This window comes from Oryzias latipes, chromosome 7, assembly GCF_002234675.1.
Source record: "Oryzias latipes chromosome 7, ASM223467v1".
NCBI lineage: Eukaryota > Metazoa > Chordata > Actinopteri > Beloniformes > Adrianichthyidae > Oryzias > Oryzias latipes.
In genome coordinates this window covers 28,449,882-28,593,199 of record NC_019865.2, presented here as the reverse complement: position 1 = coordinate 28,593,199, position 143,318 = coordinate 28,449,882, and the positions used below count along the sequence as shown (strand labels likewise).

Genomic DNA, 143,318 nt, shown 5'->3' with positions numbered 1-143,318 from the left:
TCCAGCGAACAAGGAACAGTGACGTCATCGTGACCATGGTCACCTTACAGGTTATTTAGCCCCCCCCTCCATAAACAAAGCTCTCTTAATGTGATGCTGGTCTTTCCCAAACGGCCACACAAGTTCAGCGTCAGTCATAAAGGGGGTTGACGAGCGGCTGCAGTTTAAGAGGAGCACAGTTGTTTCTAACAGTTTCTTTGAGACTCATACAGCCACCTTAAAAGGACGTCATAGTAACGGAATGTACCATTGTCATGCGTGTGGGAAGTGGATCATGACGTTTTTTTAAGGGTCATGTAAGTTGCATGTACTTGTGACGTACAGGGGATGCTGTCGTACGGCGCCTTTACAACACACTCTTGTCATTAATAAGGTGCAACTACTGGCCCCTTACTGACTGCAAATACATGCATACAATTACAGACAAATAACATGTTATAAACATTAAAGTAAAACAAAGGAAAAGTTCTAATAACAGCAATGTGACTGAAATCAATGTGATACTTTCCATAACTGCTAACTGCATTTTAAAATATATTAAATGTAATTATATATAGTTTTATACAGCTTTAGACAGGGGTGGCTCGCTAACCTTTACCACTCAAAGAGCCATTTGGATCAGTTTCCCACTGAGATGAAGGCACAGGGAGCCGCAACACTAAAAAAAAATGTTTTTCCCGATATGTCGCGATAGTTCATTTGGCAAAACTTGTATTGATTCCAAATGTTGTCAGGATATTTATTTATTTATTTTAATTCTTTATGAGCGTGATGTTTCCTTTGATCTTTTGTCCATCCTATAACCTTGAAAATACTTTTCTGTCTGTCAAACACCAGAGTTAAGATGAATGAGGTGATAGAAACAAATTCACTTTGATGCAGACTCCTTTCTATTTTTTTTTTTTTGTTCTTTAAATCCAGTAAACCCAATAAAGTATATTAATTTTATGGATGAAGCAGCTGTTAATTTGTTTCGCATTTTGAATTTTTCCCTGCGTGTAACCCCCCCTCCAGCATGTTCTACACAGAGAGGGCAACATACGGTCATTGTAGCAGACAGTTGATAGCATAATAGGGGCGCCCTGACACAAAAATAATTATTTTTACGCGGAAATGGGTGGTTTTAGTCTAGGGGGAAAATGCTTTTTTTGGGGGGTTCATGTGTCCCCTACCAGATCACCACTGACTGTCTTTCCATAAAAACTTTCCATCCCATAACAGACTCTGGTCGGCGTTCACAGCTACAGACACGCCTCCTCCACGCGTTCACGCCGCTCTCTTCCTCCTGCCTGCTCGCACGGTGTTAAAGGCGCCACGACAATCTGAGAACATGATAGTTATTTTACTAAACCACAGGGAGGAAAGAGCCGCATGCGGCTCCGGAGCCGCTGGTTGTCGACCGCTGGGTTAAGACATTAGACTAACCTTTGTAGTTTAGAGATAATGATAATAACAAACTATGCTAAAATGTATTTCATTTTTTTTATGTTTTCTGAAGTAAAATAAGAACAAAAACACAAACATACAAGATTTTGATAATGTTGAGAATATCTAAAAATGAATCCTAGACTTTTGCTACAGTAGCCACGGTTACATGAGCAAAATGTCTTTGATCGGATCAAAGATCGGATTACAATTGATCTGTGTACATGGGTCCAGAAAAACTGTATCCGATTATAACAAACATTTACACACTTTGGATCAGAATAAATCATTTTGACATACATAGAACTGTCTAAAATACTGGAAACGGCCATAGATGAAGATACAGTTGTAAACATACAAAGCTGCGGTGATAGAGTGAGATGATCTTCTTAATGTGCTTTTATTATTGCTATGGTTATTATTATGTGCCTGTTCGCTCATAATTTTCTAAATATGTGCGGCCAGTGCTTTATTCTTGACCGCATGGACCCGGAAGAGGGGTTAGGGTTAGGTCGATAGGTGTCAACAACAACATTTAGCTTTGGATGCAGTTAAAATCCATGCGGTCAATGCCGCAATCTGCATCTTGACTGAACGTTGATATGTGGGAGAAACTTCAGCCTTTATCGTCTGGAAACGATTGGAAACACAAATTTACATGATTGTTTACACGGTTTCTCAGGACTGTGCAGCATTTCTGCATTGAAAAGCCGCCTCTGCCGGCTCACACAGCGTCTTAAAGCCGCTCCTCTGCTCTGAGGCACACTTCTCCCAGGAGACACGGTTCTCCTGAGTCCTGCAGCTCGCTCACGCAGAGCGGCCGGACGGAATACACCGTTTACATGCACCACGATCGGATCAACAATCGGCATAACTCACCAATCTCGATCGGAAGAAAATTCTGATCCAAATGTGTATTTTCAGGTCAGAGTATTCTGAACGGTGTGTTTACATGACGCATTTTTATTCTGATCAGGATTACTTTTGTCCATGTAACAGTAGTTACTGTTGTTGCACAGCGCTTGTGTTTAGGCAATGTGTGTGAAGGCATAAAGAGAGAAACAATAATACATTAAAAAAATTGTAGCCTCTAAAAAGCACATCAATTATGACAATAGAAGTCATCTAACTGGAGGCTAAATAAAAGGTCAGATCAATGCTGTTACCCAGTGCATTAACTATAGTGGAGTCTCTGCAGATACTTACTGTAGCCCATTCCCTGCACAAAGTACTTGAACGCCTCTGCTAGCTTTCCAGGCTAAAAGAGCAAAGAAAAAGAAGTTTATTTGATATAAATGACCATTTTTAAATGGATGAAAGAACATCATACTGCTGGAATGAAAGACTTCTGTCTGCTTAACTATCAAGACTCACCTGAACAACCTGAGGAAGGCCTCCACAGTCTGCCATCTAGTGGAAAGACACAGAATAGCACATTTTGCACTGAAAATACCCACATTCTGTACAATAGAAAATCTGCTAGACTATTTTTAGAGTGTAATGCAGCTGTGGTGAAATTAAGTAAATCTACCAAGAAGGTCAAGCAGCAAGTTCACTGTTTCCTAACAGGAAGGTTTACGTTGTAACTCCTGTTCTCTGAGTATTTTTTTAAGGTGTTCAGCACTGATGGTGGGTTTAAAGTCTCACTCCAATCATCTCACGATCTTATGTTAAAGCTTTCACAGTGGTCTTTCAATTATGATTATGCCGGTTCTATCTCAAATCAGAAAACCTGTGTCGTTTTCTTGACATAGTTTCTGCAGAGCAGCAGGAGTTCATTAGAGATTTACCTCTGAGTTTTGGGCGGGACTGTTGAGCACAACTCCAGAGCAACCCCACCCTGCCCTTCCCCTCCTATTGCTGAGAGCCCTCTGTTTACATGCTCTCCTGCTAGCTTACACTCACTCACACCCCCAGCCTAACATTAGCGGTGCAACAATAATGGTGAGCTGTGTTGGAGCTATCCAGCCGTACAGTTTAAATCCAGATTCCAGCTCAGAGGAGGAAGACAAAGACGTTCATGGATCTATTTGTCTGTGAGTAAATGCATCAGAATGGAGCAGAGCAGGGAGCTTGTGGCTTATTTTCTGTGTTACCAAATACGCTCTTTTTCAAATTAATGTTTTTTCTTTTCCTGATTCACCACAATTTGAATAAAGACTCAAAAATCCAATTTTAACCTTAATTCTCCTAATTCATGCCCTCAATTGTCACAAAAATGAAACAAAATCTTGTTAAAAACACCTAAAACACTTTTTTTTTATCATAGTGGGTATTTGTTTTCTGTGTCAGAAAACAGCTCACTGCATAAAAGTCAGATGTGTTTGAAGAGGACAAACTGGTACCTTAAGCAGGGTGGTCTTGGTAGGATTCATTCTGGAGTTACACTCCACCTGTAGGGCAACACAAAGCACACACTGCCTTTAACACCATGTGGAATGTAATGGTGGCTGTTGTCATGGAAACAAAACAGGCACTAACCACAGCATCGACAGCAGGTGATGTGTCTCCGACCACCAGCAGGGCAGGACACCTGAGAAACACACATTGAGCCCCAGCAGACGAGTCACATGACCTGAGTCAGCGGACAGGGCAACATACCTGAGGGTGGTGACAGTGTTTTCATTGAGACCAGCTACAGGCCGCTCCATCTGCAACTCCGTCCGGCTAACACAAACAGAAACACGCTTTTATTCAAGATGCAGACCCGAATCATGGAAACGGGTGCAGATCTGAGCCTGCTGAGGACCACCTGTCATAGCTGTTGTAGAACATGGCCAGGTTCTCCTGGGGGACGTCCTGAGAAATGTGGAGTCGGTACGTCTGGATGATCTCTTTGTTCTCTGTTAACTCATCCTGTACACAGATGGCAAACTCTAAGTGAGGGCTGACACATGAACCTGACTGAGCTATGCTTTCTATGAATATTGTTTGGTCCTTACACTGCTGAAGTGGTGGCCCATGATGATGTCCACCAGGTTGCTCGTCCAGCCGCTCAACTGCACAAAAGATCTGCTTTTATTTTGAGACCTCACTGCACTTTGACCACATACGGTGTGAGAGTTACCTTGGAGGCAGCCCAGTCCACCCAGCCTTTAGCACACGGGTCGACGTTGATCAGAACTAAACCCTCAACTAAACCGGGCTCATTCAGCTGGAAGAAGACAACAAAGTTCAGCCAGAAGGAGAAATGTGAGGAATAAATCTGTTGTGACTCAGTGCCATCCGTTTACTCACAGCCAGTCTGGTGAGGATGTACGCTCCAGCCCCAACTCCAATACCGATCACGCTCTTAATCCTGACGACACAAACACATCAGAGTGGAGCTGTTCATGAACAGCACGCTTCACTTTAAAGAGGAGAGCCAAGCAGACTTACTGAAGCTGTGTCAGGACGGAGGGCAGCATCTCAGCCAGCTCATCCATAGTGGGATACTGATACCTGCACACATGTCCATGAGGCGTCAGTGTGTTACTCCCTAATTTCTGATGTTTATCTGCATGTTTCCACATTTACAATTAGCATAGGAGCGTCACGATTTCCTCATAACTCTTAAAGGACTACAATCTCTTGTCTGTTAAAAAATATTAAGGAAATTCTGTGGACAAAGACACACGTTTGATTCAGTAACTGCAGAGAATTCGTCATTTGCTTTCTATGTTTTAGGTTAGTCCAGTTGATTTTATTTGGCCACTTCTTTTTCTGAACCTAAACAGAAGTATAAGATTCTGATCAACAAGTTCCCGCTGAAAACTGGTTTATTCTAGGCAAACTGATCATCCTCAGTTTCCTCAGAAAAGACTTTATTCTCTTTGCTAATTATTTTTTCTTCCATGTTCTCAACTTTTTATTGAAAAAGCCTTTCTCTAAGTACATCCACAACCAGGAACAGCTGAAAACTATGTAAAAATCACAAAGATACATTCCTAAAACTGCTCAAATAACATTTTACAATTACAATTTAGTTTGAAATGGTTCTAAATAAATAATTGAAGGCTGTTCTGCATAAAAAGCACAGGAAAGATTTTAAATTAATGAAGTTTTATAAACTATCGTTTAAATACCATTTTAGATGTTTTTTATTAATATATGCGATCATTTTTACATCTTTTTAACAAATAGTAAAAATACTAAGGGGTTAGTTTTTTAGGAGTAACTTTAGCAAATATTTAAATTAAGAAATAGGATTTTTTACAAGTGATTTCATGTATGCCTGTGACCCAACTGTGACCTCTGTGACCTCATTCTCATTTCAGTGGGGTTGGTGTTGAAAAATCAGTTGTGCAGTTCACAATCAATGCTTCCTAACAGTAATCTGATAGCATAGGATGAAAAACCATGAATTTACTAGCATGTTCTGGCTGACGTTTTTGAATGTTTTCATAAAAAGTGGCCATGCAGCAGTAGTGTGTGTGTGTGTGTGTGTGTGTGTTTGCTAGATACCCTGTGGGGAAAACGGGGGCGTTTTCCTGCTGTCCTGGAGCATCCACATGCAGAACGGAGAAATGCTGTGTGACTTCCAGCATGTCTTCATAGTTAAACAGGCTATTGAAACAAGATTTATCTACACACACAAACACACAATAATCAGTCAAAAATAATTACTGCATGAACATACAGTCTTTCTAGTTTAAACGATTTATCTATTTGGTGTAAAGGAGCAGTATGCGTTTACTGACGGTTGAGTCCAATGTCATGGTAAGTGAGGATCGTAGGTCTGTTGCCCTTGGCAACCCCTCTCATGGTAACATGCAGCACGCCGTGGGCCGTCTCCACATCGTGTTCCTGAGTAACAGACAACAAACATGTCACTATCCGCAACAAGAGGCAGTGGAGGGAAAAAGATCAGACTCAAACTCTTTCTGGGATGGAAGGATCCCAAACTGAAGTGACAGCTCGCGTGAATGAGTGCAGTTTCTCTCTACGTTTTGGATTCAAGTTAATAAAAGCAAATCCTCATAAATATGTGGAAATTTACATACAGCAGAAATCCGACATTTACACAGCGACCTGAGGGATCACATTAAGGGAGATGATCCCTTACATCAGAGGTCCCCAACAGCCGGGCCGCGGACGGTACCATTACGTGGGTCACTTGGTATCCGACCGCAGACAAAAACAAACAAACAAAAAATAAACCATAACTTTGTCCAATGTCCGAGTTCTTTCACGAAATGTTGCACTATATAGTGCGTTCGCCATTGTGTAGTGCTGTCTGAATTTACAATTTCAAAACCCAGTGCCCTAGAAATTTCCCAGAAGTCTCTGCTAAAAAGCAGAGTGCATCGATGTTCACTAAATTGGGACATATTGACCACAACGCAATGCGTTTGAACATTTATTGCGAAAACAATGTTTAAATGGGTTTTTAATAAAAAATCAATATCGTCATCTTCAGACCACAGTGGATTGATAATACCAGTAATTTTTCAGCAAAATCATGATGCGCCCTACCTATGGTGTGATGCGCCTAATAGGTTGTTGCGTGACTTTGGTAAAGAGGACGTAGGTAGAGGACAGCATGCGAACGGTAGACGGGAAGTGAGGAAGTAAAAGAGGTGCAGGTATGTGTATAATGCAGAAGAACATTGTTTTGGAAACCCTGAAAATGCAAAGAGATCCACTTTTGAAGCACAGTTTAAACTAAAAGCCATCAGCTATGCGGAGGAACTTCGGAGCAACTGTGAGAGAATTTAAGTTAAATCAATCCATTGTTCACAAGTTGAGGAAGCTGGAAAACAAACTCCGACAAGACAAGAAAACGCAGCTGAGTTTCCGTGAAAATAAGGCGAGGTGACCCGTACGGTGGCCCGAGTTGGAAGACCGACTGAAGTCATGGATCAACGATTAGAGAACAGTTGGGAGAAGCGTCTCTACAGTCACCATTCTACTGAAGGCAGTGACGCTTGCAGAGAAAATGAAAATTGAACTTTTTCAGGGAGGTACGTCATGGTGCTTTCGTTTTATGAAACGCCGTCATCTTTCCATCTGGGCAAGGACTAGGGTGGCGCAGCAACTTCCAGCGGATTACAATAAAAAACTGTCCATCTTCCGCTCCTACTGCAGTGAAAAGATCGCCGACAAACACCTCCAGCCCAGCCCCATCACCAACATGGACGAGGTGCCGCTCACTTTTGACATCCCGGTGAGTCACAATGTCGAATGGCGGACGCAGTTTTACTAAGACTGGGAGGCAGCGCCGGGCGAGTTACGCCACAATTTGTGAATGGATTGTAGAAGCTTGAGCTAACATGTCTGCTTCTACTGTTGTTCCAGCTTTCACAAAAGCTGGTATGATTCACGAGGATCCGCATGGCAACGAGTCGGACTCTGATAATGACGGAAGGGAACCTGGCGTGTTTGATAGGAATTTAGCCCAGCTGTTCATTTCAGATACAGAAGATGAGGACTTTAATGGATTCTTGGATGCTGATTGATGACTAAAAAAATAAAAAATAAATCACAACCAACTCAGTTTTGCTACCGCTGCCTTTTTAAAACACACACTAGCACGCATGTTTTATCGGTGTGTTAACGTGCCCGCGCCTTAAAACCCAGTGCGCCTTTTGTATTTGTCAAATACAGAAAAAGCCCCCATAACTGACACAACGCCCTATGGTTGTGAAAATACAGTACTACACGTCAAGTCATTCATTTGCTACCGTTAAAAAAAAGAAAAGCTGTTCCAACCGCTGAATGAAAAGTCTAAAGCTAACGAAGTAAATAAAAAACAAACATCTTTGGGAAGTTTCTCTTTGGGGAGAAAGGAGCCATTGAGGCAATAGAGGAAGAGTCTTTGATGTAAAAGAAAAATGAATCCACTATTTACAGGCAAAACCAGCAGTATTCCTCAAAATATGGATTTATTTTGACAGTTGTTTCCATGTACCAAAGCCACTTTACATAATATGCAGTGACTGACTCTACTGTTACACGTCCATTAATAATTAAGTTGCAGACAAAGCAGATTTACTTTAATATTTTAACCAGAAAATACCAGTTTTATGACGGTTGTGTCATTCTATTTTGCTTTATTTGTCAGCCACATCTTCAAAATCATCTAATTGTTAGCCTCCACTTTGACATTTTAGGGAAAATCTACAACACATTTGAATGGGTCCAACACAAAGTCTAAGATCAAACCGGCTGCAAACATTTGACAGAAAATGAAGATTGAATTAAATGAAGTTGTTGTTTTTTTAGAAACCTGTGAAATAGACATTTGAGAAATTTTCTACAGCAAAGCTAAATTAGAGAGGCATCTGTTAAAAACTTTCGTACAGAAAATACACCTCAGTGTTAATAAAGAATTGAGTTCTATAATGGTATAATGGTGTTCTATGGGGAAACATTTTTACAAATCTGAAACAATTTCTACAAATCCAACAACTTTGTTTCATTGAATCTTCATTATTGTTAAAATACCTACAGACAGTTTGAAATTGTCTTTTTAAACTAAATCTAAAATTGTGGCATGTTGTAACAAACGAGAAGCTTAAGATTTTGTCAGACATTAAACTGGTGCGTGGGCTAAAATAGGGAGGAGACCACTGCTTTTGATCATTTGTGATCACAGCAGGGATGGGTTTCCGCTCTGAAGGCTTTGCCACAAACAAGCAAACACTTGAATGGCTTCACATGTTTATAAGGAGGAGGAGTTGTTCGGTAATCTCATTAAAGAGCTGGACATGGAAATCCCATTAAAGGATCATCGGCCTTGCTGCTCACTCAGTGCAACAACAAAACACTTCTGTGCTCATGCCAACAACAACTCTGCTGACACTTTAGTACAAGTGACATCTTTAAGAGATCAAACAAAAAACAACCCCTTTCACTTAAACGGTTACCTCAACTGACGTAATGACAACAAGGTGTTTAGCACGTTTTAGCAAGACAAGCTCTGATTGACTTCTGCAAACGGATGTCAATCCAAAGAAATGTAATGAAATCCCGCCACATTATGCAGGACAAAGGCCAGTCTGCGAATATGTGTAGACACTGACGGACTAGACAAAAGCCAGTTCTCCAAAATTCTGCATCAACTGACAAGTTTCTTTGGTGGTGATAAAAGCTGGTTAATACTTAAGGAAAAACAGTTATGGTTAATTTCAGTATGAATTTAATGAGGGATTGCACTTTGGAAGGGTGAGTGTAATAATAGCACTGATTCAAGGGTTATGCAGCAGGTACAGTGACATACCAAGACAGAAAGTGACATCAAAACAATTAAAACGTTTCAGCTTCTTGAGGCAAACTAACTAAGAAGGTGCAAGCAGCCTGTAAAGCATGACTCAGGACAGGAGGGGTAACACACAGTCACTCACCACCCCAACTCCCAAAGAACAGGAGATCTGATGCAAATCCAGAGAGTTGCTCATCCTTGAACGATAAAAAAGCTCAAAGCTTTTTACATGCACCAGCAGAGGAAATATGCCTCAGAAGGAAGAGCAGCAGAAGAACGCTGCTGTCCTCAAGCACGGCCCCAGTGAAGGAGAACAGAAACAGGGAGAGGGAGAGGGTGTATGACTGGGTCAAGAGGAATAATCTGTATTCATTGGCTGGGAGGTAGAAGATCTTAATGTCTTAACAACAAAACACGTGTTGCATTCTGTCTCTCACAGCTTTTATTTTGACCTGCATTCTTTCTTTCACTCCTCTTCTCTGCAGCCTGTTATTATTGTTTCCCATATTGTAAAATGACAGAACAAGAATATCAGCTTTTGTGGATCAGACAGGAGAAAATACACGTGTGCAATCATATCACTCATTCAGCTGCTTACAACTCAACTGTAAATCCATTAAACATGTAGGATTGGACTGTAGGACACTCAGAAAAAACCCATGAACTGAAATAAAGGAAAAATTCAAATTCCATACAAAAAAAACAGACAGGATCTGAGCTATTGGGTTTTAAAGTGATTTTCTAACAGCAGCCCAAATTAAAGTTCCCAATAGTATAAACATTGCAGAAAAGGTGATTTTGTGACCATCATTTTTTACTTTTTAAATTCCCACACGAGTTGTTCCTCCTGTCTTCCTCCCAGCAGAAACCAGACTCTCCTCCTGTCTTTGCTGAGTGACGGGGGCAGCTGACCGGAAACGCAATGACAGTATTGACATGTGAGGTACAGCTGTTCTTGTAGAGGCAAACCTTTTCACTCAGCCTGCATTTACTGACAGAACAAATCAATCAGAACTGAGCAGAAAATTGGTTTTGGTTTGTCCCAGTCAGTCACTAAGCTGAACAGTAGCAGGCATGCAGAGGCTCTGAGGTTTCAGAATCAGAAGCCTTTATTCTCATTTTTCCTGGTTCTGATGGACCTGTATCTCCTTCCAGAGGGCAGCAGGTACAGCGACAAAGCAGGATGGGTGGAGTCAGTGATGATACTAGTCACTCTGCTAAGGCAGTGTGACTGGTAGATGTCCTTCAGTGAGGGGAGAGGGCAGCCGATGATCCTCTGCGCCGTCTTTACCGCCCTCTGGAGCCTCTGCCATTCTGCTTCAGTGCAGTGGGAAAATCACACTGTGATACAGTAGGACAGGATGCTCTCAATGGTTGAACGGTGGAAGGTAACCAGAAGCTTCTGGCCTACATTGTTCTTCCTGAGCCTTCTCAGGAAATACAGGCGCTGCTGTGCCTTCCTGATGACAGTCTTGGTGTTGATGGACCATGTGAGGTCAGCCGAGATGGTGGTTCCTAGAAAGATGAAACTGTTGACCCTCTCAGCACAGTTACCATTGATGTAGAGTGGGGGTGGGTCTGCTCTGTGCTTCCTGAAGTCCACGACGATCTCTTTGGTCTTGGTGGTGTTCAGGATGAGGTTATTAGCATGACATCACCTGGACAGTTTCAGGACTTCCTCTCTGTAGGCCGTCTCGTCATCCCCAGAGATCCGCCCTGCCGCAGTAGTGTTGTCTGCAAAATTCACTATGGTGTTACTGGTGTGGGCTGGTCTACATCTGTTGTGTAGAGCGTGTACAGCAAGGGACTCAGCTCACATCCCTGTGGGGAGCCTGTGCTCAGCGTCTGGGTGGAAGGGAAGTAGGGTCCTAGTTTAACTGTCTGTTAACTGTTTGTGAGAAAGTCCTTCATCCAGGAACAGATGAGTGGGTAGAGTCCTAGGTCAGACAGTTTGCTGACCAGAAGGTCAGGAATGCTTGTATTGAAGGCTGAGCTATAGTCCACAAAGAGGTAGAACTGTCTCATTATTATTTGATGTGTACAGGTGTGTACTGCATTTCATGTAGCTCTAATAGCATAACACTGCTGAGCACTGAATGTAACTGTAAAGTGAGGCAAACAAAGAGGACGGTGCAAAAAATAAACCAGTGCTAAAAATAGGTTATGATCATAGGAACAAAATAAGTGTAGAAAATAACTGCAATAGGCCAATGCTGGAAGAGTGGTAGCTGCAGATGGAGAAAAAAAACGTTTTTTCCTGTGTGACTACAACCAGTCTGTTTCCCAATTGTCTTTTGTCTCTCTCTCCCTTTTAACATGATCCTGAATAATGGCGGTTTATTATAACCCATGAGGAGGCTAAAGCCTTACCCTGGGATCACACTGCATCCAATCCAGCTCCAGTGCGGTCGCCGGAGTCTTTAACTACAAAAGTGCGAGAGGCACTCACACGGCATCCAGTCCGGTTTGGCCCCTCCACTTTGTTGGCTTCAAATTTTGGCTTGGGACGCCAGAGAACTATTTTGTGAAGTTGGGGCAAAGGAAACGACCTAAACCGGAAAGCGGGTGTAAAGTGCATCAGGTACTTTTTCAAAACCTATTTTCTGCTATAGTCGCTGTTTTCACCGTGGTGTAAAGATAACGTCATTTCGGCTTTACCGACGAGTCACACGTTTCACACAGTCACACAGAAAAAGAAGTGTTGTGAATATTATCCAAAATCACGAAGGAATGAGGGTTTGTTTACTAGTACTTCCTATATAAATGACAGGTTATCGCGTGAACCTACAGTCAGGAACCTAAATATTTGGACAGAGACACATTCTTTCTCATTTTGTTTCTGTACATTACCACAGTGAATTTTAAATAAAACAACTCAGATGCCATTGAAGTGCAGACTTTCAGCTTTTGTTCCATGGGTTGGACAAAAAGATTGCATAAAAATGTGAAAAACTAAAGCATTTTTTAAACACAATCCCTTCATTTCATGGGCTCCTAAGTAATTGGACAATTGACTTCCATGCTATTGCATGGGCATGTGTGGGCAATTCCCTTGTTATGTCATTATGAGTGAAGCAGATAAAAGGCCTGGAGTTGATTAGAGGACTCGTGCTTGCATTTTGAAGATTTTGCTGTGAACAGACAACATGCGGTCAAAGGAGCTCTCCATGCAGGTGAAAGGAGCCATCATTAAGCTGAGAAAACAGAAAAAAACATGCCAGAAATTGCTACAGTAATAGGAGTGGCTAAATCAACAGTGTGGTACATCCTGAGAAAGAAAGAAAGCACTGGTGAACTCAGCAACGCAAAAAGACCTGGACGTCCACAGAAGACAACAGTGGTGGATGATGGCAGAATCATTTCCATGGTGAAGAGGAACCCGTTCACAATAGCCAACCAAGTGAACAACACTCTCCAGGAGGTAGGCGGATCAATATCCAAGACTACCATCAAAAGAAGACTGCATGAAAGTAGATCCAGAAGGTACACTGCAAGATGCAAGCCACTCATAAACCTCAAGAATAGGAAGGCTAGATTAGAGCTGTGACGGTGTCGAATTTTTCATCACCGCGGTAATGAACCACCAGGGGGCGCGGTGTCGCGGTTAACCGCAGCCCCCCCCAAAAAAAACACAAAATCCCCCGGCGGCCGCATCGGAAATAAATACAATTACAACGTACTAATCTTTATTAACAAACATCAGTAACAACTAAGAACTACATATCTAACTGGTGAACTAACTATAGGCGTTGTAGATTGACTGTGTGTGTGAGCGCGGAGAGTCTTGTGTAGGTAAAGGAGGAAGGTGCGCACACGTGTGTTGGGGTTGCGTGTTGATTCTTCTGCAGCGGACCGCTCTGGAGCTGCACGCAAGTTTTACCTGTGCTCTCTGGTACAGACACCTTCTCAGAATATTATTTATTGCCCAGTAATAAGCAGACTGCAGACACTGTCCCCTTTCCGGCGGCCGTGAGCCTGACATCCATGTAGAACGCGCGGCAGGAGGCTCCGCCATTGTTTATACAGAAACGTAACGTTACACTGCAAAAAATAGTTCCCAAACAAAACATGTAGTGATTTTCATGGAAATCTAACAGCGCGCATTCATGTTTGGTGTTACGGAGTGAAGGAGGACAGTAATACCCCCCCCCCCCCCCCTCCAACACAAAATCCTCCGGTGGGCGGCCGTGTCCCGCACTTAAGAACGCACGCAGCTTATAACGGAAATGGATACAATGGAAATTAACAATTAGAAAGCAGTGAATTTATCGTATTTCCTTGCGAGACGGAAACTTCTGTTGTAGAATAAGGATGTGTGCTTCTGAAAGCGCGCGCCTGTTTGTGTAACTGTAAAGGGAGCCGCGTGCCACGTGCAGCGCAGAGGCAGACAGTGAGAGCACGCGCGGTGGGAGAAAAGGAGACAACAATCTGAAAGAATGAAGGAAAGTCTGAACACAGGACTAGATAGATAGATAGATAGATAGATAAGACAACTTTATTTATCCATTTGGGAGGTTCCCACATGGAAATTGACATCTCCATCGCATACAGCACTGGTTGACATACATATAGTGAAGAGGAAAAAGCAGCACAGTGACTAGAAAAATTCCAAACAGTATATACAAAAAAAGGTCATTCAGGCCCTTTCCCTTTCCTTTTCCGTCTTCCTCCGCCCTCCTAAGTGGAGGTTAAAGAGTTTGATGGCACGGGGGACAAAGGAGTTCAAAGGAGTTCCTCAGTCTATTACTAGCAGTCTAGGACTAGCAGAAAAAGTAAATTATAAGCAAAGATGAATGCGTTTAATGTGTTTATTATAGTTCCAAACACGCACCATATGCAAAAAGTAAAAAAATTGCGTAAAAAAAAGTGCGGTGATGCGGTGATGCGGTTATCGTCACAGCCCTAGGCTAGATTGGACTTTGCTAAAAGGCATCTAAAAAAGCCAACACAGTTCTGGAAAAACATTCTTTGGACAGATGAAACCAAAATCAACCTCTACCAAAATGATGGCAAGAGAAAAGTATGGAGAAGGCGTGGAGAAGCTCCTGATCCAAAGCACACTACATCATCAGTAAAACACGGTGGAGGCAGTGTGATGGTCTGGGCGTGCATGGCTGCTAGTGGCACTGGGACACTATAGTGTTTATTGATGACGTGACACAGGACAGAAGCAGCCCAATGAATTCTGAGGTGTTCAGAGACAGACTGTCTGCACAGATCCAGGTGAATGCAGCCAAACTGATTGGGCGGCATTTCATAATACAGATTGACAACGACCCAAAACATACAGCCAAAGCAACTCAGGAGTTTATTAAAGCAAGGAAGTGGAATATTCTTGAATGGCCAAGTCAGTCACCTGATCTTAACCCAGTTGAGCAGCATTTCACTTGTTGAAGACTAAACTTCAGACAGAAAGGCCCACAAACCAACAGCAACTGAAAGCAGCTGCAGTAAACAGTAAAGGCCGGGCAGAGCATTCAGAAGGAGAAAACCCAGCATCAGGTGATGTCCATGAGTTCAAGACTTCAGGCTGACATTGCCAACAAAGGCTTTTCAACCAAATATTAGTAATGACCATTTTGTTTTCAGTTATTTCATTTGTCCAATTACTTACGAGCCCATGAAATGAAGGGATTGTGTTTAAAAAATGCTTTAGTTTTTCACAAGGTTTTATCTAGTTTCCAGGGGGGGGCGACATTTGCATTGTAGAGAAATTTTTAGGTCTAAGAGCACGGGGGCATGATCTGATTCAAGTATAGTTGAGTAATTAACAGAGACCGGCGGGACAATGCTTTTATCAATAAAAAAATAATTTATTCTGCTAAATGAATGATGTACAGGTGAGAAGAAGGAGAAGGAGCAACCTTGGTCAACACACCCTGTTTGTTCCATAAAAACTGTTATAGATCTAGCCATTCTTGAATGTTTTGTGGGTTTGGGATTTGACGGGTCCAGTTTAGGATCAATTACACAGTTTAAGTCACCTCCAAAGATTAGTTTGTGCTAATTTAAGTCAGGTATTAGTGAGGTAGTTTTGGTTATGAAATCCCCATCGTCCCAGTTGGGAGCATAAACATTTACCAAAACCACAGGTTGATAATAAAGGACCCCGGGGACCATTACAATGCAACCTTGTGGGTCTGATACGATCCTGAAAGGTCTGAATTGAGTTTTTTTGTGTACCAGAATGGCACAGCCCCTGGGTCTAGAATTAAAATTTGAGTGGAAAATCTGCCCAATCCAAGATTTTCGGTGTTTGATCTGATCTTTGTTCTGTAGGTGGGTTTCTTGGAGAAAAGCAGTTTCACATTTTAAAGATTTGAGATGATTAAAGATTCTTACTCGTTTTACAGGACCATTCAGCCGCCTCACATTCCAACTAACAAATCTCACCAGCTTGTCTCTCATCAGCGCTCATTTATAGAGAAAAAAATAAAATAAAATCAAAAATAAATGAGTGAAGTGTTATAACAAAAAGGAGGAGACATAAGAAGATATACTACGGTATTTGGCCTTGCAGAGAGTTTAAAAGCTTGTTGAGGCTCACAAAACCAGGAGAGTTCCCACCCAAATACCCATTTTTATGCAATCTTTTTGTCCAACCCATGGAACAAAAGCTGAAAGTCTGCACTTCAATGGCATCTGAGTTGTTTTATTTCAAATTCACTGATGTAACGTACAGACACTAAATCAGAAGGAATGTGTCTCTGTCCAAATATGTATGGTCCTGACTGTACATGAGTTTGGATTCTCAAGAGGTCGGCAGCAGAGGCTGTGGCTGCGGCAGCCTCATCAGCTCAACAGCAAGAGTAGTACCTGTCAGATCCAAGCAACATCTCTCCTACTTCTCTCAAAACTTTGTTTCTGAGATTTGTGTTTATGAATCCCAACCCTTAAATTCAGATTCATTCCTGCAAATGTATTGACTCTACCAAAGTTGACATGTGGATCTGTTGATACTAACCCAATGCACCAAAGTTATTATTATGACCTGTAACTTTGTGTACTAACAGGGTTTAGACGACCACTTTCATCTGCCTGACTGACTCAGTGCCCTATTTATTCACCAGGAAAGCTTTTTTGCAGCATTTGCATGTGTTGGTACAAAATTTACCTGACAATCAAAGTCCTGGAGGTTTCTCCCATTCTAAAAGAAAGCAGAGAAACTATTTCATTTTTCTTATGTTGTCAATCCTTCACATTTATGTCAAGTATCAAAACTGGGGAAATGTAAATGCAACAAATATAATATGGAAAAATTACGTAAAAAGAAGACAGCATAGAAACTCTTCTAAAAAAATACAATGTTGTGGAAATTTAACTGATTCATTAACATGTAAGCAAAGGGGTATAGGGAAAGTCCTCACCTGTCCCGTCAGCAGTGGTTTGATCTCAGTCAGCTGAACATCATGAAGTTCCTCCATACTGGGTTTGATTTAGTCACAAACCAACAAAGACAACGGTGATGAAGATCTCTTCAAGACAGAATAACAAAATCAGAATGAATTTTAAAAATAACAAATAGTTGACTTTATACACAAATGCGTAAACAAATTTTTAGCAAATTTTAAGCAAATTTAGTGGTGTTTAACCATAAAGGAATTTTCGTTGCCATTAAAAGATAATATTTATAGCATTTAAAGAACAAATCCTGCAAAACCTCTCGGTCCAAACCAGTTCAACTTAAAGCCACCAACCAACCCAGGGCAGACAGAATGAGGACACCTCATGCACAGATCCCTGCACGCAGGCCACACAGGTAATGTCATGGAAAGAAAAGAATCATGCTCTGTTTTAAAGTGGAGATTGGATGGACCTGGTGTTATCCAATCACGTGTGGACAGATCCGAGCGCATCGGCTTACAGCCAGTATCTAAGGCGACGTCTTAACCCCAAAACACATCTGCACACAGAACACTTTAGGTCAGGCTGGATGGAGCTTCGACAGCGTCACAACAATTTACATTTTCTCCAAGGAAATATCCATTTATAACATATGTTTGTATGCTCAAAGGCACACTAAGAAAAAACACTGGTGTGTTCTTTTTCCAATTCTTTTCTTGTTTTTGGCTGTCCTGTACAAGAAATAAATTGTAAAATCCGAAACAAAAAAAAACAATTACCTCGTCTATTTTTGCCGTACGTGCTGTAACATTTAACTGTCAGTCTCTAAAACAGGGGATGAAATCGCACCTGTTCTCCAAAAATATCAGACTTGTTATCGTCACATTTTTTAACAACGGCGTGCTGCAGTTCAAACTTTGCACCTGCAACCATGTATAAATGTGTACAAATCCTGCATGTTTGATGTCTTTTTGGCGCCGAAATTTAGCATAAATTAAAGTTTCTCTAAATCTGTTTCTTGTAGTCCGGTTTCTATAGGGAACCCTGACAATATTAACTCAATGGAAAAATTAGGCTCTTGATACCAGCACCCCAGAAATGATGAATTTGTGTGTGGAGGGGGGAGGGGGAGTTGTAAGTGTATTGTGTGATATACGCAATGTGCTTGCAAACTAAGGTCCCTTCAAAAAACACATTTATTAGTTTTGCTGAAAGTCCCCAGTTAGCATGTTAAGAACATTTGGAACAAGAAAGAGGAGAATTGCTAGAATTCCCATGTGTTCAAGCTCTGTGTAAAAGTATGTTTAAATGTTTTTTCTTCCATATCTCTAAACCTTTGAGAAAGGGTAGTCCCTGAAAGTGATGGATTTAAAACAACTACAAAAAAAAAAAAATAAAAAAAATTGGTCCCCTGAAAACAAGAAAACCAGTAAGTGTGTGTACCAGTGTGTTAGTGTGAGTGGGCAGTTTCAGCAGAGTGCTTTGGTTGGATGTTCACTTTCCTGTGGGCATCCTGGCACTGATCTGACTTCGGTTGTGAGCACTGATAACATAGTGATGCAACATCATTTACACACACTGATAAACAATCATCTTTACATGGAAAATAGTCAAATAATGTGAGGTTAGTAAAAGTTATCTAAAAAGAATCTTAATTGTAAACAAACTGTATTACGTTGACTTTTCCCTATAAATCTATCATTCTTAGAGATGGAAAACTATATTTAGAAATTATTATTTTTCTCTGCAAAGCTCTATTTTTAGGAAAATACACGATTTGAGTTCCATCTGTTACACCAGTTGATATATTCTTACCCCTGCTTTAGTAGTTTCATAGCTATAATGCAAATAATGACCAGCCCAGCACACCTCCTACTTCTTTAGTGAAGGAAACCAAAGAAAGAGTGTTAAGATAACGACATCTGTCCAAAACAGATGGTGGTGGAAGACGCTGGATGTTTGCTGGTTGGAGGAAACACAGAAATAGAAAGTGACATGCGAGCGCAGGTCACAGGGCCTCATGCCTGCATGGGCAGTCACAGCTGATCAGCAGCAGTTTCCCCCGCAGGGCTAATGTGCACACAATGACCCAGACAGAAACATAAATATATCCATGTTACAGACACACATGTTTAAAGCAGGTTTAGAAGGACTAGCTGGGGTCTATCGATTTCACCTTACTTTCCTCAATTCAAGAAAACAGACGTGTTTGAAGAAAAACAACAAGTTCATTCAATGAAATGCAAGCTTGAGGTCAGCATAGGATCATCACAAGAACAAGAGACAATCTTTAAAGCTCAGAGAAGTCCAGTTTCCAGCCAAGAGAGGTGCTCTGATCTTATCAAGACATTATCCATCCATTAGCTTTCACCAATCTCAGCCTTAGAATAAAGCCTTGATAGATGCTTTTGAAAAACTTCCAAGAGGATTAATGTAAGCACATGCAGACCAAGGTCAACAGAAACCTTCAAAATGGTTGGGTGTCAGAAACTCACTGGAGTTGAATACTTAATAGATGATGAGCTTCAAACTCTACAGTATTAAGGTAAAACTGATGGAGCTTTTAGAAAAACCTCAAAAACAAACTACATGGAGTTTTATTATTTGATGTTACATTACCTCATTTTGAATTTTGCCTTTATAATAGGATGAAAATTTAATGTTTTTATCAAGCATTCCTTCGGTTTGTTAAGTATTTGTCTTTTCCAGCAGCCATGGTGTAGTGGTAGAGTGGCCGGCCTCTGATCGAAATAATGCAGGTGCATTTCCCACTCAGCCTCTCCATGTGTCCTTGGGCAAGACACCGAACCCTGCATTGCTCCTGGAAGTCACAGGTTGGCTCCAGGGTTCGGCAGCAAAGTCATCGGTGTGTGAATGTGTGTGTATCGGTGAATGGTACTTTGACCGCAAAGTGCCTTGGGCCTTCAAGGAAGGTAGTACAATGCTATACAAGTACCAGATAGGCCAATTATCATTTTTTAAATTAGCATTTTTCAGCAAATGTATATTAAACCATTACTTAGCTAATAGTATTTAGCCTTTAAAAAACTCTTCTTAAAGTAGATTTACCTAATTTAGACAAACGTGTTTGTTCAGAATGGATTAGCACTTAGCATTATTGTTTACGCTTGTGTTCATATTTTCTGCAATGAGGGGCAACAGCATTTTAGCAATAAATCAATCAAACTACGGCTGCATGATATCAGGAAAACTCGTGATATGCGATATTAGTGATCAATATTGCGATGACGATATACCTTGCGATCGATGAACCAATAGCAAAACAATCAAAAACATCCTCCATTTCGCTGCAACAGTTTAATTTAAATAAGAGCCAACATAACTTAAGTTATATTCTCAAATGACTCTCCTCTAAATAGGAGGCGAACATTAACATAAAAGGGCTCCATCTGATTGGTCGACAACGTGAAGGGGTGCATCTGATTGGTCGAATGCATAAAGGGATTTATTTGATTTGTTAAATACTCCAAGCTGCCATATTATTGATTGTTTTAGCACATTTAAGTCAACCATTTATGGCCATTTTCGCCGTCTTTTGCAGCATGCATACCGCACAGCTTGATATCGCTATAACGATAAATGTGCGATTTATTGTGCAGGCCTAAATCAATCAAACTGATTTTTCTGAAGGAAATCCAAGGAGATAATAACTCTGTGGTTTCATTCTGTTAACAAAACCACGCATGTCGTCATGTCAGAGATGTAGATGTAAGGAGACCTGCAACCTCTCAGCACAAGATTTTACATCCAACACATAGTAGTATGTGACATACTAGTACTAGTCTTGAAAATATTCCATCCGTTAAGCCTTTTTTTTTCTCTCATCAGTGAATAATGGAGCCAAAAAGCCGCATTTCTTCAGATGTGGGGGTCAAACGTTATCTATCGTGTTACTGAGAATAGCCATAAAGACGAAAGCCTTCCTAACAGCAGGCTGATCTCAATGTAGTAATGTTCCAGCTCCGCCGTCCGCCCACATAGACACACAAAAGGGATCCGAACAAGACTGTTAATTAAGCTCAATGAACATGTCAGGACGGAAACGGGACCTCTATTCTAACAGACAGCTTTAGCATCGACCGTTACCATGGGAGCCGCGGTTTTCTTTCACCGCTACGAACACACCTGTAACCCCAACGTCATGACAGCGAGCTCTGTGAAAAGAAGACGAAGCTCCTTCTCCGGGGAGACCCGGTCCACCGACGACTGACAGGTGGTCCGTCAACGCGACGGGCTCCGCGGCGCTGGTTAGCAGGCTAACTGGCTAACTAGAAATCACCAGCCAGCACTGAGACCGAAGACGATAAACTGTTGGACTCACCTCGAACCGGCGGCCCCGCAAACAGGCTGGTTACCCTCTTCAACCCGCTAGTTCACAGGGTTAAGGCACAACCGTTGGAGCTGCGCGCGTGCTCCTCTCAAGTCCTCAGAGCACCGTCTGGCTCACGCGGACCGTCCGGGGCGGAGCTACGTCAACGTAAACAGTAGGTCACGAGGTCAACGGCATTACATTGAAACTTTGTTTATTTCCTTGTTAGTCTCCGTGTTAATTAGCATGTCTAATTACGACGGAGTATTAGGGCCACCCAAAAAAAAAAATTAGAGCCACCAAAAAAAAAAAAATTAAAATTACGAGATTTTATCTCGTAAATTTAGGAGATAAAAACTCGTAAATTTAGGAGAAAAAAACTTGTAATTTTAGGAGATTACAGTGGAAGTGAGCATGCAGAGCAGCAGGTGAACGCCATGCAGCCGCAGAGAAGACCGACTAAACTTTGTTGAACAGGTGAGCTGAATGTTTATTGATAACGTTCCAAATGTCTGGAAGGTCATTTGTTTGATTTACGATTCATTAAAGTTTTATTTATTGATGGTTGGTTTGCAGGATCTCTGCAGCCCGATGAAGCCGTCGTCGGTGTCCCTGCAGCTGTTTGCTTGAATCCTTTCTTCCTCCACCAAAGACAAGACTCTACGTCTGTGTGACGCTTCCGTCACACAAAAGGAGGAGCACTTTTTTTTGGCATTTTCAACGTTCCAAAGCTAATATAAAACACTATTTTCATTCCTCTTTATTGTTTTATGCTGAAACGGGACATTTCATCTGCAGGAGGGGGGCATTTGTAACACTGTTTACTTCCGCATTGGTGTTGGGATGACAGGTTCATGACGTAATGTGACAAATGAACTTCAGGATATGTGAATGAAAAGGAGAATAAAGGCTGCAGCGATTGTCTACACCCAAACGTGTCTCTGAGCTCCTTATTTTACATATTAAACTCCGCTTAAATAAAAAATAATCTGATTTTGAGTAGCCAAAAGGTTCAGAATCTCTTTGTTTTACACCTATAATAATCCGGAAATGAAGCTTCACAAAAGGCTCCACATACTTCATCTTCAAGCTAGGTTCCGATAAACGAGAAACTTCGGTGTTTTTTCCTTAATCTACGACTTTTTTCTCGTAAATTTACGAGATTTTAAGTCGTAAATTTATGAGATAAAAAGTCGTAAATTTACGAGTTTTTATCTCCTAAATTTACGAGATAAAATCTCGTAAATTTAACTTTTTTTTTTTTGGTGGCCCTAATACTCCGTCGTATCTAATTAATAATAATCTAATGTGATAAATTTAAATAGATAAACAGCAATGTTCGTTTAATTAGAAATGTCAATAAAACTTGTTAACTTAGCGTTTTGTGCTGTCCGTTATCTGTCTGACATTGTGCCCTTGCGTATATTTAACATACCTCCATTATGGAAAAGAAAGCTGAGGTTATTCGCTTCCTTACCCTCAACCTTACCGAGGTAACTCACATGACCTGCTTTCCAGAATACCCCCTGCTTTGTGCGTGTTTGTGAATTAAAGAGTTTTTAAATTTAGTTTTAAATTAAAGAGTGTGTGTGTGAACTTTTAACTTTTTTTCTGGTCTTCAAATGCTTTCCAAACCCATAGGGACGATCTTAGTACACTAGTGGTGTCCCACTTACTTGTAAAAATAAATACAAATGTTATTTTTTAAATAATGGAGACCATTTCGGGAATCATAAATTTACAAGGTGGAAATGGATGGGTTAAGGTATTTTTACTACAACTAAATGTCACAGTGTGTAGCTTTCTACCCGCAAGACAACACAAGGGTTAAAGTTATCTTGACTTAAAGACTCACTCTAATAAAAATTGTGTTGTTGGTGTTTTTAACATGTTCTTGTAGCATTGCGTTGGAAACATATATAAACTAATTAAAACTAAATTAACATTTCTGAGTATTCTTTATTCAAATTATTGTGAATCAGGAGCAGACAAAAACATGCAGTTTGAAAAAGTTTGTAGAAGTGATTAAGGTGCCACAATTGACGGGCCACAAGCCCCTGGCTCCGCTCCATTCGGATGCATGGACTTGTAAACAAACAGATCCATGAAGGTTTTTGTTTTCCTCGTCTGAGCTGGGATCTGGATCAGAACTGTACGGCTGGATAGATCCGATATTGCTCGCCTATTGTGTTGCACCATAATGTTAGATTGAGGTTGTGAGGGGGTGTAAGCCAGCAAGGGAGAGTGTAAACAAAGGGATGATGGGAAAAGGAGACAGGCTTACTCTGCGCCAAAAGTCCCACCCTCAGAGGAGAATCTCTTTCGAACTAGAAAACAAAACAAGTTTTTTTAATTTTACCAAGAATCAGCATAATCAAAATTAAATGGGAAGACTTTTACAATAGACCTAAAGACGATCGAGTGGGACATTAAACACATCTCCTGTTTGCTTCATAAACCCAAAGACTTACATTTCATTTGTGTGTATTCTTTGTTCTGTCTTTTTGTATGTCTTGCTGTTTTTTCACGATTTTGGACTAAACTGACTAAAACCGAAGGTTGGTTCTCCAGGGGGGTATTCCAGAAAGCAGGTTATGCTAGTTACCACGGTAAGTTTGAGGCTACGGAAGCGGATAACCTCAGCTTCCGGTTCCAAAAACAGAGGAATGTTTCAGGGTATGCTTAGTTCCCATAGCAACTCATGCTCTGAACATAACCTGGTCTGGAGCAGGTTTAGTTGAAGGTTAGTTTGTTTTCAGAGAGGTGAAGCAGCATGGCGTGTCCATTTGAAGATGATTTAGTGGATGAAGAAGCTCTGATAATACTTTTTCCACCATGAGAGGGTGATCAGACCACATATGGATGTTGGAAAAATAAACTTTTTTACATTGATCTAACTTAATTATTTGCTACAGTTAAGATAAATAATGTTTTTGAGTTCAGTCACCCTGAAAATAACACGTAGTTATCAGACAGTTATTTTACTTTCATTTAAATTATCATAATTCAATTAAGTAGGTGTAACTTTGGTGCTGCTTTTAGATTGGCACCGCAAAGAATTGTGGGATATCATTCCCTTTGCCTTTCTAGGCGGATTTGGGTTTAATTGTGGGTTTTTGTCTAAATATGTTTAGTTGTTTAGCTGTTTTACTGTATTTTGTCTAGTTATTTTACTTTGTTATATTTAATTCTTTCTGCACCATGAGTGAGAGGAAGGGAGAGGATGATGAGTTTATTCGGCACCCCTAGAGCAATAGTATTGTATAAGAACTGGAGTAAAGGTCAGGGTCATGTTAATTAAATATTTGTTATATATTGTAAATCCACACTGTATCGCTGTGAAGACATGGGCCAACAGGAAATGATCTCACAGAGAGACCATCTGCCATAGAGTCCATCTGTCTTCACTGTGCAGCACAGGCAGGTACAGACCATATGACCACATTCATCAACAACATTAAGGGACACTACTGGGAACACTAATGTGCTTACTATGTTGACAATTGTATTTACTCTCTGGGTTTGATTAGTTTAATTAAGAGTCACAAACTAAAAACACAAAATAAAAACTTCAGACCACTTTTTATATTTTTTTCTGTTTTTCATTGTTTTTATTCAAAATGATTCAGCCTGTGTATTACATCACTTGATTTCAGCCTCCAGTTCTTTGTTGGCAGCTCATTAACTTCTCTTACAGTGACTACATTGCTCTTTTATCAACAGGATGTTTTGTTTTCTTTGCATGTTTGGCTGTTTCGTTCGATATTCTCGTGTTTTGACTCGTCTGACCACAGACACTCGCCCCACTCAAATCAATCTCGGTCCACAGGACACGGCAGTGCTCCTGGAGCATGTTCAAATATGGCTTCTGTTTTTGCACTCCAAAGGTCTAGTTTGAATCTGCAGACGGCATGAGTACTGGGTTAACAGACTGAATTTTCTCCAAGTACTCCCGGAACCTTTCAGTAATGTCAAGCCAAAACCATGGAGATTAGTAAAGGAGTGTTGTGTCTGAGAGTCAGAAACCAGACTTTGAGAACAAACACCCTAGAAGTAAGTCAACAATTCTAAAGATGTGGATTTCTAAGAAGAAAAATAAATCTGGCAATGGGGTAAGAAAGAGGGTCTTACCGAGAATTCTTATTTTAAGAAACATATTCTTGTCACTAGACACGTTTTCTTAAACTCAAATTATTTAGCTATTGAAAGACTTTTTTTTTTTGGTAAGATTAGTTTTCTTGCAAGAAAAAGAAAACATTTTTTGAAATGTCTTTTTGCTTTTTTAAGATCGAGTTTATGCATTGTAGTGCATCACAAAGAAGTCTTTGATTTGTACAGTGATTCCACCAGTTTCTTTAAATACTTTGCTGACTGACTGTATGCTCTGAACATGATGAGATCTGCCACAAAAACTACCTTTAGTCTGAAGAGTTCTGAAAACACATTGCACTGCTGAATAGCCCACACTCACTTTGGAAAGAGAAATGTTAAAATGGTTAAAATGTTAACCCTGTAAAGCATACAGCGGATAGAAATTTCTAATGATTTGGAATTAAGAAGTTTTCTAAACCCTCTGATGAAATAAATTTACATGAACATTTTGCAATATCATTTTTTATGAGACATATCAGTAATGATACGTTAGGTGATTTAGTATGTTTAGTATGCTCACAAAAATGTTAATTTCAGATGCAAAAATATTTACGTGTCCAGGAAAAAAGTTGCTTATTTACTCACAGTCTCAAGTTTACATTTTTAACAAGTTGTATGCAGAATGAGTTGTCAACACCTTTCGTATTCTTTTATTACTGTAAGTACATTAAAAAAAATAACGATGAGTTTTTCTCAAAAATAAGCAAAACTTTTCCCACCAAAAGTATTTACGAAGATTTCACGGAAGCAGCCATTTTGGAACGAGCAGGAAAAGCCCTTCTACTGCCCCTGGTGGAATGATAATGAACTACAAGGCAGAAAACGTGGTCCGAGTTGGAACGACTGGGGCTTAAGGAAAGTTTGGATCGTGCTAATGAGTTAGGGGTCTCAAAAACGTGTGTATCAAATATGATATAAATGGGGTTAAAAACCAGTAGTTATATTACATTTTTGATATAAGTTCACAAGTTTTCAGAATAGTGGAAGAAAAACAGAACTGAGACTGATGTGTACGGTATTTTACAACTTTATTAAAGCCAAGAAAATGAAACTTAAATCAGAGTTTCAAGGGGGAAAAAAAGATAGAAACTGAAGCGTGTCCTATAAATGGTTTGTCCCTCTTGTGATTGCGTAACTGTGGCTTTCTGGATCCGAACAGTAACGGAACTGGACTGAACTGTGCTACTGGTCAGGAGACGCAACAGTCCTTTAACTATGACCTGACTGGGCCTAAAGAAAATTAAATGTGTACATAGATATTTATACATGTTTCAGGAAAATTGGAATAAAGGAGACTTTGTTTGAAAGTGAAACTCCAACATAGATTCAAACAATAGTTCCAAACAAACCACAGCTTTGAAGAAATGTTACGTCCTCAGACAGGAAAGAAAGAAAGAAAAACAAAAGTGAAAGCTGCTTGGACTTTAACAACCAGGACTAGATCCTTGTGGATTTTGGCAAGCAGCACACCTGCAAAAGTCCAAAACTTAATCTGAATCCAGCTGAATTTAGCGGTTGGAGACGGCATAGTCACTGAGTAACATCCAAACGCTGAGAAAAGGACTGATGGAAGAAACAAAGATGAGAAAAACACAAAAGAAGACATTTCTAAAAGCAACATGACTTAAAAGCTAATAAATATGAATCCTACACAGTATATAACTGGCTAAAGCCATCATCTTCAAATAAAAACTCAAGCCATCAAATCCAGCGTCAGTCCACAGAACGTAAGTGGATAAATGCACTATGAAACTCCACCGGTTAAGACCGTTTTCTGAATCTCTCCTCACGTTGGCGTCAGTTTTCAGACATGGAGTCTGTCCATCCTTTAGTCACTAGGATTTGTGGCTGCTTGGACATTGTCTCTGATAATAAATGAATGAAATGATGAAGGAAACTCAGCATGGTGGTGAGCATGAAGACAGAGAAGCTCAGTGTGAGTCATCATGTCTATTTCAGCAAACCTTAAAACTCTCAAAAAGTTTATTTTGTTAATTACAAAACAGAGTATATTAAGCAGTATTACTAATATTAGTGCAATTATTTAAAAAAATGTGGTTGAGAAATAACAAAATTATAAAATTATCCCTCTTCCTGCTGTCTGTTGTGTGCGTCTGTCAAATGCTACAATCTGTTGACATAAACTAACACAGAACAGCGTTTAGCGCTCTGAGCTCTCAGCTGATGATAAAACTCATCCTGCGGTAGCCCAGGTATCAAAAACCAGACACGGCAAAGGATCCAACCCGTCTCCACTCTGCTGCCGGAACGTTTCAAACTCTAAAAAACATTCTCCTCCTCTCCGTGTTGTGTTTGCCCTCGTCTCCAGAGGGCGCTCTCGTGCAGTGAGAACGTTTTATTGAATGTCTTTATTTTTAAATCCATTTTTACATCCCCTACTCACGCACGCACGGGCACGGCGTGACACGGCGTGACACGGCGTGACACTGCGGGTCAGAGGGAGTCAGTGACACACCGACAGGTGCCTCACCACACACAGGTCGCTCAGCAGCTGCTTGATTCTCAGTTTGAGCTGCGGGAGGCGGGACAACGGGTCCGGAGGCTCCAGCTCGCCTGAGTGGTCCAACCACGACTCTAACACTGCAGAACACAGGAACATCTGTTCAAAATGATCTCCCTCACTGACAGAAACACTGTGGTTTTCAGGTGAACACGTAAAAAAACAACTGACTGTCAGACGGGTTTAAAGTGTTTCTGTGGATTTCTCATCGTGTTTTGCAGACAAAGACAGAACTGCTCTGGTGTGACTATGCAGACCTGGCTGTGTGTGTTTGTGTTACCATCCAGCTCTCGCTCTATCAGGTCCATCCTGGAGCTGATCTGCTGGTGAAGGAACTCGACGTGGTCCAGCAGGTTCAGCTGGCACTCGCTCACAGAGGCAGAGTGTGTGGGGGGTCCGATCTCCACATGTGGGAGGGCCTCCTGTTTGATGCTGAGGTTGTTGTTCACATATGAGTGTGTCGTGGTGTCACACAACTGCTGGGCGACATCTTCGGGGTTCGTTTCCTGCAGAAAGAATAATGTTCATGAAGGCTTTTGAAGAAGGGGATTTTTGTCCATCCATCCATTTTCGTATACAGCTGGGGCTGTCCAGGTTACTGTTGGACGAAGGTGGGAAACACAAGTTGCCAGCTATTGAACCCACTACGACGGCAGTGCTGAAATGAAGATCAACCAGTAAATTGAGAGCTTTGTTTTTTGGCTCAGCTCTCTCTTCTCCACAGACCGGTACAACGACTGCATAACAGCATCTGTTGCACCAAACTGCCTGTCGATGTCACACTCCGATCTTCCCTCACTTGTGAACAAGACCCTAAGATATCTAAACTTCTCCCTGGGGCAAGAGCTCTCCACCCACCCAGAGAGGGAAAACTACCTTTCTCTAGTCAAGAACAATGGCCTCAGACTGGACGGTGCTGACCATCCATGCTGGAGGTCCTGGCTCGATGACACCAACAGGACAACATCATCTGCAAAGAGCAGAGATGAAATCCTATGATCCCCAAACCAGACCCCTTCCAGTTCCTAGTTGGAGAAAATCTGTCCATAAAGACTATGAACAGAACCGGTGGTAAAGGGCAGCCCTGCCGGTGTCCAAGATGCACCGGGAACAGGTCAGACTTACTGCCGGCAGTAGTACTTTTATGTCCAAGCTCCTGCTCTGGACATACAGAGATCGGACAGCCCTCAGTAAGACTCCCCAGACTCCATACTCCCGAAGGACCCTCCACAGGACACCACAGGGGACGTAGTTGAACACCTTCTCCAAATCCACAAGACACATTTGGATTGGATGAGCGAACCTTCCAGCACCCTGTAGAGCAGGGATATCAAACTCAGGCCTTGAGGGCCAGTGTTCTACATGTTTTCTAACCAACCTGCTACTGAAGCTCCTTACTGGCTAAGTACACCTGATCCAGGTAATCAGCAGATAAGGCAGGATTTCTGGAAAACAAGCTGGAGGCTGGCCTTCGAGGCCTGGAGTTTGACACTACTGGCATAGAGGGTGTAGAGCTGGTCCACTGTTCAACGACCAGGATTCAACTGCACAGCTGTTCCTGAATGTGAGGTTGGAGTATTGGTTGAACTCTCTTACACGGTTAGGGCTTCAATAACTTAGATTTTGATTCCCAGAACAGACTTCCAGGTCCACACTGGCTTTTCCAGAACACAGAGGGACCATGTTGAGTTACTATCTCAGTTTGAACTCTTTTAAACTCACCCAAACAAATACCTATTATTTTGAATGCGACATAAACGCTGATCATAAAATGTTTACTTGCCGTTCTCATCCACTCATTTTCAGGCAACGTGGTCCAGAGAAAATCAGAGTCATTCGTTTCACCTGACAGGGTTAAATGTCATGTCTGACCCGGGTAACCTCCTTCACCATCCTCTGACTGTCCACAGGGGGACTTTATCAGATTAAATCTACAGATTTCCCTGACTGTCTGCACAAATTCAATATCCATGAAACAGCCTGGAGCAGTGTGAGTTTGAAACAGCCTTTAGAGTAACAGTGCAGACAATTTCAGCGAACAAGCTTCCTGTGAAAACTCACAGTCCTCTGTAACTTCAGCCTCTGAGAACAGCAGAATCAAAAATAGCTCCACCTTCAGCAGAAGCAGAATCAAACCGTTCATCAGTGGTTTCATGGCAACAGCTTTCTGCCACTTCAACTGATGTGTTGTGACTTTACACCAGACTTCTTTATCTTTTTTTCCTCACTGACAGACTTTTTTTTCTTATTCTGTGTGAAGCTCGTCATTTAACCCCCAGCCTGACTTTCAATAAAAATGTCTAATCAGCCAATGACATGGCAGCAACTAAGTGCATTTAGGCATGTAGACATGGTCAAGACAATCTGCTGCAGTTCAAACTGAGCATCAGAACAAAGAAGAAAGGTGGTTGAAGTGACTTTGAATGTGGCATGGTTGTAGGTGCCAAACAGGCTGGTCTAAGGATTTTAGAAACTGCTGATCTACTGGGATTTTCACCCACAACCACAACTGGAAAAGAGAAAATATCCAGTGAGTAGCAGTTCTGTGGGCAGAAATGCCTTGTTGATGCCAGAGGTCAGAGGAGAATGACTGGTTCCAGCTGATAGAAAGACAACAGGAAGTCAAAGAACCACTGGTTCCAACCGAGGTCTGCGGAAGAGCATCTCTGAACACACAACATGTCCAACCTGGAGATAGATGGTGTACAGAAGCAGGAAACCACACTGGGTGTCACTCCTGTCAGCTAAGAACAGGAAACTGAGGCTATAATTCACACTGACTCACCAAAACTGGACAATAGAAGATGGAAAAACATTGTCTGGTCTGATGAGTCTCCATTTCTGCTGCTACCTTCAGATGGTAGGGTCAGAACTTTGCGTCAACAACACGAAAGCATGGATCCATCCTGCCTTGTACCAACGGTTCAGGCTGGTAGTGTAATGGTGTGGTATTTTTTAATGGCACACTTTGGGCCCCCCCAATACCAACTGAGCATGGTTCCAACACCACAGAGTATTGTTGCTGACCACGTCCATCCCATAATGACCACAGTGGACCATCTACTGATGTCTACTTCCAGCAGGATAAGGCGCCATGTCATAAAGGTGGAATCATCTCAGACTGGTTTCTAGAACATGACAATGAGTTCACTGGACTCAAATGGCCTCCACAGTCACCAGATATCAATCCAACAGAGAACCTTTGGGATGTGGTGGAACGAGAGATTGGCATCATGGACGTTCAGCCAACAAATCTGCAGCAACTGTGTGATGTTGTCATGTCAATATGGACCAAACTCTCTGAGAAATGTTTCCAGTACCTTATTGAATCTATGACATCTAGGATTAAAGCAGTTCTGAAGGCAAAAGAGGTCCAACCTGGTACTAGCAAGGTGGACCTAATAAAGCTGCTGGTGTGTGTAAACAAGGGTTTGTTCTTCATCTCATTTTGAGCCTTCAGTTGCAGTCCTCTGCAGACATTACCGGGCCATCTTTAAATTCATTTTAAGCAAAGACATAGTGACATCTAGAATTCAGATTGAAGTTCTGGGTAGCGTTGTGGTCTCAGCCCTACCTTCTCGTCAGTGTCAGCCTCCTCCTTGACTGATGTTGTTCGTCTTTCCTCATTCTGCTCTTCTGCTTTTTCCCATGATGCTCCAGGTTTCTGGTAGCAGTGCTCGCTGCTGACGTAACACACAGGAGGTTGACCTTTGGGGCTGGACATGTGTCGTTCCACCTCTTCCTGTCTCCACGGCAACCTCCACAGCTGCAGGTCGGCCTGGGACGGGGAGCTGCGCAGACAGACATCCTAAGCGTGCGTCTGTGCAGACTCAAAGGGAAGGCTCTGATGGAGCTGCACTCACTGTAGCAGGCTGATCTTCAGCTGCAGCCCACTGAGGACCTGACTGATCTGATACGTGTGCGCCAGCAGATGGCGGGTGTGGGAAATCTTGGAGCCGTTGATCTGGGCGTAGTTCTCCTTTACACATGAGAGGCCAAACATATGACCTGAGATCAGCCAGTCAGTTTCAGAGAGGAAATGCTGAGCCCGCCTCCAACCTGCACGCCAACGGGATGAAAGAAAGCCGTCAGACAACCTCTGGACCCTCAATCAGCAACCTTTTCAGAAAAACGCAGCTGCGCCGATTAATTCAAAGGAAATGACTCCCATCTTTTTGGCAATACAAGAATCTGTGCATAAACGTTGTGACAAGTCGCACCTGCAGTCTGCCTGCAGTAGTAGCAGATGTAGTTGTGAGGAACATTGTCTTCATATAAACCCATGCAGGTGCCGTGCTGCCAGCAGAGACACGACTCACACTGCAAAGTCAAAGAGAAGGAAGGCCATTAGCATTTACTTTTCTCATTGTTTCTTCTTCCCTTTTCCAATGATGGCAGACTTATTTGGTGGAGTTTAGTTCATGCAGTCCTCTTTACCTTTGCAATGTGACAATTCAGATAACGTTCTTCTATCCTGCTTTCTTCTTGGTCTTCTATTTCTTTTTCGATCATTTTTCACCTCTCCTTCATAAACCTTGATTCCAACGTACAAGTTTCATCTTTTAACTTCATTCCTTTTTTGCGCGTCTCCTCTTTACCATTTGTCCTCTCCTCATTTGTTTCCCTGTCCCTCTGCACTTTTCCTTCTCTCTCTTTCCCTTTATATGCTTCTTTCTTTTATTAATTTCATCTACCTTTTTGCTCTCGTCTCTTTTTCTCACATGTCCTTCCGTTCCTTTGTTCCATCTAATGCCCGGTTTATTCATAGTGATCAGCCGTCACATCAATCGTGCGGTCTGAGGTCGGCCAGTTTCATTTGTGACCATCTGTGATAACTGCAACAAATTGTGAGTGGTGTTTATACTGTTCAAGCTTGATGCAACTGTGTCCAGCATTTCAGTTGTTTGGTATTTTATAAAACTTGTTTTTCTGAAGATGTCTATCCCCTCCAGTATTTAGAAGGCCGTAACAGTGGCCTTGTCTTCGAAACCCTTGGACATGGAACCAACGAGTTTGCTCCGCCATTTTGTTTTCTAATCTTTAGACATAAGTATAGGTTAAAGGGCACAATTCACACGTGACTGTACTATGGGTGTAAAATTCCAATTTCGGATGATGTCATCGGCTTGTGTCACAATTCACAGCAATTCCCTTCCGATGGCTTTCGATCCGAGCTGTTACAAACCACTATGTATTATAAAACCGGCCATTAGAAGTGGATATTTTCCAGGCCAGTATGAAAAGGATTTGTTATTAAACACCAAACACTAAATAGTGTGTCACATCATGTTGCCATTATTTTCTGAAGATGTTTTTCCTGAGAATGTGCTGGAAAACATCCAAACAGTAATATTCTTGCTGCAACAACACAATGCCGTCATGTTTTTTGGAATTTTCTCTATTTATTCTGAACATCCATCCATTCATCCATCCATCCATTCATCTTCCTCCGCTTATCCTGGACCGGGTCGCAGGGGCAGCAGTCTAAGCAGAGATGCCCAGACTTCCCTCGCCCCGGCCACTTCCTCCAGCTCCTCTGGGGGGACCCAGAGGCGTTCCCAGGCCAGCCGAGAGACGTAGTCTCTCCAGTGTGTCCTGGGTCTTTCCCGGGGCCTCCGCCCAGTGGGACACGCCCAGAACACCTCTCCAGGAGGCATCAGGACTAGATGCCCGAGCCACCTCAACTGGCTCCTGTCGATGTGGAGGAGAAGTGGTTCTACTCCGAGCTCTCCGCGGGTGACGGAGCTTCTCACCCTATCTGTGAGGGAGCGCCCAGCCAGCCTATAGAGGAAGCTCATTTCAGCCCCTTGTATCCGGGACGTTGTTCTTTCGGTTATGACCCAGAGCTCATGACCATAGGTGAGTATTGGAACGAAGATTGACCGGTAATTGAGAGCTTTGCTTTCTGGCTCAGCTCTCTCTCTACACTACGACGGACCGATACAGCGACCGCATAACTACGGACGCCGCTCCGATCTGCCTGTCAATCTCACGCTCCGGTCTTCTCACTCGTGAACAAGACCTCAAGATATTTAAACTCCTCCACCTGGGGCAGGGACACTCCACCCACCCAGAGATGGCAGACATGATGTTACATGATGTGCACGTAAACCTCAATTATACATCGACAGCAGTAGATAATGCAGCAGTACAAATAAACTAGTAACTGAGTTTAGAGTGCAGCTGCTCCTTCATCAAGAGCCTTGCAGGTTTGGACAGATTAAATCCCAGATTCACTTTTATTAAGGCAGGGCTCCAGACTGCGAGCAATTGGTCGCATTTTGCGACCAAAATTTGAGAGTGTGCGACTGAATTTTACATCCAGTCGCACATGTGCGACCAGTAAATTTGCCTCCCCCACCCTACGTATTTTTTTATACATTAAACGTGGAAGGGGCACGTCAATGATCAATGAAATAATCAATGAGACGCGAGCGCACACGCACGCAGGCAGACACACACACTCGCGCACATACTCATGAAACGCGAGCACACACTCGCGTGATGCCTGTGTGTGAGGCGGCCACTGCGTGTGAGAAGAATAAGTCACTGTGAGTGGCTAAAATGCGTGTAGGGGGAGGGGCCTAGAGCTGACCAACCAATCACAGTGGGGTATATGACTCTTGGGGGCGTGACAATGACAGGGTTTGAAAGCAGGACACCCGACAGCCCCCTCCCTCCCCGGACCACATGAAGGAGTTCCTTACTTTCCTTTAGAACGTATCTTTTCGCTCGTAATTTTCTAAATACATGCAGTCCGTGCTGAACTTTTCTCTGGGCCGCACAGAACCGGAGGAAGGTTTAGGTTTTGGTTACGGTTACGGCGGCGCATCAAACGGGTTACGGCAACACACCGTCCCGCGGGAGTCGGGTCAGCTGAGGAGAATATGTCCCACGCCTACATGCGTGACAGCTAACGGGGCTTGAACTTTAAACACGCTCGAGCAAAAACAACATTAGTTTTAGACACACTGAAAATACGTGAGGAAAATGCAAGATAGGCGTGTTTGAGATGAACCGGCACCTCGCCTGGATCGTGTGGGGGGGGGGGGGGGGGGGCTGTGAGATGAAAGCGAATCTGCAGCAAGACTGAAGGAAAACAGGAAATCGGAGTTGTCCTTAACATTCTTTTTAGTTTTAATATTCTTCTCCCCCTTAGTATGATCTGTGTTATTATATATTTTATGATTATTTAAGGTTTTGTAATGTATGTAGCCTTTTTTAATGAATTGGAATTTTAAATTATTTTGATTAATCCATCCACTACAAAAACCATCAGGACACATGTCCCATAATGCATTGTTTTGTAGCCTGTAGGGCAGCTTTCAGTCAGTTCAGTTTCCAGCTGTGTCCGGGTAGGTTTGCCCCTTGCTCCCACCCCTTTCTCCTGAAATTTTTGTGATGATTGACAGTTAATGTTGGAGCAAAAACAAAAATATATGTCACACACCAGGTGATCTGCGCAGCGTTGAGTTCACCTGGGTGATCTCAAACACACTTATTGTGCATCTTGGCTGCACCTATTTGGTGTCACCAAGATAAATTTCCATCAGTTTTCTTAACTATTTGTACTGTCATGACAGTGATGGTACTGTCAGTTTACCTTCTTGTTGCATCTTCAAAAGTGCAGATTAAAATGTGACACTGAATTTGAAACAGCACATTGTAATTTCTGCATCTATTATTAAAGTATTTATTAGTAATACAGTGGAAATTAGTAGATTTGGTTAGAATTTTGATTTACGGTATGCGCCCCTAAATTTTCTGGTTGTGCCCCTAAAATTTTCAGTTAGGGGCCACTGTGCTCCTAGTGAAAAAAGTTAGTCTGGAGCCCTGTAAGGTTTATGTTTTAGAGGCATTCACATTGATTAACAATATGAATCATTTAGGCATGAAAACATGTCAGAAATGAACACCTTAAAAAAGAAGGTTTTAAGGTTGAAATATCTCGATTGACAAAACAGTGAATCTGCTGCTGCTGGAAGACGACAATAAAATGATCTTGGTGGAAGTAAGCGGTTCAGAGTTTACTTGTAGAAGATCTAAAGATCTACGCTAAAGATACAAGGTGTGCGTTTGTGTGTTATACCTGAATCATGAAGTCGTTTTCTTCATCCACCTCACACACACATCTCACCACCTCACAGTCATCTGTTTCCATGGAAGCCGGCCAAAAGGGCGTGTCCTCCCCGCTCTCCGCCGTCAGGGTCGACCAGTCGCTGCCTTCGTCCACTGAAAGAAGGAAACTACATTTCTAACAAATCCCCCGATTCAGTGATTTATGTTTGCGTGAGTTCCCACCCAGAGTGTGAGACAGCTTCAGAGTGATGGGAGGCCTGTCTGTGCAGTCATCATCACTGCTGCCGTATCCTGATGAGAAGAAAAAACAGAGAACTTTGTGAGAAATCTGGGACACTACGAGGAGAAAGGAGAAGATTTTCTCTGGTCAAATTTCTTCTTTCCCATCCGTCCAGGTCAGGGGTCCAAGACAATACTTTAAATCTGAAAAATGTACATTCAGAAGAGTGAGGGGGCTGCAGATGTAGAAAACACAGCCAGAAATCAGTCTGGACCAATGAGCCACCTTTACTTCCTTCATGACGCAGGTTTGAACACTAAAGCAGACCAATTTTTGTATGAACATCTTTTTTTTATTTATAAATTGTTCCACCAATAAAGCACTTCATATTAGAACCAGGACCAGTCTAGTCGATGTCATCCATTCAGCACATATTTGACAAAGTGGATGCACTGAAGTTACAAAGGAAATGCTGCCACTCTGATACAAATGGATAAATGTCTGAATTTATCACAATAATAAACACAGGATATAAAGCTGGAGCTGACAGAAAACCTCCATTTTCTCTTCAAATCAGTCCAAATCAACTCTTGGGGTCACATGAGCACATCTATCATACGTACACAGTTGGCACGCTGTCTCTTACCAGGCAGGCTCTTCCTCTTCTTCTTCTTCTTTTTCTTTCTTAGTTTTACTTTTAGGAAGTGCTTCCTCTCCTTCCGGTCCTGTCCTCCTGTTTTCTCCTTCTTCATCTCTGTCAGCAGAAGCCATGATCTTTAATTGGGTCCTCTTTGGCCCCTCAGAGATTGCTGTGGTCTCTATTCATTAGAATAGATACTGTGGCTGACTGTAGGTGAATGCTGGCTCACCGTTTCCCAAGATGCTTTGCTCTGTATCATCCCGATAACAGCTACTGCTCTGGTTCTCCATTCTCCTGCTGGACACAAAGTCGCCCCCCTCAGAAGAGGAGCGCTTCCTCCTATGACAATGAAATGGATCCGGTGAGTGTTGGATGTTCTGTCAGTAAGTCAGCTCCTCCTGTGGGACCTGCACCGACCTCGCCGCCTCTGGAGCGCCGCTGCCTCCGTCCAGCTGCTGGTCAGAGTGGTAATACTTGATGTGGTAGTGCAGAAGACTCGCCTTCCGGAACGACTTGGAGCAGCCGGCAGACGGACACTTGAAGGGGTTGTGGTCCAGCTCAATAGAGAGGATCGGCGGGGGCTGGTTCTTAATGACCCGGTACACTGAAAGAACCAAACAATTCTTTTACGGAACCATCGTTAGCATGGGAGAGAAATTCAGAATTCATCTCATTTTGACTTCTGTAAATAAAAGAAATCCTCTCTGTCCACAAATAAGAGCAGAAAGCCTTTTCACATCCTCAGACCACAGAAGAATGGACAGATACGGTTAGAAAAACTCAGGATTTTCAGAACAAAATGCAAACCTAGAATGCAAAAAAAAGGGTTTATTAACAATTATAAAACCGATTTGGAAGCAGTTTGTTGAACTAAAAAGAAGTATTTGTTGTTATCAATGTTTTGAACATTTTAGATGAAATAAAAGTGTATTTTTTATTCTACCTGTGAAACCAGAGAGAGAGAGTTTGTACGGTATTTCAAGATGAAACAGTTTCAAAGTATCAGATGTGTGAATAGAGCAGCAGTGTTTATGTGGACTCACGGGGCTCTCTGCTGAACTTGTGTGTGGTGGGTAAGTGAGCCTGACGCTCCAACAGGACATCTGAGGAACAAAGAGGGAAGGAAAAGCTCACAACGTGCTTCAACTGACGTACACGTGTCAAGAGCAGAGTGTGGACAGTTTAACTGAGCTCCTCTGATGCAGAACGTGATGTTCTATCTCGGGCGTCTGCATCCATCTGAAGGGCCGCAGAAACACGGGAAACAGGCTCCACGCGCCAAAATAAACCTCTGCTGCACTTTCAACTTTAAATCTTCTGAGAACATGACGTAAAAAACAGAAATACCACCGAGAACTTCAGTAAATGTTGCTTGTTTTATGCTGTAAAGTGGGACTGATGGTAACCCTTGTGCTATCCTAGGCACTTTAATGTTGGGAGTTGGGTCATCTAGACCCACTAGACAGAGCTCTGAACCTTTGTTCTTCAATGATTTGTGATCTTCACTGGTGTCCATGGATTACATGAAATCTTTCCACCTTTATCCACCTTTGTCATGGTAGGGAGAACACGTCAAAGTAAGGGTGGGGTCATCTAAGATAGCACAAGGGCTAGGAAGGCGCTGAAGGAAGCGAACCAGCAACCCTCCAGTCCCACACCAGCAGCAACCACCTTGTAAATAAACATGAAGCATTCTTCAGAGTGAAGGCTCTGGTCCCCATGACCGCTGGATGCAAAAAGACTTAGATTTTAAACTTTCTATTTAAACACATTTATAAAATTGCTTGAATAAGATAAAACTATCTAATCTAAATAAGTATGACTACTCATCAGTTGGAGTAATACCAAGATCAAACCACTAAATGTATAAGTGATCTTCCTCTAGTTTTTATTCTCTTGTGCTCATTCTCACAAATGTTATACATGCTAAATAACTGGACTATAAGGAAAGAACAGGAATTATTATTCAAAGGAAGCTGATTTTTAAGTTTCAAAACATAGAAGGCGATAAATTGTGAAATCTTCATGCCACTCTAGTGACGTTGCTTCATTTATACAGTTCACTTCACATTGTGTTTGTGCAAATAGGACAGTTTTCTCAATAATAAAGGCGAGAATCTGACAGATTTCTGGTGGAGAAATGGTTTACCTGGGTTGATGTGGGCGGGGTTAGGAGGATCTGACGGGTTGGAGTCAGCTGTGATCAACTCAGCCTTAACGTCGCTGCCTCTGCCTGAAAGAGAAGCTGTGCTTCAGCTGCGTAAACAACGCTGTGGGCTTAGACGTCAGCTGACTTACCATCGTCCGGTTTTTTCTTTGGAGGTGGATCAGAGTATGGGGGAGGGGTGTCCTGCTCCCGTTTTCCCCCTTCAGCTTCGTCTGTCCCCTCGAATTCCATTTTCTCCTGAGCCCCCTCATCTCCTTTAGTCTGCTCTTCCTCTCCTGATCCTTTGCCTTTTACCTCGCCATCTTCCTCGCTTTCTCCTTCCTCCCATCCCTCGCTTCCCACAGCATTTCTCTCCGCCCGCGGCTTCTGAAACACAAACGGAGACAAAAACTCGAAACCTGATGAACGGCGTCCGTTGAGGACCGAGGGGAGAGCAGCATCTCTTACTCTCTGGAAAGGCTTGACCTTGGCGGGCTTCACGGTCCGAACCACGCCGTCGTAGAATCGCACAGTGTAGGACTCTGAGACGCAAAACAACACACAGAATTGATTTTTTGTAACAGATCAAATCAAACTTTATTTATAAAAACGGGCTTCTAGAAGCGCGGCTCGAAGTGCTTTAACATTTAGAACAAAAAAACAAAAAACACACAATAGTGCAATAAAAACCAATCCCACCCTTCCCTTCCTTAACACATATGACCCATGACCCCACACACAAAGAATACTAATAAAAGTAACTACTAAAAGAAATGTAAGGCTTGGCTCTGCTGTGAGGAAACCATATTTGGGAATCTCTTCATCCCAGGAGCCAGCTCGACCGTAGGAACATCGGCACAGTGCCCACCCAGACCGGGATGACAAAGGGGGGGTCCACTTCACAGCCGTGAGGCTGCAATGTTAAACTCCAGCTGCCCCAGCAAGGGGCAACAACCTCTGACCAAGCCCTGGCAGAAAAGATCCCCACAAGAAACACTGGGACTAAAATCATGTTGAGATGCTAAAATTAAAAGACACAAGATGTATGTAAAAACATAGAATTGAGAATAAGATTAAGTGGCCCAAGACCATCAAAACATTTAAAAACGACAAAAAGAGTCTTAAAATCCATTCTGAAACGCACAGGGAGCCAATGCAGCGTTTTAAAACCGGTGTAGTGTGTTTCCGCCCTCTGGTCCTCGTCAGAACTTGTGCTGTAGAAGTTGTAAATTTGAAAGAGATGTTTTGGGTAAACCAGAGAGCAGGGCATTACAATAATCTAAACGACTAAAATAGAAGCATCAGCACTTCTGTGCAGATGATAAAATCCTGTCTTAAGGACCCTTTTAATGAGTGGAATAATATTTAGCTCAGTATACCCAGGTTTCTCACACAGTTTAAATTTCTGAAGATGTGGTCAAATCATCTCTTTCTTGTCTTCAGAACCGATGATTAATATTTCAGTTTTGTTCTGGTTGAGCTGTAGGAGGTTTTCTGCCATCCATGACTTTATATCTAAGATACAGTTTAAAAGAGTGTTAACAAGTTCAAGGTCATCAGGAGACACGGCGATGTAAAGCTGTGTATCATCAGCATAGCTGTGAAAGTCAACGCCGTGTCTCCTGATGACATCCCCAAGAGGCCACATATACAAGTTAAAAAGTACTGGACCTAAAATCGACCCTTGGGGAACCCCACAACGTCTTTCATGGATTCTTGAAGAGCACGTATCCATACTTACATAAAAGTATCGATCTGTAAGGTAAAACCACTAAAGAACATTTCCAGAGAGGCCCACTAGACTCCTCAGTCTGTCTAATAGAATCTGGTGATCTACTGTATCAAAAGCTTCACGAAGATCCAGTAGCACCAGAACAGAAAGTTTCTGTGAGTCAAAATTTATTGTAAGATAATTGACGATCTTTAAAAGAGCTGGGAGTAAGAGAGCCAACAGCTCACCATCCTTGTTGACCCGCAGAATCTTAGCCGGGTAGAAGCGACAGTCGGTCCAACAGGCCAGAACCTTTGTCCCTGTGACAAACATCTGACGCCAAACAGAAGCAGAATCAGACAAAAACATTTCACTTCAAGTAGTCTTTTTCGTCTCAACAGTGAGAAAAGCTTCCAAAGAGGATTTGAATGAGCAGGCTTGCAGTGGAGTTGGTGAGGATGTGCTGTGTGTGTCGTGTACCGGTGTGGACTGCAGCGGACTCAGGCCCTGCCGCCTCAGGCTGACTCGCTCCAGCGGACGCAGGTACGGCGAGTTCCACTGAAACCATTCGTTGTGCCGCCGGCTCCACTGTCGGTAGTGGATCAGAACCTGCTCCTTCTCGTAGTCGATCCTCTCGATGGTGGCCGGGTACCTGAACGGAGCAAACGCAAGAGCCCGGTTCTGAACACCTTTCAACTACAAATGAACAAATGCTGATCAGCACTGCTTCACACCGCTGAGTGTATTATATTACTGTGAAGCGTTTGAATTTAGAATTCAGGGAGAGACGGGGAAGTCTCAAGATTTCATCCATTCAACAAGGATCATACCTGCTACAATGCCAAACCATGAACAAACGTCAACTAATGAATCAATGAAGAACATTCATCATTCGTGTGTGTGGTCAGGCTGTTACTTTAAAGCATTGACTGTATATGAGAACTGGACTGAGCGAGCGTGAAGTCACCATAGAAAATGGTGACTTCACAGACTGAGAAAGCCCTCCTTCCTGGCGTTCCAAATAGGAAGGGGCCGGATTACCGGCCCCTTCCTATTTGGAACGCCAGGAAGGAGGGCTCTCTCAGTCCGGTTCTCATATACGGTCAATGATTTAAACTGTGGTGTGACACGCAACATTTACTGTTTTAATCTCTCTCTTCATAGCAGGAAACACTCAACAAACTGCCATCAGTGCTGCTTAAAGTTTTATTTAATGGCTTTCTAGTTCCCCAATAAAGATCACCCCTCCAGTTTAGAGAGTGACTACAAAAAAAGCACAAAAGGACTCAATTCTCCTACTTCCAATTAAAACGTTTTTCTTCAGGGACTTTATAAATCCATGTTTAAAAAAAAAAACATGGATCAATGACAACCATGTTGTCATTAACATGGTTAAAGCTTTGACCGGGTCAGAAGCCGTCACAACATGACGGTCTCTCCTGTCTCGGCAGCTGAAAGTCGTAGGGGTCGTGGTGGCTCCTCCCACAAGTCTCCTACTTGCACGGTCGCTCAGTTGAGACGGGCGGCGTGAACTACCAGATTCACACATGTGCCACATTCCTTCCATTTCTCAGAGATTGATTTCAATGAACTCCGAACTCTGGAAATGTTTTTGTATCCATCCGCTGACTTGTGCCTTTCTCTGAGTTGTTTGGAGGGTTCCTCTGTCTTCATGGAGCAATGGTAGCCAGGAATACCGCTCCACCAGTATCTGGACCCTTCGTAGACTGGTGCTTTATAACTCAGCCACTTGGGATACACCCAGACTATTGGCACTAATTGGAAGGACTTGAATTGAATCAGACCATTAAATTTAAATGGGGCGAATAATCACGTAAACAATTATATTTCATTTCGTATTTTTGTTTCATTTACATTACTTTGTAGAAATCTGTTTTCACATTGACATTGGAGGTTTTTTTCTGGTAAATTTTTGTGTGAGGAAAGACAAATTTTATTAACCATGAGTGACTTTTGAAAGAAACAAATTTGTCTTTTTATCCAAGGGGTTGAATACTTTTGCAAGGCAGTGTAGTTTCTGCAGTGCGGCCGGAGTTCATTAAAAATTCACCTCTGACTAGTACGTGGGATTGTTAGTGTAAGCCCCCATCCACTTCCCATCATCCATCTGTTTACACAGTCTCCATCCTACACACCCCCAACCTAACATTAGTGGACCAACAAAAATGGCAGCAATATCAGAGCTATCCAGTCATCCAGTTTAGATCCAGAGTCCATCTCAGACGAGGAAAACAAAGACGTTCATGGATCTATTTGTCTGACAGTGGATGATCAGAATGGAGCAGAGCAGGGAGACTGTGGCCTTCTAACTGTAGCAGGTGTGTCACAGCTACAGCCGTCTTCAAACAGCATTTCTTTTCCTTTTTTCACTACGACTTCAATAAAGAAAAACCCCAAAATGCAATTTTAGTCTAAATTTTCCTTATTTATGTTGTCTATCATGGTAGAAATGCTACAAGATCATTTCAAAAACACCCAGAACACAATTTGGATCGGAGTGGGTCGTTAAGAGAGGAGAACACTGGGCAGTAATCAGTCAGACTGGGGTCAGAACAGCCCTGGTCTGGTCACCTGGAGCGGATGTCTGTTGTAAGACCCAAAGCAGCCAGTGAGTCCAGGAAAACCACTGATAATGTGTCTATGGCTGCGTATCAGCAGATGTCTTTCAATCATTTAATCAGCTTTTTCATTTGCTGCTAATAACCTGGAAAGTAAGATTGCAAACGTTTTAAAGTTGTGAAATGAACTTTAAAGGTTGAATTCATATGCAATAAGGTTTTAGACTGATGTGCACAAATCTGACCCTTCTTTTAGTATTTTTTGCTGAAAAAGGGTAAACTCTTAGCTGCTTTGTCAGTTTACCAACTCTTCCGAAAGAGGTACAGAAAATGTGTTATAGAACAGAGATTTCATTTCAAAGTGCCTTGTGTGTCATGCAGACCATTTCTTGTGTGGATCCCGGGCCTCCAGCTGAGCTCCAACCTCAAATTTAATTCCAGACCTGTCTGGAGGAGTCTTCATCTGTCAAAAACAAAGAATAATCTATCATTTTGTTCAGTAAACAACTTACCGTAGTTATGTATCTTTGAGCATCACCATTCACCTGAGTTTATTTCACCTCCACATATGCAGATTCCCTTACAAAAATACTCAACATTTTTACTGAGTTTTGCTTTAAAATAGGATTTTTTTATATATATAATACAAGATAAAATGATAATGTGTGTTTTTGATTCTAAACTAACGGAACGTGGTAATACAACAAGTATATTTTAACAGGATACACTGTTATTTAGCATTTTTCTACATGAGCAGCCTTTGACAAAATACAGAAAAGTCATTCTGTTGAAGTATTTTGACATGTCAGCACATGTCGTGAGCCTCTTCTTTAGCAGCAGCTGATTGGTCAATCTGGCTGGACAGGGGTCTTTTTGATTGGTTATATTTGCTGTCAGATAAAACGATGCCCCGCCCCCAACTTAGCTTAAAGGTTTGACAGCAGCTACAATGCTAATGCGCTCTGATCTAGCTTAAAACAGCTACAAAGTCGATGCACTGACCAAACGTTTGTAAACTACGTCACAGCATGAAACCGCACAACTGAATGTCTCCGTTTCCTCGGTAAAGCAATGCAAGAAAACCCAGTCTAACTGAATGGGAATAGATGAGCTAGCACAGCTAACTGTTAGCCTGAGCTGAGGTGAAAGACAGCTCAGTGCAAAAAGATTCGGTGACAGCTGCTCGCTGTTCCATGCTTATGCCGACCGGTCAGTTGTTCTGGAAGCGAAAGCTGTCATAAAGCTTACTCATCTTCAAGATTAATAAAATAAGCGCTAAATATTCAAAAGCGGCATTAAATTTTGTTTACCTCTGTGGTTACTTGTGAGCTGCACTCTTTATACTGAGTGATTGCACGGCGCATGCGCGACTCAAGATGCTCAGCTGTCCTGAAGCGTCACTGGACTTCCTCTTTGAGACGAAACCACCGTGGACCGAGCTAATATGGAGTTACGATTACACATTCATATTCACTATAAATCTTATAAATCTTTAGCTTGGTGTAACGTTACATTAAATATTAACATGCTACTGCCGTATTTTTATTGTACAATTTCCAACGTAGTTTAATTTGCGCCTAATAACTTTATGTTTAATAGTTTTAATCTTAATATAATTTACATTTTTTAATTTTTAGTTTTTTTTTAATAACTTGACAGTTACTAAAAATTAAACTCTGTTTTTATGTGGAAAAGTAAAAAAGTTGCGTTACTCTCATGTCCCTTAGATGGAACACCACACAACCTGGTTCTGAGTAAGATTTGGTAAATGGTAAAATGGTAAATGGTGTATACTTATAAAGCGCTTTCTACCTTCTTACGAAGGCCCAAAGCGCTTTACAGTCACAGTCCCATTCACCCATGCACACACACATTCACACACACGTTCACACACTGATGCACTGATGAAACATTTGCATAATTATTATTATGGTTTAGAAAATACATCCTGTTTGGTATTGTTGATTACAATAATGAGCTTTCTTCGCAATTCATCTCCTTATTAACATAATAATGCGTTATTCATAAAACTAAGTTTAGCAATAAAACTCCAAATTTCTTTGCATTTGACACTATTTACACAATATTTTTTCCAGTGCAAACAAAGAGCAGCCAAAACCATCATCTGTCTCAGTTAGATTTACATAGTTATTTTTACTTTTGCTGTTTTCTTCTTTTGTAAGTCCCCTGGCGTGTAAAAAAAACTGATGTACAATTTATTCAATGTTCTCTACTGTACTTCATCTGCTATGAATATAATAAAAATATATGATTTAAAAAAAAATCTTAAAGTAAAACAGAAGCTAAATTTGTTTAAATTGAGACTGTACTGCTCACAACGTTGCTTTCTACACAAAATGAATAAATACTGACATCCGGTGGCCAGCCTTCTGATTGTCACCCATTGTGTGTGTGTTTGTATTGAGGCTGTATTTGAACGCTGCAACAATCCAATTTCCCAAGCTGGGATCAATAGAGTATCTTCATCTTTAAACACTTGTGAGTCACAGTGTATATACACATTAGTCTTCTCTTTCTTAGAATTAGCATAAATAATGAACACTAACAATGCTTAAATTTAATAGCAGGCGTTAATGTTCCTCACACTTAAATATCTAAAAAGGAAAATGAGGGTTTAGGCTTTGAGATTACCCGTGTTTGCACTCTCTAAAAGGGAACTATTTGTGGACAGAATTAAATTATAAAAAAAAGACTTTAGAAATGTTCTAAAATTGAAAAATTGATATAATTGTAAGTGACCAACACAGTTTTTGTAAAAAATAAAAAAACAACAACACATTTTAGAAGTTCACACAAACGGGTGTAGGTCAGGTGAGGAAGAAGAAGACATGGTTTCATCACCTTTGAGGCTTTGCATCCCCAGTCAAGTATCTAGATGGATCAGATGAGGCATTCTCCTCCATGGAAATCTCAATCTTGAAAAATGTAGACTTCCTTTTGTACCAGCACATAAAGTATCTGCTAAAAACTGACCTTAAGCTTGGGAGTTTAATCCATACCCCACACCTCCATCTTGTTGTCGGCCTAGTTGGAGTGGAGCTCCATGCTTTTACCCATCCAGCCGAGTTCATCTTTCCTCTCATCCCATTAGAGCTTATTGTTCAGATTGAGCAAGGTTGTCTCTGAGAATGAAACTCCATGTTCTTCAATAAACCATAAGTAGGTTGTACGTCTAGTGGGGGTTCCTTCCACTTCAGGTTTAACTTCTCTCAAACGTTTGTCAGTTCATATGCATCCTTTTTCTTTCTGTGTCTGTCCTGCAACATTGTTTGGTGTTTCACTAAAAATGTTGAATGGTCTTGTAATCAATCTGCAATGTCTTCAAAACTGAAAGTGCTGCATTCCTCTGTCATAAAATTGTCAGTTTTTGACTTTTTAGAATCTGTTAGATCAAATTTAAGCCCATTCTATCTAAATAAAATAAGCTTCCTCTATAACTTACCACACCTGGTAAAGACTGTTGACCTCCTTAGATGGTCAACCCCCCCACACCTTCAGTTACGCAGTTCCTCATCATGTTTGAATCCAATATGGGAATTCTCAGCCTCCCTAAAGTCTGCTTCAGGTTACAGGGGTGTCTATTTGGCCGATAGTTGAAGCACTGATTTTAACCCTTGTGCTATCTTGTGGGGTCCAGATGACCCCACTCCCAACGTTAACGGTGGTAGTGGGGTCATCTGGACCCAGACCAACAGCGGATCCCCTCTACATCTTACACAAAATATTTTTTTAGATCAAATTTTTTTACCCTTACTAAATATTTCACAATAGTCACAATAGTTAATTACAGAAAAATGAAACAGTGCCGTGGAGTAAAAATGTGTTTGCCACATAGTCATGGGCAAATAAAGACAATTTTTTATTTGATCAATATATATTCTTAAATAAACTACTACCATATGAACAAGAGAGAAAAACAATCTTTTCCTCCTGTGTGTTTAAAGGAAGTCGAAACTCTATTCTGTTTCTAAGCTACCATCATGGCAGCTCTCTCCTCTGCCTTCTTCACCTTTCCTTTCATTGTTCTGACATTCTTTAGTCACACCTGAAACCTTCCTCCACCTGTTCCAACCTGCTTACACTCTCTATATCCTGTGATTGGCTTTCTCTATACAAAGAGAAGTTATGGTTTCCTCAACTCTGCACATCTCCTTTTTAAAAAAGGAACCAGAACATTTCTCCTCATCTTTTCATTTTCCAAGATCTTATTAAACAGTCCAGTCAAAGACTCTACAGGTATGTTTTCAGAACCAAATGCCTTTCCACTCTTAATATTTTTTGGTGTCTTCCCCCACAACAGACACCTCTTCTCTGTGCTCTCTAACATTGTCCTTTTTCATCAGCTATTAAAAGTTCTTGCTCCATTTTTCCATCACACCCGTCAACACATTTTTCTGTAAACTACAACATTGGTTATTTTGTTTAGTTTGGTTATACTGAGAAAATTTGCCATTATATGCCATTAAGTATCTCAGATGAGAAACGTGGTTCTAGCTGCTGCAAATAGATAAATGGCGTAAACTTATATACCTTCCTCGAAGGCCCAAAGCACTTTACAGTCACAGACCCATTCACCCATTCACACACACACAATCACACACTGGTGGCCGCTCCGCTGCCAAACACTGGCACCAACCTTCCACCAGAGGCGAGGTGGGGTTCAGTGTCTTGCCCAAAGACACTTTAACACATGGCAGGCAAGTCGGGAATTGAGCCGGCAATCTTATGATTGGAGGTCAACTGCCCTACCACTGCACCGCAGCCGCCCCAGATAATCAAATGTCACTTTGCTGTCTTAAATCTCTTCCTGACACAGATAGTAATCTGCATTTACAGATACAGCACTGTTCTACCTTCCTCTGAAAACACAATGACAGTCCCATTCACTCATGCACACACATTCACACACTGATGCCGGCTCCGCTGCCAAACACTGGTGCCAACCTATGATCACCGGGAGCAATGGGGGGTTCTGTGTGTTGCCCGAGGACACTTTGACACATGGGTGGAACAGAACGGTCAATCTTCTGACAGAGGTCGACCGCTTTACCTCTTCACCACGGCCTATGTCAGTTTGGTCAATCAAACAAAAACTTACATTTTACTCTTTCATTACTTGTTTAGATCAAAGATCATTTTTATTTGAAGTTTTTGGAAATTTGGATGAAGTATCAGTGTCATGTGACTCCTGCAAACAGACATCACTTTTTCAGGTGAGGACGGAGAACTGGGTTTTGTTGCAGTTTCTGTTCCAGAGCCTTGTATCGTTCATGGGCCAACTCCTTGTGCCTGTAACAAACAAATCAACACATGACATTATCCTGAGTTCCTTATAATGCTGATGTGATCTATGTGCTTTTGAGTACAACTTTCTAAACTGTGAGGATCAACCCATGAAGTCATGAAGTCAGCCCAGATACCCACAATGATTCAAATGATTCTTTGCTTTCATTGTGTTATGAAAAGTGTTTATGACATTCTGCGTTAGCCCGCTAGAGGCAGCCAGAGGGATTTAAAGTCGTAAATTTATGAGATTAAAACTAGTAAATTTACGAGAAGAAAACTCGTAAATTTACCATGCAGCAGCAGCAGCAGCAGCAGCAGCAGACTGAATAAACTCAATTGAACAGGTAAGCTGAATGTTTACTATTGTTTGGTTAACGGTTTTATTAATGTTTTCTTTATTGATGGGTGGTTTGCAGGATCTCTGCAGCCGTTGATGAAGACATCGGTGTCCCTGCAGCTGTCTACTTCTATCCATTCTTCCTCCAAAGACAAGACCTCTAAGTCTGTGTGACGCTTCCGTCTGAGGAGGAGCAGTTTTTGGCAATTTCAACGTTCTGCTAATGTAACAGACTATTTTCATTCATCTTTGTTGTTTTATGTTGAAACGGGACGTTTCATGTGGGGGAAGGGACGTATATAACAGTTTTTACACATGCTGATCTGCGCATGACAGGTTCATGACAAATGGACTTCTGGGTATGTGAATGAAAAGGAAAATAAAATAGCGGTCCTCTTCCCCTAAACGTGTCTCTGAGCTCCTTATTTTACTGATGACACTTTACTTTACTTTACCAACACCGAACCCCGGAAAGACGGCTGCACAGACAATTATCTGATTTTGAGTCCCTCTCATCTTTCATCTTCAAGCAAGGCTCCGATAAACAGACAACTTGGGTGTGTTTTCCTCGTTTCGACTTTAATCTCAACATTTCAACTTTTTTCTCAAAACTTTATTTAGACTTTATTTTCGACATTTTGACTTTTTTTTCCTGTAAGTAAGAAACAAAAAAATTTATCCTCCAGAATTTCTTTTTCTCGTGGCACAAAAACTCAGATGGATAGATAGATGGATTATTTGCTACAAGGCACTACATGTAACTTTTGTCCGTCATGAAAAAGTAGCCCGCCTGCGACTACTTCACTCACAGGCTGTCAGAAGGATGAGTTTGTTCTTCCCCTCTGGTCACCAGCGGGAGCTGATCCCGGAGTTCTATTGACACTACAACCCCCCAGCGCACACTTCCTGGATGCCTCACACCTGACTCTCATTCATCAACCACAGCATACTTAAGCTCTGCACTGAGTGAAGCTCAGCGCAAAGTATTGTTTGTGCCACTCTGCCTTCCTTTCCGAGCGTTATGTGCAGACCAGGGGGGTATTCCAAAAAGCAGGTTATGCTAGCTCCCACGGTAAGTTTGAGGCTAAAGAAGTGTACAACCACCGCTTTCGGTTCCAGAAATGGAGGTATGTTTCAGGGTATGTCAAGTTCCCCTAGCAACTCATGCTCTGAACATAACCTGGTCTGGAGCAGGTTTAGTTTAAGGTTAGTTTGTTTTTTAGAGAGGTGAAGCAGCATGGCGTGTCCATTTGAAGATGATTTAGTGGATGAAGAAGCTCAGATAATACTTTTTCCACCATGAGGGGCTGATAAGACCATGTATGGATGTTGGAAAGATAAACTTAATTATTTGCTTCAGTTAAGATAAATCATTTTTTGAGTTCAGTCAGCTTAAAAATAACACAGTTTTAAGACATTTATTTTACTTTCATTCAAATTAGTTATATTAAGTAGGTGTAACTTTGGTGCTGCTGTTAGATCGGCAGCGCAAGGAATTGTGGGATACCATTCCCTTTACCTGTCTGGACGGATTTGTTTAATTCTTTCTGCACCATGAGTGAGAGGGAAGGAGAGGGTGATGAGTTTATTTAGCACCCCTAGTGCCATGTGGTATTGCAAAAACTGAAGTTGGAATCAGAGTCATGATAACTCAACATAAAGAATGTATTCCAAATCCAAACTTCATCATTCATTTTCACGATACAAAAATGAGAATATCTGCAGCCTCAAATTCAGAAATATGAGAGTTCAAGAAGTACAATAAATTAATAAAGAAGAATCATTTAATTTCAACAGAGATATCAGCATGTAAATGTTGTAGCACATCAAATGAATTTGAACTAACATCCTAATCTAACTGCAGTTGAGGTGACTGTAGGAACTTTTAGTCCGTCCATTGTGTGCGTGTGTGTGTGTGTACCTGTGTGTGTGTGGGTGTGTACCTGTTGAGGCGAATCTGAGTGGCTTTTATCTGTGTTGTTTTTTCTGAGCAGAAGCATTGGTATTCTTCCAGCTGCTTTTCAGTCATTGTGAGGTGGTTTCGCCGGTACTGGTTCTGTTTTGCATGCAACTCCCGTGTGTCCTATAACCCAAATGTGACCATGTAAGTACTGGGCCCCAATCTACAGTTTACGTATAAGCAAGCCTTAAGTCTGGATCTTCAAACTAACATAAGTGGTCTGCAATCAGAGCAGAAGATATTTGATTGAAGTTTATAAGTCGCTGCCACATCCCAGCAGCCCAGGTGGGCTTTCGTGTTAATCAATATTCCAAACTTTACAACAAATTATATGACGTAACAGTTTACACTATATGAAGGTTCAAGTACATCAGAAGCTGCAGTAGTTATTAGTTTCCATTTATGATGGCTAGAAGTGAAGAACTGTGTGAACCATTGGTTGATTTCCCCATCACCAGAGCCTAGAAAGACGGAGTTAATGATTTATGGAGTTTACAAAATAATCATAAATAAACATTAAAGTGAGAAACCGCGTCCAACAATCCACCTTCTCATAACGCTCCTGGAGGAGGTTGGCTTGTGCCACCATTTTGTCTTTGAACTCCTCCAGGAGGCTGTGATACAGCCTATTGGCCTCCTCTGCGTCCAGGTTCTTGCTGATCAAAACCTTCCAGCTTTCCAGCGAGTTTTCATCCTTCAAGGTCAAGAGAAGAAACAGATAATATGATTGTGTCATTATACTCGGTGTGTATTGGTGTGTGTGTTAATGTTTCACCCTCTGCTAGAGGTAAGATTGGGCCTAAATAATCCAGCCCGACCCGACACAGGCATTAAAGCCCAACCCAGCCCGAACCCGACCAATTAACTTATTTGCAGGCCCGAGCCCCAAGCAAACCTGAAATTTTAATTTATCCCACAGTATTTTTGGCAGAAAAAAACGCAAGATTTCTTAAGGTTAAAATAATCTACATATTTTTATGATCATGATAAATGCATCTGGACAACGAAATAACGCCGGACCACAGAATAAGAGGCCAGACAAAGAGAATGAAAGAGAGATCTTGATGCGCACTCGCTTCATTACGCGGAGAAATACTGCAGCCGCGCTTCCTGTTTAGTAGTAGTTATATAGCAATTACCTTACAGCGCCTTCTCTGTTTTAACCAGATTATTTATTTATGACAAGTATTCCTTAGTTTAGTATCCACACATCGTTTTAGTATACATTTTTATAAACATATATTTATTAAAAAAGGCAGCGAGAGAGAAGCCCGGCCCGACCCAACCCGAACGTAATGATTGTCATTTTAGTCCCCGACCCGGCCCGAAATTCGTTCTGACTCGGGCTCGGGCTTAAGATCTTACCTCTACCCTCTGCTCCTCGTCTTCGCATGTCGGGACAGCTTCTTTAATCCTCTTCCTCAGCTTCACCTGATTCTGCTCCTGCTCCCTGCAGGCCACAATGTCCTCTATCTGTTCACACATCACACATGTTCATAGAGTTAATCAAACCAAATGCAACAACACATTTAATGATTGGAAAAAAAGATCAGATTTGAAATCACGCTGCTCTCATGACTTTAAACTTTTATCTAGTTTTATTTACTCTGAAAGTTCCTTTCTACTTAATTTATCCTTACACTGCTGAGGTTCCAGGTTCAGTTCAGTTGGGTTGAGATGTGAACCATGTCGTTTACAACTTTTTGCAAAGAGCTACGTTTTTGTTATAAATCTTATTAAAGTGCATCAAACTCCTGAAAACATCTGTTGTTTCTTCTTATTCTTAAGTTTAAAGACCCCCTCCAATTAAAATAGTGTCTTCTTTGGTGTTTTAACATGTTCTTGTGGCATTTTTCTGATGATAGAAGACAAATAAAAATTAAAAAAACTACTTAAAATTGCATTTCTGAGCATTACTTTATTGAAATCACTGTTAATAAAGAGCAAATAAAAAATGCAGTTCAAAATGAAGTTGATATGTGACGTAAAAAATACGCTGGGTGGGCCACAAGCTCCCTGGTCCAAGCTCTGAGCAACTCAGAAGTGAATTTGTGATGAACTACTGCTGCTCTGCAGAAACTATGTCCAAGAAAAGGACATTTTTCTTTGGCTAAAATTGGCAAAATTATAATTAAAAGAGCTCTGGGGAGGCTTTGAAAATAGAATGTGGGGAGACTTTAAAGTTTAAGCAATCATATCCTGTTGAGCTGCCAGTAAAATGTGACTTCTTATCCTTTAGTGAACATTGAGGATGATGTATTCTTACCAATGGTTAGGTAAGGTTTTGAACAATGACTAGTTTGTGCTAAAATGGGTCTGCATGTTTCAGCATGAGAAATGAAGATTATACTCATATACAATAATTGAAGTACAGGAGTACATTTTCCTGACTTTAAAAGTCATGTGAAACAAGAGAACAGGCGTCTCTGTTTTCCAAATCATTTTTTTAAACATGTTTTTAATGAGTTCACTGAGAAAAAGTTATTTGTATTTGTGATGAGTTTTTAACGATGTGGAATCGATAACACTTTTGACTGTGGGTTTGCTGATATAGGGGTGTGGCCATCTGTGTGTAACTCCTGATCATTAGATTACCAAAGAAACACAACTGGCTGACTCCCATTTAAGAGCATAAAACAGGAACTCCTGCATTGTGCCTAAAGACAGCAAGCACAGCTTTGCTAGTTTTGCCCCCTAATCCACTGGATTATTATGGGCCTTTACTGTCAGTTTTTTTCTTTTCTTTTTTGCTTTGTTTCTGTCTTCTTGGGTGGAAACATCTTCTTCTAATTCATTCATTTTCTAATCAGTTTGTTCCCTTTCGGGGTCACAGGGCTGCTGGAGCCTATCCCGGCCACTCGAGGGCGAAGGAAGGGGACATCCTGGACAGGTCGCCAGTCTGTCGCAGGTCCACAATCACAGAGTCCCTGGAGAAAACCCATGCATGCAGGGGAAGAGCATGGAAACTCCACACAGAAAGGTCCCCCATTGGTAATCTGTTTCAGGTCCCCCAGCCCCCCAGCCGGGACTTGAACCTTCTTGCTGTGAGGCATGTGCGCTAACCACTGCCCCACTGTGCAGCCCTCTTGGCTGGAAACAACATAATCAAATCTGGCACTTTTAGTTTTTTTTGGCATATCTCAGTGAGACAAACCCATCTGTCAGTTGTCTTGCCCAATTCATCCAACCACAGATATGAAGGAAGAAGTTAGGTTTTGGTGCCAAAAGGTAAGGATGTTTATCTATGTTTGGAAGGAGGGACATTTGGAATGGGGACTGACGTCCAGGGACAACAAGCAACAAAGTGGTTGCTGAAAGACCTCCAATGGCTCCAACCACTATTCATGTACTGATAGAGGAAGGACACTCTATCTGCACATGACAATATTTTTTACAGGTTCATAAAATCACAACTAGGGTGCACAGAAAAAAAAATTGTTTGACAGGCTTACCTCTTTCAGTGAATCTTTGATTTCAGCTGTCAACTTGGCTTCATCATCCTGCAGGGCCCCCAGTATCTTGAACAGGGCCTGTGTGGAAAGAGGCTTTGCACACAGGTCCACCTGGACAGCCCACACACACACAGACAGACATGCTGTAACTTCAGATTTGTGTAAACGAAGACCATTTAAAGACTGTATTTAAAATGTTTAACAGGGAAACCTACATTAATACTCACCTGGAAGGTGGACACACAGTCGTTTGAGAATTTTCTGAATAAAGGCTTTGTAAGGATTCTCCTGGATGGAATAAACCTGTGATCCATTAAGTGATAGGTCAACTCAAACTGTTCCTCAGACACCAGGAAGACTCGTTCTGCCACGTCTTCATTTGCAGGTTTGGCGGCATTCCTATGAAAGCGCTCTACCACGGTCTGAAACAAATATCCGTCATGGACATAACACACACACACACACACGCACACACACACCCACACACACACACACACACACACACACATCAAGTGAAAGAGCTGCTGAGACTTACAAAAAGTGCATTATATGTTTGTTATACAACTGCATGGAAAGTCTTGACATCGTGGAATGTGTCTGAAACCTGAGAGCTCATTGGAGCCCAGACTAGTGAGGATCTTTGCTTTTGTTTTTGACATTATTGATCTGTAGTTTTCATGAGTGTATGCTAGATTTTGGATTTGGTCATATCAGATTCTGTTAGTTTCTTTTCTGCTTCCATAACCCCACCAGGTTTAAATTTGTAGTTACCAAACAGTTTTTTCTATTTAGCTAAATCATCCCCTTCAGTAATAAATGTATAAGAAAAATGATCATTGTGTAATCTGTATGTTCAGCTTCAAATAAAATCCCATTTCAATCATCTTTGATCTGTTATTAAAGTGTTCCCAGAGGTTCTTTAATTATTATGTTGTTTTTAGATACTACTAGAACATGTAAAAACACCAAAAACACTTTTTCATTGGAGTTGGCCTCTAAACTTTGTTTTTTTCACTTTAAGTAACTTTAAAGATGTTTCCTTTTTTTGAGGTCTACATAAAAATAAACTACATTCTTAGAGTCTCTAGCAAAATTGATAATAACAGCAAAGTGTTGATCCTCTAAGATTGGCAGTTTGCCTACCAGTACACGCATCCTCCTCAAGGGACTTTTCCAACAAACTGAATCGTCAAACTGATCAGGTGGCTGAAAGATGACTTGTCGGTAGCAGAGGAAGTCCCTGCGACCCTCGTAGAATTCCTCCATCTCATTGGTTGACCATACCCTGCGTGCCAGATAATCAGGGCGAGCGTAGCTGCTGAATTCCATCTGTTGCTCAAAGCCTGTGCTCAGCGAAGTGATCCTGTGAACTGAAGACTTCTTCACTCAGGTCACTGATTCAGAAATAACAAGAAACCCACTGATGCAGTGTTGCAGGACATTCATTTTAGCACACAGGAGTGACCTGACACACTCAGCATCTTTAGCAAAAAAAAAATTTATCAGTTGGGTAGATTGACTCCACTACTCATACCATAAATGTTTGTTCATTAGAAATGCATCATCATGTCAAAGTGAGACACATCTTACTGTCAAGATGCAAAAAAAAGCTCTGCCAAGCTTTGCAAACAGAAGGTAAGGATGCAGAGGTTTGGATGACATTTCCACAGAGCTTCACACTGTCTGCAAGAGATGGAATGCTTCTACACCGAACAAAAATATAAACGCAACACCTTTGGTTTTTATCCCATCTTTTAGGAAATTAACTCAAAGATCTGAAACATTCTTTTGTATTTACAAAATAAACATTTTTCTCAAATGTTGTTCACAAATCTGTCTAAATCTGTGATAATTTGCACAGATTAATGTGCTGAGATAATCTATCCCACCTCACAGGTGTGCTATATCAAGAGGCTGACTAGACAGCATGACCATAGCACAGGTGGGCCTTCGGCTGGCCACAATAAAAGGGCCACTCTGACATGTTTTGCTTTATTAGGGGGTCTGGGAACTCAGAAAACACGTTAGTATCTGGTGTAACCACCACTTGCCTCATGCAGTGCAACACATCTCTTTATCATAAAGCTGATCAGGTCTGGAATCGGTCACCCCACACTACGCCAAACATGCTGTCTGCAATCTGCCCTGAACAGTGTAAACCAGGATTCAGGCGTGAAGACAACATCTCTGCAATGTGGCAGAGAGCATTTGATTTCAAATTGGTAGCGATGAACTAGTGTTGAGGTTGAAAGCCCGATGAGGACAACAAGCATGCAGATGAGTTTCCTTGAGACAGTTTCTGTGCAATAATCATGCTGTCTAGTCAGCATCTTGATACGGCACACCTGTGAGGTGGAATGAATTATCTCAGCAAAGGAGACGTGCTCACTATCACAGATTTAGACGGATTTGTCAACAATATTTGAGAGAAATGGTTATTTTCTGTTTGTAGAAAATGTTTCAGATCTTTGAGATCATCTCATAAAAGACAAGAGAAACAATGAAAGTATTGTTTATATTTTTGTTCAGTGTATTTATGTTTATTGTGGGAGAAAGTTTAGTCAAATAAGACACATTTTCTTACATAAACCCTTGGTGTAAAATAAGTGATCTTACATGTAGCAAAAAGTGCTAAAAACAAGAACTGTTGTGAGGTTTTGCCATTAGTAGGGACACTTTACTGACAGCTACTGCAGAACTGAAATAAATTGGATTAAGTTTACTGTTGTCACTTTGCAACATAAGACACTATGAAAGGAGGTGCATGTCTGTTCATCTGCTCTGAGTTGAAGTGAGTTGAGTTACCAGCAGACTTACACAGGAGCTGAAATCGTCTTCCATATTTGAAGCGCTCAGAGGTGGAATCTTTGAGTTTGTTGACTTCTCTCTCCTCCAGGCTGTCATTTCTGTGTTTGTACCACTCCTTCACCATAGCGACCTCGGCACCTTCAGCATTCACACATGAGCCAGAGGACCTTAGCTTTTATGTCTGCTCAAGCCTTCTTCTACCTTTCTACATGTCTGGTCAGAGTACTCATAAGGTGCATCTAAAAGTGTCCATCCTCAGCACTCACAGTCCTGGTCTTTGTACGTGGTGAGCCGTGTAATGACGCCGTCTGGATTCAGATATGGAGCAAACTTCTCCAGCTTTGCTTTTTTATAGAAGGTCACTTTCTTCCCGTCGGGCCAGAGTGTCTCCAGGTCTGAGGAGCAAAAAGAAAGGCAGGTTTCGTGGTGCATGACACACAAGTATGAAGGTGAGAAAAATCAAACCAACATGTCATGCATGAGTCCATCATTGTTCACCTTTTTCATGGATGCTAATAAAAGTGACCCAGGATCTGGGCATCTCAAAGACTCTGGGCTGCTCCTGCTTCCAAGAAAGTAAACAGTTAGACATTCGTAGAAAAGCCAAAGGTTGATTGTAAACAGAAATGCTCATTTTAACTGGAAATGATGACAGTATTTATTCTTCCGTCCCAGTGTTTAGACCATGAACCCGTGTGTATAAACGTTGCTGGTCAGAGTTTTGGGTAGTTTTGTGTCAACAGAACAGAAGATAAAAATACAACAAACGCATGAAGTAGTTAAAAAAATGTTTTTCATCAAGTAAACTGAGAAATTGAGTTAAATAGAATGCAAGCTGTTTGCAGTGCTTGCTGTCTCTGGAATTCTAACCAGAGCATCTACCCGAAGGATAAAAAAATTGGCTTAAACTGGTTTGTTTCAGGACAATCCTTTAAAGTCCCACTCCGATCATCTAGTGATCTATTGTAAAAGTGTTCCCAATGGGTTTTTTTATCATGATTATGCTGTTTCTAGCCTAAATGAAAAAAAAAAGTTTTGTTTTCTAGGACGCTTCTTTGGCGCAGAGTACTAAGCCTGTGCCCGTTTCCCATCATACCTCTCCCGCTAGCTTACAGGCCCTCACAACTCCAACCTAACAATAGCAAGCAACAAAAATGGCGGGCAATATTAAAACTATCCAGCTGTACAGTTTAGATCCAGATGCCAGCTCAGACGAGAAAAACAAAGATGTCCATGGATCTATTATAGCATTTATGCAACAACTACAAGCTTTTCATATGGTATTTTTCATCTGCTCCTGATTTACCATGATTTGAATAAAAAATGCTCAGAAATGCAATTTGAGCGTAATTATATAAATATATGTCCTCCATCATAAGAAAAAAGCCACAAGAACATGTTCAAAACACCATTTTCATCAAAGTGAGCCTTTAAAGTAAAACTAAACTTAAACTGATTTAATAAAATGTATGAGAAGTCCAGATAATTTATTCACTTTTTGACTGATCAGACCTTACTTTGACTGACATGCTGCGGTGGGACTTTACATGTGCATAAGAAAATATTAAACAGATGTAATATAGAGGTCTAGATTTTCTGTTTCCATCTCTGAATATCTGCTGGCCTTTCAAACATGAACAAACATGGTACCTCCTTTTCAGTGCTGATCATTCTGTTCTCTTTTTTGTTCAATACATCCAGAATCAGCTGTTTCCTGCTGGTGGCACCATGCAGAACTGGCTCCCATAGGTTTGTATCGTCCAGGTCAAACTTCAGTCCCTAAACATGAGAAACATGTTTCCAGAACAAGCAGACAAACAGGTCAGAAGTGTTTAGATTCATAAGATGCCTTTTTAAGTTGAAACATTTCTACTGCACTGATGGAAACTAGAATGCAGCTGTTCTGAACTCACAACGCAGCCGTTCCTGCAGTCCTGCATGTTAACATGATAGTTCAGATCATTCCACACGCTCTCAATGCCCAGGAAGCTGCTGCTGTCTGTGGGGTAGCTGCTGCCGGTGAGAGGGTCAATAAAAAAGTTCTCCCGGATGCTGCCGCTCCCCGCCAACACCAGGACCCAGCAGTGCACCCGTAACCCTCGTAGCAGGTCTTCGGGTTGCTGCTGGCTGTCCTCCTCCTGACAGAAAAAATTTCTCTAAATGGATTTAATTCAGAGCCGGTGAGCAGAGCAATCATAATGTACGACAGAACTCAGAGTGGAGTCACTCAGCATCTGAGTCGTGATGATGTCTAACTCTACCAAAAAAGTCACTGCAAAGTTTTCCATGATCTAATATGACATAGTTTATTTAATATAAAAAAACTCTCTTTCTATTCACAACTGAACACAACAACATAATAAAAATGTTTATGTTGAAAGATTTCTCACTTTCCTCTGAAATATCAGAAACAAGAGTCTTAAAAAGCCAGATCTGGGATCATATTTAGAGAAATTGATATCACGTCTACAGCACCATGCATAGGCAAATATTTATCTGATTGATCACCAACACATTACCACATTATTAAGAGGTAATGCATTTGGTAAAATGGAGCAAATATATATCTATTGATGCCAGACTGAAGAAGCTATAAAGGAAACAACAGTTTTAAAAATATTGTTGCTCAACAAGGTTTTGCCCTTTTTATTAGCTGTGTGTTTTTTTTCAAAGGATGGAAAATTAAAGGTTTGTTGTTATGCTAAACACAGCTTTTACCCCAAAAAAATCTAGAAAAGGAAACGTCTAGTTTGTAAAATGATGTCCACACATATAATGAAGTTTGCATCTGCAGAAATTGCATTTAATGGTGAAGAAAAATTGTCCGTGCAAAATAATTTTGCGCTTTTCAACACCCATTCAATTTTTAGAGGGCCATGAATGACTAAATACTGTAGTAATGTCAGAAAAACAAAGCTTCATAGTGCTTAAATTCATATTTTTAGACATTTAGTTGTTTCTCTGCATGGCACAAGTGGGATGGAAATAAACACAAGTAAGTGTTACATCACCATGAGTTCCTTGTCAACATTGAGAAAATGAGGACATATGATCATTTTGCAAACATAAATGACATAAAATGTAAGAAAAATATAGAAAATATTAATTTAAACACTATGGGGTTTACAACCTTTCTGTCATGATCACATTGCTCGGTAAAGAACACATGTTAAAAAAAACTACAGCTGATCTGGAAAAACGTCTGGCTTGACTGACCCGTATTTAGCTTCACCACAGTCATGGCGCCAATCTGCGCCACGTTTGTACTGATCACATGAGAGACTGACAGACAAATGTAATCCCAGGCTTTTGTAACTATAAATTAATTGCATGAATCAAAGGAAATTTTAATAAGTCAGCGAAAATTTTAAAATCCACTTTTTTAAAAAGAGCGATGCCGGTTGGCTGCTTACAGGAGAAAGGTGCTGATTGGTTGATCAGTTCAGATAGAATGTTCTTGTAAGAAAAACCAAGGTTGGAGTTTGTCTATGTAGATTTCTGTGTGTAGAAAAACTTGTGTGCAGGTGCTTATATGAAGATCTAAAAAAAACATTTGTAAAAAACATATTTTTGCTGGTGTGCAAAATATCAATTAAAAAAAGACATTGGTATGGACAAACTCCAAAATATTCTGCTCTTACAATTTTCTTTTGCAGTTGCACAAATTTAGTTTAAAGGTGTAAAGCTTATTTGCATGTGTGAATATCATTTAACAACTGTGAAATATGTTTGAAAGGAATATAACTTCATAAAAGCCTTTCTAAATTGTTTAATGTCCTGCGTAAAGCTGTGACAGGAAGCCTACCTTAACGTCAGAGTCCAGTAGGGGGCAAGGAAACTGGCTCTGGTCCAGCAGACACATCTCTTTGGCTGCATAGCCGCTGACACAGTAGGCGTCATAGTTGATGCCAAGCAGCAGGCTGCACAGCAGGGTGGCAAACTCAAAACATGTGGCCCTTCGAGTCCGTAGGACCGACGTGGGGGAAAACAAGTGTTTGGGCTGCAGCAGAACACAGTCTGGATGAGACACACAACCCTAACTGACAAAGCCCTGTGGTCTGTGTTCATTAGCTTGACACATGAACGCCTCTTGACTCAATGTGAACTGTGAAAAGTATTTGTCGGCTCAAACGTGTCCCTGATTACATCACTGCTTCACACTAAACTTCAGCTCATGAATAACAACAGCAGCTGAGTGATGTTTTCTGTAAGGCTTGGTGGTGATGATCCAACCTAAACGCTGGACACATAAGCTGTTCTTTGACAGTAATCTAATGTAAGACCTTCAACTCATAAAAGACTATAGATGCCATAAACATCGTTAGTTGTTTTTCACCTGTCTGCATATCCCTTCAGGGGTCACCACAGCAAATCAGCTTGGCACTGATTTGCACAGGAGGTTTGGCAGAGTTTTACGCCGGATGCCCTTCCGGACACAATCCTATCCAGGCTGGGGACAGACACAGTAGGACCGAGAAGAGTAGCGAGAAAGGTCTTATTCAAGGACCCACCCTCAATAATGTCATTTCGTTATGAGACGTGCCAGTCCTACACACAGCCACTGAGCCAAACAGCTGCTAAAGTGAGTATCCTCCACACAATGAGCTCATTTGAAATTTGATGGCTATTACAGAGCCTGGAAATCTTTTAATTTGAAGCCAAGCTGTTGTAAAGCTACAGTCTGTGGTTCTGACCAGGTCTACAGGTGGCTCCAGAAGCTCCAGGGACAGGAAGTTGGCCACAAAGTAAGCGCAGCCCTGCCAGGTTTGTAGTTCACAGTGGCTGCTTGCAGAGGGCTGAAGAGTTGTTGATACAAATTTCTGCCAATGAAAAACATAGGTGTACTAACAACTCAGAGAAACAGATTGGGCAATAAAACATTTGAGGAGAGTTACCTTCACACCACACTCGTTGAGCGGGCAGAGCAGCAGCGGTTTGCGGTCAGGAAACAAAACCGTGTACTGACGCTGGAAACTGTCGGCAACGTTCAGTAGTCTGGTCTCCACCACAGACTTGGTCATGTAGGACTCTGGGTTACTGAGGGACAGCACACACAGTTTTACAGATAACATGCAGATTATCTTTGTTAGGAATTTAGCTTTTTGCCTTGTGAATGATTACCACTCATTTTTGCGTACAAAATGATATTACAACAGTTACGGTCACAGCAACCAAAACCAGAAGGCTGTTGGAGAAGCTAAATTCAAATTCACAGAGGGACATCATGAAAGTTTAGCCACATAATCACAAGGATTTTGACATTGAAGGGTGCTCTGTCAAATTGAAGGGTCTGTACAAGCAAAGAACTTATCTCTACTGTACTAAAAAGGTTAATTTAAGGTAGAGAGAGATATGATGCAAGTCTTAATTATGCTGACTTAAGACAGCAGTTTTTAATAGCTTGAATAGCAAAGACTCATCTGGTCTTCCAGGTTAACTGAAACTATGTTTGTAGTTTGGTTTTTAGTCACACTTACTGTAAGCTGTGCAACAGAAGAACAACAAAAAGAGGTAACCTTATCGGAATCTAAAGACTCAGTTGTTTCTGAAGGAAGTAAAGCCAGAGGAGAATGTACTACAGGCTCAGGCATAGATGTCGTTGGACATGCAGCATTGATGGGGGGGGGGGGGGGGGGGGTTGGTGTTAACCATATCAGCAGTCAGTGCAGAAAAACCTGTAGCTGAGATGGTTTAGCATGAAATCAAAAATGCAAGAAGAGGTTGAAAGATTTAAAAAAGCGGTTTATGCATTAGGTGACACCTGAGCTGGGATGACAGAAAGAGAGAAATCGTCTCGGAGAGACCTAAGTCCCACTCTGATAATCTTTTGATCTGTGTTCAAAGCGTTTTCAGTGGTCTTTTAATTATGATTATGCTGTTTTTAGCTAAAATGACAAAAAAAACTGTTTAGTTTTTTTGAACATAGTTTCTGTAGAGCGGCAGGGTTCGTTAACTATTCACCTCTGAGGTTTGGGTGGGACTGTTGGCACGGAGTAAGCCTGCCCTCATTACCCATCATCAATAGGTTTACATGATCTCCTGCCCCTCATAACCCCAACTTATCATTACAGGTGCAAAAGAATTGTGAGCAATATTGGAGCTATCCAGCTGTAGTTTTGATCCAGATGCCAGACCCCACGAAAAACAAAGATGTACATGCATGTCTATTTGTCTGCAAGTGGGTAATGAAGCAAAGCAGGGAGCTTGTGGCTTGCTGACTGTAGCACCTGTATCACTGCTACAAACTTTTTCAAACAACATTTTTGCTTCTGCTACTAATTCACAACAATTTGAATAAAAAAATATCCAGAAATGCTATTTTTATTAAAATTATCTTTAACTATGTCCACCACCAAACCAACACCAACACCAAAAATGTGATTTTCATTGGAGTTGGTGTTAAAGGGAGAATTTTAGTTTGGAGTAATAGATAATTTTCTCTCATCACTCCAGAGTTTGAATACATGAACAGATGAGGATCCATCACATTTATTGTGTTCAGCTGCAGCTGGCCTGTCAAAATGTAAGTGGCGGCGGAATAAACTGCTGAAACGTTCAGCAGCAGCTTATGTATTCAAAAACCATATAAAACCTACAACTATTACAGAACTCGGTGGCACGAGTTCTGACGAGAAAAAAAATAGAATACATAGAATTGGCTGCAAGTGCAGATGAACATGGATAGAGAACTACAGTTTCCATATTCCTTGTAGTGACTGGTTGTAGAGGCTTTGCGGCAAAGTCGGCCTGAACTTTGCTGAGAACTGAGTAATAATTGGGTATTAAAGGGAAGAGCCTAAAGCAGATGATTGCAAAACTGCCAACATTGCTAATGACTGGCTTAGTGCCCCTGCTTATTGCCCCTGCTTGGTCATCTAGCTGAGGTGTTGGGGTAACGTTTTTGTATTGTGTGGAAATCGTATGTCAAACTGGGTTGGGTCTAGCTAATTGCTATCTTGGCTGGTGTCCTACATCTCTTTTCTTTTCTGATTCCTCAGAAATGCCAACTTTCACAAAAAAACTCTTCTTTTTATAATTTCATTTTCCATCTTCCTCCTTTATTATTCTCAGTCTGTCAAAAATTGCATTTCGTGTTTTCTTGCCCGGACGCTAAGGCCAGACGCCAGACGTGGAGGATGGGCTTTTTTAGCGATCCCTTGCTGGCTGCACCTCTTCAACATCTGCAGGAGTTCAGTTTCAGTACAAATGGACTGGACAACTGTGAACAGCGGAGAACTTGGGTTTCCTATCTTTGGAACATGGAAAATAACCAAGAATGCCAAATCAGAAAAGTACAAATGCATCAAAAATCATAGTCAATTTAGTTAAAAAGTCAGTTTTTCATTAATATTTTCATATTTTCCAATAATGCCACATATGTTCTAAATCTATCCATGATACATCCAGATAGCAGAAGGAGTTTGGCTTCATTCATTTCTGTTGAGTAGAGGACAACCCTCCTTTATGATTCCACAGTCTTTCCTTTGCCCAACACGAAAGTCAAGGCTTGCTTCCATGATGTATCCTGACTCCTGGTTCATTCCTATTTCCCGTTTTTATCTTTAACTGTCAGGCTGTTGTCCAAACTCACAGCAAAATAAAAACATCAGCAGCTGAAAAAGCCTCTCACATTTCTGAGTGGAAAACAGTACACACATCATTTTGACCTTCACAACCCTTTGTGTGTGTGTGTGTGTGTGTGTGTGTGTGTGTGTGGTTTGAAAGCTCACCAAAACTCCTGATTGTCATGGGTTACGGTAAGCTCTGGCTCTTCGCTGTTTTCTTTCTCTTTTTCCTCCCCGATTCTGAGCTGCTCCTCAAAAGCAGACTGCACTGCAGCTTCCATCTTCTTGCCAGATCAGCAGATGTTAGGATTCACCTGAGGAACCCACAAGCAGACAGGAATCAGGAACTCAGACGGTTCTCAACCAGGTCACAACAGACTGAAGGAGTTTTCAGGTAAAGCAAATCTTTTAAAAGGACGGTCATTCCTAAAACTAACCTAAACACAGATGGAGCCATTGGAGCAAAAAGCAGCTGCAAAGATTTAAGTTTCAATCCATCCATCCATCCATCCATCCACCCACCCACCCACCCACCCATCCATCCATCCATCCATCCATCCACCCATCCACCCACCCACCCATCCATCCATCCATCCATCCATCCATCCATCCATCCATCCATCCATCCATCCAGCCATCCAGCCAGCAAGCAATCAACTAATTTTGCTTGCAAAGGGAACACAAAGGAAGAATCATGCTAAAAAATATTATACATAAAAAGTTAGAAATAGATACATTTTTATAGTGAAATAACATGGCCTAAGCTATAATCATGTTTCAAGTAAACATGATTAGCACTTTGACAAACCTCTTTATCCAAATTTAAACTGGAATATTAAAATAATATCAATATTAGGGTTATTTTTTTTAAAAAACCTTGACAACTTTTTTTAAAAAAAAAACGAAAATACTCAAAATAAAGCAACGGATAAGCCGTTGTTTTCTGCTTTTAATGACCTCCCATTGAAGCGCTGACGGAGACACGAGCCGCCGTTGTCCTGGACGCTGAACGGAAACGTCACGCGGATCCAGTTCAGCTCTCAGAAGTTCTGCTGGTCCAAAACTTGTTGTCTAAAACGAAAAGCTCGTTGGAATTTACCTTTTTTTTGGGGGGGTTGTCTTTTATCTTTAGTTCTTACCAAACCAAACTTCGCTAGCATTCCAAAGACAGAACTTACGGTCGCGCTGTAGCCATGGCAACAGCGAGAGGAAACCCGAGTTGACCAAGCCGCGTTCAGGAACCCTCGGACATAATAGGGTCCTGAACGAAAGTACATCGAAGAAGACCTCTTCAAAATGTCTTCGATATTCAGCTTGGGACCTCATGCTTTCTCTCTATAAAAGTTCGATTTGACTATTTGGCATTTATCAAAGTTTTTTTCTTTTTAACTTAACTTTAACTTATTAACTTGTTATGTTAGTTTATTAGAGTTTCAGTCTTAGTCTCCCTCGCCAAAATGTACAATCTTTGAAGTTTGTTTTAATCAGTGTACTGGAATGTATGTATAACTATAGCAAGTTTACTATAGACCATGTACATGTAGTGTAGGAAGCTGAAGCTGAATACTTCTTTATACTCATTTGGAACATTGAAAGCTAACAATATATAATATTTAAAATGTAAGCTTCAATTTTGCCTCACTTTTAATATTAGTATACTTGCACTTAAACACTTAAACAGACTACCTTCTGCTAAGGGTGGATTTACACTTCTGTTTAACTTGTCCTTTATGCAAAATCACTTTATGTTATGTAGAAACTGCATACCATAATGTAAACTATGAGATGAAATAAGGCTTTTTCCAGTCAAACGAACTAACTTTTGCTGCATGCAACAGGACAGGACATCACAGGAATGACATGTGATATTTACTTGAACTACACTTGTTTGCCTTTAGGCTGCTCCCTTCAGGGGTCGTCACAGCAAGTCATCTGCCTCCATCTAACCCTATCCTCACACCCCCTGTGTGACGTGGGTTGATGGTTCCCCCACTGTCCAAGATGATAAAAGTTTCTGGGACTTCAGGGACAATCTGAACTAAACTCCCTGGTCTGTGACACGAAGAGCCATCATGAGTTGAATCTGGTTCAAATAAACACATCCAGAAGGTTCCATTATGGAGAGTTTCAACATTATACATGGTGGTTTAGTGGTCAGCACTGTTCACTTACAGCACATATGTCAAACTCAAGGCCCGCGGGTCAAATGTGGCCCGCCATGTCATTTTATGTGGCCCGCGAGAGCATAAAGGTTTTTAATTTCTTAAAATAAAAAATAAATATTGGTGTGTATTTATTCATATCTAGGGGAATCTGACTTGAAATATCAGATTGGGCAACTATACATTAGGACTTAAACACTGTCCATATAACCTAACCTGACAGAATCAAATGTAAAAGGATTTATGCTAGAATAGCAAGCAAACACATGTTTTTTTTTTTTTAGAGAAATTTATTTCGGTTATGTTAAACAAACAAACTTTAAAAAAAACATCAACATAAGCATTTACACTGAACAATGTCAACATAAAAATTGAAAAAAAAAACCAAACATTGAACAAAATTAACTGAAAAAGGTGTTGGGTGAAGCCAAGGCTTATTTCCCCAACCCTGAACACAAACATCACATCGACCTACAAATTGTTAGAACCTTAAATCAGAAAAGAAAAAGGAAGAGGAGAAAAACAAAAGAACAAAAAAAAACACAAACACTTCTCAAAATTACCTCACAACCACCAGAGTTACTCAGTCCAGAAGGTATTTTTGATATATTTTGAATTTATACATTTTCTTAAACTAATATATGGAGTTTGCATTCTTCAGATCGTCAGATAATAAATTCCACATGTTGACCCCCCTGAACAAAAATACTATTCCTTAATGCATTAGTTCTGACCACTTTGTTTTTAAACATATCTTTACCCCGAAAATCATAATTATCAACTTTATTTAAAAAAAAACTCAGTATTTTGGCAGGTACACATTGTTTTTTAACTTTAAACATAAAAATCCCAGTTCTAAGATCAACTAAATCCAAAAATGTAATTGCCCTTAATTTTGGAAATATTTGTTTTGTGGATTGATTGTATGAAGAGCGGTTTACAATTCTAATTGCTTTTTTTTGCAGAATAAAAACAGGTTTTGTGTTTGACTTGTAACTATGCCCCCAGATTTCTAAACAATAGGTAAAATAAGAACACATGTTTTCTATACAACTGTAATTGTCACTTAAAAAAGTTAGAATAAATAAAAAGCGAGTTATTTAACATTAAGGAGCAGTTACATTTATTTTACATTACATTTAGTTAAGTGATATCTGGCCCTTTGAGGACAGCCACTCTGCTGATGTGGCCCTCGGTGAAGATGTGTTTGACACCCCTGACCTGGAGTGAGAAGCTCCTGGTTCAAATCCTGGCTGGGTCTTTTCACTGTGGAATCTGCATGTTCTCCTCGTGGATGTGTGGCTCTCCTGTGAGGATTCTGTGCTTGGATTTTTGCGTTGTTTTTTGTCATGTTCTGTTTTACTTGTCAGTCTATCATGGAAGAATCTGTGTGAAACAACCTGAGACTTTAAAAAGAGTTTTCTACATTTTATAATCATTAAATGATCAAAGTGCTTCAAGACCCACTCCGATGAAAATTGTGTTTTCTGTGTTTCTAATGTGGCATCTTTGTGATGATGGAGGATGTGTATGAAGAAAATTAAGCTCGAAATTGCATTTCTGAGTATTTCTTTATTGAAATCATTGTGAATCAGGAGCAGACAAAAAATGCAGTTTGAAAAAGAGCTTATTTGCAGAGTAAAAAATACGCTGGGCGGGCCACAAGCTCCCTGCTCTGCTCCATTCTGATACATCCATTGTAGACACATAGATCCATCCATGTACGTCTGTGTTGTTCATGCATGAACTGGAATCTGCATCAGAGCTGGAGAGCTCCAGTAATGCTCGCCATTGTTGTTGCACCAGTAATGTTAGGTTTGGGGGGTTGAGGGGCTGTAAGCTAGTGGGAGAGCGTGTAAAATACAGAGCTCTCAGAAATGGCGAGGGGAATGGAGGGGCGTGGTTACTGTGCACCTACAGTCCTGCCCACAACTCTGAGGTGAATTTCTGATGAACTCCTGCAGAACGCTCTGCAGAAAATTTGTCCTAATAAAAGAACACAAATTTTAGATTTTGCATAAAAATGGCATAATTTTAATTAAAAGACCACTGGGAACACTTTGACAATAAATCAAAAGATGGTCTACTGTCAAACTGTCTGCAGTGAACTAGACACCATGGTGGAGCTAGAACATTTGATATGAGGTGAGAGGGGGCAGGAGACTGTGGAAGTTTCGCACTTAGATCAGTCTGGAAGGCAAATGAAAGGATCAAAAGTAGGTATTTCAAACTGTTTATTTATTTTGCAGTTATTCAGCTGAGGGGCTGTTTAAAGCTTAATGAGGATTGCATTGATAGTTTCTTAACCTTTGTCAATAAAGATACAAATATTGACTCAAAAATTGAGGGGCAAGTAGGGGGCAAAGCTTTTTGCTCGCGGGGACAGCCCCCCCCCACACACTTTACGCCCTGTATCTCCACCCCCATTTCACAGTCGTGAATTATGTAATAATTTAGCAACTCTCCCTCGATTTACGTTTTTCAAATATTTCAGCAACCCCCCCCCCCCCCAGCTGCTGATGGTTCTTACTTTTGTCCAGCAACAAGAAAACTGCAATGTACTGAGATCTTCTGTTTTTGCCTCAGTCGTCAAGTCGGACGACTTTTTTTTCCACTTCTTTTTAAACTTATGTTTTTGTTGTAGATATTGTGTCTAACTGCGACAGACTGGCGACCTGTCCAGGGAGCCCCCTGCCTTCGCCCACAAGTGGCCGGGATAGGCAGCCCCGAAAGGGACAAACGAATGAAGATGAATGAATGAATGAATATTGTGTCTAAAAGATCCTGCACCAACAGGTGAACCAACCAAACAAGTGACTGCAGGTATGTATTCATCAAATTCATGTATGCACATTCTCAGATAAACTACAGATGTCGTGTTTCTTGAAAAAGTTTAAAAAGAAAAAGAAAAGCATAGCTATAAAATGAAACAAGACAATCTGAGGTTGTCATCAGTGAGATCTCCACACATAAATGCTTTGCTTGAGCACAACCCTCCAGTAAAGATGGGTGAAACATTTACCATTGATTGTATTCTTACAATGGAATATTATAAAACTCAGAAAACTGAGATTAGACCAAGGTTGCCCAAACAAAGGACGCCCTACACGTGACGATTTTTCCACGGGAATATTTATTATCACTACAAGGAACAGCTCAGAATTGTTTTCTACAGTCGTAAATTTCATCTTATACCAGACATTACAAGACACTTCCAGTAACCTTAGGCCACACATGGGTGGGGGGCAGTTTTAGTAGTTAGGTTAGGAGCTAAACAAGGCAAATACAACTGGTTATATGGTATTTGTTTCCAAACAATGTTGTCTGACATCAGTCTGAGATTATTTAATTCTAGTTGAACAGACAATTTAAAGGAAAACTTTCAAACGTTTTCCCTTTTTGTTAGAAGATTTTTTTAGGCGTTTTGACTGAACTGAGCAGGTGAAAGACTTGCTGTTTTTATTCTTCGTGTTTTCTCCTCAAAGGAGGGTCTAAGGGCAGAGATGCCCAGTTTAGCTTAGTCTGTTCAGTTTAGCCATGACCTATTGATTGTATGACTTCATGTTCTTTATGATTTCATGTTTATTTCATGTTTATTGGAAAGCCCATTGAGACGACTAGTGTTGTACTATTGGGCTAAATAAATAAAATGGAATTGAATTGACTTGAAATCCATCATAAACTGACTCATTCCTGCGCAGTGCAGTTTTCTTGAACAAATGAGATCAAGACAAACCCAGCAGCAGATATGACAATCAAACACTGTCCTAAAAACAGAACGTAAATAGATACTTTGACAATGTTTAACAAACAGCAGCTGCAAAATTAGGACTGATGATACAGTCACAGATAGCAGACAGAAGTGGGTCACATCTGGCTGAATTCCAACAATTTTTTAAAACATTACAGCTATCAATCTTCCTGATGTAGGGATGGATCGTCTTTGTTGTGTGAATATGAGACTTATTTGCAATGTTGATAAGTTACCTACCAACTCTTGTATTAAATATGTAAGGACTAATGCCTGACAAGGTGCCCATTATCAGAAATGAATGGACGTGGAGGCCTTCACATCAGATGGTTGCTTCGGCAAAACGTCATGTCGATTGATCCAAAGCATCATTTCAGGGGGAAAGTTCAGCTCTTACCATTTGTTTTGGAGCAGAGAATGAAGCCAGAGTTTGTCTCTTGTTTAATATCAAGCAATATGGTCAGCAAGACAGACAGGAAACAAACGACTTAAAATTTAAGACAACGTTGTCATTGATAATCAAATTTGATAGCGATACTGGCATATCCATCACACAGACATCTGAAGGACAGAGATCTTTTCTACTGTCTTGCTGTTGTGATAAACTGTGGAAAAACATCTGTCCATCTATGCTCCAGGTTTCTGATTTCCGACTGGCATTTGGGCCAACGCAATATTAACGAACATTCAGGCCATGTGATGGAATGTCTTTTTTAGGTGTGCATATATGATTCCTTTTTAACTGACACCCTGCAGCCAATCAGAATCTAGTATTCACTTGAACCATGCTACAATTGCTGTTAAAAAGTAATACCTTTACTGTCTCAGAATTCTAATGCAATAAAAGCATCCTGTGGTGGACTGCTGTTACGTTACTTTCTGAGTAAAATGTACAAAGGTAGATTTGAAATAATCAACAACTGTGTTTCACTTTTACATGAGGAGAGATTTTGTAGATATTTCTGGTAAAATGAAAGCTTCAGAAAAGGAATTGGAGGACCAACCCTCAACTTAAGTTAATTTAGGTCAAGTGAATTAAAATATATGCAATGTACTTTATAATAAAGAAAAACAAAAAACATCAAATAGAGAACCCATAGATTTAGAAAGACTGAGACAAAGACACAGCCCATTTAAAGAAGGTTTATAGTGAATCCAACAAACCTCCACCTACAGAACAGACAGCTGATGACTGTGAAAAAAGCAGAATAAAACAGACTTATTATTGAAGGAAAAAATAAAAAAAATTCCTAACAGGAAAATTGTCTCAGTACTTTAAGTCAAAATGACTATAAACTAAATACTGAAGACTAAATTGACTGATGACACACAAAAAAAGATTTTATCTCTGGCATTTATCAAAAGTGTCATTGCATTGTTTCACTGCTTGTAAAAATTACACTGTGGGCAGTTATTCAGTTGTAAAATAAGTCACTGAACATGTTATGATTAAAAATATTTCAACCTGACACTACCTGAAGCTGCACTCACAGGGAACGTGATTCGGACGTCAGTGGCGGCCAGTTTCAATGGCATGTCAATGTGCAGACGCGATTAGAGGTCCTGCGGAGCAATTTGAGTGTTGGGCGTGGCACAGCGGTTTGGCACCAGGGCATTTCGGGCAGCATGACTGAGGACAAGAAAATTTGGATAGCGAATATTTGGGGGAACATTGGTGAAGAATTTTCATCACATCAACCAATCAGGGACTCGGCATTGGCTTGTGACGGGCTGTAAATGTGGTTAGCTGGTTGAGTCTAAAACCAACATGGCAGAGAATCTTATCGTGTCCTCCTGAAGTTTATGATATTTTCCTTTTTTGCATAGATAAAACAATAAAAAATTCCTCTAATTTAATTCCTATTTTCATTTTTTCCTGCTTGGACAAATGCGGAAGTAGCGCTGAAAGCGTCCGTCGTTCAGATGCAGCTCCTGCAGTAGACGGTGAAGCTCATCGTACCGGGAGAGTCTCTGAATGATGTCATGAACCCAGACATGGAGACGTGATCATTGATGCTTTTGAAGAGCTCTTCAAAATAAATAAACCTGATCTCTCAACATCATCTGGGTCATGAATGTGAATCAATGGCAATAGCCCTCTAGGTTTAGGGTTGAGATCCACTGGTCTGTGTGTGCAGAGCATAAATGGAGGTTCCTGGTCAAAACTACCCAAATGGAGGAAAACTGGACATTAGTGACACAGAAATACTCGAGAAGCTCATAATCAAACCTGCAGCACCTTTAAAAGAAATATCAAAGCTTGAGATTTATCAAGGGCTCAATGAGAGGCTGGAAAAAATGCAAAGGGTCAAGGAAGCGGCGGTTCCTTTGGTTGTGGTTTAACCCTCAAACTAGTGCTGTAACTTCAGAGAATTAAGTTTTTGGTACCAAGAATAGTTATGAAATTGTGCAGAATCATAAAACGGCATCTGGTAGATGAGTGGAAGGAGAAATAAAGCCAACTACAAGAGTTCCATGGTAACATTTCCTGCATTAGGAGCAAGGTAACAGTCACCTCCAGTCTTTGTAATTACTTTTAAATGGGTTGTGTTTATTTTTCACCTGAAATGTAATATTTAACCACATTTCCTGGTAGTTCACATGGGAATACAGGAAGCTTTTTTTATGGCCTCCTCTCAATAAGTCCAAATAAACTAAAGTCCCTTATCAGCTGCATATAATAATTAAGCAAAATGGGTAATTCCGCTCCCTAACCTTTCCTCTAAGTGACGTGCCAAGTCCTCGACTGAATAAGAGAAAGAAAGGGATGAATTTCCTGTTAGGTTAAAGTTACATGTATGTAAGATCCTTTTCTCTGAATAGTTTCTTTTGAAGCAAGCCATTAAAACAAATAGTGCTGCTTCTCTTTAAATGTGCTTTGAGGAATTGAAAAAGCCAGCATTTCAGATAAAACTACAAAAGTGTGCTATTAAGTAAAAGAGAGAAAGGCAGAAAAGAGATTTTTTAAGTTTTAAAATACTATAATGACAATTGTAGACAACCAAAGCTTTACTTATTTCCTCCTAATCACTTGTGTTTAAATATAGAAACGTGGCTATAAGTTTCTTGGGCTTTGTTTTTAATGATTTATTCTTTCATTTTTCTGAAATCTTTGTATCCAAAGGTTTTTTACTACAACCACCGACTATGTTTATGATTCTAAGAAAAAGTGGCATCCTGACTAAGTGCTTTTTATATGGAATCCTTAATTAGTAAGAAGAAAAAGCCTTAAAAAAATAACAGAACTGCCTTTATAAAAGATAAGATGGACAACCAAGAGCATGATGTGAAAGTCTCGAGGGCAACACCTCATAGTATTGGTGTAAAAAGAGAGATGCTTAAGTCGCTTGTGGTTAATTTTTCCGGTGCTGGGCCCCCTGGTGCGGCACAGGGCTGTCCTCCTGGTTGGGCTGGAGCTTGCATTCTCCGTGCTCCTGTGCCTCCCTGCTCTCTGGCGTTGGGGGCCCCTGCGGCGGTTCTGCTAGCCCTGGCCTGGGCGGATTTGTCATGGTGGAGGGTGGCTCGAGAGCCGATTGGACCCAGACGCAGAGGTGGAGGCATGAGGAGAGTCTAGAGGGTTTAATGAACAAACAAAAGGCGCTGCAGAGCAGGATGACAAAACTAAACAAAACTCACTGTGGCGTGGAACAAGAAACGAGGAACATGGCATGACAAGGACAACCAGGACAGGAATAACTAATGGACCAACACTGGAGGAAGGCAGAGACCAGACTTATATACAGACAGGGCAGACAAGACACGATCAGGGCTGATGGGGACCAAAGGAAGTAAAACTCAAGAAAACAGACAAGACAGGAGACTTTCAAAATAAAACAGGAAACAGAAACAAGACAGAACAAGGACCAAAAACAAGACAAGTTCAAATCATGACAGTACCCCCCCCTCAAGGAACCGCTCCGAGGTTCCAAAAGTCACATGAGGGGGGGGCCCCGGAGGATAAACTTCGACGGGCACAAGAGTCCGGAGGACGGCCGGGGGGGCCGAGCGGTCCGGCGAGGCAGGTCCGGAGGACGGCCGGGGGGGCCGAGCGGTCCGGCGAGGCAGGTCCGGAGGACGGCCGGGGGGCCGAGCGGTCCGGCGTGGCAGGTCCGGCATGAGATGCGTGGAGGGGTCGTCAGGCTTGGAGGCGTCGTCAGGCGTGGAGTCGTCAGGCGTGGAGTCGTCAGGCGTGGAGTCGTCAGGCGTGGAGTCGTCAGGCGTGGAGTCGTCAGGCGTGGAGTCGTCAGGCGTGGAGTCGTCAGGCGTGGAGTCGTCAGGCGTGGAGTCGTCAGGCGTGGAGTCGTCAGGCGTGGAGTCGTCAGGCGTGGAGTCGTCAGGCGTGGAGTCGTCAGGCGTGGAGTCGTCAGGCGTGGAGTCGTCAGGCATGGAGTCGTCAGGCATGGAGTCGTCAGGCATGGAGTCAGGCTCTGGCGGGCTGGGCCAGCAGTCAGGCTCTGGCGGGTCGGGCCAGCAGTCAGGCTCTGGCGGGTCGGGCCAGCAGTCAGGCTCTGGCGGGTCGGGCGTGGAGCCGAGCTCAGGCGGGTCAGTGGAACCGGGGACCCGTCGGGGCGCAGGCGGCACCCCCCTGGGAGCCGGGACGGGTCGGGGCGCAGGCGGCACCCCCCTGGGAGCCGGGACGGGTCGGGGCGCAGGCGGCACCCCCCTGGGAGCCGGGACGGGTCGGGGCGCAGGCGGCACCCCCCTGGGAGCCGGGACGGGTCGGGGCGCAGGCGGCACCCCCCTGGGAGCTGGGATGGGTCGGGGTGCGTCCGGGACCACCACTGAACGTGGTTGAGGTGCATCCGGGACCACCACCGGAACATGACGGGGATGGGGTGCATCTGGCACCACCACTGGAAAGCGATGTGGTGCGTGCCGGACCACCTCTGGAACAGGAAGGGGACGGCGGGGACGACGGCGACGACCCCCCCTCAGGGCAAGACGGCTCCCTGTGAAGTCCAGGTGGCTCCCACTCCAGGCATACGAGGCAAACTGGGCCTGGTCAAAAACCCAGTAAGACCTCGTGCGCTCGGCTTCCTGGCAGTAAGCCTCTAGGAGCTGCATGTCCCGCTCTGCTGGGTCCAGAAAGTATGGTTGGTCCATTCTGTCATGGTGGAGGGTGGCTCGAGAGCCGGTTGGACCCAGACGCAGAGGTGGAGGCATGAGGATCAGAGTCTAGAGGGTTTAATGAACAAACAAAAGGCGCTGCAGAGCAGGATGACAAAACTAAACAAAACTCACTGTGGCGCGGAACAAGAAACGAGGAACATGGCATGACAAGGACAACCAGGACAGGAATAACTAATGGACCAACACTGGAGGAAGGCAGAGACCAGACTTATATACAGACAGGGCAGACAAGACACAGGTGGACACGATCAGGGCTGATGGGGACCAAAGGAAGTAAAACTCAAGAAAACAGACAAGACAGGAGACTTTCAAAATAAAACAGGAAACAGAAACAAGACAGAACAAGGACCAAAAACAAGACAAGTTCAAATCATGACAGGATTCCCTCTATCTGCTACACCGTGTCAACGTCGGGGGTCCCTGGCTACAGCTGCCGCTTCGGCGGGGGTCTTGGTGCTGGGACGGCTGGGCACTCTCCCTCTTTTTATATTTCATCATCCACCTCAGCAGAACATAAACCTTCACCTGAGCACAGGTGCCGGCTCACCTTTGCACAAGTAGTATGCGTGACTGTATAAAATGCTTCACATGTGTGAATTTGTATGCATATGTGTGTGTGTGACCTGTAGTTGTGTTGAGTACATGTTGACATGATTGTTTGTGAAGATTTTTGGAGCCAACGGGGTATGTTTGTAACACTTGAATATGTGTGTGGAAAGGCCCCACCCCTTTTGATTAACATTTACACCAGACAGTAATGACAGGATGATAATCCTCCAGCATCTTGCTGCTTAATGATTGTACCCCCACCATTACCACCTCTGTATTCATCCTCCAGATTTCCTTAACTCCCCTTTTCCCCCATTCTTCTGTGCCCTTACCCCCCATCTCCAACATCCCTCACTTCTTTCCTCTTATTCTTTTCCTTCAAGAAAAACAAGATACAAATGAAGTTTAGCCTAAATTATGAAAGGGGTTTATTCAAATACACTTCTAGTGTGTTCGGAGATCCAGAACCCCCTGTTGTAACAGTAAAATGTGTCCAACACAAGAGGCCTGCAGCTACTATCTGTCTGCTCAGCTGTTGGAGTGGACAAGTAAGTGTATCATAATGTTCATTCCTCACGAAAAGAAACCCCAAAGTGGTATTTTGATGCATTTACACATTTTTGAGTATTCTTCTAAAAACCTGCGCTCTGAGCACCAGCCCTTCCCAACCCACAAAAACGAGTGGGTTCTCATGAGCTGACTTAGTTACCGGTGAGTGAGGACAGCCTCTTCCAGGAAGAGTCTGCGCTGCCAACACCGCCCCCAGGCTAACACAAACAAACACACCCACTTTTTCCACATAGTTAACAGTGATCAGCAAAACACTTTCCTTTAAAACAAACAATATGCACATCCATCTTTGCAAAAGTTTCGATAATGTTTGTTTTTGTGTGCGAAATGTAGACACACTGCGAAGGCCGGCTCCAGGTTGATGTCATGAAATGGGTGACACCCATAGGAGCGAAAGCCAGTGTCTCAGAGATTGAGTCGTCATACTTCCAGGTTGAAAAAAAACTCAGGAAAATAATCAATATTTAATCGAAACGTTCTTTTTTTGTGTGCCAAAAGGTAATGTATGATCACATATGTGGATATTGTTTACTAAGAATAAGAATAGCATGGTAAAGGCCCTTTAAAGGAAAGCAAGTCACCAACAATGCAATGAGTCAAAAAAGAAAATGCACACACGCACGCACACGCACGCCACACACGCACACACACACACACACACACACAAACAAACAAAAAAGAACAATGATAAGGGACGCATCATACATTCACCAAAGAGAAACAACAAAGTGGATTTGGCCCAAAACCAGGAAAAAAAAGCACACAAAGGCTGATGTTGCTATCCTGATCCTGCTATTCAGGAAAGAAACAAAGTGACAATACTTGCTGTGCAGGACAGACAACCAGACAAAAATATGCACCTCAGAGCCACAAAACACACCAGGGGGGGTATTCAAGAAAGCAGGTTATGCTAGTTACCAAGGTGAGTTTGAGGATAAGGAAGCGGATAACCTCAGTTTTCGGTTCCAAAAACAGAGGTATGTTTCAGGGTGTGCTTAGTTGCCATAGCAACTCATGCTCTGAGCATAACCTGGTCTGGAGCAGGTTAAGTTGAAGGTTAGTTTGTTTTCAGAGAGGTGAAGCAGCATGGCATGTCCAATTGAAGATGATTTAGTGGATGAAGAAGCTCTGATAATATTTTTTCCACCATGAGAGGGTGATAAGACCACGTATGGATGTTGGAAAGATAACATTTTTTACATTAATCTAACTTAATTATTTGCTTCAGTTAAGATAAATAATGTTTTTGAGTTCAGTCAACTTAAAAATAACACGTAGTTATCAGACATTATATATTAATTCAATTAAGTAGGTGTAACTTTGGTGCTGCTGTTAGATTGGCGGCGCAATGAATTGTGGGATATCATTCCCTTTGCCTGTCTGGACGGTTTTGGGTACAAGTGTTTGGTTTTTGTCTAATAATGTTTAGTTGTTTAGCTGTTTTACTGTGTATTGTCTAGTTATTTTACCGTTATGTTTAATTCTTTCTGCACCATGAGTGAAAGGAAGGTAGAGGATTTAGGTCAATAGTCATAAGAACTAAACACATGGTATATATTGTATATTCACACTGTACCATTTCTTTTAATTTTATAAAGAGAGAAAATCAGCAGCCTCCGAATTAGACATATGAAAATTCAAGAAGTACAATAAATTAAGATGGATTAACATTTAATTGAATTGGTGTAATATGACATTTAGTTAGATAAATATGTAAATTTGAGTTGTATAAACAACTATTGAGTTGGATAGACGTAAGAAATTAGGTTGAATAAATTTAACTCAATTACTTGCCAATTACGGCTGCACGGTGGCGCAGTGGTTGGCGCTCTTGCCTCACAGCAAGATGGCCCCTGGCTCAAGTCCCAGCTGGGGGACCTGTAACAGAACATCAATGGGGGACCTTTCTGTGTGGAGTTTGCATATTCTCCCCGTGCATGCGTGGGTTCTCACCGGGGTCTCTGGCTTCCTCCCACCATCCAAAAACATGCTTCATAGGTTAATTTGTTAATCTAAATTATCCCTAGGTGTGAGTGTGAGAGTAAATGGGTGTGTGATTGAGGACGTTCTGCCCAGCGACAGACTGGCAAACCGTCCAGGGTGTCCCCTGCCTTCGCCCACAAGTGGCCGGGATAGGCTTCAGCAGCCCCGTGACTCCAGCAGCCCTGTGACCCTGTGACCCCCGAAAAACGGAATAGAAAATGAATGAATGAATACTTGCCAATTAAATCAATTCATTGAAGTTGTGTGTATATATATATATATATATATATATATTCATCACAATGGAATTGGAAATGGAATCAGAAATAAGATCAGAACCTCATGCGTTTATGCTGTCCGTTATTTTTCTTTTGCTGACGCAGCCATACTACTTTTTTCATGGTCGTATAATATTCATCCGCCGTCAATGAATTTCTCAGACTCTGTCTCACTGAAGTATAGCGCTTCCGTTTTTCCCCACGTGTTTCCATGGTGACTCCAGAAATCTGCGATCCATTGAGAATGCCTTTATGTACTTGCTGTGCACGTGCATTAACCCAGGGTTACCAAGTCGAACGTAATTACGCTAACTCATATCCGGTCTTTTGGAACCGACATACCCAGAGTAAGCAAGTTCAGGCGGATTTCAGCCAGAGTTCAGGGTTAAAGTCAGGGTAGTTTAAACCTTCTGCCTTCTGGAATACCCCCCAGTATACTGTCGCTTAAATGTATGAAAACTGTGCGTCAATACAAACACACATACTACATTTTGTAACACAGTCACCAATAAAGTAAGACTAAATGGTAAACATTGCATACTTATATTTTGCTTTTCTACTTTTTTATGGCCCAAGGAGCTTTGCAGTCCAATTCCTACTTACGGTGGCTTCATAGTCATACACAGTACCAGTCTGCATCTGCCAGAAGCAACGTGGCAGTGCAATGTCTTGCCAAAACACACTTTGACACAAGGGTAGGAAAGACTAGAACCAAACCCACAACCTGTCAAGGTGTCTCTGGCAGTCTCTCCTCCCCCCTCCCCTCTCTGCTCTGCCTTCCTGATTGGACCCAGCTGTGGACACTCACCTCATCACCTGCCTGCTCCTTTTAGGAAGATCCTTCTCCAGGATTCATCGCCAGTTCGTTGCCCCTCTATGGTGCATTACCTGGTCTCAAGTTTTTTGTGTCTTTGCTCTAGCTGCTCATGCTCTATGTTGATCACACGTATCCGCCTCATCTACAGGACAAAGCATCACGAGTGTCAACCTGGGTCCTATATCCCTACGAGCAGACTGATCCTCATCAGGAAAGTCAAAGCCTCCAGCCACGCCACAACTCCAAGCCACGCGGCGTCACTGGCCACATTCGCTTTGTCAGAAACATCACCCCGTTGGAATAACTTCAACCCTACTCACCCGCTGGTCCTCTTCCAGAATAATAAATCCATTCATTCTCCATCTATTTCTCTTGTGCTCCTTCTGGGTTCCAGCATCTGGGTCTGTTCTTGCTTAAGCCGATCATGACAGGGTAGACCAATATACAACAATCTCAAAAGCAACACCTCAGACTATGGAAGCATTTCTGTCTCAGAATTAAAAATAAAATTCAATACCAGAAATGCTTTTCATTTTCAAAAGAAAGTCGCATTTGTTGACTAAAAAATAAAATGAAAAATCAAGCCACCAAACGGCTTTTTCATTTTCTACGTCAACACTGCTGATTCTATGATATAATGAAAGTCATAATGCAAAGAGGGGGTTGCATTTTAGTTCTGCAGATTGATTGCTCAAGGGGCTTGAGAGTGTGTCCACATGATGAGTGCCAGCTCCTGGCTTGCAGCCTGACGGTCAGAAAAAAGGACATTAGGCAATCGGTGTGGGAGTCTTACAGCCATTCTGCTGTACACCCCATGCATGCCGATTTGCACTTGACAAGAGTGGCTACAGATACTCCTAAGAATTGGGGTCACTATCACTATCTGCATCGATGACATATAAACTCTAAGACCAAGTGTGACATTGACTCCCTGATCCACACCACCAGGATCTACACTCCTGAGATTGGGATCTCATTCGGGCTCGAGAAATGTAGCTGGATGGTGACAAAGAGAGGCAAGGTAGTCCACATAGGTGGGATCCCATTTTCAAAAGGAACAATAGCAGATACTGAGGACAGTAAGAACTACCTCCAAATCCCACAGGCAAATGGCAACCTGGACCAGGCAACAGGGAAAGCTACAATATCCAAAAACCTCAACAAATAAGGTCCCGAGAAGCCAACTCAATGGTAAGAACAAGACCCGGGCAAAAAAATTAACGCACTGCCAGTTATCAGATATCCTGCAGGATTAATAAGATGGCTCAAGGAAGAGATACAGACCACGGATGTTAAGACACAAAAGCTCCAAAAGGCCGAGGACTAGTGAGCGTAGAAGATGCATGAGTACATCAAGCTCAAGGCCCCAACTGACAGTGTGCTCAGTGAATGTCTCAGGCAATGGACAGCAGAGGATACAGTGCTGGAAGACAGATCCTTATGGAAGGAAAAGCCCCTGTGTGGGATGTCCCACCGGACCATAACTGAAGTGGTTGATATCAAGAAGTCCTACCAATGGCTAGAAAGGGCTGGCCTACAGGACAGCACAGAAGCGCTCATCCTGGCAGCTCAGGAACAAGCCCTGGGCACCACAGCGATTGAGGCTCAGATCTACCACACCAGACAAGACCCAAGGTGTAGATCTACCACACCAGACAAGACCCAAGGTGTAGGCTGTGCAAAGAGGTGCCTGAAACAATCCAGCACATAACTGCAGGGTGTAAGATGCTGGGAGGGAATGCATACATGGAGCATGGAACAATCAAGAGGCTGGAATAATATACAGGAACATGTGTGCAAAATATGGACTGGAAACCCCAAGGTCAAAATGGGAAACACCTCTGAAAGTGGTAGAGAATGAGAGGACAAAGATACTGTGGGACTTCCAGATCCAGACTGATAGGGTGGTAACGGCGACCAAGCCAGACATTGTCGTGGTGGATAAAGAACAGACGAAAGCCGTTGTGGTGGATGTGGCAGTGCCAAGTGATGGGAACATCAGGAAGAAGGAACATGAGAAACTGGAGAAATACCAGGGACTCAGAGAAGAACTGGAGAAAGCCTGGAAAGTGAAGGTGACAGTGGTGCCTGTGGTAATTGGAGCACTTAGGACTTTTCTGGATTGACATGTAAATATTTGTATGTCTGTATTTCTCCAGGCCAGTGCTTCTCAAATAGTGGGCACGATGGGATGCCAAGAGGGGGCACGCAGTAGTAGCGTAATACGGGCAATTTCACGGAGCCCAAATTTAACAGGGGACGGTGGTGACAGCGGCTCAGTGCTTGGAAAAAAATCTGCGCCACTATTAGTTTCCTATTATCTGTTCTATCACAGAGTTTGTAACAGCCGGAAACTGTGAACTGTCGTCCCTGCAGCTGCTCCTGTCACCTGTCACACGCGTGTGTGAGAAGGAAAGGGGAACGGGGCACACGGAGCGCTGCCTATTGTGCAACACCCGGATCATCACGTGCCTTTAGATTACTCAGCTCATGCTAATAATATCATTCTTTATGAACTATTGTAGACATTTTGATGATGTGTCTTTTATTTTCCATAAACTTATTCTTTGTCTGCCTGTCATTTAGTTGGTGTCAGTGTTTGACATAAAGACAGCAGGTAATGCAGGAAAACAGCTGCACTTTATGAGATCATAAATAAACGATCCATCATTTAGAAAAAAAAATCAGCACAATGTTTTTTTACCTATTTATTCAGACTAAAAGGGTTAAATATATTGGTGCTGCTGTGTTCATGTTTCAGATCAATTTACATCAGGGGTCTCAAACACGCGGCCCGCGGGCTATTTGCGGCCCCCAAGATGATATTTTGCGGCCCCCGCCTTAATATGAAAGTTTAATGTTAATGCGGCCCGCCAGTCTGAATGACACCTTTTCAGTTTTGTGCACGGAGCTGACGAACCAACCAATCACAGTAGGGAATATGACTCTTGGGGGCGGGACATTGACGGGGCTTGAAAGCAGGAAAGCATTTAAGGCAGGAAACCTGACCGCCCCCTTCCCGGACCACATTAAGGAGTTCCTTACTTTCCTTAATAGAACGTATCTATTTACATGCAGTCAGTGCTGAACTTTTCTCTGGGCCGCACAGACCCGGAGGAGGGCTGAGGTTATTGTTACGGTTAGGCGCGCCCAGCGTATTAACCCCGAGCAAACGGTTCTCTCCGCTCCCGCAGGAGGAGATGGGTCGCTGCGGAGAATAAATGTCCCACACCTACATGTGTTATTGTTACATTATTCTATATTTTATATTTATTGTAATGTTTTGTAATGTATGTAGCCTTTTTTAATCAATAGGTATTTTAAATTATTTTAATTGATCACTCAACTACAAAAACCGTCAGGACACATTTCCCATAATGCAATGTTTTGTAGTCATTTGGCGGTTTGCAGTCAGTGCAGTGCTAAGTTTTCAGCTGTGTTCGCGCAGGTTGGGGCCTTGCTGGTGATATTTTTGTGATGATTGACAGGTGATGTTGGAGCAAAAACATCCATCACACACCAGGTGATCTGCGCAGCGTTTCGTCCACCTGGGTGATCCCAAACACGCTTATTGTGCATCTTGGCTGCACATGTTTGGGATCACCAAGATGAATTTCCATCCGTTTTTTATAAAAATATAGGAGTGGCTGACCAGCTGCTCTACAATCAGGGTTTAAAAGTGCAAAAAGTCATAAGAAAGAAAATCCAAAAATGGTTACTGAATTTTGTTTCGCCTTTACTGATTTGTGTATTAAAAAGTAAACTTAAAAAAAAAAAATTCAACACAGACTCAAAATTGGGAGCACATCCTCTCTGACTTCTCCACCTTCAATTTCAATAAGTTCAAGTCCAGTCCAGATTAACTGTCAATCATCTTCATCCACACTGAGGGTCTCAGCTGTTTGGGAGGAAGTGCTGCCAAGTGTCCATCAGTGAGAAGTAGACAAGAGAACCGTGTTCAGAAGAACCATTGATGGACTTACAGAACTGTAGAATTGGAGTCTTCTTTAGTGTTTAATAGTTATAATTCAACAGTGTGAACTGAACTGTGTTAATAAGGATGTTTAAATGAAAAAACAACAGATATAGAAGACTAAATGAACAGAAATGTATTACTGATTTATTTACTTATTGATTTTTTTATTTATGTATTTTATTTGAATGAGAGTTTTATAAGTACATTAGAAAACAGTTAATAATAAAGTATAGTTAAAAGTATACTATATGTTCCATACACATTTATTGGCTCTCAGACACTCACAAGTTGTGTGTTTGTGTGCGTTGAAGTTGCGGCCCTCCCTCATCTAGATCCCGCCTTCAGTGGCCTCCAGGTAAATTGAGTTTGAGACCCCTGCTTTACATTTAATATTATTTATTGACTGAATTATTTTTCTCAGCATCAAATGGGTCAGTTGGTCAAAAATGTTTCTAGTTTAAATAAGGAATGACAGATTTTTAAATTTCAGGCACTTTAAGCTTCTTCTCTGTTTAGACTATAACAGGGTTTCTGTGGCTGAATAAAGTTAATATTTGCTGAAAGTGGATTTATATTATTTTTTTTTCTTTTGTTAATGTTAAAAGATACAATTTTAGGAATACTTGCACAATCTTTATAGATACTGACCTAAAATATTGTCACCGCAGCGAGTGTGTGTGTGTGTGTGGGGGGGGGGGGGGGGGGGACATTTTATTTTTCCTAGGGGGGGCCTTGCAAAACATAATTGAAAGCACCGCTTTAGGCCAATGGGGAAATTGGTAAATTGGTTAAAAATCTTACTCTTGTGTAGTCACAACGCAAACATTTTCAAGGATAACTTCAACAAAAATCCTTTTATTGTCCATTTTGTCATAGATCACAATAAAATAGTTTTCTCACAAAATATGTGCATAGTATCAAGTAAAATACAACTAAAAGTAAAAATTACATAGTAAAAAATAAGAAAGGTATAAAAATTAACTTAGATTGTGTAATATTGTCTGTTCTATTGCATCACACACACTTACTGCTTTTCTACGCATTTTAAAGTTTTTTCCAGTTAGCTTAGTTTTTACACTAAACAAAATGTATTTTAAACATTTGCCTAAAAAACAAAAACGCTACTGGAGCTTTGAGCAAAAGACAATGTGGAAAAGATTTTAAAATACCGTACGAGTAATGTAGAACTCTGACAGCGGAAATGGTTTTTAATGATAAAAAATCTAAAACCCTCGATTTATTACAGTTGTTGATGATGAAGGAGGGAGTTTTTCTGTGCCACATGCAAGGAAAATGCCGGAATGGAGAAAAAAAAAAGCTGAAAAAAATGAGAAAAACCTTTGGCTCACACTGTTTACAGTTCAATAACAGTCCAAACAAATAGGTCAGTCTGTGAGTTTCTTTTATGCTTGATCCACTGATCCCATTTTTGTCTTTGCAGGTTGTAAATCTACTTATCAGATATGAAAGAGCCCATTTACCGCAACAATAAAATGCTAGAATGCTGATAGTGAGGCATAGTAAATTTATATCAGTCTTTTCCCAAATTTACAAAGCTGTTGAGTGCTATCATTTAATCATTTTGATCCCACATTTGTAAACAAAACATCAAAAGATACAGTCAAAGCTACAGTGTACAAAGCTTGAAGTTGGCACTCTGATTGCATTCATTCTCTCTCATAATAAAATTGCAGATAGCTTGAGTCCAGATGTCACGTTTTCTAAACGCCAGCATTTAAAATGTTACTGTTTGGCCTGGATTAAAGAGCAGCGTCAACGCTGAAAGCTGAGATAACACATTACCAGTGAAACGTCCCAACCCATCCAACCTGTTGGACAACAGTCATCCAGGAACCTTTAACGTGTGGATCAAAGAAGTTCACTCTTCTTGACACTTTCAAGACTCAAAGTCTGCAGCTGGAAGTCAGAAATGTTTGGTTTTGCTATCAGTTTGTTTTCCTATTATGTCAAAAGTGCTATTATTTGCCAACATTTTTGACGTTTCAAGAATCAGTTCATCTGGTCAGTTTTACGGGTTACTGACGAGAGGGGTGTGTGTAGTGGCGACAGTTGTGGTAGTGGGTGGGTGTTCTCTCATACAACGCATGTTCCCAGTGCTGAACACACACTGCAGAGGCCACAACACAACCACAATGAGGAGCACCATGAGCACGGTGAAGAGGACCATCCTCTTCCAGTCTGCCAGTCTGCCAATCATCCTGTAGTTGGTGGTGCGTGTCTCCACAGCGGCATCGGCCGCCTTGCTGGCCCCAATATCAATGCAGATGCAGAAAGCTGTGGGGCTGTCAGGGGTGCCCGATCCAGCATCCTGCTTGAAGCTCTTGTAGCACAGCTTTTCCCCCTCCAGCCACACGGGCTCCTCCTGCTGCTGGTGGTTGGGCAGCTTACAGAGGACTTCATGGCTGGTAGCCAAAGCTGGGGGTCCATTTTGAGGCAGGATGGTGGGGTGACGGCAGAAGGGACAGGAGAGCTGTTTGCCTCCCCCGTTCCCATCCCTGTCGACCGGTGTGAACGTCATGAGACGGGAAAGACACTCCAGGCAGAAGGTGTGCGTGCATTCCAGCAGCTTGGGTGTTTTGAAGACATTGTCATAGGTGTTGTAGCAGATGGAGCATTCCAGCTGGTTGGCCACTGACAATTTCTTTTGCAGTTCATGGTGCACTTCCTGGGAGTTGGTCTGCATGTGCCAAACCGGCTGATTTTCATCCATTGTCAGAGATGTCAGCCTTCCCTCACGGTTCTCCACCTTTTGTTGAGACTTCTCGCTTTTTCTCCCTTCCCTCGATCAGTTGTTATCTTCTGGATTTTCTTTAAAGAATGCAAAAAAAGTAGAAATTAGTTAACAAGTATTGAAATCCAAAAGACTTTTCACTTCAAACCCTTTTGTTCCCCACCCGTAGCCCTACAAGACGACGAGAGCAGATTTGATGCAGACTGACTGGATTTTCAGCTGTTAACCACAAGGAATTCTTCAAAAAGTAAATTAAATTGTAAAAAAAGAAAAACAACCCCTAAATCAATATGAATACAAAGTAGGCCAAGAGAACGTGTCTACCAGGCCCTGTTTGTAGAGTAGGCGGATGTGCAATTCTGGCATGACTGCTGTTATTTACAGGGACAAGATGTACTTGGCATTTGCCTAAAATTTGAGCTTGGAAACCTGAGACATTCTACAAGATAGTTAATGACAAATGACAAATCACACTGTACAACAACCTACAGTGTTGCAGTTTAGTAGAAGAAGAAAATATTAAAACAGTCTTAATATTACTGTGTGTTTGCTTTGCACTGTAAGAACAGGCTGTTTAAAAAAAAGTTAAAAATGTTGGCAGATTCTTTAAACAAGCATACACATCTGCCAATGGGATAAGAAAAATGGTCTCACCAAGAATTCTTATTTAAGAGAAAAATTGTATTCACTAAATATTAGTTTATCAAGATTATTTTGCTATAGCAAAACTTTCTTGATAAGATTGTGTTTCTTGCAAGACAGAAAATAAGACAAGTTTTTCTTGAAACAAGGATCTGTTTACTTTCTTAAGCTTCAGTTTTTGTAGTGTGACTATTATAAGACACTACAAATTTAGTCCTTTTTGCAGACTTCTAGCTTTGTATGTTTTCTATGTAAATATAAACAACAAATGTAAATTTTAGAATTAAGCATCAAGACCATCTACTGGTGGGCCCAGATTAGCCCAGGTAAGCCTGCACAATGATTCCATATTGAAATCTTTGTATATTTCTGTGCTGCAGAGAATTCTTAATCCTACAAAAACCTCCAATTTCTTTGCTCAGAGATCCATAAGCAGATATGTGTGAACTTGAAGGTAAAAAAAATGACATGGTAAACAATAACCAAACCATCATTTGTAACGTCTAATTTATAGTTGAGACATTAGTGAGTGACTGACCAAAATTTTGATGAGTAAAAAGTTATACTAAAAGAATACAGTCTTACTTGTAGTAATTTAAAAAAACTGGTTTTGAATGAATACAACTAAAAACAGAAATTAGTTATAGTCAAAGTATGAGTAGTGGTTCTCTATTCTGGTCTACAGTACACACAAATTAGTTTTGAGAGCGAAATTGTTTAAAAAGATTTGCAAAACACGAGGTAAATACACAGTTTAATCCAACACTGGTTGGAACAAAGCAATAATTTGATGAGAATTAAGAGTTGTTGAGGCCAGTGTCTCCGTTTTAGCGTTTTTATGATTAGAGAATAAAAATGGTAATCTCTGTCTTCTGCTCCAGAAGAGGATTTGGTGTTAAAAAGCACCTTGGAGAGGAGCCTGCATGTGTGTGTGTGAGTTGGTGTGAGTTGGTGTGTGAGGGATGAGAGATGTCTGCACACAGGTGTTCCCGTCACTGTGCCCTCAGGCCTGGTCTTTCTCCAAGTCTCCCACATGCACAAAGTCCCTGGTTGTTCTGTCTAATCACTTCATCTACCCTTGACATTCCTTCACAAGAAACTCCCCTCATTCCATCTACGCTTTGAGAGGTTAACAGCAGATTTCTACCTGCATTGCAGATCGCACCTTTTATTTTGTCACATAATATCCTCATGTTGGATCAAATTAATCATGCTTTGTCATTATAGCAACCAGGGTAAAAAAAAGATCTATAAAAATAAACTAAAAATATTGTGTTACTATCACAAAAATGGTATAATAATATTGTATTTAAGCAATTTAGTACATGGTCTCATCATTTCTCTTCCGCAACAATGGCCTATGACTGCTTCTGTAGGACACTCGTCTCATGACCGCAGTCCGCTCCCTGAATAACAATTAACCAGCCATGACAAGACGTTTTTACAGAAGGAAATAAACCCACGTCCTGTGACTTCACAGATTCACACAAGTTACACATTTACACTAAAAATCGAGTGTCTGCCAAAAACCTTCCTCTAAGTGTCTCTCCTCATTGTCATCCATCAACATCTTCACTGTGTGATTTATTGCTCATAAGGGTTAATACTCTTCACAACTCCATCGCTGTAGGCTTGGTATTTACTTCTTCCAAGATAGACATGGAATTATGTGAACAATACTGTAAGAATGAAAAAGTGCTGTAAAAACAGAGGGGCAGTTTTCAGGATTAACAGTGATCACACCAAAACACTGCAAACACAACAAAGGTACACAATCACAACATGTAGAGTAATGACTTTAGTGCTGCCGCTGACCTTGTTTTAAGGTGCAATTCTTGGAATTTCATTTTCTCTGCAGTTCAAGTTTCAGCTGCTCACTCACTATGACCTCTGTGGCAGACAAACTTCTCTCTATTTTTAGAGGTTTTGTAACAAGTATCCTTTTTTTGTCCGGAGCCAGAATTCCTCATCAGCGTTTAAGCTACTTTCATTTACGCCATGAAAGTCCTGTGTTTGGACTGGATTTTTAAACTTATGAAAGAGTCTCTGGGACAACATGAAGAGCACTCTACATAGAGCAAATCAGACTTCAGACAGAAGCAGCTGCTGTGTCCAAACAAACTGCACTCTGACCACGTGGAGGAAGAACAGGCTAAAAGAGGATTGTTGGCGGTGAACTGTATGCTGGCTTACTTTCCAGACGGGTCAAATATTAACAGAATCTTTGCTGAACCCTGAGAAGCAAATATTCAACCTGGGGTGGATCACTTTGTTTTCCTGATGTTTATTGTCCTTTGTCATCATCAGATCCTCTCATTTGCCCCGCTGACCTGTTTTGACTGCGATGAAAATCAGAGAGATTGTTTTTCATGCCTCATGTGAGGTTCTATTGTTATCTCCTTTTCCAGGTCCTCTGTGTCTGTCTCAACTCTGTGTGTGTGTGTGTCATATATCGTATATTCTGCCCTCCACGATGCTGCATGACTTGTTCCCCGTTTGCAAAAGAGGTGAAACTCGATCTTCCTGAAGTTTGAGGCGAGGGGGCGGGGGCTGCAGACGGTTAAACTGAACGTGAGACTGGTCGGTGCAGAATTAAACCTATCAAGAGCCAATACAGGCAGGGATATGCAGTCTGCCTTGTGCAATCCTTCAATATGACTGTCATTTCTCTTCAAAATGTGTGGTTCTTTGCAACTAAGTACAGTAAAAACAAAGGAAAGGACCTTATGTTTCTGCAGGTCAAGTCAGCAAAGCAAAGACTTTCAGTACTAAACTTTTACTTGATTTGTTTTTTCTTGACTTAGGGAGTCTCGTAATGCACGCATGTCACATAAAAACATAATTTTTGAGCTGCGAGCTATAACTTGCAAGTAAAAACACGCAAAGAAATTATTTCTACAGTTTCCAACTCAATAATAAAGCAAGAGCAACAGTCATTTACAGCTGCAATGGTTAATTTTACCTGTTAAATGATGAAGAAGCCAGGTGGTTCTGTAGTGATCGTCTTTAGAAGTGCATACTTTATGGAGTTAAAGATCCCAGTAGAGTCTGGAGTTTAGTGGGGGTTTCTCCCACTGAGTTCCTCCTCTGTGCTTGGGTATCCTGCTGGAGTTAAATGTCTGCGTGTGGGTAAGAGGGGGATGTTGGTGGCTGGAGAAGAGCTTGCAGGGTAATTGCTGAGCTGGGTCCTCCTTCCTTGGAGTCAGTTGCCGGTTGCCACCTGCCCTGCTCTGTCAGCTTCCTTTTTAGCCTTATGCAAATGAGGAGCCTCGAGGTGGTGCCCGGAGGTGGGGGGAGGGAGACCTGGGAGAAGGAACAAGGGAAAGAGGAAGGAGTGTCAGGATTCACATATTCATTTCTTCTCAACAAGCCTCTCCCTGTGATGACATCGTCCTGTCTTGACTGTTTACCTGCATGAACACCCAAAGATGACGCAGACACCCCTTTACAGGTGAAGCCACAGGCAAATAAACCAACTGTAGTAAAAAACTTTATTGGGCATGACTGTTTCTTCTTTGGAATTTATCTCTTTCTTCATATTTTGAATAAAGTTTGACCTTTAGTACACCAAATCAAAATCACCATCATGGAAAGTGGAGGAGAGCTTTTTTCATGTTTAGCCTTAAACATTACAACATCCAACTGACAGTTGCCTTTGTTTTGTGAAAAGCAAGTCTGTACAAAAAGGAGCCCTCCAGGCAGAGCGTTTCTTCCCCACAGAGCCTTCTCGAAGGCAAAGAGGGCGCTACTTCCAGTGTGGCACTAAAAACCAGACACACATTAGCACATATGCATAGCTTCGAGACTTTGCAATACACAGGAAGAATACGTTTACATCCAGTCCGTGGCGAGAGCGCAGGTGTCTTCTCACCGGAACACCCACCTGCAGTCAGTGTTGCCTGCCAGTATGACTCTTCAGTGTAGGTTAATCCAGGTTAATCCAGAGACAAGTCTCATATATTTACATTAAAACTTTCAAAGTTTTCATTCATCTGGGAGAGGATATTTTCTAAATAAGAAGTCACTAGCTGCGTTTCCATTGACTATGAAATTGCGCAAATTGGAAAAATGGCTAATGGAAACACGTCAATTTCGAAAAAACGCACATTCATTGAAAATAGTTTTTTGCGTTTGGAGGAGGTGGTTTTTAAAGCGTATTGAAATGGACAGATTTCACAAAACTGCAATGGAAACCCCTTTTTCAAATTAAATGACTCAGATTCAATTCAATTTTATTTATATAGCCCAATATTTGCAAGAATAGTCATCTTAATGGGCTTCATTCCGGTAAATGTGTAATAAGCATGAATCATAAAGAACATAAAGTCATAGAAATCATTAGCTAATGGCTAAACTAAACTAAACAGACTAATCTAAACTGGCATCCCTGCCCTCAGACCCTCCGTCTCGGTAAGGAAAAACTCGGATTCCGGCATAAAAGAAGAAACCTCAGGGGTGTCCACATGAAGGAGGGATCCTCCCCCAGGATGGACAAGCGATGCACCAGAACTCTTAGAGACAATTAGCTTATCTAACTGTACAACTACATGCTTAAATAATCCAGCAGATGAGCTTCATCCAGATGGATTTGGGGGACGGCTGGGAGCGCAAGACGAGCCAGAGGTAAGGTCTACAGTCAAGTACAGGAGCAAGGATAGCGATGGCAATGTGCCTCTTGGTCGGAACTGGCTGCCTTGGGCACTGCACAGTGGGCGCCACAAGACGACCTACAGTGTTACGCAGCTCATCAAAGGTGTAGCGTGTAACATGTGGAATTGTTGGATCCACAGCTCCTCTGTAAAACCACCATTTCCCAAAATGGCTTCATCGTAGCCGCTCCCATGTGTAAGGGGCTCGCCGCTCCACGGCCTGAAGAAGACGCCGACGTCTCCTTTGATAGATAATGAGTGCTAGCACTGTGGCAGAAATGTCAATGGATCTGCTGTCAATCTAATTATTGTTCACACATCGTCATGTTTTTGAATGAATTATTGTGTGAGTTGGTTTGTGTTTCATTGCATAATTAGGATTTAATGGAAAGAGTGTAATTGCGCAAATTCATTTTTTTCCATAAAGTTTAGTGCATATGTGTAACTAAAACGGAGCTAGTGAATAAAAAAATCTTCAGAAAAAGGAACATAGGAAGATATTTTTTATGGTCATTACATTTGGTTTCAGTGGCTTTATGGTTTTGTTCTGTAAGTTTTCTTGAGTCACGTTTAAGGGGTGTGACACATTTGCTCTTCCCTCAGTCCAATCACACAACTTTTAAGTGTGTTCTTCTTCCATTTGTTAAGTTATATGAGCCCTTAGTTTATTTCTGCACATGGTCAAAGTTACTTATTGTCAGTTTGTCTGTGTGTTGTCACTTTTTCCATGTTTTAGTCATCACTGGCTTCTCCATGCCCTGCAACCATGACATGGAGGGATTTGAGAGCTTGAGTGATCCTTGGCGTTATGCTGTTTGGGGCAATAGCCCCTGGCAGGGTCTCCCTGCAGACAACTGGAAAAAGTGTCCTTCTCAAAACTAGCTCATAAATATTGAATAAAATATGATTTTCCTTGTTATAAGTGCAAAAATCTGCCAGTAGAACTAGAATTTGTTTTGTAAGATTTCTTAAAATGCCATGTTCTGTCTTTTTAAGACAAAATTAAATCTTTAAATTAGCTGTGAACACTCATATCTAAATTAACTACTCTAGTAATTGGAAATATTATATCTTAAAAATATTGTCCGTTTTAGATCTTACAAAATATCTATATTTATACACTTTCCCCCAAATATATTATATTTTAAGCACTACAACAGTCCAATGATCCTTATGTCTTAAAGTACGACAAAATGTTCACATTTTAAATGTCAAAAAAATGCTCAGACTTCTTTCCGTTGTTCATAAATGCAATTATGGCATAGGTGTAAGTTAAGTTTTTCTTAAACAATCAAGTCTGTTCTTAATAAACAACAATCCACCTTTCACAAATAAAACCTTTGCACAAAGCTGTTCTGTAAAGTAAAATTAAAATTAGTTTTATTTGAGATATCGCTCAAAATAGGATCTTGTTAAGATCCAATGACTCCCAGAGATTCCAAATTCGCTATAAAAAAAGAGTCTTTACACCTGAGTTAGTTTTTTCGTACATCAAGTTTACATATGATATTTAAACTAGAAACTAGACAAAAATACTTGGTGGGATTTTGTGTTTTTACAGGGCAGGTTCTGGGTGAGAATCCGATCTAGGACTAGTTCAAATGCACCTTCTGGAAAAATTAAAAGCAAGGTTAGTGAGTGAAACCAGGGTTGAGACTTGCAGGTGAGCGTTTGGTGTCTGGGCCTCCTCCAACAATACCTGACTATATGAACTTGCCTTCCCATAGGCCCACCATCTGCTGTAAGGACCAAAAGGCTAATGCTGTGTGATTTTGGCCCCCCACTTCAGGCAATGTGTGTTATGGTTCGCATGAGAATGAGAGGGTCACATCCCTGAGCCTCCAGGTTGGGGACAGGGCTCTTATTGTGGTCTTGGCTCATAGGAGTGTAGAGTATCCAACCTTTTCAGAGTTTCTAGGAGAGTTAGCAGAACATGTTCCAATTGGGGATTCCCTTTTTCTATTGGGAGACTTCCTCAGCCATGCGGGAAAGGTCAGGGATACCTGAACGTATGTGACAGGGGGAAACAGCCTCCCTCCTTGCTTTGGTCTGAGCCAAAGCGATGTTTGATAGTTACAATTCTGTGCCAGTCACAGTTTGTTCATAACAAACACCATCTTTGAGCACAAAAGTGTCCATCAGTGAATGTGGTACCAGGACTCCCTAGGCCAAAGTTCAACTTTGTAGTTTTGCCCTCCTGGATGGTTCCCAGGTAGGCATTCCAGGTATGTCCCACTGAAGGCCCTGGGGAAGCCCCCAGATGCGTTGTGGATCTGGCAACGTCTCGGGTGGCCTGGGAGCAACTGGAGGAAGTTTCATAGAGAGGAAGGTCTTTGGTATCTCAGCTAAGGCTACTGCCTTCTTGACCTCTGAGTACTGAGTAATGTTTTAGTTCAAGCTTGGAGTTTTTTTTATTTAAATTAAAATTTCTGTCCTTCAGTTTCTGGTCTTCTGCATTTAAGTCACCTATTACCACATCTGGTCATCAAAAAAAGAGCAAAAACACAAGATCATAAAGATTATGATTTAATGGAAAAAGTAGTGTTTACATTACGTCCTTCATTTTCGTGGTGATGACAAATGGCTGTTTGCCCTTGGGAAAAGCATGTCCCTGCAATAGGTCAACTGCCTCAGTTATTGAGTAACCTGAACACAGATATGGAAATTTCACATCAGCAGAGACATTTATTGTGCTTCTGGCTCTGCTTCTAGGAAGGACCAAGGATGTATAAAACTAGTTTTGTTTTCTCTTCCTGGAACAAACGGACATGGCTTTGTAGTAAATGTCAAAGTTTTGTTGATAACAGCAACAGGCCAGCAATTATCTTACTGGAATGGTGCTTTAGATAAACCTTTTGAAGAGAGCCGTTGAAGACTAACACGTGATTAGGAGGCTGAGTGCCGCAGAACGTGCACAAATAATGCAAAGCAAAGATGACAGAGCAAGAGCTTTGCACATTTTAGGCATTAATAATAATAACATTACTAGTAAATTGTCATAGAAATGCAAGAAAACCAGAAAAAATGAAACGACTTTCACGCATGGACCCCGGACAGAACAACTGGAATTCAGGTGTTCATGCAGACAAACCTGCACACGTGTTTGAGTTACAAACCTAATTCAAAAATTACAAAAGAAAATTTAACAGCAAACTTTTTGGTTAACACACAAAAAATAACACAACCTGCTTTATTGTTGATTTATATTGTGGTCCTTTCACCTGCTCATCCTCAGAAGCCTTTATAATAGTCGTCTGATCAGTTTACTGTGTTGTGTCAGCCTTCTTTAGAGGGACAGGTAACATATTTTAGATTTGGGTAAAATGGTGTCTTCTAACAAATATATCAATATAGAATATAAGGGACAAGCTTGTTGCTGTTCTTTTTTTCACACTTTTAAAAACAAAGCTGTTTAACATCCCAGTCCAACCGAATTTAATGCAAAATGAACTGCCATTAGCAACCACGTTCATGAGTTTATGAACTATTTAAATGTTTTCGGTTATGGTACTTTTTTTTTTCTTCAGCTGCAGTGAAGAAACAAGCCTTGACTGGAAAAGCTCTGCTTTTCTGAGTCATCTGTTCAAAGTGCATCAGATTTACCTGAGTCACAATAAATAGGTTTGCTGGTGGCATTACGGTCACGTTTACCCCTGACAGATGGTGTAAATCAATGTGGCTCACGAGATTGTAAATAAACTAACCATTTCCTCCCACACCCTCCAAACGCTTCACGAGTGAGCCCAGTCATGTGCAGGAATAGATGAGCTTTGGACAATAAACTGGCAGAAAATGACAACAATCTTAAATGTGTGAGTAATGACAATAAACTAATCTATGTTAGATGATAAAGGTTCATTTGGATAACTAAATGCAGATAAATAAATAAAGATCAATGGAAATTAGGAACAAAGTAGGAAATAATTTCTCATGTCAAATTAAACATATCTGTATCAAACATCGATCAGAGAGTTTAAATTTTTTTTTTAATTAAATGCTAACATTAGAAATCAAACTCAATGGACACAGTTAAAAAAAAGTCATAGTTTACCATTAAAAATTATATGTAAAAATTATGGAAGCATTTGGCACCAAATAGTCTGCCTGCAATCAGCCTGATCTCACTCCTTTGCTCAGGTCTCCGTTCATATCAAGAACACTTTGGCTTTGCCTGTCTGTTGTTTGACTTTCTGAAAGCTTTTCCTTCTTGGACAGTTTTCTGCCCTTCTCTGCTTGTAAAATTAGTTTTGGCCCCCTGATAAAAACAAAACAAAACAAAACATCACAGTCTACTGTACTTCATAGCATTTGGCACAATGGGAATGGCGACATCTGCTGGCAGTCATTGGAAACTGCATCGGATCTGAGATCTTCTTAGCCTCCTTATTCATGGCTAAACCTCAACACTTTCCATGATTTGTCACCTTGCCAAATGTGATGGTATATTTAAACACATAAGTGATATTATGGCAACTTTAGGAATGTTTAATGAAGCAATAAACCACATCAAACCACTTCCTCATCAGGATCAAGAATTACTTTATTTGAGAAATTCAGTTTTTCGGATACACACACCTACCTGATCATTGTGTTTTGACTGTAAATTTTATTTAAAATAATGTAAATGATTAAACTTGATATTAGACAAATGTAAAACACAGGTATTTTACATTGGCATTTAAAACAAAAAATAATTGATGAGAGCAGGTATGGGCAAGTTCAGGACTTCTGAATCACTAGCTGCAGTTCGAAGTGCAAAATGTATCTGATTGGATCAAAGATGACATTAAAATTGAGCTGTGTACACGGACCCAGAAAAACTTCATCCGATTAAAACAAACATTTACATACGTTCGATCAGAATAAATCATTTTGACATGCGCAGAACTGTCTAAAATACCGGAAACGGCAGCGAAGAAGAAACAGCACGATCTGTTGTAAACAAACAAAGCTGCAGCACAGGGCAAGATGATCCTCTAAACATGCTTTTATTATTATTTTCAAGTGACTGCTTATAATTTTTTAAATACGTGCGACCAGTGCTTTATTCTTGGCCCGGAAGAAGGGTTAGGATTAGGTTAATACGTGCCGACAACAACATTTAGTCGTGGATGCAGTTAAAATCCATGCGGGAAATGCTGCAATGTGCATCTTGGCTGAACGTTAATATGTGGAAATAACATCAGCATTTGCTTTGAACATAATTTTACGTGATTGTTCGCACGGTTTCTCAGGACTGCGCAGAGCTGCCTCCACCAGCTCACACATCGTTCTGAAGATGCTCGGAAACGTGGTTCTCCCAGGAGACACGGTTCTCCTGGGACCGACAGTTCGCTCAAGCAAAGAAGCCAGATGGTCTGAAGCCGTCTTCCGGAACGCACACCGTAACAAAGCACCCTCCCCTGCCCGCCAACACGAAGCTATGAGTCCGGCTGCTTTGCCGGCCGGTCCTGTTTGGGCTCCAAAACCTCCTCTGGAGCGCCACACCTTATGTACGTAAAAGCCTGCGCAGCAATGACCCACAATCAGAATAAATTGTTTACATGCACCACAATCGGATCAACAATCAGCATCACCCACCTATCTCGATCTGCAGTAAATTATCCGAACAAGTCTGATCGGGTCTGGGTATTCCGAACAGCAAGTTTACATGACGCATTTTCATTCTGATCAGGAGTTTATTCCGATTGAGCTGCTTGTGTCCATGTAAATGAAGCCAGTGTGTCTGTATGTGTTCCTGATGTCCTTGCCCAGCTCATGGATATCCAATTACCTGGATCAGGGATGTCCAGCCAAATAGAAGATGCCAGAGCAGAGTTCGTTAGAAAGCAAGTGTGAATGTGGATCTCGGTCCTCACTCCTGGAGACCAGAGGCAGTTTTGAAAGACTGATAGAGGAGAAAACTTTGTTAAGAGCTAAATATTTGTTTTATTAAATTGAATCAAAAGGGAGAAGAGGTCAAGTCAACAGCAACAATGCATGCAGAACTCCCAGACTACAAACCCAAGTCTATTCCATTGTGTAGGTTGTGTATGTTGTACGTGTACGTGGCAAAGAAACATGAAGTATGTGACAACTTTAAATCCATCTGCCCCAGTGGTTTCAATGTTTCCAGTGGTTGCAAAGGCATTGGTCATGAGACTTTTTCAACAACCAAACAAGACCCAGTGGGTTAAAAACAAGAGTAAAGCTAGCCTGAAGCACTGATACTGGAATGTTTAAACCTTGTGTTGTCTTGCAGGTAAAAAGTGACAAACTACCATGTTTAGTTGAGTTGTAGTAAAAATACTTTAACCCATCCTTTTCCAGTCTATAATTTTCAACACACGCAAACTCTAATTCCCAGATACCCACACACAAACACACACCTACACTTGCACACAAAAACACACACACACACACACACACACACACACACACACACAGAAACTAAAAAGATGAGGTGCTTCACAAGCCATCATGACCACATTCTACAAAGGAACCATTGAGAGCATCCTCTCCAGCTGCATCACTGTGTGGGGTGGCAGCTGCGCACACAGCAACAGGAGAGCCCTGCAGCGCATAGTCAACACAGCCAGGAGAATCACTGGAGCACCACTCCTCTCCCTGCAGGACTTATACATCACCCGCAAAGCGCTAACAACTGTCAAGGATGCACACCACCCTGCACACAACCTGTTCTCGGGGAGGAGGTACAGGAGCCTCAGGTCCTGCACCACCAGGCTCAGAAACAGCTTCACACACCAGGCCATCAGGATGCTAAACACCCTCTCCCCTCTCCACCTACCCACCACCCATCTTCCTCCATGAACAGTGCTCAAACGAAGCCCCCCCCCCTGCTGCCTGAGATACTTTCTTAAGTGCACTCGCACTCTCAGAGATAATGGCTAATGTTTTAAATTTTCATTCATTTTCTATTCCGTTTTATCCCTTTCGGGGTCACGGGGCTGCTGGAGCCTATCCCGGCCACTTATGGCTGAAGGCAGGGGGACACCCTGGACAGGTCGCCAGTCTGTCGAAGGGTAGAATGTCTGCAATCACACACCCATTCACTCCCACACTCACACCTATGGACAGTTTTGAGTTGCCAATTAACCTATGAAGCATGTTTTTGGACGGAGGGAGGAAGCCGGAGTCCCTGGAGAAAACCCACGCAAGCATGGGGAGAACATGCAAACTCCACACAGAAAGGTCCCCAATTGGTGTTCTGTTTCAAGTCCCCCAGCCGGGGGACTTGAACCGGAGGCCTTCTTGCTGTGAGGCAAGAGCGCTAAACACTGCGTCACCGTGCACCTTCTTTTCTTTCCTTTTATTTATTTATTTATTTTTATTTTATTTTATTTATTTTTCCTTTTGAATAGACATGAGAGAGTAAGAAACGGAATTTCGATTCATTGTATGTGATGCACATGTGAAGAATCGACAATAAAGTTGACTTTGACTTTTACACACACACAAATCTAAACACATCTGCACAACTACACTAATACACATCAGATCCACCCTCGGCTGCAGCTGGGTCTGTTAAAAGATCTCGCCCCCCCCAGCCAACCATTTTCATTCCATTTCCATTTCCAACCAGCTCAACCATTTTCCTCTGTACCCCAAGTACCCCAAAACTCAGAAAATGTTAGGGGAATTTGCATTTACCTAATTATTATGCATCGACTATAAAGCATTTAAAGGACATTTGAAGGTAATTTTTAGATGTTCTCGACAGATAAAAGTAAATTATATATATAGATTTGAGCATGAATGGACAGTTCCAGGCCTCAAGAGTCAGTGTCTCTGCATATTTTTCTGATATCCTGCCCTGCTCATGGCCAAATACATGGATTAGGTATGTCCAACCAACTAGAAGGTGCCAGAACATGGAATGAGTGAGAATGTGGCTCTCTGTCCTCACTCCTGGATCAGAGGCTGTTTTTAAAGACTGATAGATAGGAGGACTTTTGTTGGTACTGATCATTTGTTTTATTTAATAGAGGAAAAGCAGAAGAGGTCAAGTTGACAACAATAAATGAATGAATATCTTAAACCTCAAGAGAAAAATAAATACAACAAAATTTAAATGAGTAGATCAGGAAACAAAAATAAAAAACAGCATAAAATCACAAATACCAATAAAATACATGCAAGACAGATAAGAATTCAGTTGAGTAAAATAAAATAAGACGCCACCAGCTTGTGAGTATTAAAGCCATTGTAAAAGGGTGTTTTTAGTTGACATTTAGGATCTAATGTCACGCACAGTTCTGCAGGAATATTCTTCCATAAATGAAGGCCAGCAATAGAAAAAGCTTGATTACCTTCGTGTTTCTAATGTGACCTGGCTGAATGAAGCAGACACTGGTGGCAGACCTTTAACTCTAGAATGAACACTTCAAAGCTCTGTTAAGTAAACTGGGGCAAGACCAAGAAGAGCAATGTGAGTTCACTTGGACATTCTGGTAAAATAATAGATTGACATTAAAAATAAGTATAATTTTTTCAATGTTTGTTTTTAATTTGGAAATGGTCTCTGTGTTCTTCGTTCTGCTTCTTTTCTTAGTGGAAGATCTTTCCATTTGACTGTTTCTTCCATCTCAGTTTAGGGTCTCCAGTCACTCCTTGATCCTTCAGCTTCTGCTTGAGCTGAAACACAGAATTCATGCAAACAGAAATTCTACTGTGACACCCTTGAGATTTGAAAATCTTTGAAAGATGGAAAAGTTGTCCCAGTTTTCCTGAGCTCTGGGTTGTACGTCATCGCTCCGCCTCCACCCTGGAAATGCTGACTGGAATTGAATTATGCGACACTTTTTGCATGGTGGATGAGATAACTAAAATGCAATCCCCTCTTTGCATTATCTCTCTAACTATGTCACAGAATTAGCGGTGTTAAAGTAGAAAATGAAAAAAATATGTTGGAGGGTTGATTTTTTTTTTTGAGTCAATTGAAGCTGCATTTCTGTTAATCCATTTTAATTGTCAAATTAGATATTTTTAATTGAATTTTACTACACATTTACAAGAGAACTTTTTGAAAATGAAATGTCAAATACAATACCAAAAAATGATATAATATGATTTGTTATGATAATATTGCATTTTGAACATGTGCTTTAAAGGAAAAATAGAACAAAATGAAAAAATGAAAAAAACCAAGAAATATCAGAAAGGAGCGAGAAGAAGTGAAACCCCTGGACCAAACTTCTTGCCACACCCAGGGCACCCCCTAATGTCTTCCATTAAAGGTAATAGTTACTACTCACCATTCCTTCTGATGGTTTTCTGCTTTTGACTCATTTCCTGAGAGAGCGGTTTTGATTAAATATATTTGTTTTTTCATTATTTCAGTCAGTAGCCAAAAAAAGACTTCACAACAATTCACAACATCAACCTGCACAACAATGTTTGGAATCCCATTGGTCATAGCATCAGTCTTAGTATCTTCTAAGTGTAACTTTTGTCTTTCTACATTGAGGGAAGCCAGTTGTCCTGTTTTGGCAGGCATTTGGAGATTTAACCCTAGAATAAGGTAATCAGGTCACAGTCTAAATAAACGAAAATAATTCAATTCAATTTTATGTGTATAGTATTTTTTTTGTCCAAGGCTGACCACTACAGGATGTCTACTTGGATGCCCACGAGAAGACCAACCAAAGAAGGATCAACGGGTTTATTAACTGCTCCTTTCCTCACTGGACTCAAAACATCAACTAGGGGGAAGAATAGAAGAAGAGCGTTGAAGAACTTTCTGTTTTTCAGGGTGTTGTATTCAGTTTTATTTCTGTCAATAAGTGAGTGTAACTAACATTAGTCTTACAAATACTTTACGCTAAACTTACCACACAATTGTACATTTCATTTTCATGACGTGACCATACGAGCCTCAAGGGAACAGCAAGACACACCTGCGCTCCCCTCTATTACTGTTTAATTTAGTAAACTTAACAGAAACTCAGGATTTGTTCGCTGCTAAGCAGTCAATCAGCAAAGAGGGAGGAAGGATGAGGTTGGTTTGCTGATGAGGTAGAACTGGGTATCATCTGCATAACAATGGAAGTGTATGTGTAGCATTAATCAAAGACTCAGCTTTAACTGTCAGCTGGCAGAGATAGAGGCCAGGAGGATAAAATGGATGTTCTCCACTAAATCATCACGTGTTCTCTCAATGGCAGTATAACAGCATGGGAAAACGGACCCTTTTAGGCTGAAGACTAACAATACTCTCTGACTTATTGGTGGACTTTAGAGCAGAATATAAGGAACACTCGGAACAACATCCAGTAAAAATCACAGACCAGAATATGGGTCTGAGAAATGAAGAAATGGACAGACAACCAGGCCCCAACATGCTCTGGTTATGGAATCTTACTGCCTTATGTGAGCTCCTGGCAGGAGACCCCTTTGAAGTGGACTGGACCCTCCCTGAATGGCTAACTGAAGGACAGACTGCCCTAATACTGATAGACCCCCAGAAGGGGCGTCTGTGAGTTTTAGGACTGTCGTATTTTAAAAACATAGCTCTGTGACACTCAACAAATTGACTTGAGCTTTTTTTCTCTTTTTGAAAAAATGTATGACGAGTGACTTCAAACATGGTTTACCTGCTTCAGAAGTTCCTCCAGCACAACAGGATCTTCTAGATTAAGAGATGAGTTTTCCTCTATCTTCAGCTTTAGCAGGTACCTTTTCTTTGGGACTTGGAATAAAATGGTAAGTCAGTGACCGTGTTTACCCTGATGATATGCAAAACGTGTCTTTGGCATATTTATCGTATTTTTTCTTTGGAGAAAAGCTCTGAAATCACATGCATTTTCAAGAGTTGGGACTCACCAGCGTAGCAAATGAATGCTCTCTTTTCATCACAGTTCCTGTCATCCCACTGTCCAGAGCTTTCAAAATCTGCTACTGCACAGTTCTCGTTTTGGTTTTGGTAATTATTAGGTTCACCAACCTTCCAGTTCCTGAATGAGGAGTTACTTCCATCAGTCCATTTCCAAGTGTCTCTAAAAAGACCAATCCAGGGCTTTTTTCCTGCAGGTGTCAGCTCCATGATCTTCTGGTTCTCTTCCATGTTTCGCACACTGGCCAGGTCTGTGTGATACTCTCTGCAGAAGCTCAGGGCATCAAACCACTTCATAGAATTGTTGATGTAAACAAACGTCACATTGAGTCCTATGGGAGAGCAGAGTGACTGTTGTGAATAGCAAACAGCATGTCACTATTAATTATGCCTCTGGCAAAGACTCTCTGACAATCAACAGAGAAACTTTACTTTCAAAACGAGACATTGAGACTGACACAGTTTATTTAGTTATTAGTCTGTATCAGTTGGTTATCTTACCTGTCACATCAGAGCAGATTGGTTCTGCCAAGCTATCACAGGGCATATCGTTCCATTTACCATTGTCAGGCATGCTCAACATTGTACAGGATTCAAGGCCATTGTAATTGTTTGGCTCGGAATCTTTCCAGTTTCTGAAGTTAGCATTGCCATTTTCATAGAAATTTGGGTCTGACATCGCCCATCTCCAGCTGTTCACATCTTGGTACAGTCCTATCCAGGCCATCTGAAAAACAAGTTGATTTGCTCTTTAAAAAAAACAGTTTTTCTGTCCTCATCAGTGTTTGGGAGTAACTCATTACAACAGTAATCTATTGCAGCAACATGTCACTCTAAGAAAGTGTATGGATTTACTAATGAAATTAGTAATTTGTACTGATTACAGTGACATGTGTTCTCAGAATGCAATTTAAGGGGGAACTGGAGACCATGAGGTGCCAAAAGGAAAGGAAAAAAAACTGGCACAAACAAAATCTTTATTCTGCTTATATCTGGGTCACTTTTTAAAAATTCATGTTGAATTAAATTACAGACAGAAACGGTGCATGAAACTAGGCTTGTGGCGGTATTAAATTTTAGTAAAAAAATTATGAACAAAGCGGCAACTTAAAAGTCCAACAAACCGATTAGGTTCAAGCAAAAACCAGACAACTGAATACAGGGACCACTGTGGATAGTTATATACTTAGTGTGACTTTGACATGGGGGACAACAAACCCTCCCAAAACATAAATGAAAAACAAACCACAATTACTGAGCCAAGACTGCTGTGAGGGTTCAAAAAGCCAAGTTATTTCACGTCTTTTTTTTGTTCCTACAAGGTGTGTCTAATCTCATTTTCTCACAATACGTTCTGCTGGAACCGTCAAGTCTCTTCATGCATACTGAACTGAATCTCTTTTACAATGTTTGCCAAAAAAGAGAAACCAATTTGTTTTAATGAGCATGTGAAAAGGGATTTCAGTCAAAGAATTTGATACTAAAAGTCTTTGTTCCACCTGTGGAACGGCCATGCCATTCAGGTTATTCATGTCTTCCATGTTGTCCACAGTGGCCAGGTCAGCAAACTGCTCTCTGCAGAAACTCTGAGCCTCAGTCCAGGTCTTTGTTTCATTAAAAACTAGGTAGTGGTGTTGAGCCACAGAGAAGACACCACAAACGGCTGCAAAACAGAAACACATTTTATTTATTTATTTATTATTTATTAATGTAGACTTTGTATTGTCCAACTCTTCCACAGTGCAAATAATTGAAGGAAATATAATTAAACAATATTCTTATTGTGTTACAAGATTTACTTGATTCTAAAAAAATGCTGTATTAGATTTTATTGTTAACAAGTAAAATATGATAAAAAAACAAGCTTTTCATTATTATTTGTTGCTAATTTGCTTTTCCATCAGTATGACCAGAAAGCTCCAGATTTACCAAAGCCGTGAAGACTTTGCAGACCAAGAGCTAATTTGTTCCCAAAAGAAAAGGTGGGTTGTAAAAGTAAATTCATAAATCTTTCCACAGGTGAGACGAGTAACAGCATGGTCATGCAAAACACAAATAACTGTCACTAGAAGGAAACAAGTGAGGAATATAAAAGAAATGCTCACCTGAAGCAGCGATGAAGTACAGACACAATCTCTCCATCCTTGATCCTCGATGCAGACCTTCAGTCTGTGACTGCAGACGTACAGATGTTTACTTATCTGCTTCAATCCCACTCATGCAAACGGAGGATGCAAAATTCATACAAACCTAGACAGTCTCAGGGAAATCTTTGTAGAGAAGAGATCACAATAGAAACTAGCTTTATTTACATGCTTAAAAAAGAAAATTTGCCTTGAAAAGGATTTGGAGTCTGTGGAGCATTCAGCCTTATCTTCAAAACTGATTATAAATGTTTTGTCAGCTCTTAGGAGGTCAAAGACATTATTTGGTCATAGTTAATCAATTATTATAACACTTAGGTGCAAACAACAATATCTTCCTTAAATTTGAAATACTGTTTATACATATTTCATGAATGGCTTAAAGTGGCGGGGGGAAGTCAGTATAACCAATAAAAGATTTTTAAGAAGATAATTTTTTTTTTGCTTTCAAAAAATGATTTGGCATTGCAACACAAATGTTCTCACATACGTTCTGCCTCATCTCGCTTTCTCATTTTAAAAATAATTCATTAGAAGGCCCCTGGTTCAAGTCCCAGCTGGGGGACCTGAAACAGAACACCAATGGGGGACCTTTCTGTGTGGATTTTTCATGTTCTTCCTATGCATGTGTGGCTTTTCTCCGGGGGACTCCGGCTTCCTCCCACTGTCCAAAACACGTTTCTTAGGTTAAATTGGTTACTCTAAATTCCCCCTACGTGTGAATGTGAGTGTGCATGGGGGTGTGACAGACTGGCATTGTCCCCTGCCTTCGCCCACAAGCAGGTTGATTGGCTCCGGCATCCTAGAGACCCCGAAAGGGAACAAACAGTTAGAAAATGAATACATTTCTTTTATTTTATTTTTTAGCATTGATTAATTTTTAGTCAGATTTCTGAATTTATGGCCGAGGATCTCCTGAAACTTTAAAATAAACTATAAAGTTTATCTGCTGACATTACCTTAAATCAACAGGTCTGTGATCTGTGAGTCCTCCGGAGCAAAATGTTGATGAAAAGTTTGATTTTCTTTAAGATCTGTTTGTTAAAACAAGAAAAAATAAGATTTAAAGCACATATTATTTTATGCTGCAAAAGTGTTTTGGATTAGATTACAGTTTTTCTTAAATGCTAAAACACGTTTCACAAACGTGTCCTCCGTGTTCCTCAATATCTAAAGACAACACCCTTTTCTGAAGCTACATAAATACAACCAGTACGTCTCAAGAGCAGCTGGAAGCTTTCTAATGTAAGCACTACACACAGCATTAGACACTACAGCGGAACAACTTGTTGGGAGAAGGTGGTGGATGACTGAATCCAAGTGCGGACACAAACTGGTAGACGTGAAGTGATTAATTATGACTTGACTGGAGAGAGGATGAGACACGGCTGGCAGAGGGGCAGAGGGGCAGAGGGGCAGAGGGGCAGAGGGGCAGAGGGGCAGAGGGGCAGAGGGGCAGAGGGCGCAGAGGGGCAGAGGGGCAGAGGGGCAGAGGGGCAGAGGGGCAGAGGGGCAGAGGGGCAGAGGGGCAGAGGGGCAGAGGGGTGGCTATGATGGACTTTTACAGGGTGAACAATAATCTGGCGCTGGCTGGAGGTCATCCTTAAGAATAAATAGTGTCCTTGATGGCCATCAGGTGTGGAGGTGCTGATTGTGGGAATGAGCAGCAGGTGTTATGCCCCTGGAGGAGGCATGCCCAACAGAACCACAACACAATTGAAAACACAATGCTCAATTTGTGAGAAGGTTCTTTGTTTCACAACTGCCAATGCATATTGTTTAGAAACTTTACAGTAATGGATGTTCTTAGATCTCTGCAGAGTATTAGCCATTTCTATTTGAGAGTTGCATATGAAGAGTATAAATGTACAGTAAATTCTGCATTTACACGACTGTAACACAACTCAATGTAAAAACAGAATATATTGCACACAACAGTGCTCTTGAAAACATAATCAGGGTGTGAAGTTATTTTCTTTACTTTATTCACACCACAGTCACTGTGCGGCATCATGTCACTGAGCTGCATCGGGCCACATCACCTCATTCACATTGCAGGCTATATTGTCTCTTGCCAGGCACCGCGGGAAAAACTCCCTGGAATGGAGATTCATCCTGTCGCCACTTATGTCTGCGACAGAATCAGCTAATTTACGTTAGATGTCTAAGAACTCCTGATCTACAACTTTGCACTGATCTACAACACTTTACTGCAGAGGAGTGCAGTAAAGTGTTGTAGATCAGTGCATTACGTTAATTACGCAAACAGTTTAAGAGTTATGGTCGTTTAAAGACTGACAACACTGGAGCCAGTGGCGGTTTTTGATATGGGCGATGTGGGCGGTCGCCCAGGGCGGCACGTCATAGGGGGCGGCATTTGCCGTGCCTGATGCGTTACACATAACGTGCTACATACTGAATTCAAAGAGGAAGCTTGGAGCTTATAATTTGAAATTGCTTCAGCAACCGACACTTCTTGCTTTTATTTTGACACATCAGACTATTAAGAATGTCTTCCTCCTATTTCCTCTTCACACTTATGGTGCAAAAAAAAAAAAAAAAAAGAATACCTCAGAGTGAAACAACGTAAAACAGGCACATGAAAAGGAATTAGGCAGAACAAACATCCGTGCTCAACCCAATTTCGAAAAAAGCAGGCAATGGAGATTATTTCCCACAATTCTTTGCTCCGACACAGCAGACCCGATGCGCACGTGACCACCGCCCTCTGCTACAAAACGCTTGCGGCCACACCTCTTTGCGGTAGTCTTTGGAACATAAGTCAAAAAACTCGAGAGGGGAGCGCAACTCGCCGGTGGCTGGCTGAATCCCACTAACAGGTGATTGGGAGTCTTTTTCTATCTAACAATCAACTCTGGGCCGCAGCTGCGCCTCCCGTCATAGAGACGGAGCCGCGTGTGTCAGAGGGAAGGGGAGGGGGGATGAGCGCAGACCATTTTTTATGGATTGAGTTTTTTTTGGAGGATTTCTACTGTTGGTGTTGCACAAATTTAGGGAAATGCCAAATATTTTTGGAGTAATCCCACTGATGAGTTCTAAGATTTAGTCTTTAATGTTTTATAAGACCTAAACATATTAATCACAATAAGTTTTATTTTTTAGATCTAATCCCTCTGTTATGTTTCACAAAGACACACACAGGACGTCACACATTAAGAAATTATTGCTAAAAATGAAGCAGGAGTCCAGCTCTAAAAAAAAAAGCTCTAAAAAATGATGAAAGAGCAAAAAAATGGAATTATTTGATATGTAATTTCTTATAAATATTTCCAGGCTTTCTTTGTTTTGTCCTGCAGCATGTTCATATTTGTATAATTTTGACAGAATATATTTAAATGGAGAACAAAATATTAAAAGTTATTTAAGGTTTAACTTAAGTTATTCTGGATTAATGTTCCTGTTTTTATTCATATTTATGTTCAAAAGGTTTAGTGTAAAAGGTTTAAAAGTTTAGCTTTAGTGTGTAGTTCAGTAAATCTTTATCTTCTTCGGCTCAAAACCTTAAGCGTGTTTTTAACTTAGGCCCCCTGTGTGACTGAGTTTGACCCCCCGTAATACGAGTCTAGAAAATTCATGCATTTTTTGAGTAAAATGGCTAAATAGAAGATAGGGAACACAACAGGATGTTGTCAAATTTTGTATGTGTGTGTGTGTGTGGGGGGGGGGGGGCTGCTGGGGTTACTCGCCCAGGGAGTAAGTTAGTGTAGAACCGCCACTGACTGGAGCTATAGCTTCAGTGTTAAAGGGTTCATTGATAATGTTCTACTCTGAAGAGTTACAGGATGCAGAACACAATGCATTGTTAAAAAAAAAACATGCAAAATTGATGCTCTAAATCCATCTATTTGCCAAAACTGCTTTATCCCGTGAGAGCTGGATTCTATTCCAGCTACTGTTGTGTGATGGCAGGGTACATTCTGCACATTTTGTCTGTCTTTCACAGGGCCACACAACCACACACACTCACTTTCACACCTAGGGACAATTTAGAGTGAACCGGAGTTCCCGGAGAAAACCCACACATGGACGGGGAGAACATGCAAACTCCACACAGGAAGGACCCAGCTAGGACTTTCTTGCTGTGAGGCGAGTCCCGCTAAACCACCGTGGAGCTCCTACTCGGATGCCACAATGTAGAAATTCAAATCAGTTATTTAAAATCCTCACTTGATCCAATGATGATGTACAGAAGAAAAAGGCCTCTGTCCCTAAGTCTATCCCCTCAGTGAGTAAAGAGTCACCATCTGCTGATAGTGACTCTTTACTCATTAATCATTAGTCACGCACATGCAAACTGAGTATGCAAACAGTTAAAGTCAAAACACCAATAGCCGGAAGTTCCTTGGAGAACCAAAACTATTCAAACTAGCTTTGTTTTGCGTACTTCAGGAGTCTGCAACCTGAGACTACGGAGTCACATGTGGCTCTTTTATCCTTTTATTGTGGTTCTTTGTCTTTGAAGAAAAATTGTAATCATTTTTAAAAACGATGGGTTTGCAGTTTTGGTTAATTTAGTTTAGTTAATAAAGTTGTGACATTCAGGCTTATAATTTAAACTCTAATGAATGACTTATCAGCCACAAAATCATAAATAAAATGTGTGTTTTGGTGAAGTGGACTGCAGTTTTTCTTTGGTCAGTAAGAAGCTGGCCAGAATGGCTCTTTTGTTCAAGATTGCAGACCCTCTGTTTAGTTGTTTCAACTGAAGCACAGTCAGTAGAGCCTATTTGATATTTAATCTCTAAAACTCTCAATCAATAATCATGTTTTTTAAAGGTAGTCTTCACCAAGACTGATTCTTTTCAGAACAATCTATTAAACAAAGTTCTGGCTTTATTTAAAAAAAGCATCTCCCTCTAGATACAATCTTTCCACAACATGCTCTGAGCAGTGCTGTCACTGACAAAAACAGACCTTTTCTGATTTTTCTTTTCCCATTTGCACATCTGGTTTTTGAAATCCTTAACCATCCGAACCTGGGAAGGCCTCACACGGCCGCAACACCATAACATATTTGTTTATGGAAAAGTTTGAATTTTTTTTCATCCTTTACAAGAGTAAACAGATCACCAGTTTACCTCTGGTGTCAATCAAAAGAAATACTAAAAAGAAAAAGTTCGAACTGAGGGTGGTGGAGGGGAGGGGGCTCCAACCGCGGCTCGGTGTTCCAGCAGAGGTGGCTGTGTTGATAGGTCTGGAAAGTGTAGCGATGCCCTGAGAAGAAGCCTATTTACTAAAGAATAGCCATTAAAACAGCCCATCAATGTTTTCAGCCAGCAGGTTGGACATGTCTGGATTTACTATAGCATAAGGAGATGATGGGCAACAGGTCTGGCAAGAATAATTTCAGAAACGGAGCAAAATACAGCTTTTATTTTGGTAGTCCAATTCTGCTTATGGGCAAATTAATTTGCATGTAACTAAATGTTTAGTTTGGAGTTTAGCTCCAAACTATAGTTTAGCTCCAAACTATATCTTTAGTTCCAACTAAATAATTAGTAAAAATTTACTAATTTAATTCGGAGTTAAATATTTGTTCAAGAAAACAATATTTAGAAATACAGCTCAAATTTTTTGTTTGGAAGATAAATATTTAGGTCAGATGTAAATATTTAATTTGCAAATTAAATGTCTAATTTGATCAAATTGAATATTTAGTGTACAGACTAAATTTAGTTTGTAAAATAAATAAATAATTATAAAACATATATCTAACTTTAAATTAAATATTGAGCTTGCTAACTTAATATGTAGTTGGTAAAAGTAAATACAAAAATTAAAAGCTTGAAATATGAATTTGAAAAATGAAATCTGTTTTTTTTTCTCCTAAAACAGGCTAAATAACCAAAAATGTTACTGTTAATGTTAGATTGTGCAGCTATCCAAACACCACCCCTTAAGTATGGTTTAAGATGGAGACTGCAATGTCCGCTTGAGTGAACAGAAGGTGCTGGAGCTTCTTAGGTATTTTTTCTCAACTCACAAAACCTTTATTTTATTTATTTGTAGAGGCAACATACTTCTTCCCAACGGTCAGACCTTTGTCATGCAAAAAATGGTGCATCTGTGTCACTTTAACAAAGGAGATCATTCTAAATTTCAGATCAAAAGAAACTGGATCAGAAGAATCTTGAGAGCATTCCAGGAGGAGGTGAAATCTTCAAACACAAAATTATTTTGAGTGACTAGAATGAAAGATGCTGTTTCCAAAAAAGATCAGATTTATGTTTTGGTGAGCGTTTCACTCTTGATGGACATTTTAATGTTTTTGTGTTGGAAACAAATATGGAAACAAAAATTGAGGATGTACTTTGTTTTTATCTTTGGAGCAGCGTTGTGGTGTACAGGCTTTTGTTAACCTTTGATAATTCACATTTTGATTTAGATGGGATTCAAAACGACACCGGCCACTTTGACATCTGCTGCAAGATCATCACTGATCAATCATTTAAAGCTGTGAGAAGGGAGACATCTGCTGGCTGTGTTCCAAACGACATCTGAATGTCAGACCTTTAAACAGCTTTTGGTGCTGACTGTGACAGCTATGGATCTTACTTTTTTTAATGCATGTTCTTTTAATAATCTGGTGGTACTGAGGTGGTGGTTGTATCTTGGAGGTATCTACATCATGGCCCACCTACCTTGGGATCCCTGGGATGCTTGTGTTGATATCTGAAGGGCCAACAATTGTCCTGTGTCTGAGCTGTAGGTCTTTTGGGTCTTTGTTCTCGTATGTGCTTGTTTTGTGTACCAGGCCTCTCTGCGTTATCTGCGGCTGTTTCAGGAGACTTGAGCCTCTTTGGGGTTTGTTTGTGACTTTCTTTCTTCTTGTCAATGACCTTCACCTTTTATTTGCACGTTTCTACTCAAGAAGGGTTCGGAGTGAACGCATGACCCTGGTTTACGTTCCTGTGACCGCCTGGTCTTGGGCAGTGGTGCTTCTTGAAATAATCCTCTAATTTTATAATTAATGCAGTTTTTGTCTTTGTGCCGTATTTTTCTGCCGTACATTTTCTTATTTTTTGGTGGTGTACCACGCTACCAAATCACTTTCCCTCTTTTCCTTTTTCTACTCCAATGTCTGCTACCTTCCAGTCTGACAGAAGACTCTCAGGGCGGAGGACAAATGTAAAAAACATGAGGTTAAGCCTCAGTTTAAACACAAAAGGTCTTTAATGTATATTATTATACACATTGAGAGTCCAAAGGGTAGATCATATTACCCCTTGTGTAATAGCAATACCTGTCAAATGCAGGAAGCTTTCGGTTTCTTTTTGTTTAATTAGCTGCTGGACTGGGCAAATAAAAGCAAAATGTATGCAAACAAAAATGCAAAAGAGAGAAATAAAACATATTTTTGAGAATGTTGTTTTTTTCAATTTTAAAATTAACTGGCAACTTAAAAATCTTGTTTTTGACCCGTTTGATTTCAATGTTTCTATAAATTATCATTTTTAGTCTAAATCAGTTTAGATTTTTAGGGGACAGCTTTCATTTAGTTTTTCAAAAACCTTTTCAATGTTTTTTTTAAAACAACAAAAATGATGAATTATTTTTTTTATTAATAAATCCATTCAAATTATTTGTATTGTTGGTATCAGTATAAAGATTATTGTGACAAACAGATGACATTTTTTGCATTAATTTAGTTTTGATGGTTTACTATCTTTACAATAGTCTTCCGCCTGTTTTTCTGTGATTTATTTTTTTATTTTTTTACCTATTCTGCCCAACGGCTGAGTACAAGTTAGGAGCTTGTTGCTTAGGAGCTTACATATTTTCCCTCTCATTTTTCATTACTTTGGAAACATATATTGTTTGGTTTACACCAGCATATGAATAAGCCATTTGTGTTTTTCAGAAATTTATCCATTTTATGTGCTGAATTTCATATTCACGAATGCAAACTTTTGAAAGAATTTCCCAATTTTATTTATTTATGGTGGGGTTCAAGCTACATATTGAATTACCGGTAATTCATTTTTACAATAACCAAAAAATGCAGTAAAATGTTCTGAAATGTTTTGCCAACATAAAATTAGTAAATGGCAATTCTGTCAATCTTACCTCTATATACTTGTGTGCTTTTGTATGTTTCTTCCTACCCCTGGCTTTTTACTGTATTCTGTTTTATATTTTTAATATAAACTACTGATGTAGTTTATAAAGTATTTTACAGTTATAGTCTTGTAGTAACAGTCTTGTACTGAATCAGACTTTTACAATAAAGATTTTGAAAAAAAGTCTTTCCCCCTGAAACTCACGTGACATGAGGATTGCTGCATTCATGAACCCCCAAAAATAAGGATTCTTCTGACATTTGCCCTGTCATGAATAAAAGGTAAATCTAATTTATTAAATATATATCATTATCGGTGTGTTTTTTTAAGTGCTTTAAGTTATACATCATGACTTAATTTATAACCTTAAGTCCCAATTGCAGTTTCAGTGGTAGTCGTTCTAAGAGTTGCCTGCTTTCTGGAAGGCCTTGAAGGCGGCATGACAGGAGAGGGAACAACATGGCGTGTTATAGAAACTGTTTTTGTTGTCGCTGTTGCTGCAGAGAAGGAGAAACAAGGACGCCAGAGGAGCTGGTGAGGGAAAACACAGAGACTGATTAAAGCAAAGTTTTTTATGTTTTAAATTTAAATAGTTGAGCTATCTCGGCTCTTCCTGTGGTTCTCTCCACCCTGCAAGCAGCAGCAGTTAGCTTACATCAAATCGGCTCGCGCCGCGGTACTTAACGGTTTGTTTGTTGAATATTTAAGGACTGCTGCGTTGTTCTGGCAGCAGTTTGCCCTCCACCCGTGTTTATAATATATAAAAGTTTCATTATTCATTCATTATAGCTACTATAACATTGTAAACAATGTGTAGTTAATATTTACTTCTACGGTAAATAGAATTTAGAACAAGACTCAAGGATCACAGCGTTTCTGTCTTCACACAAGTAGCTCAGCACAGATTATTATTTCATCCTTTTACAGTGTCTTGATTCTAAAAACACCAGAATAATGTTTTCATGCATTGAACTCAACTAATCTGCACCACCTTGTAAAAAAAAGTGGCTTTAAAATGGTGGAGGAACAGTTTCAGCTTTGTTTTCCCCACAAATTAAGCATTTATTGAAATTAAATGGAAATGACCAGTCACACATCCACACCCACATCCACACACACGCACGCACACACACACTGAAGGAGGAGGGTTTGGGGAAGACAAGGAGGCCGGTAAGATTGTGTGCCCTGTCTAGGCTACCCCACCTTGGTGGGACCCAGCCTGGGTATATAGATAGATAGAAATGGAAATGAAAACGTGGAAAGCTCCGATGTAGATCATGTGTGATGTCAGAGCATCCCGTCTCTTTTCTTTATTCAGAATATTTGTCTTCCCCTCAGGCAGTTTTAGGTGAAATCCCAGACGAGGAGGAGGAGATTTTGCCCCGGAAAGATTATGAGGTGAGAACCTGTGAGGAGAGTTGCAGGAACGTTGTTGGACTCTAGCTAGCGCTGTGGCTCTGACAATGACAACTATGATGATCCGTCTCCTGCAGAGCTTGGATTATGACCGCTGCATCAATGAGCCCTATGTGGAGGTTCTGGAGGGCATGGACAACAAGGTGAAAGGAGGGGCTTTTTCAGGTCTTTTATGTGGAGTGTCTTCTCTTTAGTACTTTCAATTTGCCAACAGAAATCCAGGCAGTACGAGGTGGTACGGTGGATGATGGTGTTTGTGATCGGGGTCACGGTGGGTCTGGTAGGTGCCCTTTGAATATGCTCTTGGACATTATTGAATGTTATCAGGCGGCAGATCTACAGGACATGTGTAATTCCTTTGTTGCTTACAGGTTGGGCTGTTTGTGGATTTCTTTGTGCATCTCTTCACCAAAATCAAATTCACAGTGGTTGGTAGTTGTATCCTTCATCGTTGTTCTACTATGACTCCCTGACAGTTTAGTGGCAGATTGTCTACAGGAGGGCAGATTGTAGATTCTGAGTAGGTAAAATAGGAGTATTCTAAACTTTCATGTTGAGAAAACAACACATTTTCAGGTCAGTCCACCTTAACTGACCATGGACAGCCATAGAGAAGTGCGCTGACAAAGGCTGTCTGTCTTTATCCCTACTGGAACTTCTCTCATTCAACATGATCTTCGTCTTCATCGCCAGCTTGCTCGTTCTGATTGAGGTGAGTTTCATCAGAGCCTTTTGGAGCACAAAAACCCATCCAACCCAGTCAGTCTAGATCAGAGGTTCTTCACCTTTTTTGACACCATTTTTGCCAGTACAAAGGGATTCGAGGCCCATTCAGATATTAACATGTTAATTTAAATTGATCTATATGTCTTCTTTGAATTGTATTTAATAATTAAATTAATTACTATTATGGTTAATCAAAGTGAAACCTTGTGGGTAAAAACTATGATACAATGTGATCATCTCAAAGATGTTTATTTTCTCACTGAACAGGGAAACCGGGGTCGTCATGCTTAACACAAATTAAAAATCCAAAAATATTTTTAAAGCATTTTGATAAATAAAATGTTGTGTTAATAAAACAAGCACACTTAAGATAAAGTTTCAAATTAAATAAACAGTAAAAGGCATTTAAATATAGTGTCACAAATGAACAACAACAGTCTGTTTTATTTATTTATTTTTATCATCCCATTTCATGTTTACCTGTTAATGAGACACTTGGGTCTGTCTCTTAGACATGATCAAATCCGGTCTGGGTGGAAAGACTCACCCAGACCCAGATCAATTATCGCTAACGTTAGGAACAGAGAACACATTTCAGTGCGTCATACCATTGATCACATCTCCTAGCATTTGCCCGGGAAACTGCAGCAGCAATTCGTGGCGTGCGCGTCCTCCTTCCCCCGCTACACCGGCTCGATAGGAACTAAGGCGCCAAACTTAGAACAGCAGCCAACTGGCATTAAAAAAGCCTCATAAAAAAACAAGGCTTGAAAGGAATGTTCACTTAGATAGATGTCTTTTGTAGTGCTGTCGGAATCTACAATTCCAAAATCCAGTGCCCTAGAAATTTTCCAGAAGTCTCTGGGAAAAACCAGTTAGCATCTCTGCTCACTAGATTGGCGAATATAGACCACAATGCATTGCGTTTGAACAATCTTTGCAAAGAAAATGTATTTAAATGTAAAATCATTAACATTTGTAACACAGTGGCTTCAATTAAATTTTAACTTTGCGAAATCGATGACATCATCTTCGCTGTTTAAAAAAAAAGTAGTGAGCATGGTGTCCAAATTGCTTTTAAAATTCAGGGCACCACATAGTCCCGCACTAGGTAATTTTTTAGTAGTTAAGGAGTAGGATGGGAACTCTGACACATTTTTTTTTTTTTCTTTAGCTCAGCTACACTACATATTGGCGTATGCTACAACACCTGACTGACGCCTCACTGCCACCAAGTGGCGGGAGGCTTCATTTAGGCCCAGCGGACAACAGATTCAGAACTGATTTTTTACTCTGGCCCTCTAGTTGGCGCTCATGGGCCAAGATTGGGGTGTGGCCCTATGGTTAAGAATCACTGTTTTAGATCACTTCTATAGGCTTCAATGATTTAAAGACCCACTCAAAAGAAAATTGGGGTTTTGGTGTTCTGATGATCTTGAGGAATTTTTCTCATGATGGAAGACACATATAAAATAAGCTAAGCTTGAAATTGCATTTCTGATAATTTCCTTATTCAAATCATGGTGAATCAGGAGCAGACAAATAAAACACAGTTTGAAAGAGCTTGTAATAGTTTCGTACTAACTACAATCGGCAAACCACATGCTCCATTCCGATATATCCACTTGTAGGCAAATAGATCCACGTATGTCTTTGATTTTCTCTTCTGATCTGGAATCTAGATCTAAACTATACGTCCGTTATCGCTCGCCATTTTTGTTTCACCGCTAATGTTAGGTTGGGGGAGTGAGGGGCTGTAAGCTAGCGTGTGAGCACATAAATAGATGGATAATAGGAAACCCACAGGTGAGTTTCTGCCGCTCTGCAGAAACAATGTTAACAACACAGCTTTTTTAATTTTGCCTAAAAATGGCATCAACCTAATGAAAAGACCGGAAACACTTTTACGATAGATCAGAAGATGATTGGAGTGGGACTTCAATCTTGTCCCTGCCCTAAAGGTTTCACTTTACCTTCAACATGCCTGATATTTGCTCTTTGGTCTTCTAACTGTAAAGCGAATACATTTTTTATAATGTTTTTGGGTTTATTTACACTGATTTTCCTTTTTTCTGACACATGAAGTCATTGTTGTTGTTTTGTTGACGTGCCTTGTCCTCTGCATTGGGTTTTCAGCCAGTGGCTGCAGGTTCAGGAATTCCAGAAATCAAGAGTTACTTGAACGGAGTGAAGATTCCTGGAATTGTGCGGCTCCGGACTTTTATCTGCAAAGCTGCCGGAGTCCTGTTCTCTGTGTCTGGAGGTGATCAAGGATTCTGATCACTAATCTTTTTTTTTTTTTTTTTACTTTAAAGCCAATTCTGATTCATTTTACTCTTCAATGAAATCACAAATATCAATTTAAATGAAGAATTTTCACCCTTTGACAAAGTTTCTTGCGAAGCTGCTTCAGTGGTTTTAAACACACGAAGCTGAAAACGTTTCTGGTGTTTCATTTTAATGCAAAACCTTGTTTTGTATGTAGGAAATATTTTGATTGAATGTTGAAATGACATTTTTTGTGTGTGAAGACAACATGATGTTTTCTATCTCAGGACTGTTTGTGGGGAAAGAAGGGCCGATGATACACAGTGGGGCCATTGTTGGAGCTGGACTTCCTCAGGTACAAAGCTACTTTAGCGTTTTAAACTGGAGCAGTATCCTTTTTTCATTTAACCATGTGTCAAGGTTTTCCCTTGATGAATTGTAGCTTGGAAACCTACCCAGACTTTACTCTCAGTCAGATATTTTTTTAATGTTTTGTAAAAACGTTCCCAGTGGTCTTTTAATTATAATGATGCTGTTTTTAGCCATAAAAAGGTGTCATTTTCCAGGTCATATTTTCTGCAGAGCAGCAGGAGTTCATTAGAAATTTGGGTCCATTGGCAGGGAGCTGACATCCCATCATCCCTTTGTTCACACTCTCTCCCGCTAGCTTACAGCCCCTCACAACCCCAAGCTAACATTAGCGGTGCAACAAAAACAGTGAGCAATAATGCAACTATCCAGCCGTACAGTTTAGATCCAGATTCCAGCTCAGACGAGGAAACAAAGACGTTCATGGATCTATTTGTCTGCAGGTGGATGATCAGAATGGAGCAGAGAGCTTGTGGCCTTCTTGATTGTAGTTTGTATTCAACAACTACTAGCTTTTTGAAACTGCATTTTTTCATCTGCTCCTGATTCACCACGATTTGGATAAAGAAATACTCAGAAACAAAGTTTTGATCTTAATTTTTCTTTTCATATGTCTTCCATCAAGAGGGAATTCCAAAAAAATATGTTAAATGAAAATATGGTTTTTGGTTCTTTTAGCATTTTTCTCGTGATGGAGGACATGCAGTTATGTGAAAAACTAGGACACCGTATGAAAGCCTGTCTATTTGGACAGATACACATTTAATATCAGTCAGAACATCACAGAGGCATCCAAGTGATATAACTTAACATAAAAAAATGTTTAAGGCCATTTAAAACTTTCTATCAAATTTGATTTCAAAAGAATGTACTTTATGTTTAAGTTTAAACACTTAACATTTAAGGGACTGGTAGATAGATGTGTCTCAAAGATGTGATTTCAGCCAAAAGAGCAAAAATGGCTAATATGAGGCAGAAGATCCAAGCATTGACCTCCATTAAATTATGAATTTTTGTTCAGATACTTTTTTCTACGAGTAGAATAGTGGTCATGTTTTAGATAGATTTTAATTCATTTAATTTTTTTGTGTGTGAAAAGTACCAAATCAAGATTGGACATTGATATGTGAAGATCTTTCTAATACAGAGCTGATCGGTTAAAGAGGGCGTCTTAATTTCTTCACAACTATATAAAAAAAAAGTTAAGATTAAAACTGCATTTCTGAGTATTTCTTTGTTTGAATTGTGGTGAATCAGGAGCAGACAAAAACCCGAGCAACTGAAAAGGGCTGACCAAAGTCTCCGCGCTGGTCTCCATTCTGATGCATCCACTGACAGACAAATACATCCATGAACGTCTTTGTCTTCCCCGTCTGAGCTGGAATCTGGATCTAAACTGTACGTCTGGATAGCTGCAATATTGCTGCCATTGTTGTTGCACCACTAATGTTAGGTTGGGGTTGTCAGGTGCTGTAAGCTAGTGGGAGAAGAAAGGGAGGATGGGATGTCAGCGCAGGCTTACTCCTTGCCAACAGTCTCACCCACAATGCAGAGGCAAATTTCTGATGAATGCTAGACGCTCTGCAGAAACTATGTCTTTTATGCCGTTTTTTTAAGACATAGTTTCTGCAGAGCGTCAAGCATTCATCAGAAATTTGCCTCTGCATTGTCACAGGTTTTTTACAGTTGCATCATTTGCTGTCAAAGTCCTCATATATGTTCCAGGCTAAACTTTTATTTCGGCCCGGTATAATTTTAAAAATCAACCCTACAACAGTGAATATTTTTTGCTGTTTTGCTCTTGCTTTATTTTGGATGTCAAAATTCCCTCCTGAATCTTTTCAAAATAAAGCAAAAATATTTTCTGTTTCATCATTCAAAAGACAAAGTTTCAAATGTTTTGAAATACAGCACAAGTCAGTCATCTTATTACCTCACTCAGTGTGATTTGTTTTTTTTTTTATATCCATCTTCTCTTCCCATTTAGTGCTGTTTGGGGTCACATGGTTGCTGGAGCCTATCCCAGCAACAGGCAGTGTAGACCCTGGACAGGTCATCTCATTTAAAATGCATTGATTTATACTCTAAACCTATTTGTTCAACCTTTATCAGTTTCAGAGCATCAGTTTCAAGAGGATCACATTTGATTTCCCATACTTCCGCAGTGACAGGTGAGGCCGCTCTGCACACTTTGGGCATGAATCAAACTGATGGCGCGGTATATTAAAAATGTCCCTCCGTCAAATCTGATCCTCAGAGACAAGCGAGATTTTGTGTCAGCGGGAGCTGCTGCTGGAGTCGCTGCTGCGTTTGGAGCTCCAATAGGTGGCACTCTTTTCAGCCTGGAGGAAGGTTCGTCTTTCTGGAACCAGGCGCTCACCTGGAAAGTGGTGGGTCATCTTCTAGTCAAGCGGTCACAGTAACTTTAGGCGAGGAATCCATTGCTCACTTCACTGTGAATGAGACTCCTGGCTGTAAAGCGCTTTGGGCCTTAATCAATGTAGAAAACGGTTATCTATGCATACGTCATAAACTACCATCCCACTCCAGAACATTACATTTGCAGCAGTAATTCACTTCATAAACAAATAAGTGCAAATGTCATTTCCCTCTGCCTCAGCTTTTACTGGTACACAAATTTTCAACACCCGTTTGACATTAAGCTGCTGTGAATGGAACATGTAAAGAGGGAAGCTCCATGCAAACGACGGGAGCATCTCCATCATTTTGGTGCTGCAGACAGTCGAGGATCGTGGCTCAGGACAGTAACACCATGCTTAAGCAGCACAGCTTTGGGTGGAAGACAGATGCTGGAGTAAAAGTGTGCAAAAGCAGGACTGGAGGTGACCTCGTCACTGCGCAGGGATTCAGTTGTGTTTAGAACGGCTCCTAAAGTTTCTGCAAAGGAGGCGGAGCTACAGGGTCAGGCAGAGAAATTGTTGGATAGATTCAGCACAAGTTAAAGATGAGAAGGAAGTTTATGAATTTACACAAGGTGAATGGATGACAGAAACAGAAGCTGTCTTGGAAAGACTTAGGGGAGCTGGAGTAAACAGTAATGCTGCATGCAAGAAGTTCATGTGAACAGCTCTAACGGGCGCAGGACGCAGGGTTCGGCGGAGGGTGGAAAAAAGAGAAAAATCCTGCATCTTTCCTACCTCACCTTTAACCCTTACTATGCTATGACCTGCAGCTTTAAAGTAGAAAAAAAAATGTGCATTTGACTGTATAGTCTTACTGAGTGGTCTACTACTTTGATATTATCTGCAGACCACCTGCGTGACCTGTACAGGTTTACCCATAGACAGCCTGCATCCACCTGTAGTGACTGAGGCTTAACGTGGAGGCAGAATAGCAGCAGATTTTCATTCGGGATCATGGCCACTTGTGGGCGAAGGCAGGGAACATCCAGGATCACACACCCATGCACACTAACATTCAAACCTAGGGACTATTTAGAGCAGGGGTGTCAAACATAAGGCCTGCGGGGCATATCCGGCCCGCCAGATAGTTCAATCCGGCCCATCCACAAAGGAAAAATTATAGGGGTGTTTTTTTAAAAACAGCTGTGCATATTTATTAAAGGTGTTGAAGAGACAGTCACAGCAGTTTCTGGACTTGATGGACACAACAACAGCTGATGACAAATTCAGCTCTCTAGTTACTGCGCTGGACAATGTTGGAGTGAACTGGTCACGTGATGTCAGTCTGATGGCGCCCCAGGTAGAAGACAGGTGTTTCCAAAAAATTCAGACAGCTTTATTGCAATCATAAACCTGGAGAAGAAAAGACCATTCTGAAAAAATTAATAATCTCTCAGAAATGAATAAATGTCTGGTCTTTTCTTCTCCAACTTTATGGTTCCAATGCTCATCTTTTCATGTATAAAAGTCCAAATATTTGGCAGAGCACTGTAGGGAATCGAACCCTAACCTGCTAAAGCAGGCATACCATTATCAGTCTCTTTATTTTTTGACCAAACATGAAAGGAAGCTTTTGAGTTGGTTGTGACTTTTGTTTAGGACATGGAAACTGGATCTTTGCTGTTTCTGTTTTTCTGAGGATCTTTTTAATCGCCCTTAGTCCTGCCTGAAGTCTCCCAGGAGCTACACCGTCATGATGGGGCATTTGACCCTAACAAGGGTGGGGCAAATACTCCCAACAACCGGGCTTTTGGGGTAAATTCAGGCACTCAAACCCCTCCACCGTGATAAGGTGGCGATTCAGGGAGGGGGAAAATTTGTTTGTTAGCCAATTACTAATAATTTGTGTGGGAAAACCGAAGTTCTCGGAGGAAACCCACAGGCCTGCTCAACCTCTTTTCATTTGCTACCAATAATTTTGGGTGACTGATTTTTTTTCTCTGTAGATAAATTTAGTTTGTCAACACAACTGAATTTGGATAAGTGGGAGGAACCGAAGCCCTCGGAGAAAACCCACACAGACACGGGTCTGTCAGGACACAAAGTCGACCCAACAAAGCAACGTGCCGCCCTTTTTTTTTAAGCTCCAATTATATACTCACAGCCAAAATCTCTGTGTACTTAGCTTCTGAAATCCTTAAACTAACCCAGTGTTTAGTGTGGTGACATGTATCTGTACCTGACAAGTGATTCAGTGAATCTAAAAGTTAGGTCAGATAATGCTTTAAGGACTTTGAAAGATCCACACCATCTATACAAGTGAATTTGGATAATTGGGGGGAAACCCTCGGAGAAAACCCACACAGACACGGGTCTGTCAGGACACAAAGTCGACCCAACAAACCAACATGCCGCCCTATTTTTTTCAACCACCCCCAAAGTGAACAGTCTTTCTTTTTATTCTTATTTTAGTTTTTTCCCCACAATTGTAAAAAAATGTGTCTTTGTGTGTTTTATCATTTATAATATTCTAAAAAGTGATCCAGAGGACCAAGATTGAGCAGGCCTGATTTACAGTATTTTATAAGTACACACCTTTCTTTGCAGCCCTAATAGTCTAAAACCCTCACCAATAGTTGGGTTGTAACCATGACAATCCAACTATTTACATCTCAATGACCTACTGTCATTTTCAACGCTAATCCCCTGTAACCATGACAACCCAACTATTTACATCGAAATGACCTACTGTCATTTTCAACGCTAATCCCCTATAACCATGACAACCCAACTATTTACATCGAAATGACCTACTGTCATTTTCAACGCTAATCCCCTACAACCATGACAACCCAACTATTTACATCGAAATGACCTACTGTCATTTTCAACGCTAATCCCCTATAACCATGACAACCCAACTATTTACATCCCAATGACCTCCCACCTCCTTCAACTTCTCTGAGTCTCTGCTGTTGAGCTTCTTTAGCAGGAGAACTCAGCCTAAGCTGAAACCATCCATTTGTTTGGTGAGCTCAGTTACTTGCTCTTGAAGCAATTTTGTTTCCTTTTCCTGCAGCTTCAACTTGGTTTTAAGGTCCAGATTGGATATCACCAACTCATCAAGTTGGGATTTTAGATTCTTTAAATCTTCAACTTCCCCAAAGTCATCAAGCTCATTCAAACACAGAATTTTCTGTCCTTTCTTGAGTTTGGATTGAGTAGGTTGAAATTCTTTAGTATATTCAACCTCATGACTCTGGAAATCACCAATGACCTGTTTATGTTTGGAGATTTCCTTTTCCAAAACCTGCCCACGTTCATGCTCCACCTGGAACTCTTTTTCCATCTCTGCCAATACTGGGATGTACAGGTCCAAATCTCTCTGAGCTGAACTTCTCCTTTTTTCTTCCAGATCCAGAAACATTTCCTTTTTCTGCAGTTTTTCTTTCAATGTCTCGATCTGTTTTTGGAGGTCACTTTCTGTTTCCATTTTCTTCTGAGGCTGATGTACCTCTTTTTTGGTCCAATAATCCACATATTTAGTGTTGTTTTTGGTGTAGTGATTGCTCCTCTCTGGGGCTGGCCTGAGCAAGTTTCTGTTCTCAGATGTTGACATGAAACTATACACTACTTTATTGGCGTTATTGAAGACCTTTTTCTTCTTTTTGACCTCTCCGTTATTGACCTGGGTTGGAACATTGACGTCTGTCTTTTTTGGAGACCAAGTTTCCACTCGTTCAGTCTTTTGAATGGACACCTTAGGTTTCACCTTTTTGAAATCTGTGTTCACAGACATTGTTGGTGTTTGATACAGTGTTTTAAAGTGGGTGTTGATGAAGACCAGACTCTGTATTGCCTCTCCTTTCTTTGGAACGTTGGCGGCTGTCTTTGTTGTGTGGTTGGAAATCTTTGTGCTCTCGTCTACCTTTTTCCACGTGCTCGTTCAGAACAGTTAGAAGCTTGAAAGCACACGTATACAAGAGTTTTCTTGGAAGCCTTCTGACTTCAAATGATGTCATTGTGTGATGTCAAATGACATCTGATGACATCATGACATCAGGTGTCATCAGATGTCATGATGTCAAATGAAATCATGATGTCTGATGACATCATGACATCATCATGACATCATTATGACATCATTCATGTTAACAGAGTCCACTGGTTTATGTTCTGGGTTCAATGACATCATTCACAAGTTCAACTCACCAGTTATGACATCATTTAACAATACATTTTTTTTATTTAGCCTATTTTAAATTTTAAAGTCTTGTTGTTTTATGTATTAATCTTATATTTTTTCTATATCCTATTTTATAAATATCTTAAATAAAATGTATATATTAAATGAAGCAGAACTTTTTAGAGAAAGTGAATGATTTTTTTTTAAATATCACCTGTAAAGAAGATTTTGCCTTTGAGTTTTTAGAGATAAAGATAGAGATAGAGATATTCTTTAGTGATCCCACGTTGTGGAAATTCAATTGTTACAGCAGTTTAGTGCAAAATAGAGAAACAAGAAGAACAACAGCAATATGCAAAAAGAATGAAAGGGTGTTTAAAATAGCTGGAGGCCTTAAAGACAGACTCCAATGAAAATGGTGTTTTGGTGTTTTTGACATGTTTTAGGAGCTTTTTACTCCTGATGGAGGACATATATTAAAGAATTTTTGATGAAAACTGTGTTTCTAAGTATTTCTTTATTCATCTCGTGACAGATCTGGAGATGATGAAAACCTGTGGTTAGAAAAAGCTCGGGTTTGTGACACATTAACTGTCACAGGCGGGCCAAAGTCCTCCTCTGCTGCATTTCAATGCATCCACCTGCAGACAAATATATCCATTCAAAGGTTTTGTTTTCCTGAGCTGGGATCAGAATCAAAACTCTACAACTGAATAGCTTCAATATTGCTCGCCTTTATTTTGCTCCGCTAATATTAGTTTGAGGTTATGAGGGGCTGTAAGCTAGTGGGAGAGAGTGAGAGTTAGGGTTAGGGTTAACCCAAAACCAAACCAACAGATAACCAGCTGACCATAGCTTATTTTGCTATTATGTTTCTGGTCCGGCCCACTTGAGATCAGACGGGTTGAATGTGGCCCCCGAACCCAAAAGAGTTTGACACCCCTGGTGTAGAGTAACTAATTCACCTGTGAAGCATCCTTTTTGACGGTGGGAGGGAGTCGGAATTCCCAAGCATTCACGTGGAGAACATTCCAACTCCACACAAAAAGATAATAGATTGAAGTTCAGTTTCAGGTCCCCCAGCCGGGACTTGAACCGGGGGCAAGAGCGCTAACCACTGCGCCACCGGAAAAATAGCAGCAGAGACTGGATGTTGAACATAAAAACATTGAAATGAATGTTCAAAAAGAAAAGCAGGAAAATGTGCTTATTGTTAGTTCATAATGGAGACAAAAGCAGCTCACTGTGGAAAAGATCCTTTGGATGAAGAAACTTACAGCCATATTTGCTGCTGTAGTTGAGTATATCCTAATATATATTGCAAAGTTCATTGTGATTCGGAAAGAGCTTGAAGAGCTTGGAGACACAGAGTTGGTTGCAGGAACTGGAATGTGGATGGAAAGCTGAAGTGTTTAAGCGGTGCAGGTACAGAGGTTTGTACAAAAGTTATAGATCAGGGGTTTAATGGGAGGAGCCTAAAGCAGTTCATTAACAAAATGATCAACATTCAGATATTTTGTTTTCAAATGTAAGTTTTGCGTTTAACACATTTGATTGGTTTCTAAAAAGCAACATTCAATGTTTATGGCACAAAAGAATCAGACAGGATGAGTTTGTGTGAGGAGAATCTTGTTTTTGAGGCCGTCTTTTCATGCTCCTTTCAGCTCTTCTGCTCCATGTCAGCCACTTTCACGCTGAACTTCTTTCGCTCTGGGATCAACTATAACAAGTGGGGCTCCTTCCAGCTGCCAGGTCTGCTTAACTTTGGAGAGTTCAAGGTAAAGAGGCTCTTTTTGCAAGAAAACGTCTCCTATACTCCATAAGATTTAGTCTCTGTTTTTATTGTTTTAATTCTAATATCAGTATGTATTTTAACTTTTATTAGATGTCAAAAAACTATTTTTGAAATATATTTAATTTAATGGATACTTTGATTTTGTAAAATAAATCAAATGTATGATCTTAATTTCTCTGTAAATGTTTTAAAATCCACGCTTTTTCAAAAAAATATAATACATTTAAAATCTTTGTTAAAAAAACACTTTAGGGAATAAAACGTAACCGTTAACTATATTCTTTTTTTTTTCTTGATGGCTGTATTTTGGAGTAATTTTGCATAATTTTTGACATTTTGGAAACAAGCAGTTTCTTGAATCTTAAAAACCCTGACTGCCATGAGACTCCTTGATGGAGCTGAACTGTTCTTTGCTCATTGTCAGTGTCCAGATGGAGATAAGAACTGCCACCTGTGGACAGCTGTCGACCTGGCTTTCTTCGTGCTCATGGGCGTGGTGGGGGGGCTTCTGGGGGCTCTTTTTAACTGCATCAACAAGTGTCTGGCCAAGTATCGCATCAGACACGTCCATCCCAAAGCCAAGTTTGTCAGGTGAACCAGCCGCACTGAGAGCATCTCCCCTCTTTTTTTCCATGACTCCAAGTTTCAGATGATCTTGTCATTGCTTCTTTGCAGAGTTCTGGAGAGTCTCCTGGTTTCTATGGTGACAACAGTGGTGATATTTGCAGCTTCCATTCTGTTGGGCGAATGTCGCGACCTGTACTCCCCAGCAACACTCAACAGCTCGGTAACCTCCTCCTTTACCTCTTCCGGACTGAATACATGCAGATTGCAGATCAGGACACTTTACAACTTTTAGGATTTGTTTTAACTTAATACATCACGAAGAAGCGAATCAATCTGGTTGCTTTGTGTCCGCCCAGTGGCCAGGTGTGGTATTACATGTGTATTACATCACATTTAGGGGTTTGTACATGGTTCATGAATCGATACATTAAAGATTCAACTAACTGTGTGGTAATACGATACAGTCCAACTATTTTACCCAAATGGAAACAATCTAGATAATTATTATTCATTTGGTGTTTAAAAAACTTTTTTCACTGTCACTTTTATTTAAAAATCTAAAGCAAAATGTCTATAGGACATATCAGCTTCAAACATTTAAACCTGCATTTTGTTTTTTTTAGACTGTTTTGGTCTCTGTGGTTAAAGAGTGCGTCATTTTAATTTATCCAGGTATTGTTTAAAGTGCTGTAAAAAAAAAAGGGTTATCACATACTTAGTACACAAAACACACATCTCACTAGCTGTGTTTCCATTACCTATATACGCAAAACTTTATTGAAATTCTAGAAATGTAAAAAAAACAACAAAAAACTCCCGCGATAAGTCATTCAAAAACATGGCAACGGATGTGAACAATACTTTGATTGACAGCAGATTCAGTCAGACAAACTCATGCAGTAAAATATTTATTTTCACATACTTAATTTTCACATTCTTAGTTGGCATTCACAATCTTTTTGTTTGGCATAAGGCTCTGTACAATTCCATGAGATAATTTTTTCCATAAAATTTTGGATAATAACCCCGAACGGAGCCCACAGGTGGAAGCCGGGGAGGAGGGTAGGGCGCGAATGCAGCGCTGTGGTAAGGAAGAGAATGAACGGTTGCACACCTGAACTTCAATAGGACGCTGAACAGGTGAGTTAATTAACTACCCGCCCTGGGGGGGGGGGGGGGGGGGGGGGGGGGAATACTGCAGAGTCTGCCTTCCTGAAAAGCGATTTCACTTTCGCTTATTTCATTCACATTTCTTCCACGGTGCTAGCACTCATCATCATCTATCAAAGGAGACGTCGGCGTCTTCTTCAGGCTGTGGAGCGGCCTGCTCATTTGGGAAAATCATGTTCTGTGATTTAACAGAGGAGCTGTGGATCCAACAATTCCACATGACATGATCAACTTGTCTTGTGGCGCCTGCTGTGCAGTGCCTAAGGCAGCCAGTTCCTACCAAGAAGCGCATCGCCATCCAGTTGTTGGTCACGTGACTCTTAATTAATAAACAGTGTTTCCATCGCAGTTTTGCGAAATATGTCAATTTTGATACGCTTCACAAACCACCTCCTACAAGTGGCGAAACTTTTTTTTTTGGAGAAATACAAGATTTCTTTAACTGATTTGTTTCCATTTGGCAAATTTGCGCAAATTCATAGTTAATAGAAACGCAGCTACTGTTGTTCGCCTTCAGCCAATTGGAATTGATCCAACAAGCTTATGATGGCATGTCACTCCAAACATCACATGATCATAAAAAGCCAAAGACAGCAGAGACACAATAGAAGGAGAAACTGACAGAGTTTGCCAGTAACCAATTACTTACTTCCTGATTGATTTCATACCTTTTTACCAACATAATCTTGATCATATCTGTGGTTTTCGGCCGATTCTGCTGATGATTCCAGAACTAGATTGAGTTTTAATATATATCTGTATATTTTACATGTTCCAGGGTTTTTTATCCGTAACCCATTTTCCCAGAACAATTAAATAATGTAGAATACACCACAAAGCAAGTGGAATACAAACACCATCTCTGATATTTTTCTGTTACACTGATGTCACCATGGGTTCTTAGGGGTTAAAGCTGAAACATGGCATCACTGTGCATTGTAAATATCATTTATAGGGTCACATTAAAGTTGTTTGTTTTTAGCTGGCCAGCAGTGAGGACATTAACTCCACCATCCGCCAGTTCTTCTGCTCCAACAAGACCTACAACGACATGGCCACTTTGTTCTTCAACCCGCAGGAGGCGGCCATCCATCAGCTCTTCCACCAGGACAGTGAGTACAAGGCCAAACAGCAGCCCTGTAACAAAACTAAACAACCTTTACTTTTACATTTTTGAAACTTTAACACACTAATAAAGACACGAGAGCTTCCTTGTTTGAAGTTTTTATTATGAGAATTCTCAGCAGAAACTATTTTTTTTTAATAATGTGAGTTTTCAAGATAAAAGATGTTGGTAAGATTTCTCATTCTGTCCGGATGGAGACACATCCAGGCTTTTATCATTTGTGCCCAAATAAAGACGTGGCGTCAAGTTTTAAAAACTCTGAATCAAAGGGATAATGTTCTGGTGTCTCTGCCTCGCCTTCAAAGGTACCTTCAGCCCTGTGACTCTGTCAGTCTTCTTCCTGCTCTACTTCCTGTTGGCCTGTTGGACCTACGGTGTGTCCGTACCCAGTGGTCTCTTTGTACCGTCGCTCCTGTGCGGTGCAGCATTTGGACGTCTAGTTGCAAACATTTTAAAAGTGTAAGTGTTGAAGCCTGTAATATACTAGGCTAACCCATGTTACATCACATATACATGAAAAAAATCCAGTGCTGGAGCAATTATAAGAAAAATGAAGAAGCTAAACATTAAGGTCAATATCCCTCGGACTTGGGCTCCATGCAGGATCTCACCTCGTGGGGTCTTGATTTGATTTATTTTTTTATTTCAAGCATTAATTGTAGTCAATAAGGAAGGGGGGTCTAAGGGCAGGGATGCCAGTATAGCTTAGTCAGTTTGTTAGTTCATTTTAGTATTTTCCTATTGAACTCTTTGTATTTGTGATCCTTTTGAGTTCATGTTTTACTTCGAAGCCCATCGAGACGACTGTTGTTGTGATTTTGGGCTATACAAATAAAATTGAATTGAATTAAATTGAATAAAATAAAGAATTCACAAAGATTTATCAAACTCATTACAGAAATTATGAAATGCATAGAAAAAACAGACAAACAAAAACAAAGACACATCTTTTGACTAAAGTCATAATTTCTTGATTTATTGCTTGAAAAGGAGTGGGAAGTAGGGAGTTTATATAATCCCACCCCTACTTAGTTAATTGATTTTATAGTTTTACATAGTTTTTATAATCCGGTTCTGGACAAATTCTTTTCAAGTTACAAAATCAAGTGCTTGTTGATGATCTATTATCTTCACAAACAACACTGACTGACAGTCTCAGAATCTATAAATGTTGTTGAAATTACTTGAGCAGCAAATAAAATGAAATGCCATAAAGAAAGTGACTATTTGCTCGTAATTGTTTAAAAATATTTGCGGTCAGTGCTGAACATTATTTTCCTGAGGAAGGTTTAGGATTACGGGTTACGGTTTAGCTGTGTTCAGACCGAATGCGATTCGCGCGGCGTAGGCGACCAGTTTCAATGTTAAGTCAACGGTACAGGTGAGATCTGAGGTCCAGCAGTGCAATTTCAGCAGCGCGATTTTGGCAGCGCGTGAAATTTTCCCGTCCCGGCTACTGTTAGGCGAAGGCGGGTACCCCCTGGACAGTCTGTCGCGGATGGAGCTGGAGTGATCGCAATCACTATTGCGGCTTGCAGGAGGCGAGCTGACGGTGAGACAGAGACCCGCTAGAGGTGGGGGGCCAGCCTGCTCCTCAATTTTCCTCTTGTGGCCTCGACCAGGCGGTTGACAACAGTCCCATGGATCTTACATTTCTGAATAATATGTGCTACTCAAGTCACAGGAGCATCAAGCTGCTTGGAGATGATCTTATAGCCTTTTCCTTTGACATACTTGTCTATCATTTTCTCCTGAGACAACTCTTTCCTTTTGCTTTCTCTGGTCCATGTTCACTGCGGTAAACATGTCACCAAACACTACAGTGGCCCTGTAGCCCTTTATATAGGCCCACTGACTGATAACAAGATTGTAGACACCTATGATGCTAATTAGTGGAGACGTGGGGATAATATTTCCCTTTGCTGACATTATTGTCAGTCTTTCTTAGAGGTATCATCGTTTTTGTCCAGGCCCATTTCATGATTTTGTTTTTGTAAATAATTCTGTTGAAGCATGGTTGAAAAGCAAAATCTGACCTTCACTGGTTCAGTTCTGTAGAATTGTTATTTATTATTACTTTTGTCGGATTTAAGTTATTAATCCGATCATTGTAAGCTTTTCTTTCATTAACCGAAGGATACCAACTATTCTGTCCATTTTCATGGAAAAAATGATTATCAATAACTTCTTAAAAAAGGTATTGGTGCAAGAAGCGTGGTTATTATGACAGTGAGAGTGACTGAGTAATAGCTGTTTATTTCTCTAAAGAAGTCAATGGGATTTTGGCTTCTTGGAGCTGGCGGGCAATTCCAATTTGAACGCCATGGAGGAGTTCTCAAATCCACTCAATGGTTTGAGCCAGGGCCTCCTTGCTGGGAGGTTAAAGCGCTAACCACTCCGCCACCCTGCAGCCCGTCCGCTTTTAAAATAAATTAGAAGATCATTGGAGAGGGACTTTAGTTCTATAAAAACTGAAAATTCTTTTTTGAAATTTTTTTTAACCATGGCTCTAATAAATGTGAAAACTAAACATGAAAAATGTTTTTGTTTTTGTTTTGCCGTCTCTAAAAACAGAGGGGATCACAACCAAAAAGCTCAGAAAAATCATAACTCTTAAAGCATTTATTAGCTTTTTTTATCTGGCATTTACAAAATAAAAGCATTTCTGTTTCTCTCCAAAAGCTAAAATTTAGCTTTGCCAGCTTCTGATCACCTGTAAAAAGGCTTTTGTGTCACTTTTAAACTATTTTTGTCATCGTCACAAACTGTAAATGCCAATAAAGCCGGGTAAACAGGAATGCAGACGACTGATTTTCTCAGCACAAACTAACTTGTTAGCATACATTTTGTTTGGGAAAAAGAAACCTAAAAATATAATAAAATCACGCTGAATGGAAATAAATACATAAAAACACTGGAGGCACTCAGAAGGCTTAAGAAACACTGAATGGTTGCTTTTCACACTTTCTGAATTTAGTGAAAGAATTATTGAGAAGAACACAGAAGAAGTAGCAAATTTAACTTTTTATTTTGAAATGAACTGAGTTCTTGTTCCAGTCCATCCTTAGTCAGGTGTTGCATCAGCTTGGGTTGGTGACATCACATGATTGAAGTTTCTGTCACCTTCTCCCCTCACTGTGTCTCATTTGGTTCTCTCACAGGAACATGGGACTGGACATTTACTCTGGGACTTTTGCTCTCATTGGAGCTGCTGCCTTCCTGGGAGGCGTGGTCAGAATGACCATCAGTCTCACCGTCATCCTCATCGAATCCACCAATGAAATCACGTACGGGCTGCCCATCATGATCACTCTGATGGTAAACTTTTACGGTTTCAGTTAATGTGATGTTTAACTGTTGCTTTTGGTAGGACTGAAGAGGTTAAGGGCTCCATTATTTAGAGAGGTTTTACGGATAATCCTAATCTGCTTCACCGTTTTTACTTTTGATAATTTTACGAGATCAGTGTATTATTACAAACCAGCATAAACTTTGTTTTGCTGGTCCTTTAATTTGTGTTTGCAGATTTTTGGCAGAGTAAGAAAGATTAAAAACACAGACTTGGTGTTAAATCTTTGGTCAGAGTTACACATGTTGCTGGTTTATAATCCAGGATTATCCGTTTTTTTGTGTCACAGGTTGCCAAATGGACTGGAGATTTCTTCAACAAGGGCATCTATGACATCCACATTCAGCTGAAAGGAGTTCCTCTGCTGGAGTGGGAGACTGAGGTTGAGATGGACAAGTACGTGTTTGAAAAACGTGTTGATAAATGTGTCGGCTAAAACAACAGGCGTTTCTGTTCAGTGAAGACCTCCCACATATTTACTACAATCTTCTTTCATACGGTCCTTTTTTGATTGATTCCTTCTTGTCAAGGCTGACAGCCAGTGACATCATGGAGCCCAACCTCACCTACGTGTACCCTCACACCAGAGTCCAGTCTCTGGTCAGCATCCTGCGGACCACCGTCTACCACGCCTTCCCCGTGGTCACCGAAAACCGACAGAACGAGCGGGACTTCATGAAGGGAAACATCCTGATCAGCAACAACATCCGCTTCAAGGTTTGTCGCACAAATGCCAATGTTTTTGGAAACGTAGTTGAACAATAACAGTGAATCTGCAGCTGTGGATTCAAAGTGTGGAACGGCTCTTTTATGTCACTTCATTTCTGTTTGTGTTTTCAGACCTGGTGAGACTCTTGTTGTTTGTTTATGTCAGCAGTTGACTTTAGATGTTCTCCTCTGGTGCTTGAATTTGATGTGTTGTTATTCAGATGATTGCAGTTTTCCAGCTCGGTATCACTGCCAAAATACAGAACTGATGCCATTTTCATTCAGAAGCTCCTGTTTTCAATGAATTTCCAATTTGACTGCATTTCATGTTAGTTTTTTTTCTAAAACAAATTATAACTATAACAAAAGACAATAATCCCCAAAGGTTCATGACCTAAATGACAATGGCTTATATATTTTTTCAAATACAGCCAAGATATTGTTCCAAAGTTGAGGAATTGAATAGTTTTAGAATTTTTTTTGTTTTTAATTCGGTTTCTCTTGTAGCTGAAATCTTTAAACACATTTTTCTGTTTAGCACTTTCTGTTTTTAGGAATTAAAGTTTGGTTTGTTTGAAGCTCAAAACATAAGATCCCTTAAATGTCCTGAAGCATAATTATAAATACAGAAACATTCAGTCAAAGGCTCTGAGCAGCTTAGTTCTGTTCTTGTTTTTCTTATTAGGCTTTTAAAACATTTATTAATCTGCTGAGTTTGTAACATTGTGTTACTTTTTCAGCGATGTGTGTGTTTGGGTTTTTGTTGCCTTTCCCTCTGACTTGACAGAAACATTTGAGTTGTTTGAAAGAGTTCAGTTGTGAATCAAACTCCTTGTCCTTCACGTTCAGAAGTCCAGCGTTGTGACTCGTGCGGGAGAACAGCGGCGCCGATGCCAGTCCATGAAGTCGTACCCGTCCAGCGAGCTGAGGAACGTCTGTGACGAGCAGAGTGCTGTGGAGGAGCCCACCGAGGAAGGGGAGGACATGCTGCAGCAAATGTTGGAGAGAAGGTGAACCACACATACATGGAGTGTTGGTATTTAAAATTACGCAAAGATTTAATAAACTGTAAACGTAATAAAAGTCTATTCTTTCGATGGCCGAGACCCGCTATCGCAGCAGAAAAAAGTAACACTCATTGTTTAGTGTTTTCACGAGCATACAGTGTGACACGATTCCAGTCTTTTAGGACGGGAGATGGAGAAAAAGGACCGGAGTAGAACAGGATAGAGCACCTGTGCTGATGCAGTTGATTCCCCCAAAAGGATTTTTTTTAGGCCAAAACTGTGTTGACTCTGCAGCGTTCGAAATAAGCGGTTATCCTATTGTCCGAGACGACCAGATTTCACGGAGGACAACCAAAAATGAACCTGATGGTTGTCCGTGTGACAACCTGGTCTTTTATTCAACATTTTGGTATTTTTCGACTATTTTAAAAAGTTTTTGGGAAACCGACGTCCGACTTTTTAGGATAAAACCGAGTGTACACGAACGATGTCACGTGACTTCCGAACGAACCGAGTACGCCCGAAGACATCGCGGCATCAGCTTCATCATCGGTCGGACGTTGATGATGATGACATAACCCTGGAGGAACTCGTCTGAAATTACTTGTCAAAAATGACAACATTGCACCTGCATGTCCTGTTTAAAAGATCAGGGATATTAGTCTTTACTGCTACTGCAGCGCACAATGTAAACATGGTATCATTTACACACGTGTTTATTTGACATAGATGTTATATCATATTATAACTTTTCATCACTTTATATTTGGAATGCTGTACTAGTCCCAATCCATACAAGTGTTCTAAATTTTAACAATACTCATTAGGTTACAGTTTTGGTTAGTGTAATCAATTTTCTGATGTATTATAGGGTAAGATAAAGTATTTTCATTTGACTGTAACAGTATTTGATTTACATGGCAATACTTTGTGTAACCAGATGCTTCAATATTTAGTAAAATGTTTGTTTTTAATATTTAAAGAGTTTTTTAACTGTCCATCATAAGAAGCAGTTGATATTAGATGTATAGAAGAAATAAAGATATAAGTTCTAACATCTGAGTAGGTTTCGTTGCTGTTGAATGTTGGTATCGAAGGACAACCAAATATTTTTTTTTCCTTATTTCTAACGCTGCTCTGGTTTTCATCATTTGGTTATATTCTCCTGTGCTTGACCCATGTGCAGGCACGTTCCCTACCCCAACCTGTACCCCGATCAGTCCCCCAGTGACGAGTGGACCATGGAGGAGCGCTTCAGACCGCTCACCTTCCACGGCCTCATCCTGCGCTCACAGCTGGTCAATCTGCTCATCCGAGGGGTCTGCTACTCTGAGAACCAGTCGGTCAGTAGAGGACTGAACCCTTTTGTTCAGGGCCTGAATGCAGTTTGATTTCTCCTGATGGGTCTCTCCCTCTGCCTCAGAGTGCCTCCCAGCCCAGGCTATCCTATGCAGAGATGACTGAAGACTACCCCCGCTACCCAGACATCCATGACCTGGACCTCTCGCTGCTCAATCCCCGCATGATAGTGGTACGAGTCCTCTCTGAGTCATGAGCATCACCTCCAAATTACAGAAACAATCAGCAGATTATTCATTAATGACTTGACCTGCTTCAATTCATTTTCCAAATGTTCTTTTAAAGTCCCACTCCAGTCATCTTTTGATTGATTGTTGAAGCGTTCCTCGTGGTCTTTAGGTTAGGATTCTACTGTTTTCAAAATCCGAAACCTGTCGTTTTCTAGGACAGAGTTTCTGAAGAGCAGCAGTAGTTCATTAGAAATTCACCTCTAAGTTGTGGGCGGGACCATTGGCAGGGAGCAAAACCCCCCCTTCCCATCACTCATAAGTGAGGTCTCTCTCACTAGCTTACAGCTCCTCACACCCCCAACCTAATAGTACCGGTGCAACAAAAATGGTGAGCAATATCAGATCTATCCAGCTGTTCAGTTTAGATCCAGATTTCAGTTCAGACGAGGAAAACAAAGACCTTCATGGATCTATTTGTCTGCCAGTGTGTCAGAACGGATGTATCAGAATGGAGCAGAGCTGGGAGCTTGTGGCTCACTCAGTGTATTTTATAGGTTAAAAGCTTAAAAGCTAGCTTAGCTTAAAAGGCATTTTTTTGTCTGCTCCTTTTTCACTACGATTTAAATAACTTTCTAAATAAAATTTCTCAGAAATGCAATTTTAAGCTTAATTTTCTTTATATATGTCCTCCGTCATCAGGAAAATACCACAAAAACATGTTAAAAACACCATTTTCATCAGTGAGTCTTTAAAACCAACTTTGCTTTGTTTTGAGTAAAAGAGCAATAAGGAAATTGTTTTTCTCAACCAGGACCTCTTTTTTATTCTTAAAGTCGTGTCACACAGCAACTTTTCAACGTATGAAATTTCGGCCTTTAGTGATGAGTGATCTACGTAATTCACACGTGTTTTTTGCGTTCATCACGCGTCGATGTGCACAGATGTCCGTCTAGGGTTTCAGCCGACGGCTCTTTAGGTGAATTCGGTTTTGAGCAGTTCAAAACTTTGGTCAATTATGCAGTTTACACATATTTTGCCAACTTTATATGCAATTATTAAGTAAATCTTACACAACTGTGCGTTTTTTTTGCGAGATACATATGCAAATGTGTGGCTTTCCATTCCACATACGTCTAACGGACTTTTCACGCATGTACCACTGATGTATACGTTTTATATTGCGCATACGCCGCACATTTCACATTAAAATTACGTCATTGATGCTTGAATTTTGGACCAGATTTGTATTTATGTTCATTTATGTGTTCTTTGCGTGGTTTATTCCTACTTTTTCCATGGTTTTAACGTGGTTCATTTGTGATACATCTGTAAAAATTCACATTCAAACCACAACTTTTCAGACTTTTTCCACATATATTCACGTCTGTTCAATTTCCATCCCTGCAATATGCGCTAAATGTATACGTAGCTGACTGTATGACACGACTTTTGAGTGCTGCCTTAAGACAGGACAACTTTTCGCTGCTTTGCTCAGCTTCAAATTCTCATCCAGCATGCAGACAGAACTAGAAAAAACTCTGCTTTTGTTTTATGACTCACGCATGATTTGGAATCATTTCTATTAGCTCAGGCTCAAATAAGTCAACAAACATCTCAAACTATCAGGAAGTTCTTCGGGCTACAAAAACCATTTCAGATACGGAATCTGAGAACATCTCCATAAATACCCAGATCACACTCAAAATTATTCATGTAAACAAACAAACACCTCCGGTTTTCCGTACATTTCTGTCTCATGTAAGCAATACAACAGGGAGGACAACTATCAACGACTCTGTCATATTTGTGATGTTTCTGTTCCAGTTCAGAAGACCTTCTGGTAATTCCAGAGGTTCTGTTTCCTCACACTGCAGCTCAGATGCTCTGCGCTGACTTCAGCAGCACTAAAAGGATCAGATGTTCAGAGTCTGTATGCAGCCCGACAGCCTGTTTGTTCCACATTTGTTCCTCCCAACCCTGCGAGCTCTGATAGATTAAAGAAGCTTTCGTTCTTTAAAACGAAGCCACGGCTGTGCAAAGACAACAGCCAACAAGTTTGGCAAGACATTTAAAAATGGAAAAACTGGCCAAATTATCAGTATTTTTACACATCTGATGTTTTTAGTGCAATATCATTGACATATTGGTTTGTTACTATACAAAATAGTTATAACTACTTTACATAATTATGAAGTAATTCTTCCTTGTCATGTGATTTATTGATACTTAAGCATATGTAATGACCTGAAACTGTGTCAGATAAAAAGTTATGAATCGGATTATGATAAATCATGTAATAAAATGGTTACGGTAGAACGGGGGGGGGATTATATAAATTTGCTTCCCTCCACTCCCTTTCAAGCAATCTTTGATTTAATTTCTAATTATCCTGAGTTTGATACATCTTTGAATGAATGCTTATTGTATTATTTTGTGCATAATTCCTTGATTGCTTGAAATAAACCATTAAAAAATTATATAAATATATATATATAAGGATTTATTCTTTCCTGGGTAAAAATAAACATTCATTTTTTTTTAAATAATAAAAAATGAACATTTAGAAATGCAGAAAACTGCAGTTCAGCTTCCATCCATGTTGACCTGCAGGTGTTTTCTAAAGCAGGTTCCTCTCTGTGTTCTCAGGATGTCACCCCATACATGAACACAAGCCCCTACACGGTTTCCCCCAACACTCGGATCTCCCAGGTCTTCAACCTGTTCAGGACCATGGGCCTGCGACACTTACCGGTGGTCAATGCTGCTGGAGAGGTGAACCCTCCTCAGACTTTCTCATCCAGTCGTTTTCATGCAGAAAATAACAGCTGTTTAATCCCATTTCAGATTGTGGGAATAATCACGCGTCATAACCTCACCCACGAGTTCCTGGTGACCAAACTACGACAGCACTACATCACCATCTGACCCAGCTCGGCTTCTGCTGTGCTCAGCGGGGTTTGGAACTATTCCACTCAAGTGTGGACCAAGCAAACAGACTTTGTGATACTGCAGGCGGCGCTGCTCTTCTGTTCTTTTGTGTGGAGTCTCACATTGAAGCATCCACCTGACCGTCTGCGTTGTTAGGACGGCTGCTTTCAATGGCTCTGCTTTCACTAACAGTGTTCTTCATTCCTGCAGTGATGCTACTTTGATTTCCTGATTCATTTAATTTTTTACAAAATGTTGCAGAGACTGACGGAAGTTCCGAAGGACAGGAGTAACTTTCAATCTCACTTTCAGGGATTTGTTTTGGGTTTTAGGAGTCGTTTCAATACTGCAGAGAACCGTGTGCAGCAGAGCAGCTTCTGCTGCTGTGGAAAACCGTTGTAGTGTCTAGAATTTCAGAGTTCCCTCATTTCAGTGAAAGTCAGTCATATTCTCTTAACCTCAACACGCATGTTCTCCCCCTGACCACAAGAGTAAAGGTCCCTTCAACCCAAACAGTTTGGATGGATTCTAAAATCGTCTAACAAAGGTGTCTGCATCCCCGGTGCTGCAGCTGGAGGTTAAACCCCAGTGAGACCGAAGGAGGAGGTTGTGAAGCTGCTCAGTTTGCATTAAGCATCATTCCTGAGAAGAGATTCCCTATGATTTCCATTTTGGAGTGTTTTTGTTGTCGCTGAAGCACTTTTTGTTGTTTGGTTTACTTTGAGTTTAACTGTAGTTGTAAGCAGACAGACTTTACATACTGTCTCAGGTTCTGCAGCTCACCTGGACCTTGCAGTGCTTTTGGTGTTCATGTGAGTTCATTCCAGGTTGCACATGTTTTAACCACTGCAACAGTCTGTTAAGGCCGTGTCACACAGCCACTATGTACATTTAGTGCATCTAGCACAGATGAAAATTTGTCATACGTGGAAAAAGTGAGGAAAGGTCTTTACGTGAAATTTTCACAGATGTATCATGAACGTTAAAATCATAAAAGTACGAATAAACGACACAAGGAACACGTAAATCCACATAGAACAGGAACTGTGTGTGATTATTATGCTGTTTAAATGCATTTAATTAGTGATTAGAGGCCAGTTACGTAATTAAGTTCGCCGTATACGAGATAAAAAAGTTGTACATTGGTGGAACATGTGTGAAAAGTCTGTTAGACATACGTGGAACGGTCGTGGGAAGACAAACATTTGCATATGCAAAAATTACAAAGAACTGTGTAAGATTTTTGTAATGATAAGGTATAAACTACAAAAGCTGTGATTAAACTCCTTATTTCTTAACCGACTAAAAAGTTTGAACAGCTCAAAACCAAACTCGTGTAAATTCCTGTGGGCTGAAACCCTCAACGGACATCGGCACACATCAACGAATGATTAACGCAAGAAACACTTCTGGATTATCAGGCATGGATCATGTGTGTAAAATGTGCAAAATGTACGTGTGACACGGCCTTAAGTGAACGGGCATTTTGCACTAATTTAAATGTAATAAATTCTTTTTCATATGGATGCACAATAATATTCACACTATTGTTATTGGCAGATAACTGGCAGGAAATAAAAGTATACGCATTGTAGAATTTGAACGTATCTTTCAACGCAGTGTAATGATTGTAAACTACCAGTATGTTTTTGACTAAAACTTTTTTAATATTGTGCATCTTTACCTTTTATTTTCATCCAGTCTGTTTTGTGTTTGTGAGTTTTTCTTCCTCTGAGAAAAACAGACGGACACCATGGACGGGAAGTTTCTGATCATTTTTCTGTGTAGAACCACTGTCATTTACAGTTGTATTGTTTGTGCAGAAACGCAAATGTTTTATTTTGATTTTAGTTTATTTGCTTTAATTTTTTAAGAGAATATTTTTGTATCCAAATTTCCTGTTTTATTCATCTGTATTGTTCAATGGTTGGGTTTGTTGGTTTTGAAGCGGCAGATTCTAGGATTTAAACATGTTTTCTATGTTTGCTCATTTTAAATAAATATCAAATAGGAAGCAGATTATTTAATGGACAGTCTAACAGACTGATTACTCAGCAGTATTCGGTCCTGATGCGTTTGGGAAAAAGAACTTCACGATGACTCAGAAAAACGGGAACATCTGGAATGAGACAAGTAGACTTTTTGTTTGTGCCTTCTAATTGTTTAAATAAAGTTCCTTTAGGGTTGTAAATGATACAAACAAAAGATGTGTTTTTGCATTTCTGTATTCCAGCTGTAAACAGTTGAGCGTGTGGGTCAATGGAATTACCAGTATAAAAAGGAAAAATTATAAAGGCTCATCATTTACAAACACAAGTTCCTTTACGTTGTTATGCATATTTTGTTAATGCAAAGCGGCTTTATAATGAAGTCTTCAGTTTAATTCATTTGAGAGAAAAAAAAGGATTTAAGGATTAAATGATGAAAATGTAGCTTTTAATCTTAAAAAAATTCAAAATCAAACAAGGTTTTGAAGAAAGTTTTACAAATATACATGTATCCATCTTCGGCTCCTGAATGGCAGGGCTGCTCATTCCTGGTCCTGGAGATCTACCACCACCCTGCCTGTTTTCCAGATCTCCAAGTCCTACTAGCTGCTGATTAGCTCAATCAGATGTCTCTACATTCCGATTGAATGAACACACCTGGTCCAGGTAATCAGCAGGAAACGGGGCTGGAAAACAGGCAGGTTGGTAGATCTTGAGGACCAGGAACGAGCAGCCCTGCTCTACGGGGTCACAGGGTTGCTGGAGCCTATCCCATCTACCGTTATGTGCAGGCGGGGTGAACCCTGAACGAGTTGCCTGTCTGTTGCAGGGCTACGAAGATGTTGAAACACCAATCAGCCTGTGATTCATGCTTTTGGACAACAGGAACAAGCCAGTTCACACCTTTGATCACAGGGATCCCAGACGTCAAGAACACAAAGACGACACTATATCTGTACACATTTGAACTAAAGTGGGAGGATTAGCCCCTAGAGATGAAACATCTCGTTTTCAAAAGGGTACAAACCAAATCAACACAGTACAGATAGAAATTGAATACACGTTACACACACACACACGTTGGCTCTCAATGTCCACATCTATGTAACGAGACATTTCAGAAAGATAAAATAAACACGTTTGTGAAAAAGCTGAACTGAAAAAATAAAAGCCACCGAAAGTTTATGGATGCTTAAGTAAAGGCATTGGGTAATTCAACAATTACAAGGATGAAATGGAAGGTAAGAATAAAGGAAGTTTGTTCCAGTCAGCTTTAACGCAAAAAGCTTATAAACGCTCTCATTTACTGAGGAAACTCTTCTCAAGGACCACAACCTGATGGAGGGGCGCTGTCACCTGGATAGACCTGACAGGTTTGTCCAGCGAGCCCCGCCCATCACTGCTAATGGAAGACTAAAATATATATATATATATATATATATATATATATATATATATATATATATATATATATATATATATATATATATATATATATATATATATATATATATGATTTCTCTATGAGGCTTTAGTGGCTGCACGGTGGCGCAGTGGTTAGCGCTCTTGCCTCACAATCCATTTTAATTGTCAAATTAGACATTTCTAAATGAATTTTGCTACACATTTACCAGAGAACTTTTTGAAAATGAAATGTCAAATACCATTTTCATTTTATCATTTTAATTAAGTGACAGAATAATCAGTGTTGAAGAAGAAAATGAAAAAGTATTTTGGTGGATTGCTTTTTCATTTTAATTTTGATTCAAAAAATGCAGCTTCATTTTGAAAATGAAAAAGCATTTCTGGTTTTGACTTTTATTTTTAATTATGCCACAGAATCGCTTCAATAGTGTCAAGCTCTTCACTCATGCATGACACAGCTTGCAGAAGGGGGGGGGGGTTCAAGGGCGGAGCCACTCAGCTCAACACTAATGGCCACACCCATGTAGAGGAGATTTTGGAAACAGAGAGAGGCTTTAGAGCACATGTGTCAAACTCAAGGCCCGCGGGCCAAATGTGGTCCTCCACGTCATTCTATGCGGCCTGCGAGAGCAGAAGTGTTTAATTTCTTAAAATAAAAAAGAAAAACTGGTGTGTATTTAGTCATAATCAAGGAATCGGATTTGAAATATCGGATTGGGCAGCTATACATAAGGACTTAAACACTGTCCACATAACCTAACCTGACAGAATCAAATGTAAAAGGATTTATGCTAGAGTAATAAGCAAATATATGTTTCTATACAACTGTAATTGTCACTTTAAAAAGTTATAATAAATAATGAGGGATTTAACATTAAGGAGTATTTACATTCATTTTTCATTACATTTAGTTACATGTATAACTTATATCTTGCCATTTGAGGACAGCCACTGTGCTGATGTGGCCCTCAGTGAAAATGAGTTTGATACCCCTGTTTTAGACAAACATGAAATATGTTACTATGTACTTAAGACATTTAGTTTATGATTTTGGTTAAAACTTTATAATCATAAGTAAAACATCACTGGGAATGATTTTATTCAAGAAAAATAATGTTATATGGGGACTTTAAAGAAATAAATGATTGTTTGTTCTTCCTAACGGATAATATGATGATCTATGTGCCCATTTGAGGGCTTTTTTAAAATTTAAAGATGTTTTTTTGTGCCTGTTTTCTCATAACAATGACCGTTACAATCTCGTTTGGACCGTTTTTTTGTTAGATGAAACACCAAGTCCAGAGTGACACACAGTCCTTCCAGTC

The 143,318-nt window shown here is 40.8% G+C and overlaps 6 protein-coding genes across 15 annotated transcripts in view; 1 reads left to right on the top strand and 5 right to left on the bottom strand.

Annotated features, from left to right (window-relative positions):
* Positions 1–21,444, bottom strand: part of LOC101163152 (protein NDRG3) — a 25,789-nt gene extending 4,345 nt beyond the window's left edge. The window contains exons 1-15 of one of the 4 annotated variants that reach the window (XM_023956995.1): positions 21,294–21,444; positions 16,975–17,082; positions 16,722–16,754; positions 6,105–6,210; positions 5,869–5,989; positions 4,804–4,866; positions 4,663–4,723; positions 4,493–4,579; positions 4,368–4,424; positions 4,178–4,281; positions 4,027–4,092; positions 3,907–3,958; positions 3,771–3,818; positions 2,800–2,835; positions 2,632–2,683 (exon numbers count right to left, since the gene is read on the bottom strand). In XM_023956995.1, the coding sequence (XP_023812763.1) occupies positions 2,632–2,683; positions 2,800–2,835; positions 3,771–3,818; positions 3,907–3,958; positions 4,027–4,092; positions 4,178–4,281; positions 4,368–4,424; positions 4,493–4,579; positions 4,663–4,723; positions 4,804–4,866; positions 5,869–5,989; positions 6,105–6,210; positions 16,722–16,754; positions 16,975–17,031 (943 nt within the window). In that variant the 5' untranslated portion in view covers positions 17,032–17,082; positions 21,294–21,444. Of the gene's footprint in view, positions 1–2,631; positions 2,684–2,799; positions 2,836–3,770; positions 3,819–3,906; positions 3,959–4,026; positions 4,093–4,177; positions 4,282–4,367; positions 4,425–4,492; positions 4,580–4,662; positions 4,724–4,803; positions 4,867–5,868; positions 5,990–6,104; positions 6,211–9,749; positions 11,342–16,721; positions 16,755–16,974; positions 17,083–21,097 lie in introns of those variants that run through there. The other 3 variants (XM_020701597.1, XM_011472925.2, XM_020701598.2) reach the window with 3 other exon arrangements.
* Positions 21,445–26,443: 4,999 nt separating this feature from the next.
* LOC101166535 (PHD finger protein 20) lies at positions 26,444–44,736 on the bottom strand. Of its 2 annotated transcripts, none has more exons than XM_011472932.3 (18): positions 44,640–44,736; positions 43,713–43,792; positions 41,231–41,402; positions 40,999–41,083; positions 39,508–39,581; positions 39,192–39,426; positions 39,043–39,126; positions 37,937–37,996; positions 37,311–37,497; positions 37,123–37,232; positions 36,900–37,007; positions 36,256–36,324; positions 36,044–36,186; positions 32,175–32,274; positions 31,818–32,013; positions 31,529–31,745; positions 28,235–28,460; positions 26,444–28,034 (listed from the first exon to the last, which is right to left on the bottom strand). In XM_011472932.3, exons 1-18 carry the CDS (start codon positions 44,691–44,693, stop codon positions 27,898–27,900), a joined length of 2,337 nt encoding a protein of 778 aa, XP_011471234.1. In that variant the 5' UTR covers positions 44,694–44,736; the 3' UTR covers positions 26,444–27,897. The 2 variants fall into 2 exon arrangements, with proteins under 2 accessions (XP_011471234.1, XP_011471233.1); XM_011472931.3 differs by having other exon boundaries at positions 27,919–28,034; positions 28,212–28,460.
* A 3,726-nt stretch (positions 44,737–48,462) lies between these two features.
* On the bottom strand, positions 48,463–65,976 carry drc7 (dynein regulatory complex subunit 7). Of its 5 annotated transcripts, none has more exons than XM_023956989.1 (18): positions 65,898–65,969; positions 65,716–65,829; positions 64,924–65,072; positions 62,089–62,230; positions 61,888–62,013; positions 60,999–61,193; positions 59,107–59,331; positions 58,844–58,972; positions 57,692–57,758; positions 57,460–57,588; positions 57,203–57,331; positions 55,529–55,755; positions 54,613–54,807; positions 54,386–54,496; positions 52,299–52,406; positions 51,481–51,627; positions 50,917–51,056; positions 48,463–48,639 (listed from the first exon to the last, which is right to left on the bottom strand). In XM_023956989.1, the coding sequence occupies exons 3-18, from the start codon at positions 65,037–65,039 to the stop codon at positions 48,552–48,554; spliced, it is 2,274 nt and encodes a 757-aa protein (XP_023812757.1). In that variant the 5' UTR covers positions 65,040–65,072; positions 65,716–65,829; positions 65,898–65,969; the 3' UTR covers positions 48,463–48,551. The 5 variants fall into 5 exon arrangements, with proteins under 5 accessions (XP_023812757.1, XP_023812761.1, XP_023812760.1 ...); XM_023956993.1 differs by having other exon boundaries at positions 57,692–57,755; XM_023956992.1 differs by lacking the exon at positions 65,716–65,829 and having other exon boundaries at positions 65,937–65,976.
* An 18,833-nt stretch (positions 65,977–84,809) lies between these two features.
* On the bottom strand, positions 84,810–90,603 carry LOC101167021 (RING finger protein 223). Of its 2 annotated transcripts, none has more exons than XM_011472934.3 (2): positions 90,331–90,603; positions 84,810–86,803 (listed from the first exon to the last, which is right to left on the bottom strand). In XM_011472934.3, exon 2 carries the CDS (start codon positions 86,703–86,705, stop codon positions 86,004–86,006), a length of 702 nt encoding a protein of 233 aa, XP_011471236.1. In that variant the 5' UTR covers positions 86,706–86,803; positions 90,331–90,603; the 3' UTR covers positions 84,810–86,003. The 2 variants fall into 2 exon arrangements, with proteins under 2 accessions (XP_011471236.1, XP_020557251.1); XM_020701592.2 differs by lacking the exon at positions 90,331–90,603 and adding an exon at positions 89,184–90,302.
* Positions 90,604–99,972: 9,369 nt separating this feature from the next.
* Positions 99,973–103,591, bottom strand: LOC101163643 (macrophage mannose receptor 1-like). The gene is made up of 4 exons (XM_023956988.1): positions 103,350–103,591; positions 102,839–103,180; positions 102,610–102,704; positions 99,973–100,651 (listed from the first exon to the last, which is right to left on the bottom strand). Exons 1-4 carry the CDS (start codon positions 103,573–103,575, stop codon positions 100,565–100,567), a joined length of 750 nt encoding a protein of 249 aa, XP_023812756.1. The 5' UTR covers positions 103,576–103,591; the 3' UTR covers positions 99,973–100,564.
* A 9,918-nt stretch (positions 103,592–113,509) lies between these two features.
* clcn6 (chloride voltage-gated channel 6) lies at positions 113,510–140,854 on the top strand. Its single transcript, XM_011472935.3, has 23 exons — positions 113,510–113,607; positions 114,412–114,471; positions 114,567–114,632; positions 114,704–114,769; positions 114,861–114,927; positions 115,095–115,201; positions 117,352–117,478; positions 117,771–117,838; positions 119,965–120,023; positions 120,110–120,242; positions 126,066–126,179; positions 126,621–126,787; positions 126,872–126,983; positions 128,916–129,045; positions 129,365–129,518; positions 132,221–132,377; positions 132,698–132,804; positions 132,939–133,125; positions 133,966–134,126; positions 135,310–135,466; positions 135,547–135,654; positions 138,299–138,424; positions 138,497–140,854. The coding sequence occupies exons 1-23, from the start codon at positions 113,533–113,535 to the stop codon at positions 138,575–138,577; spliced, it is 2,589 nt and encodes an 862-aa protein (XP_011471237.1). The 5' UTR covers positions 113,510–113,532; the 3' UTR covers positions 138,578–140,854.
* The last annotated feature ends 2,464 nt before the right edge of the window (positions 140,855–143,318 follow it).

Bases quoted from the DNA above. Each gene is read 5' to 3' on its own strand.
- LOC101166535 (XM_011472932.3), bottom strand. From the start codon at position 44,693: ATGCGCCGTGCAATCACTCAGTATAAAGAGTGCAGCTCACAAGTAACC. The intron at 43,793-44,639 runs GTAAACAAAATT...TGTTTTTGACAG, and splicing joins GCTCACAAGTAACCACAGAG to ATGAAGACTCCTCCAGACAG. The intron at 41,403-43,712 runs GTCTGCATGACA...TGCTCCGTTCAG, and splicing joins CGGGATCCACACAAGAAATG to GTACCCGGCCACCATCGAGA.
- drc7 (XM_023956992.1), bottom strand. From the start codon at position 65,039: ATGGAAGCTGCAGTGCAGTCTGCTTTTGAGGAGCAGCTCAGAATCGGG. The intron at 59,332-60,998 runs GTAGGCTTCCTG...TTTTTCTGTCAG, and splicing joins TACTGGACTCTGACGTTAAG to GAGGAGGACAGCCAGCAGCA. The intron at 57,332-57,459 runs GTGAGTGCTGAG...TGAATGCTGAAG, and splicing joins CACGTACAAAGACCAGGACT to GTGCCGAGGTCGCTATGGTG.
- LOC101167021 (XM_011472934.3), bottom strand. From the start codon at position 86,705: ATGGATGAAAATCAGCCGGTTTGGCACATGCAGACCAACTCCCAGGAA.
- LOC101163643 (XM_023956988.1), bottom strand. From the start codon at position 103,575: ATGGCCTGGATAGGACTGTACCAAGATGTGAACAGCTGGAGATGGGCG. The intron at 103,181-103,349 runs GTAAGATAACCA...GCTCTCCCATAG, and splicing joins AATCTGCTCTGATGTGACAG to GACTCAATGTGACGTTTGTT. The intron at 102,705-102,838 runs GTGAGTCCCAAC...TTTTATTCCAAG, and splicing joins AGCATTCATTTGCTACGCTG to TCCCAAAGAAAAGGTACCTG.
- clcn6 (XM_011472935.3), top strand. From the start codon at position 113,533: ATGGCGTGTTATAGAAACTGTTTTTGTTGTCGCTGTTGCTGCAGAGAA. The intron at 117,839-119,964 runs GTACAAAGCTAC...AACCTTTATCAG, and splicing joins TTGGAGCTGGACTTCCTCAG to TTTCAGAGCATCAGTTTCAA. The intron at 132,805-132,938 runs GTACGTGTTTGA...CTTCTTGTCAAG, and splicing joins ACTGAGGTTGAGATGGACAA to GCTGACAGCCAGTGACATCA.